The 129,418-nt window shown below is 36.8% G+C and overlaps 1 protein-coding gene across 1 annotated transcript; it reads right to left on the bottom strand.

Moving 5' to 3' along the window:
- Positions 1 to 21,045: 21,045 nt before the first annotated feature.
- On the bottom strand, positions 21,046 to 108,512 carry SH3BGRL (SH3 domain binding glutamate rich protein like). Its single transcript, XM_025880049.2, has 4 exons — positions 108,219 to 108,512; positions 39,773 to 39,958; positions 33,983 to 34,063; positions 21,046 to 22,693 (listed from the first exon to the last, which is right to left on the bottom strand). The coding sequence occupies exons 1-4, from the start codon at positions 108,495 to 108,497 to the stop codon at positions 22,661 to 22,663; spliced, it is 579 nt and encodes a 192-aa protein (XP_025735834.1). The 5' UTR covers positions 108,498 to 108,512; the 3' UTR covers positions 21,046 to 22,660.
- Between the last annotated feature and the right edge of the window lie 20,906 nt (positions 108,513 to 129,418).

Genomic DNA, 129,418 nt, shown 5'->3' with positions numbered 1-129,418 from the left:
ATGGGATGGCTGGGTGATAGACATTGGGGAGGATATGTGCTACGGTGAGCGTTGTGAATTGTGCAAGACTGTTGAATCACAGATCTGTACTTCTGAAACAAATAACGCAACATATTTTAAGAAAAAAGGAAAAGAAGAAGATAACAGGAGAGGAAGAAAAGGGGAGTATGTCAGAGGGGGAGACGAACCATGAGAGATGATGGACTCTGAAAAACAAACTAAGGGTTCTAGAGGGTAGGGGGGTGGGGGGATGGGTTAGCCTGGTGATGGGTATTGAGGAGGGCACGTTCTGCATGGAGCACTGGGTGTTATGAACAAACAATGAATCATGGAACACTGCATCAAAAACTAATGATGTAATATATGGTGATTAACATAACAATAAAAAATTAAGAAAAACCTGAAACATCTTACACAATGGCAAAGACTGAATGCTCTTCCTAAATCAAATTATAAATCATAGAAATACCATATGATTACTATATATATAGCCAAGAGAGCTGCAAATAGGTGCTCAATTAAAACAACTGTACACAAATATTCTTAGCAGCGTTATGCATAATAGCCAAAAAGTGGAAACATCCTCTCTATCAAATGCTTAATGGATAAACAATATAGTTATATCCATACAATGGAATATTATTTGGCTATAAAAAATGAAGTACTAATGCAAACAGCAACATGGATGGATCTCAAAAACGTGGTACTTGGATGAAGCCAGTCTCAAAAGACCACATATATTGTGATTCCATTTATATGAAATGTTCAAAATAATTAAATCCAAGATACAGGAAATAGATTAGTTGTTGCATAAATTTGAGGGAGTGGGAGATGGGCAGTGACTGCTAATGGGTACAGGGGGTTTATTTGTTAGGTGATAAAATGTTCTAAACTTAAATCATGGTGATAGTTGTGCAACTCTAAGAACACACTATAAACCATTTAATTGTACACTTTAAATGGGTGAATTTTATGCTTTGTGAATTACAAATCAATGAAGATGTTTAAAGGCAATTATGCTCAAAACATACTTATAGTAACAGGATGGTTAATATTTAGGTAAGAAATCAAAATTTTGTTTCCTAAATAAGAGAGAGATAATTGATAATATTTAGGGACAGGGAGGAGGTGGTGGGGGACAAAAGACCAGAAGGCTCCAGGTAATCAAATGTGAATGACTCTTAATCAGTTTTACTAGAATTCTTCAAAAGAAAAATTTATTTTACAGAGAAAAAATAGGTCAATGTCAATCTTTCTATATTTTCACCATCCATATCAGGACAACAAAATCCATGTGACCCTTCTTTTTTCCTTTTGCTGCATAAATGAAATATGTGAGATAAACCTCTACAAAATTCTCTGTATTTACACTTTCCTGAGCAAGTAAATAATAACCTGTTTTAAAATTCTGTTTCCATATTGGACCAGATAGACATAACAGATATATACAGAACATTCTATCCCAACACAACAAAATAAACATTCTTTTCAAGTGCACAGGGAACACTTTTTTTTCAGAATAGATCATATATTAGGCCATAAAACAAACCTCAATAAATTTAAGAAAATTGAAATCGCACCATACATCTTTTCTGACCACAATTGTATGAAGCTAGAAGTAAATCACAAGAAAAAAAAATTAAAAACAAAGACATGTAGAAACTAAACATTATACTAAACAACCAATGGGTCTATGAAGTAATCAAAGAATAAATAAAAAATACACAAAACAAATGAAAATGAAAGCACAATGGTCCAAAATCTGTGGGACACAGCAAAAGCAGTTCTAAGAAGGAAGTATACAGATACACAAGTACCTCAAGAAACAAGAAAAACTCAAACAATGTGAACTTAAGCCTACAGGGGGAAAAAATAAGAACAAACAAAGCCCAAGGTGAATAGAAGAAAGGAAATAATACAGATCAAAGCAGAACTACATGACAGAGAGAATTAAAAGAGAGAGAGAAAAAAATCAATGAAACTGAGATCTGGTTCCTTTAAAAAATAAACAAAATTGAAAAACTCTTAGCCAGACTTAAAAAAAAAGAGAGAAAGGACCCAAATAAACAAAATCATAAAAGAGAGAAAAGAATAACAATTTACACAACAGAAATACGAATGATTAGGGGCGCCTGGGTGGCTCAGTTGGTTAAGCGACTGCCTTTGGCTCAGGTCATGATCCTGGAGTCCCGGGATCGAGTCCCGCATCGGGCTCCCTGCTCAGCAGTGAGTCTGCTTCTCCCTCGGACCCTCCACCCCCATGCTCTCTCTATATCTCATTCTCTCTCAAATAAATAAATAAAATCTTTAAATAAAAACAGAAATATGAATGATTATAAGAGAACACTATAAAGTTTTATGCCAATAAACTGGACAACCTATAAGAAATGAATAAATTGCTAGAAGCATCCAATCTTCCAAAACAGAACTAGGATGAAATAGAAAATCTGAACAGACTGATTACAAATAATGAAATTGAATTGGTAAATCAAAAACCTACTAAAAAATAAAAGTCCCGGACCGCATGGATTCACAAATGAATTCTACTAGACATTTATTTTTTTTTAAGATCAGTTAGCCAAAATATACTACATCATTAATCTCACATGTAGTGTTCAACCATTTTTCAGTTGTGTCTAACACCCCGTGCTCATCACATCACGTGCCCTCCTTAATGGCCATCAACCAATTCCCCCATACCCTCACCCACCTTCCCTCCAGCAATCCTTAGTTTGTTTTGTATTGTTAAGAATCTCTCATGGTTTTTCTCCCTCTTTGATGACTTCCCATTCAGTTTTCCCTCCCTTCCCCTATGATCCTCTGTGCTATTTCCTATATTCCACATATGAGTAAAACCACATGATAATTGTCTTTCTCTGAGTGACTTATTTTGCTCATCATAGTACTCTCCAGTTCCATCCATGTCGATAAAAATGGTAAATACTCATCTTTTCTGATGCCTAAGTAATATTCCATTGTATAAATATACCACATCTTCTTTATCCATTCATCTGTCCATGGACACCTCGGCTTTCCACAGTTTGTTATTGTGGACATTGCTGCTATGAACATTGGGGTGCAGGCGCCCCCTCAGATCACTACTTTTGTATCTTTGGGGTAAATACCCAGTAATGCAATTGCTGGGTCATAAAGTAGCTCTATTTTCAATTTTTTTAGGAACTTCCATACTGCTTTCCAGTGTGGCTATAACAGCTTGCATTCCCACCAACAATGTAAGAGGGATATCCTTTCTCCCCATCCTCACTAACATTTATTGTGCCTGTCTTAATTTTAGCCATTCTGATTGGTGTGAGGTGCTATCTTATTGTGGTTTTTGGTTTGTATTTGCCTGATGGCTAGTGATGTTGAAATTTTTTTCATGTGTCTGTTAGCCATTTGTATGTCTTCTTTGGAGAAGTGTCTGTTCATGTCTTCTGCCCATTTCTTGACTGGATTATTTGTTCTTTGGGTGTTGAGTTTGGTAAGTGTTTTTATTGATCTTGGATACTAACCTTTTATCTGATATGTCATTTGCAAATACCTTTTCCCATTATGTAGGCTGCCTCTTAGTTTCATTGATTGTTTCCTTCACTGTGCAGAAGCTTTTTATCTTGATGAAGTCCCAATTGTTCATTTTTGCTTTTGTTTCCCTTGCCTTTAGAGACATGTCTAGTGAGAAGTTGCTATGGCCGATGTCAAAGAGGTTGCTCCCTGTGTTATTCGCTAGATTTTGATGGATTCCTATCTCGCATTTAGGTCATTTCTCCATTTTGAGTTTATCTTTGTGTATGATGTAAGAAAATCGCCCAGTTTCATTCTTCTACATGTGGCTGTCCAATTTCCCCAGCACAATTTATTGAAGAGACTGTCCTTTTCCGTTGGATACTCTTTTCTGCTTTGTCAAAGATTAGTTGACCATAGAGTTGAGGGTCAATATCTGGGTTCTCCATTCTCTTCCATTGATCCATGTGTCTGTTTTTGTGCCAGTACCATACTGTCTTGATGATTACACCTTTGTAATATACCTTGAAGTCTGGAATTGTGATGACAGCAGATTTGGTTTTCTTTTTCAACATTCCTCTGGCAATTCAGAGTCTTTTGTGGTTCCATACAATTTTAGGATTTTTTGTTCCAGCTCATTGAAAAATATCTAAGGTATTTTGATAGGGATTGAATTGAATGTGTAGCCTGCTCTGGGTAGCATAGACATTTTCACAATATTTATTCTTCCAATCCATGAGCATGGAGTGTTTTTGCATTTCTTAGTGTCTTCCTCAATTTCTTTTGTAAGTGTTCTATAGTTTTTAGAGTACAGATCCTTTACCTTTTTGGTTAGGTTTATTCCTATGCGTCTTATGGGTTTTGGTGCAATTGTAAATGGGATTGATTCCTTAATTTCTCTTTCTTCAGTAACATTTTAGTGTATAGAAGCACAACTGATTTTGATGCATTGATTTTATATCCTGCCACGTTGTTAAATTCCTGTATGAGTTCTAGCAATTTTTGGGTGGAGTCTTTTGGATTTGTCACATAAAGTATGTTATCTGCGAAGAGTGAGAGTTTGGCTTCTTCTTTGCCAAATTGAATGCATTTTCTTTCTTTCTTTTTTTTTTTTTTTTGTCTCATAGCTGAGGCTAAGACTTCTAGTACTATGTTAAACAACAGTGGTGAGAGTGGGCATCCCTGTCTCGTTCCTGGTCTTAGGGGAAAAGTCCTCAGTTTTTTCCCCACTGAGAATGATATTCACTGTGGGCTTTTCATAGATGGCTTTTATGATATTGAGGTATGTTCCCTCTGTCTCTACAATGTGGAGAGTTTTAATCAAGAAAGGATGCTATATTTTGTCAAATGCTTTTTCTGCATCAATTGAGAGGATCATATGGTTCTTGTTCCTTTCTTTTTAATATGATGCATCACATTGATTGATTTGCAATATTGAATCACACTTGCAGCCCAGGAATAAATCTCACTTGGTCGTGGTGAATAATTCTTTTAATGTACTGTTGGATCCTATTGGCTAGTATCTTGGTGAGAATTTTGGCATCCATATTCATCAGGACTAGGGGTCTGTAATTCTCCTTTTTGATGGGGTCTTTCTCTGGTTTGGGAACAAGGTAATGCCGGCCTCCAAACAAGTTTGGAATTTTCCTTCCCTTTCTATTTTTTGAAATAGCTTCAGAAGAATAGGTACTAGTTCTTTTAAAAATGTTTGGTAGAATTCCCCTGGGAAGCCATCTGGCCCTGGACTCTTGTTTGTTGGGAGATTTTTGATTACTGCTTCAATTTCCTTGCTGGTTATGGGTCTGTTCTGGTTTTCTATTTCTTCCTGTTTCAGTTTTAGTGGTTTATATATTTCTGGGAATGCATCCATTTCTTCCAGATTGCCTAATTTGTTGGCATATATTTGCTCAAAAAATGTTCTTAAAATTGTTTGTATTTCTTTGGTGTTGGTCGTGATCTCTCCTCTTTCATTCATGATTTTATTAATTTGGGCCCTGTCTCTTTTCTTTTGGATAAGTCTGGCTAGGGGTTTATTGATCTTATTCTTTCAAAAGAATCATCTTCTAGTTTTGTTGATCTGTTCTACTGTTCTTCTGGTTTCCATTTCATTGATTTCTGCTCTATTCTTTATAATTTCTCTTCTTCTACTTGGTTTAGGCTTTATTTCCCTTTCTTTCTCCAGCTCCTTTAGGTGTAAGGTTAGCTTGTGTATTTGAGACTTACCTAATTTTTTGAGAGAGACTTGTATTGCTCTGTTCCTCCCTCTTAGGACCGCCTTTGCTGCATCTTAAAGGTACTGAACAGTTGTGTTTTCATTCAATCATTAAATTCAATTTAATTTTTAAAATCTGTGATTTCCTGGTTGACCCATTCATTCATTAGTAGAATGCTTTTTAACCTCCCAGTGTTTGAGTTCCTCCCAAATTTCCTCTTGTGATTGAGTTCAAGTTTCAAAGCATTGTGGTCTGAAAATATGCAGGGAATAATCTTTTGGTATCCATTGAGACCTGATTTGTGACCCAGTATATGATCTATTCTGGAGAATGTTCCATGTGCACGTGAGAATAATGTGTGTTCTGTTGCTTTAGGATGGAATGCTCTGTATATATCTGTGAAGTGCATCTGGTCTGGTGTGTCATTCAAAACCTTTGTTTCCTTGTTGATTTTCTGCTTAGATGATCTGTCCATTGCCGTGAGTGGGATTTTAATGTCCCCTACTATTATTGGACTATTATCAATGTGTTTATTTTTTGTTTTTAAGGTTTATACAATTGGTTGTCCCATGTTAGGTACATATTTACAATTGTTATATCTTCTTGTTGGATAGACCCTTTAATTATGATATAGTGTCCTTATTCATCCCTTACTACAGTCTTTGGTTTAAAATCTAATTTGTCTGATATGAGGATTCCTACCCCAGCTTTCTTTTGAGGTCCATTAGCATAATAAATTTTCTCCACCCCCTCACTTTCAATCTGGAGGTGTCTTTAGTTCTAAAATGAGTCTCTTGTAGACAGCATATGGATGGGTCTTTCTTTTTCATCCAGTCTGATACCTGTGCCTTTTGATTGGAGCATTTAGCCCATTTACATTCAGAGTAAGTATTGAAAGATATGAATTTGGTTCCATTGTATTACCTGTAAAGTCCCTGCTTCTGTAGAATTTCTGTTTCTTTCTGATCTATGTTAGTTTTGGGCTCTCTCTTTGCTTAGACCATCCCCTTTAATATTTCTTGCATGGATGGTTACGTGGTCACATATTCTTTTAGTTTCTGTTTCTCCTGGAAGCTCTTTATCTCTCCTTCCATTCTGAATGACAGCCTTGCTAGATAAAGTATCCTTGGCTGCATGAATTTCTCATTTAGTATACTGAATATATCATGTTAACCCTTTCCAGCCTACCAGGTCTCTGTGAATAGGTCTGCTGCCAGTCTAATATTCCTACCCTTGTAGGTTAAGAACCTCTTGTATGGAGCTGCTTTCAGGATTTTCTCTTTATCTCTGAAATTTGCAAGCTTCTCTATTATATGTTGATCTATTTTTTGTTTGTTTGTTTATTTTTTTGTTTTCAGATTGGTCCTCTCTACCTCTTGGACTTGAATGCCTTTTTTTTCCCCCCAGATTACAGTTCTCAGCTCTTGTTTGCTCAAATATACTTTCTGTCCCTCTCTCTTTCTTCTTTCTCTGGGACCCCAATAATTCTAATATTGTTTCATTTTATAGTATTGCTGATTTCTCAAAGCCTTCACATATGGTCCATTAGTTGTTTTTCTCTCTTTTCTTCAACTTCCTTCCTTTCCATCAACTTGTCTTTTATGTCACTTACTCTTTCTTCTGCCTCATTTATCCTAGCTCTTAGAGCTTCCAATTTAGACTGCATCTCAGTTAGAGCATTTTTAGTTCTGGCCTGATTGGATTTCATTTATACACTAAGAGATTCTCTAGTGTCTTTAATTTTTTTTCAAGTCCAGCTAGTAACTTTGTAATTGTTATTCTGAACTGCAGCGCCAACATTTTACTTATATCCATGTTGATTAGATCTGATGCAGAGGGTATTGCCTCTGGTTCTTTCTTTTGTTGTGAATTCCTCCTTCTAGTCATTTTGCCCAGAGAAGAATGGATGAACTAGTGAACAAAATAAAAAAAAAATCACCCACAATCCAAGCAAAATACACACTAGATAAATCTGAAGAGGTCAGAAACAACAACAACAACAGCAAACAAGCAAAAAAAAAAAAGTTAGGGGTGGAAAGAAAGAATATAATCTCCCAGGTGGACAAAATAGGGTGGCCCACTTGGGCCTGGGAGTTTGTTGTTCTGTTTGTTAGAAGACACTAAATCCCAAAATTGTAAAAAAGCAAAACTTATATACATACAAAAATTAAAATTAAATATAGTGAAAGGAAGCCAAAAATGAAGAATATATCTATAAATGCAAATGTAAAAAATGAAAGTTAAAAAATACTTAAAAACAAAAAGTTGATAAAATAAGATACTGGTTGAAAAGGAAAAAAATAAGAAAAGGAAAATTTTAAACTGAAAGATAAAGCAAATCATGAGAAAAAAAAACGTCAAATTCTATATATAATTTTCCCCTAGCCCTGGAGTTTTGCAGTCCTGTGTGTTCTATAAACTTGGTGTTCACATGTTGTTTCTGCTGGTCTTCTGAGGGAGGGAGCTGCTGTGCTGATTCTCAGGTGTCTTTGCTTGGACAGAGTTGCACTGCCCCTTGCCAGGAGGCCGGGCTCAGTGTGAGCTGCTACGGGCTGCTCAATGTGGGTTTTGTTCCCTGTATACCTTCCGTGCATCTCTAGAAGACGGAAACAAAAATGGCCTCACCCCATCTTGAGTCCCCCAGAGCCAAGAGACCACCATCCCCTTTCTTCAGCAAACCCTCAGGGACAAGCGTCTTCACTTTTGTGTGTCCCAAACTCTGCAGACTCCTGTGGTGTGCACCCACATGAATCCTCCCATGGGAAACTAGAGGTTCCCTGCACTTCTGTCCTTTGTAGCCCCCCTGCCCCCGCACAGAGAGTGGTCACCTGTTTGGGCATGTTCCCATGCCTCTTCTCCCGGGAGAAGGCAGAGGGCCACTGCTTTTCTGTCCTTTGCAGTAAATGGTTTTCTGCCATTCATATTCTCCTGCCGCTTCTCTGGGGGTAAAGGTGGAAGGCCAGGCTTTTCTGCCTTTGCAGGGCCCTTCCAAGAAAGCTGTCACCTGATTGTGCTGCAGTTCACGTTTTATGGTGAGCTGAGCTGAGAGCCCCCTCCCAGGATCAGTGACCCCCTCTGGTTTCTCCACTCCAATGCTTGGGAACTCTGTTGGCTCAGGCACCCTGTCTTTCTGTGACCCAGGGATCCTGAGACCACAGTTGCCTACCTAGGGTTCTGCCCTGCTTCACCATCTGAGCATGTTTCAGGCAGGTACATCTCTCCCTGGAGCAGATTTCTAAAGGTTCAATATTTCACTCTGGGGCTATATCACTTTCTGTAGCTGGCTTACAAAGGCTCCCTCCCTTGCCAATTATCTTCCAATATATCCCCTCAGATTCACTTCTCCATACCTCATACCTTGCAAAAAGTGGTCGCTTTTGTATTTGTAGAATTCCAGCAATTCTTTTCTCACATCTCAGTTTGAATTCATAGGTGTTCAAAATGATTTGATGGTTATCTATCTAAATTCATGTGACCAGATTAAATCATGTCTCATACTCTTCCAGCATCTTGTCTCTCTCCTCTCTACCAGACATTTTAAGAAGAACTAATACCTATTCTCAAACTATTCCAAAATACAATAGGAAGGAATGCATCAAGATACATTTTACAAGGCTAGAATTACTCTGATACCAAAACCAGATAAGGAGACTACAAAAAAAGAAAACTACAGGCCAATATTTCTAATGGACATAGATGCAAATTCCTCAACAAAATATTAGCAAACCAGATACAAAAATACATTAAAATGATCATTCACCATGATTAAGTGGGATTTATTCCTGGGATGCAAAATGGTTCAGTGTTTGCAAATCAATCAACATCATATAATACATCAACAAAATGAAGAATAAAAATCATATGGTCATCTCAATAAATTCAGAGAAAATGTTTGACAGGATTTGACATCCATTCATGATAGAAACTCTCAACAAATTGGCGTTAGAGGTAATATATCTCAACATAATACAGGCCATATATGAAAAACCCACAAATAACCTCATCTTCAATGGTGAAAAACTGAGAACTTTCCATCTAAGGTAAGGAACAAGACAAGAATGTCCACTCTTGCCACTTTTATTCAACATAGTACCAGAAATCCTAGTCACAGCAATCAAACAAGAAAAATAAACTAGAGACATCCACAATGGCAAATAAGAAGTTAAACTATCACTATTTGCAGATGACATGATACTATACATAGAAAATTCTAAGGACTCCACTAGAAAACTACTAAAACTAATAAATGAATTCAGTAAAGTGGCAAGATACAAAATTAATGCCCAGAAATCAGGAATGTTTCTATACAATAACAACAAAGTCACAGAAAGAGAAATTAAAAACAAAACAAAACAAAACAAAACAAAAATACCACTTACAATTGAACCAAAAAGAATAAAATACCCAGGGATAGACTTAAGCAAAGAGGTGAAAGATCTGTATTCTGAAAACTATAAAATGCTGATGAAAGTAATTGATGATGACACAAACAAATGGAAAGATATTCCATGCTCATGGATTGGAAGTATTAATAGTGTTCAAAATGTCCATATTACCCATGCAATCTACAATTCAATGCAAGCCCTATCAAAATACCAACAGCATTTTTCATAAAAGTAGAAAAAAATGCTAAAATATGTGTGGAACCACAGAAGACCCTGAATAGCTAAAGCAATACTGTGAAAGAACCAAGTTGGAGGTATCACAATTCCAGATTTAAAGATATATTACAAATATTTAGTAATCAAAACAGTATGTTACTGACACAAAAATAGACACATTGATCAACAGAAGAGAATAGGGACCCAAAAATTAAACCTACATTTATATGGTCAATTAATCTATGACAAAGGAGGCAAGAATATACAATGGGAAATGACAGTCTTTTCAAAAAATAGTGCTGGGAAAATAAGACAGCTACATGTGAAAGAATCAAACTGGACTACTTTCGAATACCATACACAAAAATAAACTCAAAATGGGTTAAAGACCTAAATGTGAGCCTGGAAATCATAAAAATCCTAGAAGAGGACACAGGCAGTAATTTCTCTGACATTAATCATAGCAGCATTTTTCTAGATATGTCCCTTAAGGCAAGGGAAACAAAGACAAAAATAAATTATTGGGACTACATCAAAATAAAAAGCTTTATACAGTGGAGGAAACCAAAAAGAGAACAACAACAAAAAAAACCTACTTTGACATAGGAGAAATAGGAGAAGATATTTGCAATGATATAGTTGTTAAGGTGTTAATATCCAAAATATAGAGAACTTACACAACAAAACACCTAAAGAGCAAACAATCCAATTAAAAATAGGCAGAGAACGTGAATAGACATATTTCCCAAAAGACGTACAGATGGGCAACAGACACATGAAAAGAGCTCAACATCACTAATTATCAGGGATGCACACATCAAAACCACAATGAGAGATCACCTCACATTTGTCAGAATGGCTAAAACTAAAAAGACAAGAAACAAGTTTTGGTGACGATGTGGAAGAAAGAAACCTTTCTGTGTTGTTGGTATTGCCACTGTGGAAAACAGTATGGGGGTTCCTCAAAAAATTAAAAATAGAAATGCCATATGATCCAACAATTCTACTACTGGGATTTACCCAGAGACAACAAAAGCACTAACTTGAAAAGATATATTCACCCCTATGTTTATTGCATCATTTTTTATAATAGCCAAGACATGGAAGCAACCTAAGTGTTCAATAGACAAATAAATAAGGAAAGTGTGGTCTATATACAAAATATTACACACCCATAAAAAAAGATGTGATTGTGCCATTTGAGACAATATGGATGGACCTAAAGGTTATTATGCTAAGTGAAATAAGTCCGATGAGAAAGGCAAATACCATATGATTCCACTCATAAATGAAATCTAAAGTAAACAAAAACAAACAAACAAACAAAAAAGCAGAATCAGGACTATAAGTCCAGGGGCACCTGAGTGGCTCAGTCAGTTAAGCAGTTGCCTTTGGCTCAGGTCATAATCCCAGGGTCCTGGGATTGAACCCCATGTCAGATTCTCTGCTCAGCAGGGACCCTCCTTCTTCTCTCTCTCCCTCTGCCTGCCACTCCCCCTGCTTGTGGTCTCTCTGTCAAATTTTAAAAATCTTTCTAAAAAAGAACTATAAATACAGAGAAAAAACTGATGGTTGCTAGAGGGGAAGGAGGTGGGGTGTTGGGCAAAATGGGTAAAGAAAAGAGACCTCTAGTTATAGAATGAGTCAGTCTTGGGAATACAAATCAGAACACAGGTAATACAGTCAATGATATTGCAACAGTGATGGCACACACTGTAGCTATACTTGTGGTGAACATAGCATAATGCATAAATGTGTCAAATCACTAAATTGTATAAGTGAAACTAATGTAATATTGTGTGTCAACTCTACTCAAATTAAAACTAAGAAAAAGAAAATCATAAGGAAGAGAAAAAAGTTTTTAAATTCTGTTTCCCCCTACACTAAGATTCCCTAAAAATGTTGACATTGAACAATATAATCAAGGACCAATTTGCATCGTTTGGTGAAAAATGGAAATTTTCATGAAGGTTATATATTCCTAAGGGTAAATCAGCTCTGAAATGGAAAATAAATTAGCAGGTATGATTCACAAACAAAAAGATACCAAAATAATATAACAAGTAGCAAGAATTATATTTTCCAGGCAGATTTCATGGAAACTCTTTATAAAGCTCGCCTTAGTATTCAGACTTTTACTTGCTTTTCTTGTATCTACAGGCATATAGTGCTAAGCTGACAAAATGAAAGATTTCAATTTAGGAAGATTTAATCCAATATTTTACTTTAAATATATAGATATTTATAATTTATAATTTATATATTTATGTTATATAAATATATATAATTATATATATAATATTTTATATTGTGTAATATAGCTAATATTTCATATATATAAAATATATATTTATTATAAGGTAGTCTAGTAGATATAAACATCTCAAAAATATCATTTACTTTTTTTTCAATTTTTTATTTTCTAGTTAGTTAACATATAGTGTGATAGTGGTTTCAGGAGTAGAATTTAGTGATTCATCACTTACATATAACACCCAGTGTTCATCATAACAAGTGCCCTCCTTAATGCCTATCACCCATTTAGCCAATCCCCCACCCACCTCCCTCCAGCCGCCATCAGTTTTTCTCTATCTTTACAAATCTCATGGTTTGAGACTTGGCTGACTAAGTCTGTAGAACATGCAACTCTTGATCTTGGGGTTGTGAGTTCAAGCCACATGTTGGGTGTAGAGAAAACTTAAAAATAAAATCTTCCAAAAAAAAAAAAAGAGTCTCATGATTTGCTTCCCTATCTCCTTCATTTTTCCTTTCCATATGTTCATCTGTTCTATTTCTTTAATTCCATATATGAGTGAAATTATATGGTACTTGTATTTCTCTGAATTTATTATTGTCTTAGTATAATACATTCTAGCCATATTCATGTCATTGCAAATGGCAAGATTTCATTCATTTTGGTGGCTGAGTAATAGTTCATTATATATATACCACATCTGCTCTATCCATTCATCACTCAATGGACATTTGGGCCCTTTCCATAGTTTGGCTACTGTTGATAATACTGCTATAAACACTGGAGTGCCTGTACCCCTTTGAATCTGTATTTTTGTATCCTTTGGATCAAAACCTAGTAGTGCAATTGCTGGGTTATAGGGTAGTTCTAATTGTAACTTTTTGAAGAACTTTCATACTTTCCAGAGTGGCTGTACCAGTTTGCATTCCCACCAACAGTGTAAGAGGGCTCCCTGTTCTTGGCATCCTTGCCAAAATCTGTTGTTTCCTATGTTGTTAATTTTGGCCATTCTCACAGGTGTGAGGTGGTAACTTACTGTGGTTTTGATTTTGATTTCCCTGATGATGAGTGATGTCGAGCATCTCTTCATGTGTATGCCAGCCATCTGTGTGTCTACACTGGAAAAATGTCTATTCAGATCTTCTACCCATTTTTTAACTGGATTACTTGTTTTTTGGGTGTTCAGTTTGATAAGTTCTTTATAGATTTTGGATACCAACCCTTTATCAAATTTGTCATTTGCAACTATCTTTTCCCATTCTGTAGGCTGCCTTTTAGTTTTGTTGACTGTTTCTTTCATTGTGCGGAAGGTTTTTTATCTTGATGAAGTCCCAATTGTTCATTTTTCCTTTCATTTTCCTCGCCTCTGGCATTGTGTGTAGTAAGAAGTTTCTGTGACCGAGGTCAAAGAGGTTGCTGCCTGTGATCTCCTCTAAGATTTTGATGGGTTCCTAACACACATTTAGGTCTTTCACCCATTTCAAATTTATTTTTGTGTATGGTATAAGATAGTGGTCCAGTTTCATTCTTCTTCATATTGCTGTCCAGTTTTTCCAACAGTATTTGTTGAAGAGACTGTCTTTTTTCCATTGGATATTCATTCCTGCTTTGTCGAAGATTACTTGACCATACAGTTGTGAGTTTATTTCTGGGTTTTCTACACTGTTCCGTTGATTCATGTGTCTGTTTTTGTGCCAATACCATACTATCTTGATGACTACAGTTTTGTAATATAGCTTGAAGTCCAGAATCGTGATGCTTCCAGGTTTGCTTTTCTTTTCCAGGAATGCTGTGACTATTTGGAGTCTTTTGTGGTCCCATACAAATATTAGGATTGTTTGCTAAAGCTCTGCGAAAAATGCTGTTGATATTTTGATAGGGATTGCTTTGAATGTGTAGATTGCTTTAGGTAGCATAGACATTTTAACAATGTTTGTTCTTCAACCATGAGCATGGAATCCTTTTCCATTTCTTTGTGTCCTCTTCAATTTCTTTTGCAAGTGTTCTATAGTTTTCAGATTCCACATCTTTTGCCTGTTTGGTTAGATTTATTCCTAGGGATCTTATGGTTTTTGGTGCAACTCTAAATGGGATCAGTTCCTTGATTTCTTTTTTTTTTTTTTTGCTTCTTCATTATTGGTGTAGAGAAATGCAAGAAATTTCTGTTCATCGATTTTATATCCTGCAACTTTGCTGAATGCATACATTAGTTCTCATAATTTTTGGGTGGAGTCTTTCAGGTTTTCTACACAGAGTATCATGTTGTCTGCAATGTATGAACGTTTGACTTCTTCCTTGTTGGTTTGGATACCTTTCATTTCATTTTGTTGTCTGATTGCTGAGGCTAAGACTTCTAGTACTATGTTAAAAGAGTAATAGTGAGAGTGGACATCTCTGTCTTGTTCCTGACTAGAAGAAAAACTCTATTTTTCCCCATCGAGGATGATATTAGCTGTGGTGCTTTTGTATATGGCCTTTATGATGTTGAGGTATGTTCCATGTATCCCTACTTTCTTAAGGGTTTTTATCAAGAATGGATACTATATGTTGTCAAATGCTTTTTCTGCTTCTATTAAGAGGATCATATGGTTATCCTTTTATTAATTTGATGTATCACATTGATTGACTTTTGAATATTGAACCACCCCTCCAGTCCAGGGAGAAATCCCACTTGATTGTGGTATATAATTATTTTAATGTAATTTGAATTCAATTCACTAATATTTTATTGAGAATTTTTGCATCCATATTCTTCAGGGATGTTGACCTGTAATTCTCCTTTTCTGTGGGGTCTTTTTCTGGTTTTGGAATCAAGGTTATGCTGGCCTCTTAGAAGAAGTTTGGAATTTTCCTTCCCTATCAATATTTTGGAACAGTTTGAGAAGAATAGGTATTGATTCTTTTTGGAAGAAAAGATATCTGGCCCTCGACTTCTGTTTGCTGGGAGATTTTTGATTACTGTTTCAATTTCTTTGCTGGTTATAGGTTTGTTCAAATATTCTACTTCTTCCTGTTTCACCATCAGTAGTTTGTATGTTTTCAGGTATTTATGCATTTCTTCCATATTTCCCAATTTGTTGGCATATAATTTCTCATAATATTCTCTTATAATTGCTTGTATTTCTGTGGTGTTTGTTGTGATCTGTCCTTTCTCATTCATGATTTCATTTATTTGGGTCCTTTCTCTTTTTCTTTTCTTTTTGGTAAGTCTGTCTAAGGATTTATCAATTCTATTAATTCTTTCAAAGAACCAGCTCTTAGTTTTGTTGATCTTTTCCACTGTTTGTTTTTTTTTTCTGTATCATTTATTTTTGCTCTAATCTTTATTATTTCCCTTCTGCTGGCTTTAGGCTTTATTCGTTGTTCCTTTTCTAGTTCCTTTAGGTGTAAGGTTAGGTTGTGTATTTGAGACTTTTCTAGCTTCTTGAGGTAGGCCTGTATTGATATATACCTCCCTCTTAGGATCTCCTTTTATGCATCCAAAAGGTTTTGGACTGTGGTGTTTTCATTTTCATTTGCTTCCATGTATTTATTATATTATTATTATTATTATTATTATTAATTTCTTCTTTAATATCCTAGTTAACCCATTCATTCTTTGTTAGAATGCCCTTTGACATGTATTTATGGTCTTTCCAAATTTTTTCTTATGGTTGACTTCAACTTTCATAACCTTGTGGTCTGAAAATATGCATGGTATTATTTTGATCTTTTTGTACTTGTTGAGGATTGATTTGTGGCCCAGTATGTGATCATTCTGGGGAATGATCCATGTGCACTTGAAAAGAATTTGTTTTCTGCTGCTTTAGGATAGTGTTTTGAATATATCTGTTAGTTCATCTGGTCTAGTTTGTCATTCAAATCCATTGTTTCCTTGTTGATTTTCTGCTTAGATGATCTGTTCATTGCTGCGAGTGGGGTGTTAAAGTCCCCTACTATTATTGCATTATTGTAAATGAGTTTCCTTATGTTTATTATTAATTGATTTATATATATTTGTGTGCTCCCAAATTGGGGGCATAACTATTTACAATTGTTAGATCTTCTTGATGGATAGACCCTTTAATTGTGATATAGTGCCCTTCTTCATCTTTTGTTACAGACTGTTTTAAAATCTAGTTTGTCTGATATACATATGGCTACTCCATCTTTCTTTTGATGTCCTTTAGCATGATAGCTGGTTTTCCAGCCCCTCACTTTCAAGCTGCAGATATATTTAGGTCTGAAATGAGTCTCTTGTAGGCAATATATAGATGGGTCTTGTGAGTGTGTGTGTGTGTGTGTGTGTGTGTGTGTGTGTGTGTGTGTGTTATCCATTCTGTTACCGTATGTCTTTTGGTTGGAACATTTAGTTGGAACATTCAGAGTGATTATTGATATATATGAATTTAGTACCATTGTATCACCTGTAAAGTTGGTGCTTCTGGTGATGTTCTCTGTTACTTTCAAGTCTTTGTTTCCCACTCAAAGTGTCCCCTTTAATATTTCTTGCAGGACTGGTTTAGTGGTCACAAATTCCTTTAGTTTTTGTTTGTCTGGAAAACTCTTTATCTCTCCTCTATTCTGAATGACAGCCTTGCTGGGTAAAGTATTCTTGACTGCATTTTTTCCCCATTCAGCACATTAAATATATTATGCCACTCTCTTCTGGCCTGCCACGTGTCTGTGGAAAGATCTGCTGTTATCCTTATTTATCCTCCCTTGTAGGATAAGGGCTTCCCCCCCCCCCCCGCTGCTTTCAGGATGCTTTCCTTGGCTTTGTACTTTGTGAATTTGACTAGGATATGTCTTGGTGTGTGCTTGCTTTCGTTGAATGTGATATGAATTCTTTGTGCCTCTTGGGTTTTGATGTCTGTTTCCTTTCCCAGATTCAAGCAGTTTCCAGCTATAATTTGTTCAAATAAACCTTCTTCTCTTTTTTTCCCCCTCTTCTTCTGGGATTCCTATGATATGAATATTATTACATTTTAATATGTTGCTGAATTCCCAAGTCTACTTTCATGGTCCATTACCTTTCTTTCCCTCTTCCTTTCAGTTTCATCATTTTACATAATTTTATCTTCTATATCACTGATTTGCTCCTCTACTTTGTCCGTCTTCATTGTGTTTGCATCCAGTCAGCTTTGCATCTCACTTATAGCATTTTTAATTTCAGCCTGACTAGGTTTTAGTTCTTTTATCTCTGCAGGAAGGGATTCTTTAGCATGTTCTAAGCTGTTCTGAAGCCCAGCTAGTATCCTTGATCGTTGTTTTAAATTCTGGTTCCAGCATCTTACCTACATGTTTTTTCTAAGTCCCTGGCCATTACTTCTTACTGTTCTTTGTTCGGGGATGAATTCCTTCATTTTGTCATTTTGTATGAATCACTGTGTGTGTGTGTGTGTGTGTGTGTGTGTGTTTGTGGTTGTTAGAAAAGCCTGTTATATTCCTGCTTCTGAGAGTAATGGTTATATTTAGAAGAGGTCCTATACTGTACTGGGCCTGCTGCTTGATGAAGTGTTTCAGAGCGTGCACTCTGCTTTTGTGTTTTGGTTACTCCTTCCCTCAGGTCAATCCTCTGCAGTTTCTCCTTGCCTGCAGTGGAGAGTGTTTGGACCTTTTCCCCTGTCTGGTAAATTTTACCTAGGTGTGTATTGGTCTGCTTGTTAAAAAGAAGCTTGATCCTGAGGCCCCTGGGTGGCTCAGTCATTTAATTGTCTGCCTTCAGCTCAGGTCATGATCCCTGGGTCCTGGGATCAAGCCCCACATTGGGTTCTCTGTTCAGCGGAGAGCCTGCTTCTCCCTCTCCCTCTGCCTGCCGCTCCTCCTGCTTGTGCTCTTTCTCTCTGTTAAATAAATAAATAAATAAATAAATAAATAAATAAATACAATCTTTAAAAAACATTTTTAAAAAAGAAGCTTGATCCTATTTTCCCTAGAGCTGAAGCTTTGCAGCACTCTACCATCCATAGATTTGGTGTGTGCAAAGGGTTTGTGCTGGTCTTCTGGGGAAGGGTCCTGCTGTGCCAGTTTCTCAGGTTGACTTGCTCTAGTGGAGATACACCTGCAGGGCACAGGGTGGGTGGTTTGTGTAAGCAGCTCTAGCCTCCACTGGGGGCTCTGTGTTGCTCACTGAAGTTGGTTGGTGCTGATGGGGGGGAATGCAATGTCTTGTTCTCTCAGTCTCATAGTGAGGAGTTCACTCCTGCTTCTCTTCATGAAGCCCTCACAGAAGAGCAAACTATCTCCCCTCTAGTGTCCCTAGCTTCCATCAGATCCTTACCTTCACCCTGTGTCCAAGCTCACTGTTTTCTTTTTTTTAAAGATTTTATTTATTTATTTGAGAGAGAGAGAATGAGAGACAGAGAGCACGAGAGAGAAGAGGGTCAGAGGGAGAAGCAGACTCCCCGCTGAGCTGGGAGCCCGATGTGGGACTCAATCCCGGGACTCCAGGATCATGACCCAAGTCGAAGGCAGTCGCTTAACCAACTGAGCCACCCAGGCGCCTGAAGCTCACTGTTTTCTAAGTAGTGCAGTACCCCTGTGCTTTATCTCAGGCCCATGGCTTCAAAACCCCAAATTTTAGGGACCTGCATGATACAGACCCACACTGATCCTCTAGGAGAAGGTCTCACCACACAGTGTCTGGTGCTGGTCTGTCCCAGAAAAGCAGTCACATGACCATGCAGTGGTTCAGAATTTATGGTACTTTGCAGCAAAAATGCTGGCACCAAGATTTCCTGTTATTAGTAAGTGTCTCTGTTCCTATGGCAGTGAGCAGGGCTCCTGCCAGCTCTTTTGTTCCCAGAGAGACCATGCCACCACTCCCAAATGCACTTCAAGAAGGGGAACTGTTCCTCCTTGTGGGACCCAGAGGGTCCTCAGACTACATTGCCCGCTCCTGGACCTCAGCCCTCCTTCCCCCTTAGCAGGTGTACTGCTAAGCCCACCAGGCACAACCCTGGCAATGGTGTAGACTTCTAAAACTTCAGACTTTGAGCTCTGCTGGGTTATAAACTTGCAGTAAGTAGTCAGCTGCTCTCTTTTTCCCAGTCAATGGTTTTGGGGAAGAGTCTTTCTTGAGCAATCCCTTGTATGCTTTCTCTCTCTCTCTCTCTCTCTCTCTCTCTCTCTCTCTCTCTTTCACTCTTCTCTCTGTGATTAAGACTCCCTCTTCTCTGCAGCACCCACAATTATTTTCTCCCCCAAATGAACTCTCCACAGCTCCTACCTTTCACAATATGGCCATTTTTCTACCTCTAGATATGCAGTTTGTTCTGTCAGTCCTCAGATGGATTTCTTGAGTGTTCAGAATAATTTGATGTTTATCTAGCTGTGTTTGAGGGATGAAGCAAGCTTATGGTCCCCCTACTCCTCCACCATCTTAAGTCTGAAGCCAAAAACGTCATTTACTTTGGACAGATTCTGTTTCTGACATTAACTTATTTGGTAGTAAAAAAAATTCCAGTGTAGTTAACATTGTGTTGTATTGGTTTTAGGTGTACAGTGTATCAATTCAACAATTTCATATATTTCTCAGTGCTCATCAAGATAAGTGTGAAAGATGCTTTTTAACACTATAATTCATAGGTCTGTATATATAGTATGTAGATCCTTATATTTTGAAACTATTTATATAGAACAGAAAATATGTTTCGATTTTTCAAAATTTCATAGTAGCAATATTATGAGATTTATTTCAAATATGAGAAAAAACACCAATGGAAGTACAATTCTAAAGATAGTATGGTGTCTTATTTCATCTTGTGAAAATTTGGGTTGAATTGGAAAATAGATTATTAAAGACAAACTATAGAATGCTTCATTGGAAGGGCACCTGGTTAGCCCAGTCAGTTAACTGTCTGCCTTCAGCTCAGGCCATGATCCCAGGGCCCTGGGATTGAGCCTGGCATCTGGCTCCCTGTTCATCGGGAAGTCTGCTTCTCCTTCTCCCTCTGCAGCTCCCCCGGCTTCTGCTCTTTCTCTCACTTTCTGTCTCTCAAATAAATAAATAAATAAATAAAAACTTAAAAAAAATATTTCATGGGACACAAGGTAAACTTGAAGGATGAAAAGTGGATTGACATTGTTTTCAGTAATCCACCATCATTATTCTGAACATGTAATAAAATTATAATATTGTATTAAACAATTAAATTAAATGTTAATTTCTTTCTCTTGTTGCATGTCCATGTCATGAATAGCAATGTTTTCAAAAATTATAAAGGAGGTGTTTATAAGACTCTGAAATGTTGGAAGAATGATTCACTTTTCATGTTGGCAGTATTATGTCTTACACTCCCATTTATAATATCAAATTAATTCACCATGATTAATGTTAGGACAGTGAGCCAACAAAAGCAATAGTGATTTGCCACTTATTATTTGTTATTATCATTTAAGAACATTGCAATTTAGTACTATTACTTTTCTCACAATTTAAATGAATTGAAATATAATTTTTGAATGAGTAAGTATAAAAAATGTCCACATAGAATTTTGCAAGTAGCATCATCAGCATTTAATAAAGCTCAGGAAAAGATATTGACCAATTTTTTTTAGCATTTTCCAGAATCTATTACAAAGCATCCTGTTTTCTCTAGAGTTTTCCACGGGCTATTTTTGTAGACAAAACAACGGAATAGGTCTTTGTGTTATTCTAATGTGTGTAACAAAATTTAGAATCCTAAAACGGAAATTTAGAAATTGCATTCAAATTATTTTCTTTCTGTTATTTTTTCTTTTCTCCTTTCACACCTTCTAAAACATGTATTACTCATCTAAAATTACATTATACTATTTAGAAACTCTAGGAACTCATAAATTATGTTTCTAAAAGGACTGAATTTATTTTAAAGCATTGCATCAAGTTTGACTTTCAGTAAACAAAGCCATGTCTTCATTATATGTTGATTTTGGCAAAGAGCACAGACTTGCATATATCAAATGATATGATAAAGTAATTTAAATTAAAACTTTTTTTAAGTTTTAGTGTGGCATTAAAGTACAATATGTATATCTTCTGGTTAAGGAATTTAGGCCATAATGTTTCTTGTTTTCTTAGAAGTTTTCAAAATTAAAACTTTAAAAATGGACCCTTTTATCTGATACTTGTGCTAGCCACTGGAATAGAAGCATAGAAAAGATCCTCTCTGCTTAGATTAATGAAGTCACACAATATATGCCTAAACTGAAACGAACATATCAAATATCTAAGAGGTAGTGACATTCATGATCACAAGTTGTATTAAAAGAGGGAACTGCTAAGATTTTTTTAGCAAAGACCCTACAAAAACCAGTCTTGGGCACTGAGTGCTGACCTATCTTATAGCAGTTAGTCAAAAGTCTGAGCTCTTTGCAAAAGGATGCCATTTTAAATTTACATGTTATCCACATTCATAACATATATATGCATGTTTCACTGGGGCAAGCAACTTAGAAACATGATTGCATCATAGCTGTATAGTTAAGCAAGGAACTTGTCAACTGAATGCATCTACTTTTTGTAGGAGGTCATCTGTTCTGATCACTGAAATGTACAATGAAAGGCTACATTTAGAAGCCTAGAAAACCTGTGGTTTACTACATAGAAGTTTCAATTACAAAATAATGGGAATGTTATAATTACCATAAGAAATTACAGTGTCTAACATATCATAAACTTTACCTGCAGCTACTTTTTAATCACAATAACATCACATCGAAAGGGTACATATTTTTGTTAATTAAAATTAATGAGGCAATTTGGGAACAAGAGACAGATTCTTTCACTCTGTGTTTTAAATTCTTCAACATAAAGCTACAGATATACTTAAGTTGCAATAAAAATACCAAAAAAGGGACAGATCTTTGCTTTCTAAAATCACTGAAGTACATAAAATGCCTTGGAAGATAAAAATACTATTCCATGACATCTAAAAATTTTATGTGCACCTCCCATTCTCTTCATTGTAATATTCATACTTTAATTATGTATTCATTTTGATTGTTTGCATGTGAAAAACCAACTAATCTATTATTTCAACATTAAGCTGATTTCTCTTGAAACCAAGATAATTTTAAAAGCAATAGAGACTCCTTTTTCAGGATGCTTAAGGCAGAATGCTTAAGGTTCATGCTTGCTGCTTTGCCTGAGCTTCTGCTTCCTGAAATGAAAAACAAACAAAACAGATATATTTAAATATCATGAACTGGACATCTATGTACATTTTGGATAAACTATATTATCTCAAATTATTAAGAATATTCAAAAGCAAGGGTGCCTGGGTGGCTCAGTCTGTTGAGCATCTGACTCCTGGCTTCCACTCAAGTCATAATCTCAGGGTCCTGGGATCTAGTAAACCCTGTGGCTGGATCTGTGCTCAGGGGAGAGTCAGCTTCTCTCCTTCTCACTCCCTCTTCCTCTGCCCCTCCCCCCACTCATGTGTTCTCTCTCTCTCCTTAACATAAATAAATAAATCTTTAAAAAAAAGAATATTCAAAGACCTGGCAGTCCAGAAAGGACTGAAATGATATATTCAGAGCACTAAATGAGAAAAATATGCAGCCAAGAATACTATATCTACCTAGGCTGTCACTGAAAATAGAAGGAGAGATAAAAAGCTTCCAGGACAAACAAAAAATAAGGAATTTGCAAACACGAAACCAGCCCTACAAGAAATATTGAAAGGGATCCTCTAAGAAAAGAGAGAGCCTAAAAGCAACATAAACCAGAAAGGAACACAGACAATATACAGTAAGAGTCACCTTACAGGCAATACAATGGCACTAAATGCATACTGTTCAATAGTTACCCTGAATGTAAGTGGGCTAAATGCCCCAATCAAAAGACACAGGCTATCAGACTGGATAAAAAAACAAGACCCATCAATATGCTGTCTGCAAGAGACTCATTTTAGACCCAAAGACACCCCAAGATTGAAAGTGAAGGGGTGGAAAACCATTTACCATGCTAATGGTCACCAAAAGAAAGCTGGGGTGGCAATCCTTATATCAGACAAATTAGATTTTAAACCAAAGACTGTAATAAGAGATGAGGAAGGAGACTATATCTTACTTAAAGGGTCTATCCAACAAGAAGATCTAACAATTGTAAATATCTATGCCCCTAACATGGGAGCAGCCAATTATATAAGGCAATAAATAATGAAAGCAAAAAAAAGACATTGACAACGATACAATAATAGTGGGGGACTTTAACAACCCCCTCTCTGAAATAGGCAGATCATCTAAGCAAAAGATCAACAAGGAAATAAAGACTTTAAATGAAACACTGGACAAAATGGACTTCACAGATATATTCAGAACATTCCATCCCAAAGCAACAGAATACACATTCTTCTCTAGTGCCCATGGAACATTCTCCAGAATAGATCACATCCTAAGTCACAAATCAGGTCTCAACTGGTACCAAAAGTTTGGGATCATTCCCTGCATATTTTCAGACCACAATGCTTTGAAACTAGAATTCAATCCCAAGAGGAAAGTTGGAAAGAACTCAAATACATGGAGGCTAAAGAGCATCCTACTAAGGGATGAATGGGTCAACCAGGAAATTAAAGAAGAATTTTAAAAAATCATGGAAACCAATGAAAATGAAAACACAACAGTTCAAAATCTTTGGGATACAGCAAGCGCAGTCCTAAGAGGAAAGTATATGGCAATACAAGCCTTTCTCAAGAAACAAGAAAGGTCTCAAATACACAACTTAAGCCTACACCTAAAGGAGCTGGAGAAAGAGGAGCAAATAAAGCCTAAACCCAGCAGGAGAAGAGAAATAATAAAGATCAGAGCAGAAATCAATGAAATAGAAACGAAAAGAACAGTAGAAGAGATCAATGAAACTAGGAGCTGGTTCTTTGAAAGAATTAACAAGACTGATAAACTCCTGGCCAGACTTATCAAAAAGAAAAGAGAAATGACCCAAATAAATAAAATCATGAATGAAAAGGTAGAGATCAAAACCAACACCAAAGAAATGTAAACAATTATAAGAACATATGAGCAAATATATGCGACCAAATTAGATAATTTGGAAGAAATGGATGCATTCCAAGAGATGTATCAACTAACAAAACTGATCCAGGAAGAAATAGAAAACCTGAACAGACCTATAACCAGTAAGGAAATTGAAGCAGTCATCAAAAATCTCCCAACAAACAAAAGCGCAGGGCCAGATGGCTTCTCAGGGGAATTCTACCAAACATTTAAAGAATTAATACCTATTCTTCTGAAACTGTTCCATAAAATAGAAATGGAAGGAAAACTTCCAAACTCGTTTTGTGAGGCCACCATTACCTTGATCCCCAAACCAAAGACCCCATCAAAAAGAATTACAGACCAATATCCTTGATGAACATTGATGCAAAAATTCTCACCAAAATACTAGCCAATAGGATCCAACAGTACCTTAAAAGAATTATTCACCACGACCAAGTGGGATTTATCCCTGGGCTGCAAGTTTGGTTCAACATCCGCAAATCAATCAATGTAACACAATACATTAATAAAAGAAAGAACAAGAACCATATGATCCTCTCAATAGATGCAGAAAAACATTTGACAAAGTACAGCATCCTTTCTTGATCAAAACTCTTCAGAGAATAGGGATAGAGGGTATATACTTCAATATCATAAAAGCCATCTATGAAAAACCCACAGCGAATATCATTCTCAAAAACCCACAGCGAATATCATTCTCAATGGGGAAAAACGGAGAGCTTTCCCCCTAAGGTCAGGAACACGGGAGGGATTACCACTATCACCACTGCCATTCAACATATTATTAGAAGTCCTAGCCACAGCAATCAGACAACAAAAAGAAATTAAAGGCATCTGAATTAGGAAAGAAGTCAAACTCTCACTCTTTGCATATGATATGATACTTTAAGTGGAAAACCCAAAAGACTCTACCCCAAAACTGCTAGAACTCATACAGGAATTCAGTAAAGTGGCAGGATATAAAATCAATGCACAGAAATCCGTGGCATTCCTATACACCAACAAGACAGAAGAAAGAGAAATTAAGGAGTCGATCCCATTTACAATTACACCCAAAACCATAAGATACCTAGGAATAAATCTATCCAAAGAGGCAAAGGATCTGTACTCAGAAAACTATAAAATACTCATGAAAGAAATTGAGGAAGACACAAAGAAATGCAAAAACGTTCCATGCTAATGGATTGGAAGAACAAATACTGTGAAGATGCCAATGCTACCTAGAGCAATCTACACATTCAATGCAATCCGCATGCAAATCCCATCCACTTTCTTCAAAGAAATGGAACAAATAATCCTAAAATTTGTATGGAACCAGAAAAGACCCCAAATAGCCAGAGGAATGTTGAAAAAGAAAAGCAAAGCTGGCAGCATCACAATTCCAGACTTCAAATCTATTACAAAGCTGTCATCATTAAGACAGTATGGTACTGGCATAAAAACAGACACATAGATCAATGGAACAGAATAGAGAGCCCAGAAATGGACCCTCAACTCTCTGGTCAACTAATCTTTGACAAAGCAGGAAAGAATGCCCACTGGAAAAAGGCAGTCTCTTCAACAAATGTTGTTGGGAAAATTGGACAGCCACATGCAGAAGAATGAAACTGGACCAGTTCCTTACACCACACACAAATATAGACTCAACATGGTTGAAAGTCCTAAATGTGAGACAGGAGTCCATGAAAATCCTAAAGGAGAACACAGGCAGCAACCTCTTTGACCTCAGCTGCAGCAACTTCTTCCTAGAAACATCACCAAAGGCAAGGGAAGCAAGGGCAAAAATGAACTATTGGGACCTCATCAAGATAATAAGCTTTTGCACAGCAAAGGAAACAGTTAACAAAACCAAAAGACAACCGAAAGAATGGGAGAAGATATTTGCAAATGACATATCAGAATAAGGGCTAGTATCCGAAATCTATAAAGAACTTCTTAAACTCAACACCCAAAGAACAAATGATCCAATCAAGAAATGGGCAGAAGACATGAACAGACATTTTTCCAAAGAAGACATCCAAATGGCCAACAGATATATGAAAAAGTGCTCAACATCACTCGGCCTCAGGGAAATCCAAATCAAAACCTCAAGGAGATATCACCTCACACCATTCAGAATGGCTAAAATTAACAAGTCAGGAAACAACAGATGTTGGCGGGGATGCGGAGAAAGGGGAACCCTCCTACAGTATTGGTGGGAATGCAAGGTGGTGCAGCCACTCTGGAAAACAGTATGGACGTTCTTCATAAAGTTGAAAATAGAGCTACCATATGATCCAGCATACTTGGTATTTACCCCAAAGATACAAATGTAGGGATCCGAAAGGATACATGCACCCCGATGTTTATAGCAGCAATGTCCACAATAGCAAAACTGTGAAAAGAGCCAAGATGTCCATCGACAGATGAATGGATAAAGAAGATGTGGTATATATATATACAATGGAATATTATGCAGCCATCAAAAGGAATGAAATCTTACCATTTGCAATGACGTGGATGGAACTGGAGAGTGTTATGCTGAGCGAAATAAGTCTATCAGAGAAAGACATGTATCATATGACCTCACTGATAAGAGGAATTCTTAATTTCAGGAAACAAACTGAGGTTTACTTGAGTGGTGGGGGGTGGGAGGGATGGGGCGGCTGGGTGATAGACATTGGGAAGGGTATGTGCTATGATGAGCGCTGTGAATTGTGCGAGACTGTTGATCTTGCACAAGACTACAGATCACAGATCTGTACCTCTGAAACAAATAATACATTGTATGTTAAAAAAAAGAGAGAAGAAGAAGAAGATAGCAGGAGGGGAAGAATGAAGGGAGGGAAATCAGAGGGAGAGATGAACCAGGAGAGTCGATGGACTCTGAAAAACAAACTGAGGGTTCTAGAGGGGAGGGGAGTGCGAAGATGGATTAGCCTGGTGATGGGTATTAAATAGGGCACATTCTGCATGGAGCGCTGGGTGTAGTACACAAATTATGAATCATGGAACACTGCATCAAAAACTAATGATGTAATGTATGGTGATTAACATAACATAATAAAAAATAAAAAAAGAAAATCTGTAATAAAATAAAAAATGATTTAAGGAAAAAAAATTCTGATATTATAACCAATCCCTGTGTAAAATAAACAGTCAGTGCTTTCTCACAATAGAAGCTTCTTTGTAAGTATAGACCACTGAGCCTCGTTCTATGCTTCAGTTTGAATGCTCCCAGTTAGCAAACTGTCTTTTTGGTGTGTGCACAATAAACTTTGGTTAAAAAAAAGAGAATATTCTAAAGCAAAAAAATAAATGGCTCCCAGAGAAGACTGCTTAAAAATTCTTAATAGAAAAACTATAAAGTGTGCCTGGGTAGCTCAGTCAGTTAAGGTCTGCCTTAGGTTTGGGTAATGGTCTCAGGGTCCTGTGATTGAGCCCCATATCATGTTCCCTATTAAGTGGGGAGTCTGTTTCTCTCTCTCCCTCTCCCTCTGTGTGTATGCCCCCCCCAGCTCTTACTCTCTCTCAAATAAATAAATAAAATCTTAAAAAAAGAAAAAAACTATAAAGTAGAAACTTCTGTTTAGAAGCAGATATAATAGAAGCCTGGCTAATCATTACTAATTGTTTGAAAAAATTCCATAAAAGCAAGTGATTTACAAGTATATTTCATATTTTATTTAAAAGTAAATGATTTCCTTTCTGTGTGATTTTTCACCAAAAATGAGTGTTCAAAAACATTGTCACCTAAAGTTAATTGTTTTGTTCAATTAAACTTGAAATTACTTGGAAAATGTACTATTTGTTAAAATATCATTGCTTTTAAATTTTACAACAGTAGGCAGAAAAACAGATCAAGGTGTTCTTCTCCAGGCAATGAGTATCTCTAGCATAGGAACTCTGACCTATTGATGTGCTCTGGCACCTACCAAACATAGTACTTGACACAAAATACACTTCAAAGAAAGTTTGTGGAACTAAAGATGGGTGGTAAGAGTCACTTTGGTGAAAGAAGTTTTAGCATTAGATTGTAGAAATCATGTATACTAGACAATATCATTCTAAACACGAGCCATAAGTGAATACTTGAGAGTCTCAGGAGGTGTGGGAACAGTTGAATACTCCAAAGAGTCTCTGATACTATGCCCAGAAAACGGGGAAAAAGCAAAAAAAAATGATGCTAGATTTTTACAAAACAAAAAAGGTAGAAATGAAAGAAAGAAGGACACCAGAGAGGACACTGAAATTCATTTTTAATACATTTTTAACAAAACAGATGTAAAATACTATTGACTTACCCTCTAAAAACCTTCAGAAAAGAAAAAAAAAATAGACCCTAAGCTCTTTTAAAATTTCAAACTTAGTGTTTGGCTGTCAAAATGAATATATCTTAGACCCACATTAGACATTTTCTTTCATTTTATGAAACAAGAGTCCAAGAATTTCCTCACACAGAGAATGAATTTTACACTAAGACCCCTCAAAGGCCTAGCACATATAGTTGGGGAAGTAGTTATATAAAAATGTGAATATGCCCTAATGTGAAGTCCTTTCTCTTATGCACATCTAATGCCTCTGAGTAACTAGTATTTTGGAAACAGCCTAATTCCCTAAAGTCACATCCTATCAATCTTTGCTGTAATTAGTCATAAACCCTTTAGTTCTCAGTTATCCCTTTTAATGGAAGAAATTTTTAGCACAGACATCCAAAACAAAAAGGCAATTCAAAATTCTTTATGATTTATCTTTATAATACATCATATTTAAAGTAAATTATTTACTTTTCTAATTACATTTTATCCATCAAATATGTAAATTGTGCTAAAATATTTGTCACTACACAGATGTAAGAAGCCAATATTTATAGTTCATGGATTATCTAACCAACCAGAGAGATTTGGAAACAGGCATATGAGGTATCCTTCCCCTCTATTCCTAATATAAACATCATTCTATAAATACACTGATTTTGAGTCAGATAATCCTGGGTTCAAATTCCAGCTCTGCTACTCAATTATTATGTAACCTTGGAAAAATTACTTAAAATATCTGAGCATCAGTTTCCTCCTCTGTAAAATGCCATTGAGGACACCTAGCTCATAAGGATGGTATAAGGATAAAATGAGATGTATGTGAAGTGTCTAGCTCAGTGCTTGGCTCATTGCAGGCATCCATCCTTCTTTCCTACTTTTCTCCTCTCCACTTTTTGCCTAATAACTAGGACCAACACCACAGCTAAATGATATTAATATAAAATTTCTGTTGGAGATGTAGTAAAATAGGATAGGCTTAGTGGAAATAGGAATGCTTCAAATCTCACAGCAGATGCAGATTCCATTGCTCCTCCCTAAAGCAGGGTGGTTCAACCAAAACAAATGAGGACATTTCTCTAACCAGCATTCTCTACTCCCTCAACATACTAGTGAATATAGATTAATGATTTTTCTCTCAACATGAACATCACCAGATTTTTACTTTTTAGTATAAATACATTATTTTCTTTCATATCTGAAAATTGTCACCTCCACTATAAAGAAATGCTAGTGCTAAGGAATGATCTTTTGAATTAATAAAAGAGAGTAATTAGTAAATAAAAATATGCCCTATTTTCAATTCATCCAATATACAAAATAATATAAAAATTGTCTTCCACAGGAGGATTCCTTGTTTTATGGAAATATTTGTCATAAATATTAAGTTCTCCACTGTACTGGTTTTGAATAATTTTTAAATGTAAAGAGAATGTATGCAAATTATTTGGAAAGTGAAGAAAGGAGAAAAATATTCATGTTTAGCTATGGTTCAGCTCAGTCTCCTAACATAATTAGAATATTAACTATACAGTAAAAACAACTATGTACCTCATTATGATGTATCTTTATACCAACTCATTTTTTATTTTTTGAAATTTTTAAAATGTTTTTATTTATTTGACAGAGAGAGAGAGAGAGAGAGAGAGCGAGTGCACAAGCAGGGAAAGCTGCAGGCAGAGGGAGAGGGGGAAGAAGGGTCTCCGCTGAGCAAGGAGCCTGATGTGGGGCTCGATCCCAGGACCCTGAGATCATGACCTGAGCTGGAGGCAGATGCTTAACTGAATGAGCCACCCAGGCACCCCTACAAAACTCATTTTTTAATGAAAGCACTAGTTCATTCAGTGAATAAACCATTTTTTTGACCCTATGGACATTTAACTTGTTTTCAAAGTTTCAAGATTATATAACACACTGAAACATACTTTTATCCATAAAGTTCATTCAGTATTGAGTTATTTTGGTTGACCATACTGTTAGACATTTAACTTGCTTCTAAAGTTTTAGGATTGCAAATAATATTTTGATATATTTTTTTATCCATAAAGCTTTTTCCATGCATAGAATTGTTTCATTAGACTACAATACCCAATGTAAAATTACTGGGTGAAGGTCCTTCATACCTATTTGCCATTCCGGTTTTCAAAAGGGAACACTAACTCATACTACCACCAGTACTATGTGAGAGCCTCTGTTTCAATGCATCCTTCTTAGCATTGAGTATTATCTTGTTTTATCTTTGCTAATTTCACAGATGAAAATTGAATCTCATTTTATCACATGTCCTTATTTTCAGTGCATTTTTCCAATGTGGGTTAACTAGTTGCATTTCTTATTTTGTATACTTTCTATTACCAGTTCTTCCTGGAAAGCTTATTGTCCTGTTAAATTAAAGGGGGAAAATAAAACTCTGAAATTTTAGCTGAAGAATAGAAAAATCATTCTGTTATCAAATTTATCACTTTTCATCTTGGAAAAAAACCTATTAAGTACTAACATTCAAAATCTCCTTATCACCAAATAAAAGGCACAGCATAGGAAATATAGTCAGTGATATTATAATAGTGTTGCATGGTGACAGATGATAGCTACACTTGTGAGCTTAGCATAATTAAAGAGAAGTTGAATCACTATATTGTATACCTGAAACTAATGTAACATTGCGTGTTAACTATACTCAAGTAAAATAAACGAAACAAAGCAAAACAAAATCTCCCCATCACCAATCTACACTTCAACTCCACTGTCAATTCCAGATCTCTTATTATCCCAGTCTATCCACTCTCTTTTTGATAACATCTATTGTTCTTTTACTTTACTCCTACTCCTAGGCTTAAACAAGGATGGAAAAAAAAAAACAACACTATAACCAAGCTGACTGGCTCCACTATGAACTCATCAACTCTAACTTTAGCTGGACCTTCTATTTTGCCCATACTTCCATTCTCATTCTTAACCTACTGTTTAGCATATTTTCAACAGCTGAATCCATTCAATTTCCTAAAAGTTCTAATATCTTAAATTTCCCATCACTCCTAGCATATGACCTTACACTAAAGATATGGCATTTTCAAATGTGACCTTCTCTAACCTCCCCACATATTAAAATTTCTGTTTTTATCCTTCTCTCCTCATTCTCTCCAGTCTCAGAAAAACCTGCATGTCTTCTTCTTTCCAAGACTAACTCCTCCCTTCAATCACTCACTTTTTTTCCTCTGTGGCATTTGTTTTATTTCACAGTCACTCAGGTTAGAAGCCTTAGAGATAGCTTCACTTCTTCCCAGGTCTTTACGTCTGCAAACATCTCATAAGTTGCTATGTGTTATCATACATGAGTTTTCTAGATGTCCTAAATTCATCTTTTCTTTTCCATGGTTGCTGTCCCACTTTAGGCCCTCTCCATTACTTTTCTGGACTCTTAAGGTACCCTCTAATGGGTTGGCTTATCTCTAATATCTCATTTCTCCAATGTTTTATTATCCATACAACTGCCAATTTTCTTAAGACATAGATCAAATCACATCTTAAAAATGCAGAGATAATCTTATAATTGTCTTCCCCCATTTCCTATTGTGGCTTTTGGATACCTAGAAGATAAAGTTGAAAGTACCTAACACAGCATTCATAATTTAGTCCAAACTTACCTAGCCAATCTCACATCCTCTATTTAATATACCCTATTCTGGAGACATGCTGCACTACATTCTGCTCCCTGAACATACCATCATGTGAAGCTCATCCCAATGCAGTGGTTTCTGTTGCTACCTCTGTGAAAGACATTAGTGTCATTTCATTTTGAATCCCTAACAGCTCAAATGTCATTTCCTCTGTGAAAATTTTCCCAAATTCCTTAGTAATAATTTATTATTATTTCCTCTGGACACCTACAGCACTTTATTCAGGACATACAGCATTTACCGTAATATGTGTTGGATTATAATTATTTGTAGACATATTTGAGGTAGGATTATTGTATACTTTTCCTTCACTAGGTTAAAAATTCTTTGAAGGTAGTGACTATGCTTCATTCTCCGTATTTGTCCCACAATTAATGTCAAGTTAGTGCTTGACAATCAATACTTGCTGAATGAATAAGTGAATGAATAACTCCTAAATTTAACTGAAGAAGAGGGAGTAATCAGTCACAGAAAATAGATTATCCTTCCTTTCATACTTCCTCTTATATGCACTGAAATCAATGACTTAACTTGGGTTTTCCTAACTTGATTAAACAAAAAATATTTTACCTAACATATCTTATAACTCAAATTATACAAAGCCTAATATAAGACATTTTATCCATGGGAAAAGAAATTTAAGCAAGGAAACAGAATTTCACAGTGACTCAGAAACAATGCTAGTAAATGTTCTCTGCTGAAAACATGAGCAATAACAGACTCTCAAAATTGGAGAAGGAGCTGGAGTTCAAAGAATCTGTTTAACATAAAATTAGTTGCTAAGAACAAAAGATAAAATGATAGAACAGGGACATACATTCTAATAAAGCCAGCCTGTGTAGAAAAGATCTATGGCAAAAGGCAAAGATATATTTAATGCCCATAGCTTTGAGATATTTCATTAAATAGGCAATTTAATTTTTTATTCTTTTCTTTATATGGTCTCCCCTGGAAACACTTCCACTTGAAAAATTAATTTGTTGTTGGCAGGGAGAAAGCCCCAAATTTAGCCAGCAACTTAGTGACCAATTTTGAAACTCAAATGCTTTTAGTTAAAGCATTTGCTTTCACACAAAGACAATAGATGCTGCCAAGAAGATTACTACGAATTAAGATGAGTTCTGTTGATGTAAAACCATGCATGACAGCTGAAATAATGGAGTCTTTAAAATTGGTAACCATTTATTTATGAATGGGTCAATGAGAAATTTGCTGCTTTGGGTAACTTGATGGGAAAGTCACTCCACCTACCTTCTACTCACATACGTTATGTATTTGATCATGCACATCTGTCTGCCCTACCTGGGATTAAGTGCATGCAGAGAAGGAGGATTTCCTTTCAGCTATGTTACACTGCCTCTACCTTAACCTGAATACTTAATGAATGTAGAAATCTCACTGACTAAAAAACCCAGAGCAATAAAATGGTTTATAAAGCAGGAAGAAAAAAAAAGAATCATACCTTTGAACCAGGTGGGGCTGTCAAGCCTAAAAAGGCATACACTGCATTATTCTCTCTGGCTTCAAAGAAGGCATCATAGTCCTTAATGAAAAGAAGGCAAGAAAAATTAGCAATATGCAACCAGCAAAGGAAATAAAAGAGTAAATTTATTCAAAATGAACTCATTGGTCAACCTTTTTTGGGGGCATACAGGCTATCTAACTTCCAAAATGCTAGAAATTTGGAAAGAGTAGTAAAGAGGCAAGACATATTAGATCCCATTTAATGCAGGTTAGAATATATGCTGTTCTGTGAGGCAGAAACCGCAAAATGACTTATTCCATATCACATAGCATTTAAATCTGTCTGAGGCCAAGTAGCTTTCTCCACAGCCCAAAGCAACCAACTATTTGCCAGTAAGAGGTTGGTTATTTTTGGTAGAAGGTTGTTGTTCCGGTTTCCCATTATTTCTCTTTCATTGATAAAGGTAGACATATTCTCACAACCTAGAGTACACCAGATATTAGCTAGGCCATGAGAGTAATAAATCTGTACTGTTTTTGGAGGAAAGGAATGAGATTTTCATGAAATATGACCAGAAGAGCAGACAAACCACTAAGATGTTTCAATTCAGGGATCCAAGAAAAACCTCACATGACTAAATTTGGTTAGGCTTCCCACTGTCATCCTCTAAGTCACCAAGCATACTTTAGAAGTAACAAATAGAATTGCCTAAATTTAACTATGACATATAATCAATAGCAAATCTCCTTAGAAAACACAGCCATTTGCCTGGGTGGCTCAGTTGGTTAAGCATCTGCCTTCAGCTCAGGTCATGATCCCAGGGTCCTGAGATCGAGTCCCATGTCTGGCTACCAGCTCGGTGGGGAGCCTGCTTCTCCCTCTCCCTCTGCCTGCTGTTCTGCCTACTTGTGCTCTCTCTCTATCTCTTTGTCAAATAAATAAATAAAATCAAAAAAAAAAGAAAAGAAAACATAGCCATTGCCTATGCTTTGTTTAATTTAAAACACACAGAAACAAGTTTGGCATTTTGGCTGATTTATTGGAGGTGAAAAGCACTCATAATTTGCTGGTTTCTCTAGAGATCATCTCACCAATAGATTATCAATTACAGGGTTAAGTCCTGGAAGTTGGAGGTTCTAGAAATATAAACTTTATGTATATGTATGATTTCTGGTACTTGGAGGATTTCTCAAGCCATTGATGACCATAAATTGGAACCCCACCCCAAGAAACATCAGTTTCTCTTTTATTTAGGGATTCTTTTAGCACAGTCAGAATTGTTTGGCACCACTTGAATCTCCCCAAGGATTGACTCAAAGCATCTTAGTGTGTTCCCTACATGTTGGAAAAGGAATAAACCCTAGATAGCAGGCATTTATGAACAGCCTTCTATGAGCTTATTCCTCAAAAGTGAAACTAATCGGATTTTGATAACAATTTCATACCGAGACACATGAGACCTATAAACTACTCAAAGTAAACAAACGATATACATCATTTCTACACTCAACCACTTGGAAGTAACCTCAAAATGCTAGTTGAAAGAGCTCAACAGTCACAGAAGAGGTATTTCTTAACTCTTGTTCAAAGTAACAAAAATAACTCTTAAAATTCATGTGAAAGAAAGCAGGTTTCAACTACATTGAAATCTGATCACAAAATGCTACTCTACTGATTATAAAATGCAACTCTAGTTGTCTGTTTCAAGTGTTTTGGGATCAAAGTATATTATCATTTTTTGGCCCTGGACTTAGCAAATACAAACAGGTTTGTAACTCTGAGACAAAAGAACATCATCAGTTTCTTAATTAAGCCAGATTAATTAATTTAATCAGCAAATATATATTGAGCAACTACTACATACCAATCTTTTTTGGTGCCAAGAATACAAGAGTAAACAAAACATTAAGATCTTCATATCTATACATGGCTCAATTCTAAGGAATGCAAATTTAAAATATTTACAAAGAGTAAAGAAAACAGGTTGTGACACAGTCTGCTTCTTCTATAGGAATTCACTTGAGGAAAAAATAAAAATATTTTGTTTACACCTCTGCGATTCCAATAACATTAATCTAGAATGTATTCTACCATATATTGGTATCATATTAATTATTAATTCATGAAAATGCTCTAGTTCTTCATATATGTAGCATAAGCTCTTTCAGAACCAAGATTATCCTTATAAATGTTGTACCTACGTCTAGAAATAAGGACTTAAGTCATAGTTCAGTGGTTCTCAACAGGATGTAATTCCCCACCCCACCCCCTGGGACATCTGGCAAAGTCTGGAGATATTTTTGGTTTTTCACAATTGGGAGGGTGCTACTGGCACTCACAGACAGAAGCCAGGGATGCTGCTAAACATCCCACAATGCACAGGGCAGCCCCCAACAACAAAGAATTGTCCAACCCAGTATGTCAGTTGTGCCAAGATTGAGAAACCTTGAGATATTTTAAACAAGAGAATTTAATATGAAGAATTTATTTACAAAGGAACTGATGAAAGGCAAACAGGGAATGACAAGGCAACCCAAAGATTGGCAACAGCAAGAAGCTGCTACCACAGCTATAGGGCTAAAGGAAAAAGTACAGAAGATGATATTACAGAACCCAGGAGCTGGGATACCTGGTACCACAAAGGAGACAAAGCCACTGTCATGGACACTTCCAGAAGCAGGAAGGAGGAGAATACCTTGGCTTTTCCTCTCCTCTATCCTCCACTCTTCCAACCAGTTCTATTATTGGTCAAACCTAATAGGTAGCCAGTAGGCAATAGAGACTGGGAAATGTAATTTACTGAGGTCAGCCCCAACCCCTGCCATAATACAGAATGTAGGAAAAAACAAATGAAGATGGGATCTTTATATGAATAGGAAAAAGAAATATATGGTGGTTTAACAGAAAAAGTAAGAGCTTTAGAATAAAACAGATTTAGCCAGTCAGTTAACCTTTTTCTAGGCCTCAATTTCTTCATCAATAATACAGGAATAACAATATTCCGGGATTAGTATGAGAACTAACTAATATAATACACATAAAACATGTAGTACAATAATTGACATATCATATGTTTTCTATGAATGTTTACTATATACTCTTCTCCCTAAAAGTCTATATAGGGACAAATCTTAATTTTTATTGTTATTAAACTCCTAACTTAGTGCTTGGTACACAGCAGATATTCGATAAAAATTGAATTCTTTTTCCATTAACAAATATTTGTTTGGTTGAGTCTCACCTCCTGCCCCTTCCTTTCCAGCTCCCTATTTCTCAGTGATACCCAATTTCTAGAACTTATTCCATTCCCTTACAGTGTGTCTTCTAAAGGAGAAATAAACCAGGTCAATGGGGTTTCTGAAGTGTTACCCTTATAACCTAAAATGTGTTTATTTTTAAAGCCAAATGAATTAAAATTTCTGCTTCAAAAAAAAGTTAAGACAATATATGTTGGCTTATATTATGCTGGATGGCCTCTGAGGCTTCTTCCAACTCCTGGGATACAGCATTTGCAGAAATTTCAATTACAGAGGCATGAGGTTTCACCATCTAAATGAATAGCCTAATTGCCTTTTCCTTATCTGCAGGGTACGTCATTACACATTGGTCCTGTTAGCAAAAACAGATGAAATCTTCAGGACTCTCTTCAGAACTTAAAAATTCAGTTCACAGAGAAAATATTTTGTGCCAATAAAATTCTCAATTTTTCCATGCTCCCTCCTCTAAATTTTCAGAACTGGCACACAAAAAAAGATTTTCACCAAAACGTGTCCTCTTACTTCCATGTAAACCTATGAAATAGAAGATTTGGATTGCTGGCTCTAATACATTTGTTCCTCAGTCATGCTAATTCTGAGGACATAGCAATGCAAAGAGTTCTTTACTGGAAATTCATATAACCCTCACATATGCTTTCTGTATTGTCTCAGCACATAGATATGGATTCATAATCACACGCCAATAGTTTCAGGTGTCTGTGAATCTTTCCACACCTCATTCCCAACCAGCTCTTTAAGACAAAAAACTTTTATTTATACTTGTACTTGCCATGGTACCTAGAAAGGCCATAGGCTGCAAATGTTAAATATACAGTGACAGAAGATTAAAGGAAACTACTCTATGGTTTAAATAAAGACTAAAGATGGCATACTTGAAAGCACTGGTCACAAAGTAAAAGCCCATTTTTGTTTCCCTTGTTGCTTACATGAATTCAATTAGCTAACCTAACATTTTCTAAAAACTCATTAATAATGCCAAAATAAAAGTATTACTGGTTTCAAGTAGGAAATAAGATATTACTCTTCTTAAACTATTTTTAATCCAAATAAGCAGTTGACTTCTCAGAAGTTTCTTCATGGACATAGCAGAAACATTACAATTGCTCTAGATAGAATTAGGATGAAGAAATGGAAAGGCAGGGTGCCTGGCTGGCTTAGTTGATAAAGTATGCAACTCTTGATCTTGGGGTGGTGAATTCGATTCACAGACTGGGTGTAGACATTACTTAAAAATAAAATCATAGAATGGGAGAAGATATTTGCAAATGACACTACAGATAAAGGGCTGGTATCCAATATCTTAAAAGAACTTCTCAAACTGAACACCCAAAAACCGAATGATCAAGTCAAAAAGTGGGCAGACGATATGAAAAGATACTTCTCTGAAGAAGACATACAAATAGCTAACAGACACATGAAAAAAAATGTTCATCATCATTAGCCATCAGGGAAATTCAAATCAAAACCACATTGAGATACCACCTTACACCAGTTAGAATGGCAAAAATGGACAGGGCAAGAAACAACAAATGTTGGAGAGGTTGTGGAGAAAGGGGAACCCTCTTACACTGTTGGTGGGAATGCAAGTTGGTACAGCCACTTTGGAAAACAGTGTGGAGGTTCCTCAAATTTTAAAAATAGCGCTACCCTATGACCCAGCAATTGCACTCCTGGGTATTTAACCCAAAGACACAGATGTAGTGAAAACAAGGGCCATATGCACCCCAATGTTCATAGCAGCAATGTCTGCAATAGCCAAACTGTGGAAAGAGCCGAGATGCCCTTCAACAGACAAATGGATAAAGAAGATGTGGTCCATATATACAAGGGAATATTAGTCAGCCATCAGAAAGGATGAATACCCAACTTTTGCATCAATATGGATGGGACTGGAGGAGATTATGCTAAGTGAAATAAGTCAAGTAGAGACAGTCAATTATCATATGGTTTCACTTATTTGTGGAACATAATGAATAGCATGGAGGACATTAGGAGAAGGAAGGGAAAAATGAGGGGGGGGAATTGGAGGGAGAGATGAACCATGAGAGACTATGGACTCTGAGAAACAAACAGGGTTTTAGAGGGGAGAGGGAAGGGGGGATTGGTTAGGCCAGTGATGGGTATTAAGGAGGGCATGTATTGCATGGAGCACTGGGTGTTATACGAAAACAATGCATCGTGGATCACCACATCAAAAACTAATGATGTATTGTATGGTGACTAACATAACATAATAAAATTAAAAAAAATAAAAGTAAAATAAAATCATAAAAAAAAGAAATGGAAAGGTAGCTATCTGTTCAAGGTCTGTATTTATGCATTTACAGGAAATTTGGGGGGGGAATGACTCATCCATTTGCTTTCTAGTAGAAATAACCTAGCTGCCTAGGATGGATGAAGAGATGAATAGGAGAAATGGCTGTATGCAAATTTGGGGGTGGGGTGAAAGGGATAGGATGGATTTGAGGTGATCCATTTGATAAAACAAGAGTTTAAAATGGTTTCTTACCCCACGATACTGGCTTTCATTGAAAATCTGAGGTGGCAGCGGGTATCCTGTGGCTGGTCGATTGTTTTCAGGTACATTTTCTCTCATCCACTTCCGATTCTCTTCATTGGCTGCAATGTCTTTTTCTTCAAATCCTATTTTGTTAGCTTCTAAAAACCCAAGCACGTCTTGCTGTTTCTTCTTAATCTAGAACCCAAAGGACAAAGAAACTATGTTGTTGAACAAACAGATTTTGTTGTTTTTATTTTTCAAATGAAACTAAAGTCAGTGTTTGTGAACTCGCAGAAATGAATTCAGACAGGGATCAAGAGTTGTGGTTTCACAGAAGATATGTAGTTTTTCCACTTTATTATTTTGCTGTTAATGATGTCTCATAAGTAGATTGAATAGCTTTCAGTCTACAGATCCTTTTATCAACCTGACTACTTTTTTCTTTTTCCTTGGAAACTCCATATCTAATGATACAGAAGTAAGGCTAGTTAATGCATATCAATAACCTAAAAGACAGTTAAATCAAAACTGAGTAGTGGGAAGCTGTGCTTTCTGATTATCTATATGCCTCTCTTAGTTTCACACCTTATAGAAAATCTTTCCAAATGATTCAAGTCTGTAAGGTGTTTGTATTTATTTTTTTGCCTTAACTCGTAGCCTTCATTTTTTTATTTTTATATTTTTTAAAATTTTATTTTATTATGTTATGTTAATCACCATACATTCCATCGTTAGTTTTTGATGTAGTGTTCCATGATTCATTGTTTGCGTATAACACCCAGTGCCCCATGCAGTACGTGCCCTCTTTAATACCCATCACCAGGCTAACACATTCCCCCACCCCCCTCCCCTCTAGAACCCTCAGTTTGTTTCTCAGTGTCCATAGTCTCTCAGAGTCCATAGTCTCATAGTCCAATCGTCTCCCCCTCTGATTTCCCCTTCCTTCATTTTTCCCTTCCTGCTATCTTATTTTTTTTAACACATGATGTATTATTGTTTCAGAGGTACAGGTCTGTGATTCAATTTAAAAACTTCATAATTATTATAGCTTCTAAGTGCTTTTAGATCTACCTCATAGCAGAATAATTCTTTAAAAACATACCTATCATTTCTTCCAGTCCTTTTCTTATTTAACTTTTTATTTTACTCCCAGTGTATTTAACATATAGTGCTATATTAGTTTCAGATGTAAAATATAGTGATTCAACAATTCCTTATAGCACCCAGTGCTCATCACAAGTTCACTCTTTAATCCCCATCACCTATTTCACCCATCCCCCCACCCACCTCCCATATGGTAACCATCAGTTCTCTCTCTATAGTCAAGAGTCTTTCTTAGTTTGTCTCTCTTCCTTTTTCATTTGCTCAATTGTTTTGTTTATTAAATTCCACATGATTGAAATCATATGGTATTTGTCTTTCTCTGACATATTTTTGCTTAACATAATACTTTCTAGCTTCATCCATGTCCTTGCAAATGGCAAGGATTTTGTTCTTTTTTATAGCTGAATAATGTTCAATTTTGTATATATATATATATATCATATCTTATTTATCCTTTTATCTATCAATGCACACTTGGGCTGCTTCCATAATTTGGTTATTGTATGTAATGCTGTAATAAACATGGGGGGTGCATGTATCCCTTTGAATTAGTGTTTTTGTATTTTTAGAGTAAATACTCAGTAGTGCAATTACTGGATCATAAGGTAGTTCTATTTAAAAATTTTTGAGGAAACTCTATACTGTTTTCTGCAGTGGGTGCATGAATTTGCATTTCCACCAATATTATAAGAAGGTTTCCTTTTCTTCACATCCTTACCAACACTCGTTCCTTGTGTTTTTCATTTTAGACAATCTGATAGGTGTGAGGTGATTTCTCAATGTGGTTTTAAATTGCATTTCTCAGGGTTTCTGGGTGACTCAGTCAGTTAAAACTCTGTCTTTAGCTTGGGTCATGATCTTGGGGTCCTGGGATCAAGCCCCTCATCTGGCTCCCTGCTCAGCAGGGAGTCTGCTTCTCCTTCTGCCTCTACCCCTCCCCCTACTTATGCACTCTTCTCTCTTTCTTTGTCACTCTCTCTCTCAAATAAATAAACAATTTAAAAAAAAATAAATTGCATTTTTCTGATGATGAGTAATGTGGAGCATTTTCTCGTGGGTCTGTTGGCCATCTATATTTCTTTTATTTCAAATTTTAATTTAATTCTAGTTAGCTAACATATAGTGTAATATTGGTTTCAGGAGTAGGATTTAGTGATTCAACACTTACATATAACACCCAGTGCTTATTATGACAAGTGCCATCCTTAATACCCATCACCCATTTAGCTCATGCCCCACCCACCTCCCTTCATCAACCCTTAGTTTGTTCTCTATCATTTAGAGTCTCTTATGGTTTGCTTCCTTCTCTCTCTTTTTTTCCCCCTTCACATATATCCGTTTTGTTTCCTAAGCTTCACATATCATTGAAATTATAATTGTCTTTCTCTGACTGACTTATTTTGCTTAGCATGGTACAATCTAGATCCATCCACATCATTGCAAATGGCATGATCTCATTCCTTTTGATGGCTGAGTAAGATGCCATATATATATATATATATATATATATATATACACACACACACACACACACACACACACACACACACACATATACATATATATCACGTCTTCCTTATCCATTCATCAGTTGATGGACATGAGGGCTTTTTCCATATTTCAGCTAATATTGATAATGCTGCTATAAACATCAGGGTGCATGTACCCCTTCAAATCTGTATTTTTGTATCCTTTAGGTAAACACCTAGTAGTGCAATTGCTGAATCATAGGTTACTTCTATTTTTAACTTTTTGAGGAACCTCTGTAATATTTACAGAATAACTGCACCAGTTTGCATTCTACCAACAGTGAAAGAGTGTTCCCCTTTCTCTGCATCCTCACCAACAGCTGTTGTTTCCTGTGTTTATTTTAGCCATTCTGACAGAAGCGATGTGATATCTCAGCATAGTTTTGATTTGTATTTCCATGATGATGATTGATGTTGAGCATCATTTCATGTTTCTGTTAGCCATCTGGATATTTTCATTGGAAAAATGACTATTCATGTCTTCTGCCCATTTTTAAAATAGATTACTTGTTTTTGGGTGTTGAGTTTGGTAAGTTCTTTATAGATTTTGGATACTAACCCCTTATCAGAACTGTCACTTGCAAATATCTTCTCCCATTTGGTAAGCTGCCTTTTAGTTTTGATTGTTTCCTTCCCCGTGTAGAAGCTTTCTATCTTGATGAAGTCCCAAGAGTTCATTTTTGCTTTTGTTTTCCTTGCCTCCAGTGACATGTGTAGTAAGAAGTTGCTATGGCCAATGTCAAAGAGGATACTGCTTGTGTTCTCCTTTAGGATTTTGATGGTTTCCCATCTTTCATTTAGGTCTATCATTCTTTTTTTTTCTTTCAAGATTCTGTTTAAATTCAAGTTAGTTTAGGGGCACCTGGGTGGTGCAGTTGGTTAAGATATGACTCTTGGTTTTGGCTCAGGTCATGATCTCAGGTTCATGAGATCAAGCCCTGCATCAGGCTCTGCACTCAGCACAAAGTCTGCTTAAGACTCTCCCTCTCCCTTTGTCCTTCCCCACTGTGCACTCTCTATCTCTCTCTCTGTAAAATAAATAAATCTTCAAATAAATGAATACAAGTTAGTTCACATATAGTGTAGTATTAGTTTGAGGGGTAGAATTTAATGATTGATTAGTTGCATATAACACCAAGTGCTCATTACATCAAGCACCCTCCTTAATGCCCATTATCCAATTACCCCATCCCCCCACCAACCTCCCCTCCAGCAACCCTCATTTGTTCCCTACATTTAAGAGTCTCTTATGTTTTGCTCCCCTCTGTCTTTATCTTCTTTTCTTTTCCTTCCTTTCCCCTGTATTTATCTGTTTTGTTTCTTAAATTCCACATATGGGTGAAATCATATGGTACTTGTCTCTCTGACTGATTTATTTCACTTAGCATAATATGCTTTAGTTCCATCCATGTCACTGCAAATGGCAAGATTTCATTCTTTCTGATGGCTGAGTAATATTCCATTGTGTGTGTGTATGTGTGTGTGTGTGTGTGTGTGTGTGTATCAGTTATTTATGCATTCATCAGTTGATGGACATCTGGGCATTTTCCATGTTTTGACTATTGCAGATAGTGCTGCTATAAACATTGGGCTGCATGTGCCCCTTTGAATCACTATTTTTGTATCCTTTGGATAAATACCTAGTAGTTCAATTGCTGGGTCATAGGGTAGTTCTATTTTTTAACTTTTTAAGGAACATCCATACTGTTTACCAGAGTGGCTACAGCCAGTTTGCCTTCTCACCAACAGTATAAGAGGATTCCTTTCTCCACATACTTGCCAACATCTGTTGTTTCCTGAGTTGTTAATTTTAGTCATTCTGACCAGTATGAGGTGGTATCTCATTGTTATTTTGATTTGTATTTCTCTGATGATGAGTGATATTGAGCATTTTTTTGTCTGTCTGTTAGCCATGTGTATTTCTTCTTTGGAGAAACGTCTGTTCATATCTTCAGTCCATTTCTTAACTGATTTTTTTTTAATTTTGGGGGTATTGAGTTAAGTTCTTTATGGATACTAGCCCTTCATCTGATATGTTATTTGCAAATATTTTCTCCCATTCGTGTGTTGCCTTTTAGTTATCATGATTGTTTCCTTTCCTGAAAAGCAGAAGTTTTCCATTTTGAATTTATTTTTGTGTATGGTGTAACAAAATAGTACAGTTTCATTCTTCTGCATGTTGCTGTCCAATTTTCTCAACACCATTTGTTGAAGAGACTGTCTTCATTCCTTTGGATATTCTTTTCTGCTCTGTTGAAGATTAGTTGACCATATAGTTGTGGATCCATTTCTGGGTTTTCTACACTGTTCCATTGGTCTATGTGTCTGGTTTTGTGCCAGTACCATAATGATGACTACAGCTTTATAATATAACTTAAAGTCCAGAATAATGACTCTTCCAGCTTTGCTTTTCTTCTCCAGGATTGCTTTGACTATTTGGTGTCTTTTGTGGTTCCGTACAAATATTAAGATTGTTTGTTCTAGCTCTGTGAAAAATGTTGGTATTTTTTTTTAAAGATTTTATTTATTTATTTGAGAGAGAGAGAGAATGAGAGATAGAGAGCATGAGATAGGAGAGGGTCAGAGGGAGAAGCAGACTCCCCGCTGAGCAGGGAGCCCGATGTGGGACTCGATCCCGGGACTCCAGGATCATGACCTGAGCCGAAGGCAGTTGCTTAACCAACTGAGCCACCCAGGCGCCCAAAAATGTTGGTATTTTGATAGGGATAGCATTAAATGTGTAGATTGCTTTGGGTAAAGTAAACATTTTAACAATATTCTCCCAATCCAAGAGCTTGGAATATTTTTCCATTTATTTGTGTCTTTCTCAATTTCTTTTATAAATGTACTATAGTTTTAATATTACACATCTTTTACCTCTTTGGTTAGGCTTATTCTTAGGTATCTTATTATTTTTGACCCAAATTTAAATGGGATCAATTTCTTTTTCTGCTGCTTTGTTGTTGGTATATAGAAATGCAACAGATTTCTGTATATTGATTTTTTTTATGCTGTGTGCTCGCTTCGGCAGCACATATACTAAAATTGGAATGATTTTTTTATGCTGCAACTTTACTGAATTCCTGTATCTTTTCTAGAAAGTTTTTGGTAGAGTCGTCTGTGTTTTCTACAGAGAGTATCAGGTCTTCTGTAAAATGTGAAAGTTTGACTTCATTCTTGCTGATTTGGATGCCGTTTTCTTTTTATTGTCTGATTGCTGAAGCTAAGACTTCCAGTACTATGTTAAATAGTATTGGTGAGAATGGACATCCCTATATTGTTTCTGACCAGAGGAAAACCTCTCAGTTTTCCCCCATTGAGGATGATATTAGCTGTGGGTCTTTTGTATATGGCCTTTATGATGTTGAGGAATGTTCCATCTGTAACTACTTTTTTGAGGGTTTTTATCAAGAATGGATGTTGTATGTTGCCAAGTGTTTTTTCTGCATCTATTGAGATGATCATATGGTTCTTATCCTTTCTTTTATTAATGTGGTGTATCATATTGATTAATTTGTAAATACTGAACCATCCTTGCAGCCCAGTAATAAATCTGACTTGATTATGGTGAATAATTCTTTTCATGTACTGTTAGATTCCATCTGCTCATATAAGAACTTTTTGCATCCATGTTCATCAGGGGTATTGGTCTATAATTCTCCTTTTTAGTGGGGTCTTTGGTTTTGGAACCAAGGTAATGCTGGCTTTGTAGAATGAGTTTGGAAGTTTTCTATTTTTTGGAATAGCTTGAGAAGAATAGGTATTAATTCTTTTTTTAAATGTCTGGTAGAGTTCCCCTGGGAAGCCATCTGACCCTGGACTTTTGTTTGCTGGGAGATTTTTGATTACTGATTCAATTTCTTTGCTGGTTATGGCTCTCTTCCAATTTTCTATTTCTTCCCGTTTCAGTTTTGGTAGTTTGTAGGTTTGTAGGAATTTGTCCATTTCTTCCAGGTTGCCCAGTTTGTTGGCATATAATTTTTCATAATATTCTCTTATAATTATTTGTGTTTCTGTGGCTTTCGTTGAGATCTCTCCTCTTTCATTCATGATATTATTTATTTGGGTCCTTTCTATTTTCTTTTTGGTAAGTTTGGCTAGGGGTTTACCAATTTTGTTAATTCTTTCAAAAAACCAGCTCTTGGTTCATTTGTTCAGTTCTACTTTTTTTTATCATGTTATTTTAATCACCATACATTACACCATTGGTTTTTGATGTAGTGCTCCATGATTCATTGTTTGCATATAATACCCAGTGCTCCATTCTGTAAGTGTGGGGAGGGGGGTGGGCGGATGGGTTAGCCTTGTGATGGGTGTTCTATTCTTTTTTGTTTGTTTGTTTCTAAATTGTTTATTTCTGTTCTAATCTTTATTTCCCTTCTTCTGTTGGCTTTAGGCTTTATTTACTGTTCCTTTTCTAGATCCTTTAGGTGTAAGGTTAGGTTGTGTATTTGAGACTCGTTTGCTTCTTGAGGTAGGCCTGTAATGTAATATACTTCTCTCTTGTACCACCTTTGCTGTATCCCAAAGGTTTTGGACTGTCATATTTTCATTTTCATTTGCTTTCAAGTTTTTTTTTTTTAATTTCTTCTTTAAGCTCCTGGTTAACCCATTCATTCTTTAGTAAGATGTTCTTTAATCTCAATGTATTTGTGTTCTTTCCATTTTTTTTTTTGTGGTTGACTTCAAGTTTCATCGTGTTGTTGTCTGAAAATATGAATGGTATGACCTCACTCTTTTTGTACTGGTTGAGAGCTGATTTCTGACCCATTATGTGATCTATTCTGGAGAATGTTCCATGTGCATTTGAAAAGAATGTGTAACCTCCTGCTTTAGGATGAAATGTTTTAAATATATTTATTATGTTCATCTGGTCTAAAATCAGAGAGGGAGACAAACCATAAGAGACTCTTAACTAAAGGAAACAAACTGAGGTTTGCTGGAGGGGAGGTGGGTGGGAGGATGTGGTAACTGGGTGATGGGCATTAAGGAGGGCACTTGATATAATGAGCACTGGGTGTTATATACAACTGATAAATCACTAAACTTTACCTCTGAAAGTAATAATACACTATATGTTAATTGAATTTAAATTAAAAAATAAAGTAAAATAAAAATAAATAAAAATGAAAAAAGTTCATCTGGTCTAGTTTCTCATTCAAATCCATTGTTTCCTTTATGAATTTTTGCTTAGATGATCTATTGATGTAAGTGGATGTTAAAGTCCCCCTACTATTACTGCATTATTATCAATGAGTTTTTTATGTTTATTATTTATTGATTTATATATTTGGGTGCCCCCAAGTTTGGGGCATAAATATTTACAGTTGTTAGATCATCTAGTTGGATAGTCCCCATTATTATGATAAAGTGCCCTTCTTCATCTCGTTACAGGCTTTGCTTTAAAAACTAGTTTGTCTAAATATAGGTACTCCAGTTTTCTTTTGGCATCCATTAGCATGACTGATCATTCTTCATCCCCTCACTTTCAATTTGCAGGCATCTTTAGGTCTAAAATGAATTTCTTGTAAGCAGCATATAGATGGGTCTTTTTTTAAATCCATTCTTAAACCCTATGTCTTTTGATTGGAGCATTTAGTCCACTTATATTCAGAGTGATTATTGATATATATGAATTTAATGCCATTGTGTTACCTGTAAAGTTGGTGTTTCTGGTGATGTTCTCTGTTCTTTTCTAGTCTTTGTTGACTATGGTCTTTTCTCACCTTTCATAGAGTCTCCTTCAATATTTCTTGCAGGGTTGGTTTAGTGGTCATGAACTCCTTTAATTTTTGTTTGTCTGGAAAACTCTTTATATCTCCTATTCTGAAGGACAGGCTTGTTGGATAAAGTATTCTTGGCTGCATGTTTTTCCTGTTCAGCACATTGAATGTATCATGTCATTCTCTTCTGGCCTGCCAAATTTCTGGGGACAGATATGTTGTTAACTTTGTCTTCCCTTGTAGGTTAAGGACTTTCTTTTCCTTGATGTTTTCAGGATCCTTTCTTTGTGTATTTCATGATTTTGACTATGATATTTCTTGGTGATGGCCATTTTTTATTGAATTTGATGGGAGTTCTCTGTGGTTCTTGGATTTGAGGTCTGTGTCCTTCAACTTTTCAGCTATAATTTGCTCAAATAAACCTTCTGTTCCTTTTTTTTTTTTTTTTGGTCTTCTGGGACTCCTGTAATATGAATGTCTTTATTACACTTTAAAGAGTCATTGAATTCCTTTAGTCTACACTCATGATCCAATATCTTTCTTTCCTTCTTGTTTTTAGCTTCATTATTTTCCATAATTTTTATCTTCTCTATCACTGATTTGTTTCTCTGTTTCATCCATTCTCATTGCCATTACATCCATTCAGTTTTGCATCTCGGTTATAGCAGTTTTTTTTTTTTTCTTCAGCCTAACTAGTTCTTAGTTCTTTAATCTCTGTAGAAAGGGATTTTCTAGTGTCTTTTATGCTTTTCTCAAGCCCAGCTAATTTCCTTATGATTATTGTTTTAAAATCTGGTTCAGACTTCTTGTATCTGTATTGATTAAATCCCAGCTGTGACTTTTTCCTGTTCTTTCTTTGGGGAGAACTTTTCATCTTGTCATTTTGTCTGGATCACTGTATTTTTGTATGTGATTGTTGGAAAGCTTGAGGTATTCCTGCTTTTGAGAGTAATGGTTATATTAAGAAGAGATTAAAAAAAAAAGGAAGCTAGATCCTATTTCCCCTAGAGCTGAAGCTTTGCAGCCCTCTATGATCAGTAGACTTGTGTGTGAGGGGTTTGTGAAGGTCTTCTGGGGGAGGGGTCTGCTGTGCTGATTCTCAGGTGGACTTACCTTAGTGGAGATGCACCTGCAGGACACATGGGGGTAGGGCTTAGTGTAAGCAACTGCAGCCTCTACTGGGTGACGCTGTTTTGCTCACTGAGGTGGGTCAGTGATGATGGTGGGGGTGGGAATATGGTGTTGCCCCACTCTCTCTCCCTGAAGTGGGAAAGTAGTGTTCATCACTCTTCAGGAAGCCCTCACAGAAGAACAAAGAATCACCCCATTTGTGTCCCTGGCTTCCATCAGATTCCTACCTTTACCCCTCCTTCCTCCAATCTATCTGCTTACCAGGCCACGTGGTACTCCTTTGTTTCATCTCAGGCACACAGCTGGGCTTTAAAATTCCAAATTTTAGAGAACTCTTGGGTGCTGACTGGCACTGATCCTCTGGGGGAGGGCATTGCAGCACTGTGTCTGGTGTCGGTTAGTCCTGGAAATTGGTCACATAATCATGCAGTGGTTTGGAGTTTATGGTAAAGCACAGCCAGAACCCAGCACCAAGATTTGCTGACTTCAGCTGGTGTCTCTGTTCCTTTGTCGGTGAATAGGGCAGCATGTTGTTGTCTGCTGGGTCTTTTGCCCCTGGAGAGGCTGTGCCACTTCTCCCAAATGCACTCCAAGCAGGGGAACTGTTTCTCCCAGTGCAGCTCAGCAGATCATCAGATCACGTTGCCCACTCCTGGGTCTCTGCCCTCCTTCCCCACTGGAGCACTAACAAGCCTGCTAGGCACCACCCTGGCAATGGCACCGACCTCTAAAATTTCAGACTTTGCACTCTGTTACTTATAAAAACTTGCAATGGTCAGCCCCTCTTATTTCCCAGTCAATGGTTTTGGGGAAGAGTTCTTCCTGTGCAATCCCCTGAACATGTTTTCAAACTCTCTCTCTCTCTCTTTTTCCTCTCTCTTCTCTCTGTGATCAGGGATCCCTCACCTTTGCAGCACCTGTAGTTCGTTTCTGTCCCAAATCAACTCCCCACAGCTCCTAACTCCCATGATGTGGCTGCTTTTCTACCTCCAGCTTTGCAGTTTTGCTCTCCCAGTCCCCAGATCGCTTATTGTGTGTTCAAAAATAACTTGATATTCATCTAGCTGTGTTCAAGGGACAATGCAAGCTCAGGGTCCCCCTACTCCTCCACCATCCTCCATCTATATATGTCTTCTTCGGAGAAATGTCTGTTCATGTCTTCTGCCCATGTTTTAGTTGGATTATTTGTTTTTAGGGGATATTGAGTTGCACTAGTCTTTTATATAATTTAGATACTAACCCTTTATCAGATATGTCATTTGTAAATATCTGTTCCCATTCAGTAGGATGTCTTTTGGTTTTCTTGATTGTTTCCTTCACTGTGTAGAAGCTTTTATTTTGATGTAGTCCCAATAGTCTATTTTTGCCTTTGTTTCCCTTGACTCAGAACATATATCCAGAAAAATGTTATTATGTCCGAGGTCAGAGACAGTAGTCTGTGCTTTCTTTTAGGATTTTTATGCTTTCAGGTCTCACATTTAGGTCTTTAATCCATTTTGAATTTATTATTGTGTATGGTGTGGTGCATTTCGATTGTGTAGAAAGTGGTCCAGTTTCACTATTTTGCATGTAGCTGACCAGTTTTCACAATACCATTTGTTGAGGAGACTCTCTTTATCCCATGGGATACTCTTTCCTACTTTGTCAAAGATTAATTGCCCATATAACTGTGGGTTCATTTCTGGGTTTTCTATTCTGTTCTATGGATCTACATGTCTATTTTTGTGGTAATACCATACTGTTATGGTCACTACACTTTTGTTAACATAACTTGAAACCCAGAATTGTGATGCCTCCAGCTTTGCATTTCTTTTTCAAGATTGCATCGGCTATTCAGGATCTTTTGGGTTCCATACAAGTTTTGGATTGTTTCTTTCTAGCTCTGTGAAACATGCTGTTGGCATTTTGATAGGGATTGCATTAAATGTGTAGGTTGCTTTGGGTAGTATAGACATTTTCACAATATTTGCTCTTCTAATCCATGAGCATGGACTGTCTTTCCATTTTCTTGTGTTTTCTTTAATTTTTCACTAAAGTTTTATAGTTTTCAGAACACAAATTTTTTCACCTCTTTGGTTAAGTTTATTCCTAGGTATTTTATTGTTTCTGGTGCAATTGTAATTGGGATTGATTCCTTAATTTCACTTTCTGCTTTTCATTATTAGTGTCTAGAAATGCAACAGATTTCTGTGTGTTGATTTTGTATCCTGTGACTACTGAATTGATTTAGGAGTTCTAATAATCATTTTGGTGGATTCTTTAGGGTTTTCTATATATAGTATGTCATCTGAAAATAGTGAAAGTTTTATATCTTCCTTGCCGATTTGGATTCCTTTTATTTCTTTTTGTTATGTGATTGTTGTGGCTTGGACTTCCAGTACTATGTTGAATAAAAGTGGTGAGAGTGGACATTCTTGTCCTGTTCCTGACCTTAGAGGAAAAGTTTTCAGTTTTTCACCATTGAGTATGATGTTCACCATGGGGTTTTCATATATGGACTTTAGTATGTTAAGGTATGTTCCCTCTAAACCTAGTGTGTTGAGGGCTTTTATCATGAATGCATGTTGTTCTTTGACAAATGCTTTTTCTGTATCTATTAAATGGTCATAGGGTTTTCATATTTTCTCTTATTGATGTAATGTATCACATTGATTGATTTATGAATATTGAACCACCATTGCATCCTTGGAAAAAACACCCAATTGATTGTGGTGAGGAGATGCTTAACTGACCAAGCCATTCAGGTGCCCTGGTTTTAGGTTTTGTTTTTTTTCTTCTTTTTCTAGCTTCTTTAAGGGTGAGGTTAAGTTGTTTGAGATTTTTCTTGCTTCTTGAGGTAAGCATGTATTGGTATAAACCTTTGCTGCATCCCAATGGTTTAGATTATTGTGTTTATTTTCATTTTCATTTTTCCACATAATTTTTTGTTTCTTCTTTGATTTCCGAGTTGACCCATTTATTATTTAATAGCATTTTACTTAGCCTCCATGTATTTGTGGTCTTTTCAGAATTTTCCTTGTGATCAATTTCTAGTTTCATAGCTTTGTGGTCAGAAAGGGTGCATGGTAGGACTTCAATCTTTTTTAAATCTTTTGAGAACTGACCTATGGCTAATATGTAGTCTATTATTATCTATATTCTAGAGAAGGTTCCATATGCACTTGAATAGAATGTGTATTCTGCTGTTTTAGAATGCAATGTTCTTTTTTTTAAGATTTTGAGAGGGAACACAAGCAGAAGGAGTGGGAGACAGGGAAACAGGCCTCCTGCCGAGCAGGTAGCATGATGTGGGGCTCGATCCCAGGATCCTGGGATCATGACCTGAGTTGAAGGCAGAGGCTTAATGACCGAGCCACCCAGGCACCCCGGAATGCAATGTTCTGAATATATCTGTTAAATCCATCTGGCCCAGTGTGTCATACAAAGCTACTGTTTCCTTGTTGATTTTCTGTTTGGTTGATTTACCCATTTATGTAAATGGGGTGTTAAAGTCCTCTACTAATTTGTATTACTTTGATTATCTCCTTCCTATTTGTTATTCACTGTTTTATGTATTTGGGTGCACCCATGTTGGGTGCATACATATTTACAATTGTTATATCTTCTTGTTGGATTGTCCCCTTTATAGTGACTTTTTTCTCTCTTGTTACAGTCTCTGTTTTAAAGTCTATATTTTCCAATATAAGTATTGCTGTCCTGTCTCTCTTTTGACATCCATTTGCATAATAGATGTTTCTCCATCCCCTCACTTTCTTTTTTTAAGATTTTATTTATTTTTTTCAGAGAGAGAGAGAGAGAGAGACAGAGATAGACAGAACACAAGCATGGAGGAGAAGGAGAAGCCAGCTTCCTCCTGAGCAGGGAGCCTGATTAGGGGCTCGATCCCAGGACTCTGGGATCATGACCTGAGCTGAAGGCAGAAGCTTAACCAACTGAGTCACACAGGCATCCCTCTATCCCCTCAATTCTTTTTAATTTTATTATGTTATGTTAGTCACCATACAATACATCATTAGTATTTGATGTAGTGATCCACGATCCATTGTTTTCGTATAACACCCAGTGCTCCACGCAATATGTGCCCTCCTTAATATCCATCACTGGGCTAAACCAATCCACCCTTCCCCCTCCCCTCTAAAACCCTGTTTGTTTCTCAGAGTCCATAGTCTCTCATGGTTCATCTCTCCCTCCAATTACCGCACCCTTCCTTTATCCATTCCTTCCCCTAATTTCCTCCATGCTATTCTTTATTTTCCATAAGTAAGTGAAACCATATGATAATTGGCTTTCTCTGCTTATTTCACCTAGCATAATCTCCTCCAGTCACATCCATGTTGATGTAAAAGTTGGGTATTCATCCTTTCTGATGGCTGAGTCATATTCCATTGTATATATGGACCACATCTTCTTTATCCATTCATCTGGTGAAGGGCATCTCGGCTCTTTCCACAGTTTGGCTATTGCAGACATTGCTGCTACGAACATTGGGGTGCATATGGCCCTTGTTTTCACTACATCTGTGTCTTTGGGGTAAATACCCAGGAGTGCAAATGCTGGGTCATAAGGTAGCTCTATTTTTATTTTTCTGAGGCACCTCCACACTGTTTTCCAAAGTGGCTGTACCAACTTGCATTCCCACCAACAGGGTAAGAGGGTTCCCCTTTCTCCACAACCTCTCCAACATTTGTTGTTTCTTTCCCTGTCCATTTTTGCCATTCTAACTTGTGAAAGGTGGTATCTCAATGTGGTTTTGATTTGAATTTCCCAGATGGTTAATGATGATGAACACTTTTTTCATGTGTATGTTAGCCATTTATATGTCTTCTTCAGAGAAGTGTCTGTTCATGTCTTCTGCCCATTTTGACTTGATTATTTGTTTTTTGGATGTTGAGTTTAAGAAGTTACTTATAGATCTTGGATACCAGCCCTTTATCTGTAGTGTCCTTTGCAAATATCTTCTCCCATTCTGTGAGTTGCCTCTTTGTTTTGTTGACTGTTTCCTTTCCTGTGCAGAAGATTTTTACCTTGATGAGGTCCCAAAAGTTTATTTTTGCTTTTGTTTCACTAGCTTTTGGAGATGTATCTTGAAAGAAGTTGCTGTGGGTGATGTCAAAGAGGTTACTGCCTATGTTCTCCTCTAGGATTTTGATGGATTCCTGTCTCCCATTGAGGTCTTTCATCCTTTTAGAGTTTTTCTTTGTGTATGGTGTTAGAGAATGGTCGAGTTTCATTCTTCTGCATGTGGCTGTCCAATTTTCCCAGCACCATTTATTGAAGAGACCGTCTTTTCTCCATTGTATGTTTTTTTCCTGCTTTGTCGAAGATTATTTGACCATAGAGTTGAGGGTCCATATCTGGGTTCTCTATTCTGTTCCATTGGTCTATATGTCTGTTTTTGTGCCACCACCATGCTGTCTTGGTGATCACAGCTTTGTAATATAGCTTAAAATCAGGCAACGTGATGTCCCCAGCTTTGTTTTTCTTTTTCAACATTTCCTTAGCAATTCAGGGTCTTTTCTGATTCCATACAAATTTTAAGATTGTTTATTCCAGCACTTTGAAAAATGTCATTGGAATTTTGATCAGGATGGCATTGAAGGGATAGATTGCTCTGGGTAGCACAGACATCTTAACAATGTGTTTTCTTTGGATCCATGAGCATGGAATATTTTTCCATCTTTTTGTGTCTTCTTCAATTTCTTTCATGAGTGTTCTGTAGTTCCTAAAGTATATATCTTTTACCTCTTTCATTAGGTTTATTCTGAGGTATCTTATGATTTTTGGTGCTATTGGAAATGGAATCGTTTCTCTAATTTCTCCTTCTACAGTTGCATTGTTAGTGTATAAGAAGGCCACTGATTTCTGTGCATTGATTTTGTATCCTGCCACATTACTGAATTGCTGTATGAGTTCTAGTAATTTGGGGGTGGAGTCTTTTGGGTTTTCCACATAAAGTATCATGTCGTCTGCGAAAAGAGAGTTTGACTTCTTCTTTGCCAATTTGAATACTTTTCATTTCTTTATGTTGCCTAATTGCTGTTGCTAGGACTTCTAGTACAATGTTGAACAATAGTGGTGAGAATGGGCCGCCTTGACATGTTCCTGATCTTAAGGGAAAGGCTCTCAGCTTTTCCCCATTGAGGATGATATTTGCTGTGGGTTTTTCATAGATGGATTTTATGAACTTGAGGGATGTTCCGTCTATCCCTATACTCTGAAGAGTTTTAAACAGGAAAGGATGTTGTATTTTGTCAAATGCTTTTTCTGCATCAATTGAGAGGACCATATGGTTCTTCGCCCTCCTCTTATTAATGTGTTCTATCACATTGATTGATTTGTGAATGTTGAACCACCCTTGCATCCCGGGGATAAATCCCACTTGGTTGTGGTGGATGATCCTTTTAATGTATTGTTGGATCCTATTAGCTAGGATTTTGTTGAGGATTTTGGAATCCATATTCATCGGGGATATCGGTCTGAAATTCTCCTTTTTGATGGGAACTTTCCCTGGTTTGGGGATTAAGGTAATGCTGGCCTCATAGAATGTGTTTGGAAGTTTTCCTCCTGTTTCTATTTTTTGAAAAAGCTTCAGGAGAATAGGTATTATTTCTTCTTTGAATGTTTGGTAGAATTCCCCAGGGAATCCATCAGGCTCTGGACTCTTGTTTTTTTGGCAGGTTTTTGATCACTGCTTCAATCTCGTTCCTGGTTATTGGCCTATTGTGGTCGTCAATTTCTTCCTGTTTCAGTCTTGGCAGCTTATAGGTTTCCAGGAAGGCCTCCATTTCATCCAGATTGCTCAGTTTGTTGGCATATAGTTGTTGATAATAATTTCTATTAATTGTTTCTATTTCCTTGGTGTTAGTCATGATCTCTCCCCTTTCATTCATAATTTTATTAATTTAGGTCCTTTCTCTTTTCTTTTGGGTAAGTCTGGCCAGTGGTTTATCAATCTTATTAATTCTTTCAAAGAACCAACTTCTAGTTTCATTGATCTTATCTACTGTGTTTCTGGTTTCTAATTCATTGATCTCTGCTCTAATTTTAATTATTTCTCTTCTAATGCGTGGCTTAGGCATCGTTTGTTGCTTTGCCTCTAATTCTATAAGGTTTAGAGTTAGTTGGTGAATTCGGGATTTTGCTATTTTTTTTTTTTTTAGTGAGGCTTGGATGGCTATGTATTTCCCTCTTAGGACTGCCTTTGCAGTATCCCATGGGTTTTGGACCGATGTGTTTTCGTTCTCGTTGATTTCCATGAATTGTTTAAGTTCTTCTTTGATTTCCTGGTTGACCCAAACATTCTTGGTCCTTAGGTTCCAAGTGTTTGAATTTCTGCCAAATTTTTTCTTGTGATTGAGTTCCAGTTTTAAAGCATTGTGGTCTGAGAATATGCAGGGAATAATCTCAATCTTCTGGTATCAGTTGAGACCTGATTTGTGACCCAGTATGTGGTCTATTCTGGAGAAAGTTCCATGTGCACTCTAGAAGAATATGTATTCTGTTGTTTTAGGGTGGAATGTTCTGTACATATCTAGGAGGTCCATCTGGTCCAGTGTATCATTCAAAGCTCTTGTTTCCTTGTTGATTTTCTGCTTAGATGATCTGTCCATTGCTGAGAATGGATTATTGAGGTCTCCTACAATTAACTTATTGTTATCAATATGACTCTTTATTTTGGTTAACAGTTGGCTTATGTAGATGGCTGCTCCCATGTTGGGGGCATAGATATTTACAACTGTTAGATCTTCTTGTTGGATAGACCCTTTAAGAATGATATAGTGTCCTTCTGTGTCTCTAATTACAGACTTTAGTTTAAAATCTAATTTGTCTGATATAAGAATTGCTACTCCAGCTTTCTGTTGAGGTCCACTGGCATGGAAGGTGGATCTCCATCCCTTCACCTTCAGTCTGGATGTATCTTTAGGTTCAAAATGAGTCTCTTGTAGGCAGCATATGGATGGGTCCTGTCTTTTTATCCAATCTGCAACCCTGTGCCGTTTTATGAGAGCATCTAGGCCATTCACGTTGAGAGTGATTATTGAAAGATATGAATTAATTGTCATCATGTTGCCTGGGAAGACGTTTTTATAGATTGTCCCTGTAAATTTCTTCTGTATATCACTCTTGGGGTCTTTCTCCTTTTATTGAACCCCCCCCTTAATATTTCTTGCAGGGCCGGCTTCGTGGGCACATATTCTTTCAGTTTCTTCCAGTCATGGAAGCTCTGCATCTCTCTATCCATTCTAAATGACAGCCTTGCCGGATAAAGTATTCTTCGCTGCATGTTCTTCTCATTTAGTACACTTAATATGTCTTGCCAGGCCTTTCTGGCTTGCCAGGTCTCTGTGGATAGGTCTGACATTATTCTGATATTCCTCCCTGTGTACGGAAGGAGTCTCTTCCCCCTAACTGCCTTTAAGATGGTTTCCTTGGTTCTAAGATTTGCAAGTTTTCCTATTACATGCTGGGGTGTTGGCCTATTTTCCTTAATCTTGGGAGGGGTCCTCTCCGCCTCTAGGATGTGAATGTTTGTTTCATTCCCCAGATTAGGGAGTTCTCTGTTACGATTTGCTCAAATACATCTTCTAGTCCTCTCTCTCTCTCCACTCCCTCCAGGATTCCAATTATTCTGACATTGGAACGTGTCATGGTGTCACTTATTTTCCTGATTCTATTTTTTTGGTTTTTGAGTTGTTTTTCCCTGGCCTCCTCTTTTCCCTTTTTATATATTTTATTGCCTTCCAGGTTGCTTATTTGTTCTTCTGCCTCACTTACCCTAGCTTTTGATTATCTAGATTGGATTGGATCTCACTGATAACATTTTTAAGTTCTGCCAGTTCAGCTTTCTGTGTCTCTTCCACTAGTCAGAGCAGAAGAGACCGTTTTCAACCCTCTGTCTCAGAGCAGAGAGATCGCAGTCTGTTTTTCACTGAGCTCTCCAGGCCACACTCTCTCCATTTCCATCCCTGCTGCTATAAACTGCAGCATCCTGGGTTGTGCGCCCCTCCACAGTTCTCCCAGTCCTGCCTCCAGGTCGGGTCACCTCTCTGCCCTTTGTGCTTCTAAAACCGCCCGCCGCTCCCAGTTCGCACGCACGACCCCGCCGCTCTGGGTTTTTGCCCCGGGGGCTGCCCTAAAGTCCTTTCCCTGCCGCTACTGGTCTGCGAATCTGTGCCCTGTCCCCAGCGAGTGAGGCTGTCCTTCACTGGTCGTGTAGGATCCCCACGGCCAGGCACCCTCCCACTGCCGTTTATCCTCTGATATCTGCCTGTGGAATCACGGCTCCCTACTTTGGACCTTGAAACCAACGGCCTGTGATATTCTGTTTGTAGAGATCCAGATCTTCTTACATCTCAGGCTGATTTCGTGGGTGCTCAGAGTGGTCTGGTAAATATCCATCTCAATTTCAGGGACCAGTTGAAATAGTGTCCCCTACTCCTCCACCATCTTTCCTCTCTCCCATCGCCTCACTTTCAATCTGCAAGTGTCTTTAGGTCTGAAACGAGTCTCTTATAGACAGCATATAGATGGATCTTGTTTTTTTTTTTATTTTGTTTTGTTTTATTTTTGATGAGTCTTTTTTTTTTATTCATTCTGTCACCCTACATCTTTTGATTGGAGTTTTTAACCCACTTACATTTAAAGTAATCACTGATAGATATGTATTTTTTACCATTTTGTTATTGTTTTGTGATTGTTTCTATTGTTTTCTCTGATCCTTTCTTCTTTTGGTCTCTTTCATTGTTTGATGGTTTTCTTTGGTGATATACTTCGATTCTTTTCTCTTTATACTTCCTGTCCTAATAAGCATCCTAAAACAAACAGAAATGAATTTTCCTTGACCATGTTACAAGTCGGAGTTACTCTACATTCAATTTTCACTGTTTAGAATAGAAATTGGACAAGATATATACCTGTACAGCTCGTGAACCATTAAACTGTGCTGCTAAGGTTATGTTTCATTTGTTTGTGCTACTTCTTTGATAGAAGATTGGAAATCCTTACCTTCCCATCCTGTGACACTGGAAAAAGTTTGGTCATGTTTCAATCACAATTTCTGTCCTCAAACTATTTATTATTATTAAAGATTTTATTTATTTGTCAGAGAATGAGAGCGAGCACAAGTAGGGTGAGCAGCAGACAGAGGGAGAAGGAGGCTCCCCCTGAGCAGAGAGTCCCATGTGGGGCTTGATCCCAGGACCCTGGGATCATGACCTGAGCCGAAGGTAGCCACCCAACTGACTGAGCCACCCAAGCATCCCTGTCCTCAAACTATTTCTTATTCTTTCTTTTCCAACACTGGTCAAACATAATACTGATGAAACTAATAAGAAAATGCCAGCATTTCTACCTGATGTTTTAACAATATTTGGGGGGTTGTAGATTAACCCATTAAAATACAAAGTTTACATTTGATTTCTATGTTACTTCTTTAGATTACCAGGTAGAGATAATACACTTATTTTGTCTCCTAATCATACCTAGGAGAGGGCTTTAAAATAGTAAAATTAAGATTTTTAGTTAGGCTTTTTCTCTACTGATTTTTTTTTTAGAACTTTAATTCAGACATCTATGGTAATTCGCCTAAATTTAAAACTATCACTTAACATTTCTGAGTTGCAGAGCCCAATCAATAAAAGTTTCTTAGTGGAATCCCACCGAAAAGTTACATGGAGCAGAAGCATCAGAAATATAAAATCAACAGAAGCACTTATCCCAAAGGATATAATAATGCAAAACAAAAACAAAAACACAACAAACTTCTCTACATTCAAGGTCCCTCTGGATATGCACCCCACAAACACATACATGCATACATACTCAAACATGCATACATAGAGGTTGTATTTTTGTCATTCTAACTTGTTTGTGATTGTGAGTAAATAACTTTCTCTTTCATCACATAACCTCAGGAAAAATAATTCTTTTCTTTAAAGATGCATTACAGTCCAACAAAATTTTCAACAAGATACTTTTTATAACAGGAATTCTATTTGCTTATTAGCTTATAATGTCAAACTTTTACTCCCAAATGTAACATATAGGCTTTTATGAATTTTGAGGAAAATTAATATAAAAATCAGTAAATAATCAGGAATGAGTATCTAGCGGACTAATGTATTTAATGGAAGATTCAATTAAATCATTGGTTTTTAATCTTCATGATACAATAGGTGTTCAGTTAGTGTGAAGTGTGTCAAGTAATTTGTCAATCGTGCATAAGTTTTATATAAAGATGATATGTAAATATGGTACTTTCAGGAACTTATGTTAACAGATACATTTTTTAAAGATTTATTTTATTTTAGAGAGAGAGAGAGAGCAAGTATGCATGAGCACATGAGTGCTAGGAGGGGTATAAGAAGAGGGAGAGAATCTTAAGCAGTCTCCCCACTGAGCACAGAGCTGAACATGGGACTCAATCCCAGGACTCTGAGACCATGACCTGAGCTGAAATCAAGAGTCAGACACTTAAACAACTGAGCCAACCAGGCACCCCTAACAGATATTTTTGAATAAATGAAGAGTTAATGTTATAGCTCACATGCTAAGTATTACACATGGCCCTGAGTAAATGTCATTTGTTATGTCTGTGTGACAGACAAAAGGCACAGAATCTGTAAGATGAATCTTTGAGGCCTTTCCTTCTTTATTGAATGTTATGCTGAGAACACCGTACACTGTGCTGAGTTAAGATGGTGGTTAGGCCTAGTATCACTGGGCATTATAGCATATGTTCACTGATATTTTTATCCTTCAACCATTAGCTGCAGACTGAAAATATTTCTCCCATGCTCTGGAACTACCTGACAATGAGTATACAAGCTTCCCAGAGTGTTTACATCACTATAAGTCTGAACAGAATAGACCATAATAACACTTTAAGTAGGTTTTGCCTTGTCAAATGCTAAGCTTTGAATCTTTAGGGTATGTAAAAATTTCCCCTAATTTAATCATATATGTGAGTCTAAATTTTCACATACCAAGTTTATTTCCAACTTCATTAGGTTCTCTAAAACATCTAAAGAAAGATAGCAGATTCCCTTCCAAGATTACAATCTAACGGAAAGGATTAAATATACTAAAAATTTTACATCATGGTACTTAAATATGAAATTAAGACAACCAAACATGCAACGTGGTGAGAGGGGCCAAGTGAATGACAAAGCCAATGAGTGCAAGGAACTCAGAAGAGAGAGCAAGTTCTTTGGCTATTACTGATGTCACTTAGACTAACCTTAATAATAGCACAAATGCTATATACTACATCTATCTATATTGCATGCAATCTATAATTTCAGTGAAAAGATGTTGTACTTAGTAAAGTTTAATATAACTAGCCTGCTGTGAAAACTAAGCTTACAAATGTTACGGCATATTGCACTAGAACAAAAAAGGTATAATATTGCAAAATAAACTTAGAAACTTTTTAAAAGGATGTTTTGCAATTTCTATGACTAAATGTTTATGCATAATTAAACTCTATAAATGAAAAAAATTGTGTAGGTGTGTATTTTGTCTTTTTTAAACAGGTTAAAATTTGTAACCCAGTCAAATTCTGCAAAGAGGAATACATAGATTCCCTCCAATTGTTTCTGCTGATTTTAAATGCTGCCCTAAGAAGGGCCACTCTACTTTATAGGAAAATAGTAAGTCTGTATTTGCCTAGCCTATGCCTAAAGATTTAACAGTGGAGTGAAGGAGGAGTGAACAAATAACATTTAAATCTGCCAATCTACTTACAAAATACATCCAAAAGGAAAATAAAATCTGAATTACCAGTTAGTTTGTTTGACGCTGGACCAGTCCCGTGTTACCACTGTGTAGTTGTTCAGTAACCAGAGATCTGTGTGCATTTTAAATGAATACTGTGATAAGTCCTTAAGCCACTCTTTCTATCCCTTAATATAATGATACAACCACAGCAAGACACTTATTTACATCTTGTCTGTTTTGCGATAATTTCAAAAATGCTTTGGTCACAATCAGCCATGTAATATTTGTAATCCATGTCTCTTTGCCAAGAAGTCCACAACAAGTCTGGGTTAATATGACTGTTAAGAGTTTTCTTGCTGATCTCCCCCCTCCACCCCTAGCTCCCTGGAATTCTGAAAGATGTTCTAAGATGTGGCAACATAAAAACACAATCTAAGGTTTGTTATTTTACTGCTACCAAAAGAAAAAAAATCTACTGTTATTATTTTCCTTTTTAGTTGTACTTTTACCACATCATGTCTACACAGATATTAAGGACCAAGTAGTATTAAAAATAGGACCTAGTGTGAAAAGAAGAAAGAGTAGATATTTAAGTTAGTTTCTCAGAAACAGCTATTTCTCAAGCTGGTCACAGTAAGGAAAGTACAGTCACTGGCACTTTTTTCTCTTATTTTTTCCCCAGAATTAGATGGATTAACCTCATAAGCTTCACGATATTTAGAGTATGTGGGCTCACAGAAGCTATGGGTTCATCTAGCATGGAGGGACATTTTGAGGTATTAGAAGGTGTTTAGTAATTATTCCCAAATTCACAGGAATTTCAAGTTGTGGTTGTGTTCAGACAAGACTGGGAGACAGATATTGTCTTCTTCTTATTTATACCAATCAATCACAACTACCATTCATAGAAGGCCAATTAAGTGACAGCAGCCAAGATAAGTGTTTTATATATGCTATTTCATTTAATATTTATAATAGCCCTATAAGGTAGATATTATTACTTCCATTTTAAAAATCAGAATACTGAAGCTAAAAGAGGTTAAGTAAATTTACCCAAAGTCACAAAGCTTGTAGGTGGCAGGGCTGGCATTCAAACCTAGCTATCTCTAACTCCAAAGCTTAAATTTGTTCCACTACATTTCCCTGTCCAACTTCATGCCTATCTTATATAGATTTTTTTTAATTATATAAGATTGACAATCTCTTAAAAAGAGCAATAACACTTTTTGATGTGTTCTTACTATATAATTCAATGCTAAATTCTACTTACCAGACTATAATTTTGCTTCCGTTATCATCCAAATGAGTGTGTACACAATTTAATCAGTCTCACATCATTATGAACAAAAAGCAACTAGAATACACAATTCCAACTCTAGGATCCTTTACTGCTAGAAAAGGATTAGTGCTGGACCCCTGCCTAGGTAATATTAGGGGCTACCATTCAATCAAGAATGATAGCTACACTTGTGGTGGGCATAGCATAATGTATAGAGAAGTTGAACCACTATATTGTACACCTGAAAATAATGTAATATTGTGTGTCAACTATAATCAAATAAAAATATTATAAAAAGTAATATAGTTTCTAAGTACACACTGGGCCTCCAGGCCATTGTTCTTGCCTTGATACAAGTAAAAATAAAATAAAAGATATATTATTTATGGTCTCAAGGAATTTATAAATTATAATTATAGGATTATAAATTCCATACTAGCAGATAACATAAGCAATGGAATCTAGGCAGCCCTTAATCAAAGTCTGGCCTCTTTCTGCTGCATGGAAGTGGGTGGATTAAGACTGAGGTAATAAGGAGAAACAAAAGAACACAGACTCCACGTTGGGATATGCTAACAATGTGCTGCAGAATTTTATATGTACCAGGTCCCTGTCTGCATTGCACCAAATGTAATCTAACTCTAAAATTTAACATAGTAATTATCTATTAAGTTTTTTTTTAATGGGCTAGGCATTATACTAAGCCCTTTACATGTTTATCTTTTTCCCCCCACATACTTATCTTATTTGGTTTCTACAACAGTGTTATGAGGCAGCTGCTGTTATTTTTATTCCAGATTCATAGAGGAAGAAACTAATGCTCAAATGAATTAGAAACTTCCTTCAAAGCACACACTTGCTCAAGATCTGTCAGAGTGAAAAAGCACCACTTAAACACTAAGCATAATGAATAACAGAATAATGCACTACCATGCTTGTTATCTCATGGTAAATTGCACTGTCAGCTTAATGATGACTCTATGAGTGCAGATATGGTTCATAATTATTTTGTATCATTCTTAATTCCAAACCTTGGCTTAAAGTAAGAGCAAGAAAACCCATTAATTGTTTTAAAGGTTTTATACACAGGGTAGATTTTTCTAGATAACCCCTTCAGTCCTTTCCCACTCTAAAGTTCTGTGATAATGAAACAGACATACCACAAGTAATAAAGGCCTTCTGGCACTTTAAGACTTGGTAAGAAAAAAGTTACAGTGAAGAAATAGTCATTCATATGAATCTCACTGCCTTTATATATTTTTTAAAAAGTTTCCATTTAAAAATGTCATATATTTGGACAAATACAGTGTGAAGTTAAGAACATTTCTAAGTGCTTCCACAAAAGTGTTAGTCACTTGTGGCCATAGGTGGCTACAGGAAATTAGTGCTAACAGAGAAATAGGGCTGTTCTGGCTGCTTTGGTAATGCCCTTAAAACCAAAACTTTCCTTGAAACAAATCATGCTGTTACAATCAAATATCAAAGCTAAATATTTGTGACAATTGCTAGTTTAACATATATGTGGATCTTATGTTCCAGAAAAATTCAGGCTAAGTTTGCACTAAGAATTTAAAAATAAACAAACCAATTTATTCCAGGCTTCACCTCCCTGCTCTAACCACTTAAATCATTATCAACTCAGTACAATTGGTTTCTATACAGATTTCAATCCTTAGGAGAACTTTCTTATAATAGAATAAAGGAAATTTTGTATATGAAGAGGTATAAAAGGCTGGTGATATTATAGTTAGCAAAGATGTTCTCCAATTCAGTATCTCTTTAAGAAACAAATTCTGGCAGTATAGAAACTTAATTACACAAACTGAGGCTTCTTCCTAAAACCACACTTCTTGCAAATGCTGCGGGTTTCTAATCCTGGTCAGACAGATTCTCCAGGCAGCCTTCCCATATAAGGATAAGCAAAAACACAGGAATCCTCCAACAGGCTAATGTAAGGTCACAGGGCAGGCATATGAAAACCAAATATGGTAGCTAAATTCTCCAGCTCACAACAGATACTCAAAAAAGGGGGGGGTACTGTAACCACGAACTCCAAACTATCAGTTCTTGAGTCATAAGAAAAGTAAGCAAAAATCTGTTCTTATTAATGTTAACCAGATGACAAATACGAGCCAATCTACCATGCATTAAATTAGCTCTGCCTTTTTCTTCTTTTCCTTTTCAACTCTAATAAAGGCAACCATGAAATGTGCTGCTAACATGGACACATTCAACAACAGGGTACTGCATTTGAAGAAATAAATTAGTCAAATCTGCCCCTGTACAGAAGAAAATATAGATTTCTCAAGTATTTCATGTGAATAGTTTCTGCTCCATTGTAGGGAAGGCACTGTCTTACACTATGACCAAGAAAAATATGCGTTTAAGTAACATCCTTTGGTATTAAGAATAAGATCTGAGGGAATCCTTTTCCTCACCTGAACTCCAGGATAGAACAACATCCCGAGATCTGGTCCATGCCCATAAAGAGAAGATAATTTCCCCTACTTCTCACTATCCAAACCCCATAATTAAGAACAGTTAAGTTACTGTCTTTCTTTCCTGGGATCATAGAGTTTCAATTAGCATTATAATATGTCTTTGCAATTTTGAAGGCTGGTTAATTCAGTCAAAGTCTAATAAATTTAGAAGCATTTTGAGAGTGTGCATCAAGAGCCATGGAAACATTCAAGTTCCTTGATCCAGTAATTTCACTTCTAGATTCCTAGTTTAAGTAAATAATCCAAAAGAGGCCTAAAGAGCCTGTATCCAACCATTTGGATTTGGTCAAGTAAACAGTGGTGTGGTCATTCAAAAGATTGCTGAGTACAATTGAAACTGACAACTGTATGATTATGTGGCAACAAGGAAAGCTTTTATGGTAAAAAGTGGAAAAGAGTCTAGAGAATCATGTATTTGCTATGAATCCAACTTATGAAAAGGAAATTTTTAAAAAATCAGACAGGAATTCAAACACAATTATGAGTGCTTATATAGATAGCAGGAGTGTTATCTCTTAGCACCTCGCTCAGGAGACTGAGCAGTGTTGGGATCATGAGACTATGGGGATTCCCCCACAACTTTTTTTTTTTAAGAGAGAGAGAGAGCTTGCACATGCAATGGGGGCAGGGCAGAGGGAGAGGGAGAAGAGAATCTTAAGCAGGCTTCACTCCCAGCATGGAGCCCAAGACGAAACTTGATCTCATAACCCTGAGATCATGACCTAAGTGGAAATCAAAAGTCGGATGTTTAACCGAAGAGCCACCCAAGTGCCCCCTCACCAAACTTCTTTAGTAGCATTATATTGCTTTACACAATTTTTAAGAATATTTCAAAAATCGGGCGCCTGGGTGGCTCAGTTGGTTAAGCGACTGCCTTCGTCTCGGGTCATGATCCTGGAGTCCCAGGATCGAGTCCGGCATCAGGCTCCCTGCTCAGCAGGGAGTCTGCTTCTCCCTCTGACCCTATCCCCTCTCATGTGCTCTCTCTCTCTCATTCTCTCTAAGAAATAAATAAAATCTTTAAAAAAAAAGAATATTTCAAAAATCAATTTGTGTATATTGAGCTCTTAATAGAAGCAGCTTAGTATAGTGCAAAGACCATAGATTATGGAACCTGTGGCAAACATATTGTCATGGAGCCCCCCATGATCCTCACCTCCTGGTATTCATGCCTTTCTATAATGCCTTCCCCCGGAGTGTGGAAATAACCTGTTATTTGTTTCCAATTAATAGAATATGGCAAAGTGATGGGATACATCTCTAGTGATGATGTTGTAAGGCTTTATCTTTCTAACTGATCCACACTAGAGTTTCTCTCTCCTTTGTTGGAAATGATAAAGCAAACTGCCATGAGTACTACAGCCTCAAGGAAATGAATTCTGTCAACAACCACATAAGCTTGAAAATGGATTTTTCCATTTGGATCCTCTAAATGACAAGCTAGGCTTGGTTGACACTATGATTACAGCCTTGTAGAGAACCCAGCTAATCTATGCCAGATTTCTTGACCCACTGACACTGTGATATAACAAATGTATATTGTTTTAAGCCACTAAATTTATAGTATTTTGTTACACAACATAGAAAATTAATACAGAACACGACTGAGTTGGGTTTGAATTTATATCCTCCACTTATTATCTGTGTGACTGAGCAAATTAATTAACTATGCTGAGTCTCAAATTCCTCATTTATTAGTTGGAGTAATAGCACTCACCTCCCAGAATGATTACAGAGAAAATTATAGATAAGAGAAGCAATGTACCTCTCACACTGCCTGCCACAAAGCAGGCTAGATTGTAAATTATAAGCTCTTTCATGGCTGGAACCTGTTTATCTTGCTCATGATTTTATCCAGTGCCCATTATCATATCTTACCCATAGCAGGTGTTCTTTTTTTTAAAGATTGTATTTATTTATTTATTTGAGAGAGAGGGGGGGAAGGAGAGAGAGAGAGAGGGAAAGAGTGCACACAATTGGGGGGGAGGGGAAGAAAGATGGAGAAGCTGACTCCCCACTGAGCAGGGAGCCCAATGTAGGGCTCGATCCCAGAACCTCAGGATCATGACCTGAGGCAAAGGCAAATGCTTAATGGACTGAGCCACCCATGTGCCTCTGTTGAATACTTTTTGCAATTTAAAAAGTGATCTGTTTTGGGGTGCCTGGGTGGCTCAGTCATTAAGCGTCTGCCTTCGGCTCAGGTCATGATCCCAGAGTCCTGGGATCAAACCCCGCATCGGGTTCCCTGCTCAGCGGGGAGCCTGCTTCTCCCTCTCCCACGCCCCCTGCTTGTGCTCTCTCTCTCTGTCAAATAAATAAATAAAATCTTTTAAAAAAAATAAAAAAATAAAAAGTGATCTGTTTTGAAGGTGAAATTTACAAATCTTGAAATTAAAAAGGCAAAATGCATATAGGAGGCCTAACAGACTGAGCCAACCAGGTGCCCCATATAGCAGGTGTTCTATAAATAAACGAAAATAAGCTCTCAAAGAATAGTAACTACTATTTTAAATATGCATAAAGAACCCCTATTCTCAAGTTATTAAAAACAATGAATTACACCATAGATCATCAATCGTAATACAGGACAGTCTTTCCATAGCAGTATGATAGTGAGGGTAGGCAGATGAAGGGCCAGACTCTGGAATCAAACTTAAAAATATTATATCTGCACAATTCAATGTAAGTTTTTAATAAGCAGCTATCAATATCGATAGAAATTGCACATGAGGATGATAAAGAGGCATTTAATGCAAGCAGTGTAGTCCCTAGGTAGTCACGATAGGGCAAGTGGTTTGTAAAGTATTGGGCTGATGCCTAAACATTCAAAAAGTCTGTGACTTTCCTCACTCACTTCCTGGGGCTCTGAGAAACAAGATGGGCTGTCAAGCACACCAAGCAAATGTTTGAGGGACCATTCAGAGACTGTAAAATTCTTCCTAAGTAACCTTAAAAAGATGAAACTGTTTACTGCATTACAATAAGATTCCAAAAGTGTTGTGCTTAGAAAAAGTGTCGATCAAAGTAAGAAATTTTATCCTGATACTAGACTATAAAAAGGTGCTTCTAATGTAAGAGAATCAAATAGAAAGTTGGCTGGCAGTTAGGTATTGTCAAATAATACATTTCTTGAGGCCTAGAATCAATCTCCATTAAAAACATACTGCCAAGAGAGCACCTGGGTGACTCAGTCAGTTAAACCTCCAACTCTTGGTCATGATCTCAGGGTCATGGGATTGAGCCCCACTTTGGGCTCTGTACTCAACGCAGAGTCTGTTTGTCCCTCTCTTACCCCCCACCCCTCTCTCTTTCTTAAATGAATGAATGAATAAATAAATAAATAATATCTTTTAAAAATATATTTAAAAAAAAACATACTGCCAGGAGTATGTTGGCTGGCTCAGTTGGTAGAGCATGCAACTCTTGATCTTGGGGTCATGAGTTCAAGCCCCACACTGGGCATAGAGCTTACTTAAAAAAAGTACTGTCAAATCATAAAACTGCTCTTTTTCGTAGATTGGTTACTTTATCTGGCATCTATTAAACTGCTCCAAATGCAAAATAATTACCACTCTCAACTGAGATAAAGCTGAAGCAGTAGAAAAAAATTACAAAGTTAACAAATTCTATACTCACAACACTTAGCTAGTGTTCACCGTAAAAACCCACATTTGTCACTGTTAAAAGGGAAAGACCAAAAACATTGTGAAATAATGAGTAGGGAAGTCATTGACTTAATCTCTGAAAGTCCCCCAGATAATTCTATGAAGAAGACCAATAATACTCTCAAAAAGACACATATGCATTCTCAGAAATGTAACTCCTAATAATTGTAGGTTGAAAGAAAATGACTTTTCCACTTCCTTTTACTTTTTCAAAGGGAAAGGAAAATGTTTTTGCATATATCCTACTACCTTTTTAACCCAGTAAAACATCTTTTTGCTATAACCAAATTCTGTCTCAGTACAATAAAAATATTTTAAGGCAATGGCTTTTTCAATTAAGAGTGGTATTGTGGTAGCAACAGAAAGAAGGGGAATAAAACAGAATTATTCAGGAAGGTTTGACCTATTGCTAATGACATTAGTCAAATAAGGAGAGAATCTCCATTGCCCACCATGAAGCAAAACATCAAATTCAAGAAAAGACCATAATCCTTTCTCATGTTGATCAAATTCATGGAAATGGCACAAAATACCCCAATTCAACTTACTCAAATTCAATTTATTTACCCTTAAAAATTACCATTCTATCAAATACTTAACAAGAGGTATCAAATTTTTGTATACATTATCTAACTGGATAACTTTCACAAATAATTCTGCCAGATTTTTAGATCACAGTGTCAGCTTTCCAAACAATAAAAACCTTGGCTAACTAAATAGCATGGTTTATTAATGTAAATATAATGAGAGAATTAGGCATGAATATTTTTACACACTGAAAACGAACAGCCACCCAATTTAAAGAAAACCCTCAGTCTATTCAAGGTAAAGGATTTCAAGTGGCCTTACACAAACATATAATGATTTCAACTTTTTTTTTTTGCTTTTTAAAGGAACTTTTAAGAATCTTTACAAAGAAATGCAAATTACTAAATGCTGTTTAACAATCTATAAGTTGTTTGTATGAAGATTTATTTAAGGTGTACAGGCTCAGGTGTAGACAATTCTTTGATTACCTTCAAACACACATAAAAAGCATGTCTCTTCCCGATCACCCTCTCTAGACCCTCCTAGGAAAATAACTGCTAACCATATCCAGCTGATGTGAGTCCATAGCATAATCTTGACACTTAAAGTGCTGCCTATGACTTCAGAAAGCAAACACAAAAATGTAAATACTACTTTTTCAGACCACCTTAGCTAAAGTGCTAATTTTGTCCTCTATGATTGGTAAAGTGATAACATTACAAATGAAATTAAATACTTTCCTTTCAAGGGAGCATGGCAACATAGAGAATTCTGTATCCTGGACAAAACTAATTTATTTGTCATAGGAAAAATAACTAGTCTGAAGCCTTAGCTGACCAGTGTGTCCCATGTGAACATTCCAGAGAACACTATGAACGTATTCCCAGATTCAAGCCAATATAAAGCATGTTCCAAACTGACCAGCTGAGAATAACTATATGTTACCTAATTAGTTAAATAAGACCAGGATCAAATGGTCCAAGAAGTTAACCAACTAGTAAACTAAACAAAAGAGGCCTGGATCATGCCGTTCTGTGGGCTCATCGGTGAGTTTCTGTGCAATTTAATTGTTACCATTTTTATTTGGACTATGACCATCAAGAACAACAGCATGAACATCAATAAGAATTACTGTCAAGAATTGTGAAAGATCTGATATTTTTACCCTACTTGCAAACTAACAAGTAAATCTGACAGAGTTTTAAGAATGGTGGCAGAAAGCATGAGACTTCTAAGTTACAACAACAGTAGTATCCAGATTATCAACATTTTCTTGTACCTTTTCCCTGTTCCTCAATTCCTTTATGGTGACACAGGAAGCCAGGTTCGGGAACCCAGATATTTTATACTGAACCATACACAAACCTTCCCTTTGCTTTAGAGAGAGACACTATCTCCTATTTCAAGGCTGGCTGCATCCTTGGAAAGATAATACAGAACAAAGGTACTCAGTGCCTTTGCTCACAAGATGTGCACAAATGCAAGAAGGAGAACTGTCTGCCAACATCTACTATTTACAACTTATTTGGCTATTATAAGGTTCTCAAGGCTTCTAGGTTTCTGAAGAGGAAGCTAGTCTGAGCATCAAATGTAGTTTTGGGTGATGAAATCCTATAATTTCACCACCTGGTGGAACAGAAAATTGTGGGAGTTTGGTTGTACAGAAATGATGATTCTTGAAGAACTCATCAACCCAGACTGAACTCTTCTTCCCCCAGGGATAACACATTTATTCATCATTCCCTCATCATTCCCCCATAAGTTAGGTTGTTTATTTGTAAAATCAATTCTTGTGACCAATGTTACATCTTTAAATTTTCTCACTCAAAACCCAAATATCCATATGTGTGCCAAAAGACAAAAAGTAAATCATGATCTCATTTTGAAGTCTAGACAAGCTGCACAGCATTTATTCTCTGTAAACATGCGTTTGCCTTAAGGATTTTGATCCTAATTCAGGAAGTGATATTTTGAAATAAATCTAATACTAGTCAAGTTTAAAAAAGAAAAAAAAAAAAAACCCTGGCAGTTATCACTACAAAATTCTTGTTTTTTTTAAAGATTTTATTTATTTGAGAGAGAGAATGAGATAGAGAGAGAGAGCATGAGAGGGGGGAGGGTCTGAGGGAGAACCAGACTCCCCGCTGAGCAGGGAGCCCGATGCGGGACTCGATCCCGGGACTCCAGGATCATGACCTGAGCCGAAGGCAGTCACTTAACCAATTGAGCCACCCAGGCGCCCCTCACTACAAAATTCTTATCGAAAGTAAATTCTATGAAAAAAGGACTGTAATGTCAATGTTACTATTAAAATGTTATAAACAGCATTGCTTTTATAGTTTGTTTTGATTTTAATCAATATTAGAAGCAAGCATACACTATGGGGAATAAAATTACAAAAATTAAAATACTAATTTTACCTTATGATTTTTAGAAGTGTTTCACTGTTACAGCAAATGTAGCCAAAACTTGTGAAGAATCCAAGGATAGTTCAAATACTGAAAACTCAGGGTCAATTATAGACCTGTTTCCATGATGAGCCAGTAAGATATATTCTCTTCATTAAGATTCATATGCACAAGGGGAATAAATTATTCTAAGTCATCATCTAGTGACTGGACAGTAGATAATTTTTAGAAATATATCTAAATGCCCTGAGCATGATTCACTCAGATTATAGCAAAGAATAATAAGAATAGTTAAAAGAAAACAGTTATCAAATCCATGCCTATCATGGCCTTTATAAAATTTGAATGTTACTGATTAACTGTGCAATCTACCAAAGCAGTAACATCTCATAATATCTGTTTGTTGGTTAGTAAATATGAAGTTTCCTTAAACATTTATGGATCTTTTAAAAGATCTACATGATACATATTTGTTAATGATTCTTCATTATAGAATCCTGCCACTTTTTAACATTAGGCTTGAGACTCACAAACATTTCAGTGACTAGTTTTGTAGGGCAACAGGGAATAATTGCTAAATATTCCCAGCCTTCCAGAATGTATGGAGTTCTATTTTGGGGGCATAAAACAAGTAAAATGGTGAAAAATAAAGAGATTCATTGCTATACTGTACTTAATTAAAATATTTTTTAATTAACACTTTTTTCTACTTTCTTCAATCCATGCTTATACCTTGGTAAAGAAGTCCACCCTTCCCCCCAATCCTGTAGATTAATTCTTGTTCTTCCTAGCTCTTCAGGGAGCATAAAAGGATAAAACATTATTTCTGTTTTACAAAAGTTTAAAATTAAGGATGCTAAATTCAATTTTCCACACTTCAGCAAAATACTTATGATAGTTATATATTTTAAATACTTCTGTCATGTGCTAAATAACACAATAAGCACTTTACATGCATTATCTCATTTTAATAGGTCAGAAAACAGTTCTTAGAGCAGTTAACCTTGTCCAAGAAGACACAGCTAGAAAACAGTGGAACAGAGAATCAAAGTAAGCAGCCTTTAATTTTTTTTTCTAGTTCCAAGTTTTTATTTAAATTCCAGTTAGTTGGGGGTGCCTGAGTGACTCAGTTGGTTAAGCATCTGCCTTTGGCTCAGGTCATGATCTCAGGGTCCTGGGATGGAGCCCCAAGTTGGGCTCCCTGCTCAGCAGGGAGTCTGCTTCTCCCTCTCCCTCTGTACCTTCCTTAGCTTGTGCTCTTTCTTTCCTTCTCTCTCTCTCAAATAAATAAATAAATAAAATCTTTAAAAAAAATTCCAGATAGGTGGGATGCCTGGGTGGTTAAGCATCTGCCTTCAACTCAGGTCATGATCCCAGGGTCCTAGGATCGAGTCCCGCATTGGGCTCCTTGCTGAGAGGGGAGCCTGCTTCTCCCTCTCCCTCTGCTGCTCCCCCTGCTTGTGCTCTCATTCTCTTGCTCTCTCTGACAAATAAATAAATAAAACCTTTAAAAATTAAAAATAAAATAAATAAATTCCATTTAACATACAGTGTAATAGTTGCAGGAGTAGAATTTAGTGATTCATCGCTTACATTCAACACCCAGTGTAAGCAGCTTTTAATTATTTTTTTTAATGGAGACATAGTTGACATAATATTACATTAGTTTCTGGTGCACAATATAGTGATTTGGCATTTATTTTTTTAAGATTTTTTTAATTTATTTGAGAGAGAGTGCACGAGCAGGGAGGGCGGCAGAGAGAGAAGCAGACTCCCTGTTGAGCAGGAAGCCCAACAATGAGGGGCTTGATCCCAGGACCCTGGGATCATGACCTGAGCTGAAGGCAGATGCTTAATGACTGAGCCACCCAGGTGTCCCGAGATTTGACATTTATGTACATTACAGAATGCTCACCAGGATAAGTGTAGTTATCATCTGTCACCACACAAAATTATCACAATATTATTGACCATAATCCTTATGCTGTACTTTTCATCCCCGTGATTTATCTATCTTATTAGTGGAAATTTGTACTCTTAAACCCCTTCACCTATATTACCCCCCACCTCTCTCACCTCTGGCAACCAGCTTGACATCAGCTGCATGAATCCATGATCTTCACCACCACATTATACAAACAGAAGTTAAGTAATTAAGTAAGCTGTAAGGAAATAATACCAGTAATTTATTTAAAAGTTTGGAGTTTTTTTATTCTAAAAATTGAAAAGGGACTAACCAGTCAAGCCAATGAAAAGACCAATGTCTTTTAATTAATAAAAGGAAAACTACTGGAATAAAATATAAAATTATTTTAAGACTTGAAAAAACATACTTTAAGGAGTTATTTCCATTTAAATACATACTTTTGTCCATTTTCCCAGCATTCATTACTTTTCAAGTGTAGAACTGAAGTTAAAAAAGGATTTAAAATGCTATTGCATAAAATCCATTTAAAAGCAAGCAATGATCATACAGTTTATGATTATTAGAAGAAAGCTGTGTTTTTGCTTTGAGAAAGTCTTAGGAAATTTCCTTAATTATGTAGTGTCCATTTAAAACTGCAGGCTTTTTTAAAAATATCAGATATTTAGATTGGGATCTATGGTATAAGTTAAAATTGTATTTTTCCTACACTTGACCAGATGATATGTTATCAAATATATTTTCCTTGAGGCTATACTAAATACAGTTGTTTCCTCAGTAAACACGGTGGTTGAATAGTTCACAGAATGAGTCTTGTCACAAATTCTGGTCAATATGATCTGTCTGGTTCATCTACATGAAAGTGTGATTAGTGAAAGACTGGAAATTTTGGTCTTTTTTTCTTGTATCATACCACTGTGTAGTCAGTTTGACTAAAAGTTAAGATTGGAATATTTCTTGTAACTACTACATGTGCAGACACAGAATGTTAAAATTTCCCATTGAAAGGATAGCTGCAATTATTTTGACCTTTTCTATCAAGATATCTGGTATATCAGAGTAATTTTCCCATCTAGCCTTGCACAGAGTAGAGGCCTCACCAAACCCTCCCTGGCAGCTGAGAACTTATTTCCATGGAATGATCTGGTCTGGAAAGGAGATGCCCATAATTTCTGTTTACTTGGCAGGGCAACAGAACACAGAATGAAGATCTCTAGCTCCTCCATCCAGCAGAGGATACATTCAGATATATTCAATACCTGCTTAATTCTCATAAACTTACTAGTACAATTGAACAAAATGCCTTATGCCTGTTTTTTGAACACCATTTAAGGAGGGGGGAAAAAAAAGCTTAAACCTAAGGTCTAAATCCGGCATTTTTTAAAGTACATATAGCTCAGGGCGCCTGGGTGGCTCAGTCGTTAAGTGTCTGCCTTTGGCTCAGGTCATGATCCCAGGGTTCTGGGATTGAGCCCCGCATCAGGCTCCCTGCTCGGTGAGAAGCCTGCTTCTCCCTCTCCCACTCCCCCTGCTTATGTTCCCTCTCTTGCTGTGTCTCTTTCTGTCAAATAAATAAATAAAATCTTTAAAAAATAATAAAAAATAAATAAAGTACATATAGCTCTTCCCTCCTATAGAACCAGAATTTGGCCCTGAAAATCTGTTTTCTTATTTTTTATTATTTGGGTTTTCTTTTTAGAGAGAGAGAGAGAGGGAGAGGGACAAAGAGTGCATGTGTGCAGGGTGGGAGGGGCAGAGGGAGAGGGAGAGAGAGAATCTTAAGCAGGCTCCATGTTCAGCATGGAGCCCAATGAGGAGCTCAACCCCATAACCCTGAAATCATGACCTGAGCTGAAATCAAGAGTTGGACACTTAACAGACTGAGCCACCCAGGAGCATGGAAAATTTGTTATTTAAATGAGAAAAAAATAGTTAAAAAAAAAGAAAAAATAGTCAAAGTTGGTAGCAAGCCCAAGCATTAAAAAGATAAATTCACTGAACTCTTTCCTCTTTTCCCCATCTTTGCAAGGCCTGGGTTCTTAAAATTAGACTTCTTTAAACTTTCCAAAATATAAGGGCAACTACCTTTCTGAGACAGCCTGGTAGTGGTCTCTGCCAGACATATTAGATCCTGAACCTTAAAGCTCATAAATGCATGTTTTCTTTGTTAAAATTAAATATCATCATCATCATCATCATCATCATCATCATCACCATCATGATACCTTACATTTTGTCAAGTACCCACTATGTGCTAGGCACAGCGTAAAACATATCACATTCTCTCTTAATCTTTAAAAGAAAACTGTAAGGTTGATAGTATTATCTTTATTTGACAGAAACAGAAATAGAGCCTTAGAGAGGGAAAAGTTAAGTAACCTACTCTGGATAACCAACAGTAAGTGGTGGTTTAAACCACTACATGGAATTTGAACCCATACAGTCTGAATCTAAACCCTGTGCTCTTAATTGATCAACTCTATAGCCTGTGGAAACTCAGATATTTCATGACTACTTACCAGCTCATAATTATCTGCACTAACTACTGGCATAAGTCAAAGACACTGCCACAAAATTTTTAAAGGAGAACAAAAGGACTTAGTCCAAAGCCCAGAATTATAATTCTTCATGATATTAGAACATGCCTGGTAAACCCCTATTACCAAGCTTATACAGTCATGATCAAGTATTTGTGTGCCTCAAGCTCCAGAGAGGTTTAATGATTTTAGAGAGAGACAAAATGAAAAAAAAAAAAGATGAGTAAGTCCAGTTAAGCTGCATCTAAGAACTTTTAATTTCCATAATGTTTAATGTTATGTTAAATATCACACATTTTCTCACAACAGAAGAAAGTTTTTTCCACGTTATAGGAAAAATACTCAATGGAGAACATTTTGTTGTAACATAGGTCATAAAACAGAGTAATCAACAAGCACATATACTGGCTGTCTTTGGACACAAAATAACAACATTGGAGGAAAAGAATCATTAAAATTTTTAAAAGGAAAAGTTGCATTAAACTGTTCATAAATGCACTTTATAAAATCCATCAAAGACAACTAAAGAGAAAGTGAAGTAAACAATTTCCTCATGCATAATACAGAATTGATTTTACAATGTTCATTCTATTATTTTCAGCAAGTGAGCAAGTTAAGGGTATTTCTACTTTGGTGCAACCTATTTATAATAGGAACCTACTTCTTCACATGCAATTTGAGGAATTTAGAAAGGGCCAATCAAGTGACCACCTATGTTTTTGTGACTGCTTCAAATGGCCTATGAAAAATAGATTATTCTGGATCATGGAAAGAGTCTAGGCAGTAGAGTTAAACATTAATAGTAAAGTCAATCAAAGATGAAATAATCTCTTCAATGATGGTCTAGAAACAGCATAAGCTTTCTCAACAAGATATTCAAAACATATTGGGGTAATTAAGATGGGCCTGCCAAATGAGGAAGTGCAAAAGCAAACCACTGTTATAATTTCTGTGGAGTCCAAGCTTAAAATTTCAAATTCACTTTCTTTACCAACATTAACAGTAGCTGGCTTTTGTACTTCTTATTAGAATAATGCTAAGGTAAAATCCAGGGTATGGATCCTGGCTATGCAAATTTACTGGTAAGACCTCAGCCAAGTTACTAAATATATCGAGACTTCATTTTCTTATATGTAAAATGGATATCATACACCTTCTTCACAGGGATGTAAGGAGTAAATGAAAGGATGAATATAAGGTGCCTGGCTTTGAGCCTGGCACCCCCAAAACACTCAATAAATAGAAAGTCTTTCCACATCCTTTTCCTCCTTTTCTTTTTTATTTCAAGATTTTATTTAAATTCAAGTTAGTTAAAATATGGGGCAGTATTAATTTTAGGGGTAGAATTCAGTGATTCATCACTTGCATATAAACACCCAGTGCTTCCTACAAGTGCCCTCCTTAATGCCCATCACCCAGTTACCCCATCCCCCCACCTACCTCCACTCTAGCAACCCTCAGTTATTTTCCCTATGGTTAAAAGTCTCTTATGATTTGCCTCCCTGTTTTTATCTTATTTTTTCTTCCCTTCTCCTATGTTCATCTGTTTCTTAAATTCCAGATATGAATAAAATCAAATTGTATTTGTCTTTCTCTAACTTATTTTGCTTAGCATAATACACTCTAGTTCCATCCACATGATTGCAAATAGCAAGATTTCATTCTTCTTGATGGCTAATATTTCATTGTATATATATACCACCTCTTCTTTATCCACTCATCAGTTGATGGACATTTGGGCTCCTTCTATATTTTGGCTATTATGGATAGTGCTGCTATAAACATTGGGGTGCATGTGCCCCTTAGACACTATTTTTGTATCTGTTGGATAAATACCTAGTAGTGCAATTGCTGGATCATAGGGTACTTCTAGTTTTAACTTTTTAAGGAACATCCATACTGTTTTCCAGAGTGGCTGCTTCAGTTTACATTCCCACCAACAGTGCAAAAGGGTTCCCCTTTCTCCACATCCTTGTCAATATTTGTTGTTTCCTGAGCTGTTAATTTTAGTGATTCTGACCATTGTGAGGTTTATCTCATTGTGGTTTTGATTTGTATTTCCCTGATGCCGAGTGATGTGGAGCATTTTTTCATGTGTCTGTTGGCCATTTGGATGTCTTCTTTGGAGAAATGTCTGTTCATGTCTTCTGCCCACTTCTGAACTGGATTTTTTAAAAATTTGGGGGTGTTGAGTTTGATAAGTTCTTTATAGATTTTGGATACTAGCCTTTTATCTGATATATCATTGGCAAATATCCTCTCCCATTCTGTTGGTTGTATTTTGGTTTTGTTGACTGTTTCCTTTGCTGTGCAAAAGCTTTTTATCTTGATGAAGTCCCAATAGTTCTTTTTGCCTTTGTTTCCCTTGCCTCTGGAGACGTGCCTAGCAAGAAGTTGCTGCAGCTGAGGTGGAAGAGGTTGCTGCCTGTGTTCTCCTCTAGGATTTTGATGGATTCCTGTCTCACTTAGGTCTTTCATCCATTTTGAATTTATCTTTGTGTATGGTGTAAGAAAGTGGTTCAGATACATTCTTCTGCATGTTCTTGTCCAATTTCCCCAACACCATTTGTTGAAGACACTGTCTTTTTTTCCATTTGATATTCTTTCCTGCTTTGTCAAAGATTAGTTGACCATATAGTTGTGGGTCAATTTGGGGGTTCTCTATTCTGTTCCATTCATCTATGTGTCTTTTTGTGCCAGAAACATACAGGCTTGATTACAGTTTTGTAATACAGCTTGAAGTCTGGAATTGGAATGCCTTCAACTTTGGTTTTCTTTTTCAACATTCCTTTGACTATTTGGGGTCTTTTCTGGTTCCATACAAATTTGAGAATTATTTGTTCTAGCTCTGTGAAAAATGCTGGTGATATTTTGATAGGGATTGCATGGAATCTGTAGATTGTTTTGGGTAGTATAGACATTTTAACAATATTTCGTCCCAACCCATGACCATGGAATGTTTTTCCATTTCTTTGTGTCTTTCTCAATTTCTTTCATAAGTGTTCTATACTTTTCAGATTACACATCTTTTACCTCTTTGGTTAGGTTTATTCCTAGGTATCATTGTTTTGGTGCAATTGTAAATGGGATCGATTCCTTGATTTCTCTTTCTGCTGCTTCGTTATTGGTGTATAGAAATGCAATAGATTTCTGTTGATTTTATATCCTGAGACTGCTCTGTTCCTGTATTAGTTCTAATATTTTTTGGTGGAGTTGTTCGGTTTTTAAACATTGAGTATCATCTCATCTGTGAAGAGTGAAAGTTTGACTTCTTCCTTGTTGATTTGGATGCTTTTTATTTCTTTTTGTTGTTTCATCCTGAGGCTAGGTCATTCAGTACTATATTGAACAACAGTGGTGAGACTGGACATCCCTGTTGTGTTTCTGACCTTAGGAGAAAAGCTCTCAGTTTTTCCCCATTGAGGATATTAGCTGTGGGTCTTTAGTATATGGCCTTTATGATATTGAGGTATGTTCCACCTATCTTTACTTTTTTTTTTAAAGATTTAATTTATTTATTTGTCAGATAGAGAGAGAGCACAAGCACAAGAGAGAGGGGCAGCAGCAGGCAGAGGGAGAAGCAGGCTCCCCACCGACCAAGGAGCCCGATGAGAAACTCGATCCCAAGACCCTGAGATCATGACCTGAATTGAAGGCAGATGCTTAGCCAACTGAGCCACCCAGGTGCCACTTCACTAGGATGTTCTTAAACCTCCATGTATTTGTGCTTTTTCCATTTTTTTTCTTACGGTTGACTTCAAATTTCATAATGTTTTTGTTACTCCTTCCCTCACATCAGTCCTCTGCAGAGTTTCTCCTTGCCTGCAGTGGAGAGTGTTTGGACCTTTTCCACTGTCTGGCAAGTTTTACCTAGGTGTGTCTTGGTCTGCTTGTTAAAAGAAGCTTGATCCTGGGGCCTCTGGTGGCATCCCTATCCCTATTTTCTTGAGGGTTTTTATCAAGAAAGATGCTGTATTTTGTTAAATGCTTTTTCTGCATCTATTGAGAGGATCATATGGTTTTTAACCTTTCATTTATTTTTTTAAGATTTTATTTATTATTTTGACAGAGAGAGAGAGACAGCGAGAGAGGGAACACAAGCAGTGGGAGCAGGAGCAGAAAGCCCGACGTGGGGCTCGATCCCAGGACCCTGGGATCATAACCTGAATGGAAGGCAGATGCTTAACGGCTGAGCCACCCAGGCACCCCTATCTTTTCTTTTATTAATGTGATATGTCAAATTGATTTATTTGTGCATATTGAGCCACCCCTACAGCCCAGGAATAAATCCCACTAGGTCGTGGTGAATAATCCTTTCAAAGTACTGTTGGATTCAATTAGCTAGTATCTTGTTGAGAATTTTTCATCCATGTTCATCAGGGATATTGGTCTGTAATTCTCCTGTTTATTGGGGCTTTTGTCTGGTTTTCGAATCAAGGTAATGCTGGCCTTATAGAATGAGTTTGGAAGTTTTCCTTCCATTCCAATTTTTTGGAACAGTTTCAGAAGAATAGGTATAAATTCTTCTTTAAATGTTAGGTAAAATTCCCCTGGGCAGCCATCTGGCCCTGGACTTTTGTTCATTGGGAAACTTTTGATTATTGATTCAATTTTTTTGCTGGTTATGGGTCTGTTCAGATTTTTTATTTCTTCCTGATTCAGTTTTGGTCATTTATATGTTTCTAGGAATTTCTTTTAAGATTTTATTTATTTATTCATGAGAGACACAGAGAGAGAGAGGCAGAGGGAGAAGCAGGCTCCCCGCAGAGCAGGGAGCCCGATGCAGGACTCAATCCCAGGACCCTAGGATCATGACCTGAACCGAAGGCAGACGCTTAACCATCTGAGCCACCCAGGTGCCCTTATGTTTCTAGGAATTTATCCATTTCTTCCAGATTGCCTAATTTGTTGATGTATAATTACTCCTAATATTCTCTTAAAATTGTATTTCTGTATTGTGTTGGTTGTAATCTTTCCTCTTTCATTCATGGTTTTATTTATTTGGGTCCTTTCTCTTTTCTTTTTGATAAGCCTGTTTGGGGCATATCAAATTTGTTAATTATTTCAAAGAACCAGCTGCTAGTTTTGTTGATCTGTTTTGTTTTTTTTTTTCTGTTTGTTTTGTTTTGTTTCTATATCATTGACTTCTGCTCTAATCTTTATTATTTTCCTTCTCCTGTTGGATTTAGGCTTCATTTGCTGTTCTTTTCCCAGCTCCTACAGGTATAAGGTTAGGTTGTATATTTGAGACTTTTCTTGCTTCTTGGGGAAGGTTTGTGTTACTCTATACTTCCCTCTCAGGACCACCTTTGCCACATCCCAAAGGTTTTGGACTGTTGTGCTTTCCATTTTCATTTGCTCACATGTATGTTTTGATTTCTTCTTTAATTTCCTGAATAACCAATTTATTTTTAGTAGGATGTTCTTAAACTCCATGTATTTGTGTTATTTCCAAATTTTTTCTTGTGGTTGACTTCAAGTTTCATAGCATTATGATCTGAAAATATGCATGGTATGATCTCAATCTTTTTGTACTGGTTGAGTCCTGATTTGTGACCCAGTATGTGATCTATTCTGGAGAATATTCCATGTGCACTCAAGAAGAATGTGTATTCTCCGGCTTTAGGATGAAATGTTCTGAATATATCTATTAAGTCTATCTGGTCCAGTGTGTCATTCAAAGCCCTTGTTTCCTTGTTGACCTTCTGCTTAGATGATCTGTCCATTGCTGTGAGTAGGGTGTTAAAGTCCTCTACTGTTATTGTATTATTATCAATGAATTTCTGTATGTTTGTTATTAATTGATTTATATATTTGGCTGCTCTCAAGTTAAGGGCATAAATATTTACAATTGTTAGATCTTGTTGTTCGATAGATCCCTTTATTATGATATAGTGTCTGTGGTGCAGAGAGGTTTCATCTTGTGTGAACCCGATGCTGCACTCTCTTGACCCTTCTTTCTCTCCCTTTTCTCTCTCCATGGAAAGGTTTCCTCCCCTCAGTGGTGCCACAGTATTTCTCTCTCCCAGTTCACTTCCGCGCACCTTGCATCTGCCACATTGTCTCCCTCCAACCTTGGAGATCCTTCTCCCAGTCCTCAGATCGATTTCCTGGGTGTTCCATGTGATCTGACCTCAATACAGCTGTGTTTGAGGGACGAGGAAAACCCAAGGTCCCCCTTTTTCTCTGCCATCCTAACTCCTCCACCACCTCCTCCTTCTCTTCTACTCATTCTTCCAACTCAAGCCAAAGTTCTACCTTTCCTAGAATATATTTTAGGCACACAGATTTTCTTTATTTAATCTGAATTCTTATAGCAGTGGTTTCTGATCTGTGGTCAAGAGATCACTGTGAGGAGGGAAGAACAGAGTTATTACTGTTAATGACTTACAAAGCTCTAAGTACAGGAAGCATTTTCTAGAGATTGAAAGAATAAGTCTTGCACTGAAATATATGACTATGTTTTCCAATATGTATAGAAACTCTTGTATAAATTAAAATACAAATTCATTTCAAAGTGTTACCAAATTCATGGTAGCTTTTGTTATTACTTATTTTCTTAATCAATGGATAGTAAAAATTCAAATACTATTAGGATGTATTTCCATATTTATATTCTGAAAAGCTGTATCCCAATATCACAAGTGACTCTATACTTGTATGATGTTCTCCAGTTGTTTAGAGCAGACCTGGACTAGGGTGAATGAAGTGAGGCACTCACCTAGAGTAAAAATTTAAGGGGTTCCAAAAAAGCTCAGTAATCATGATAAATAATATTTTAAAGAAATTTTTAAAATAAAAACACAAAACATATATGATGAACAAAATATCAAAATTTTAAATGAAGACATGATCTGACAAGGCCAAATTTATGGTAATGTGAGTTAATCAGACAAGTGCAGGGTCAGATGCTAGTTCATAAACATATTGAGAATTTGACCCTGTATGTCTAAAGAAAAAGGAAATACTGGATCATTATTTCACAATATGAAAACTGTTTTATAAAGTATTCAGCTAGATCTCTGAAAGGATAGGCTAATCTTTGCCATGAGTGCTTTCCCAAAACAGCTACCTTTAGCATGCAAAAACCAGAGCAATCACAGGAGAAAGAATGAGAGGAGAAAGAGACGGGTATGCATTTGAAAGTCTGAATTTAGTAACAGGAAAAACAGTTCTGGGTATCAATTAAGCAGTAGAAGTCTTTCTGTTCAAAAGGGCTGACAGTTAGTCTACACTTATTTTCCGCGGGGCAGGCAAATCATTTTCTTTATCATCATTATCATCATCACTACCATTTATTGAATACTTACTGTATGCCAAGCATTACATTGAGAGCTTCACCTTGTTTAGTCATCACAATGATTCTGTGATGTTTATGCAGTCATATTACCCCCATTTTAGAAAATGAGTTTCAGAGGGGATTAAATGACTTGTATACAATGCTGTACCTAGTAAAGGATTTTATGGACAATATGAATTTATCCAATTATATGTGTAATAATAATAACTAATAATAACAAAAGCAACATTATCAAATGACATTGAATAATTACTGCTTTAAGCACTGTACTAAATATATATTATCTCATTTAAACTTTATAACAGCCAAGTAAGGTAGGTATTATTATCTCTGTCTTAGTGAGGCTTAGAGGTGCATGCACATGCGTGTGTGTGTGTGTGCATATGTGTGTGTATATTTATTTGTAATAAATTTCTAAGCACAAGATGGAGCCACTCCTAATTGGGGTGCCATGTTAGGAAACTAAAATTTAGATATTTTTGTGTTCCTATAATGTTGTACTTGGTCAGAAACACAGTATATCCAGTCAGCCAATCTCAAAATACCAGGCCAACTCTGGGTCTTCTCACCCCAAACAAGTTTTATTATGTGGCCCCAACCAACTAGGTATTTTTTATTTTTCTCTTCCTTGTTCTTTTTTCTATAAAAGCTTCCTGCATTCCACCCCATTTTGTTGTTCTCTAAATGAAGACTGCCTGCTTCATGACATGTTAAAAGAAGTTTGTTTGTATTACCTAAATTGTTTAATTATTTTTTTAAAATACACACACATATACATATGATATATGGACATACATATATAGTTAGCATTTACTATGTGCCAGGTGTTGTGTTAAATGCCACACACATTATCTTAGTTAATTTAATTTGCTAGTGCCTAGAGAATATTGCTACTGTAGCCTTGTACCCAAAGCTGCCACTTTTACAACTCGGGTTTTCTAATAGCTTGGCATTAGTGTTTATGTGGCTGAGTTTCATATACTATAAGCCTCTGAAAGTTTCTTCTGGAGACATTACTGGTATCACTTATGAAATCTAATAAATGTTACAAAACAATAACCAAAGAAGACTATTGGAATTTAAATGTAAAATAATTACATTTTAATCTCAAAACAAACTGGCATGCTTATGTGGTTTTTCTGACAACTATGTGCTATTTTTCTACATTAATAATCAATTTTCCATTTCTCTGATGCCAAGTGAGTGTCTAACAATACAATTCTGACACTATCTGCAGTTAGACAAGATCCCACAAATTAGGGGGCTCAGTCCTAGGACTGCCCTCAATTCAGATGCCAGCCACAAGTGGGGATCCCAGGAAGCCCACACTTCTACTTACAAATTCAAGGGTTTCCACAACCGTCCCCCCTCAAGATCACTAGAACAACTCATAGAACTTAGGAAAGTTCTAGAAAAAAAGAACAACTCTACTTACTATTAGTTTATTGGGAAGGATAGAAATGAGCAGCCAGATAAAAAGGTACATAGAGTGAGGTTTGGAAGAATCCCAAGTGCAGGAAGTTTTGTCCTTGTTGAATGAGGGTATACCATTCTCCTGGAACGTGGATATATTCACCAACTTGGAAGTTCCCCAAACCCTGTCATTTTGGGGGTTTTATGAAGATTTCATTATGTAGGGAAGATTGATTAAATCACTAATCACTAGTGATTGAACTCAATCTTCAGCCCTTCTCCATTCCCTAGGGGTGGGGATGAAAGTCCCAACCCTCTAATCATTTGATTGTTTTTCCTGGAGATCAGCTCTCATTCTGAAGCTATTTAGATGTGACTAAATCAAGTGTGGTCGTTATGTATAACAAAAAGCACTCCCATCATTCAGGAAACTCCAAGGGTTTAAGAGTTCTGTGCCAGGAACCAGACAAAGACCAAATATATAATATATATAATACATAATTATATATATAATTAAAACACACATATATTTTAATTAGTTAATTTTAAGTAATTTATTTATTATACCACAATGGTATTCTAAAACTTAAATGACAAGTCATTATGAAAACTGTCATCACATTAATTTTGCACAAATTGAAATTGAATATTGTTTTGAACTTAACTACACTTAACTTTTCAGCAAAAATTTGACAAGTTCATCACAAAATTGATTATAGAATCACCATTTAACAGAAAGCAATTCAGTTAAATTAGTAACTGCTAGCAGTTGGTAAGAGTTAGGAATCCCCCTTCCAGTCAGCTATAGCCAAAAGTCAACTGCTTTCTAGCACAGGACAAAATCCCATAGAACAGTTTACCACTTTATTTAGATCCCTAGTTTCACATGGAAATGATTAAAAAAAGAAAGTGTCCAAAACTATAACCAAATTTGTCTATTCTAAAAATGACAAACAACGGAGACTGTTATCTTCAAAGGCCAATAATATGTACAAAATGAAATTCAATTTTCCTCATTAAAAAAGCCTAATGTCACAGAGTTAGGAGTGATGAGTATTCACTTGACCTCAAAGGTACAAACAGAACTTCATCTGCAAGTGCATTTTTTTAGGTATATGGTCAAATGTGTCATTCTCTTGGGCAGAAAACTATTTTCTTGAAAGAATGAGTGAACAACGCTTGTATTCACAGGCTTCTTACTAAAATTATATTTAAACTTATTTATACATGAAAAATTTTCAAGAGCAATCCAACATGGTATTTCTGGCTTCTCTCCCTATAGAGCCACAGACTACCAACTAGTGAATGCATTTGCTTTCAATGTATCAGCATACAATTCTCAAGACCCCTGACCTGGAAGTATATGTGCTGCCGAAGCGAGCACAGACCCCTGACCTGGAAGTCAGGTAACCTGGAGTTTAGTTCCTGAGCTGTAGCGCTCTCTCTCTCTCTCTCTCTCTCTCTCTCTCTCTCTATATATATATATATATTTCTCTCAGGGATTTAACATAGCTAATTTCTAAGGAAGCTTCTTCCTCTGCTATACTGTTGTTTCAAGTCTTCCACTTTGACAGATAACCCAGGTATAATAAGTGATGTCCAATTCTCCCTGAATCTTTATCTCCTCTAGAAACTAGTTGGAAAAATAAGTCCTTGCTTTTCCTAAAGAGTGTTACATAAAGAAGTATGCCTTCTAGTGACCACTCTCTCAGTAAAATAGTTCTCTACTTAGTTTACAGGGATGAAATAGTTGGTGTTAGAAGTGCAAACAGCTAAAACTCTTCAACCTACTGTGACCTAATTAGGAACTCCAAGAGACCAATAATTTCATTTGGGGGAAAGTAACTATAGAAGACACCTAGCATACTTTTGATCTTAAGGCAAATGAGGGAAACCCAGCTTTCATCCCATTTGGCTCAGAGTCAAAGCTGAAATACAGAAATCCACAGGCTTGTCCACTTAGGTTAGGGCCACACATTACAGGGATGAAAGAACTCGGGGTTATTATGTTGAAAATAGTAGTGCCAATAATATTATCACCACTTTAAACTTATAGAGGATTTTAGAGTTTATAAAGTTTACCACCATGTTCTCAAGGCTCTATTTAATGTATCTTCTGACTTCTATTTCAACTTTATCTCAGAATAGCTCAGGAAGTTGCTATTATTCCTCCTGAAATGTTCTTTTTCTTGCATGTCATCTAACTTGTTCTTCCTTCTTTCATTTAGGACTTAACTTAATTATCACCTCCACAGTGGGACCTTCCCTGACCACACTACCTGAAGTAAGTCTCTTGTTATGCTCTCATACTAAACCTTAACCTCTTCCTTCATGGCACTTATCACAAGTTGTAATTACATATTTATGTGTTTACTTTCTTAGTATCTGCATTTTCCATTATAATGTAAGCTTAATGAAAGCAAGGGCTTTGTCAATCTTGTTCTTTGCTGAATCCCCAGGGCCTAGCACAGAGCCAAGCAACATAGAAAATGCTCCAAATGTACTTGATGAATGAATAAATTAATTAATATATATTCACTCATTCTTTACAACAACCTCATGGAAGAGGTAGAGCAAGTACTAGTATACTCATTTTCTAGCTGAGGTCACTGAGGTTCACAGAAACTAAATGACCTATAACACAGCTATGAATGGTGGAACTAAAACTCAACGTCTGAATTTCCTACTCCAAATCCAATGTACTTTTCACTATACCACATGTCTAGTAAATCCCTAATTACTAGTAATACCATTTCATTTAATAATTGACACCTCCTCCATAGCCTCTGGAAATGAATTCTAGGCACCAGAGATGAATATACATCACAGACTTCCTTAAAAAAGAGTTACCCAGGGGTGCCTGGGTGGCTCAGGCAGTTAAGCTGTCTGCTTTCATCTCAGGTCGTGACCCCAGGGTCCTGGGATTGAACACTGCTTCAGACTCCCTGCTCAGCGGGGAGTCTGCTTCTCCCTCTCCATCTGCCCACCCCCAGTCGTGTTCTCTCTCTCTCAAATAAATAAATAAATCTTTAAAAAAAATAAGACTTACCAAATTATATATGTTCTTTTCAAAAGCAGACCTCCCTTTCATCCAGGACACTCAGGATTCCCAAACTTCAATAATAGTGAATCTCAAAACCTCTAAGTCCTATACGTAATTTACAAGCTATAGCTCATGTGTCACACTTAATGTCATTTTGTTGAATAAAAGAATTTAGAGTTATAAATCCAAAAAATATGAACAAAGTAAAGTGGATTAACTATACAATATAGTTTAAAATGGACTGTTCTCCTTGTAAACATATTAATAATAACTACCACTAGGAAAGTCAATATGTATTCATGTGCAATCACTGTAACCATATTTTCTAGAGCCCTAGTATCTAAAATAGCTTGCTTGACAAAATATATAAAAGAATGAAGCTACATGGCCACAGTTTATTTTGTAGTAATTTCTGTAAATTAGAGAGTATAGAAATCCAAGAAATTAGTGAAGTATGTTATCATGTGAGTTAACATTCCAGACATTAGTTCATGATTTATTGTAGTCAGCCCACTCTTGGTTTATGCTACGTAACAACATGTTCACTGACAAGAACTGGAAAAAAAACAAAGACAATTTATTTTTAATTCCATGATTTAAAGAGTATTTGTAATTAAAAGGTTATTATTATTTTTAAAAAGCAAATGGAGTTACTGTGCCTTTAAGACTTAACTACGACAGCAAGTAAAAACTAAGTCCTTTGTGAAGCAAAAGTAAAAATTGGTTTCATTTTTGCTAGAAAGCTGTCAACAGTTCCATCTGATAGTTTGTTCAAGAATTTTTGTGCACTCTTCACATAAACTCAAGTCCCAAAGGTTTTGCAAGCAATGAGGCAGGTTCTCCGTGTTCTGAAATAAATCTAGCAGAGTAAGGGCAAATGGTGGTGGGAAATGTACAGAAGAAAACATTTTGGTTGTTTTAAGTAGAAAAATAAAATTGAACTCTTAAATGAGAGACTAATTAATTACTTTAGCAATGTCTCTAGCGATCTCCTTCAGATCAGAATAAAATGTGACAGTTTTAAATCCACAAAGTACCTAAAAAAATTTGCACCACATTTTTAATTTGTTTGGGAGTCTAACAAGCAATTATTCAACATTTGGCTTTTGGCCCTCCATTTTTCACAATGATATCATTGTAATGAAAAGCCCAAAGCATTTATTTCAGGTACAACTTTACAAATTTCCTCATGACAGGCTTGAGAGATCTGTAATACAGGCTTTGTTAAACACAACATTACCTAAAAGGAACAAAAGCAGTGACAGAATTAAATGAATTGGCCAAGAATACATGATTTAACAAAGGCAGAGCAGGGAATTCTATTTGTTTCCTATTGTCACAATAACAAATTATTACAAATTTAGTGGCTTCAATCAACACAGATTTATTCACTTACAACTCTGGAGGTCACAGTTTGAAATTAGCCTAATGGGACTAAAATTAAGATGGGGCAAGGCTGGTTCCTTCTAAGGGCTCTAGGCAGAATTCCATTTTCTTAGCCTCTTCTAGTTTTTAGAGGGTACCTGTACTTCTTGGCTTGTGACCCCCTCCTTGCCTCACTCTAACCTCTTATCTCCATCATTATATCTCCTATTTCCCCTTCTGTCATCAAATCTTCCTTTGCTTCCTTCTTTTTTTTCTTTTATTATGTTATGTTAGTCACCATATGGTACATCATTAGTTTTTGATGTAGTGTTCCATGATTCATTGTTTGCATATAACACCCAGTGCTCCATGCAATATGTGCCCTCCTTAATACCCAACACCAGGCTAACCTAACCCCCCTCTGAAACCCTCAGTTTGTTTCCCAGAGTCCATAGTCTTTCATGGTTCATCTCCCCCTCTGATTTCCCCCTCTTCATTTTTCCCTTCCTTCTCCTAATGTCCTCCATGCTATCCCTTATGTTCCACATATGAGTGAAACCATATGATAATTGACTTTCTCTGCTTGACTTATTTCACTTAGCATAATCCCCTCCAGTTCCATCCATGTTGATGCAAATGTTGGGTAGTCATCCTTTCTGATGGCTGAGTAATATTCCATTGTATATATGCTTCCTTCTTATAAGGACCCTTGTAATTACATTTAGGGCCCACCTAGATAATCTCATTTCAAGATCATTAATTTAATTATACCAGCAAAGTCCCTTTTGCCATATAAGGTAATATTAACAGGTTCCAGAGATTAGGACCTGAATATTTTTGGGGGCTAGATTCAGCCTACCTGAGGAATAAAATCGAATCCAAACACATTCATGTTTCATCCACTAAACCAAGGATGACTTGCTCATGGCAATATGGCCACCGTGAGTTGTTACTGGTTTTCTCTGTGATCCTGGGATTCTGGCAAAAAAAATAACTCATTCTCTCTCTTCTCTCTCTCTCTCTCTCTCTCTCATATTTACACATTGTTAAAACAGATTATCAATATAATTTAAAATAAAATTTTTAACATACAATAATAATAAAAATATAAAGAAGTATTTGAGTTGATATTTTCAACAGAGCAAAACATTTTCATAGTAAAAACAAATTGTTAAATTCTAGCTTTAAGACTGTCAGCAGTAGACCAAGATGTAGAGTAAAAGCCTATATACCAACATTTGAAAAAGATGGCTGGTAATTATCTAGTGAGTTCAAGTATTGCAAATGAAAAAACTCTAGATAAACTAAATAATTCCTATCCCTCCCTCACCCCATCACACCCCCAAAATATTTTTACCTCTATAGACAAAAAAAATTCCTGGATATTACATCTGAATTGTGAAGGTTAATTTTGACATCAGCAATTTATATACAACCACATGTGTTCTCCCAGTGAACTCACTGGTGAGCTGTGTGACCTTGATCAAATCTTTTCATCCTTCTGAAACTCAGTTTTATGTGTGAAATAAGTTTAAACAAGATGAAATTTAAAGTTCCTTTCAGATTAAAAATTATTACCATGAATGACATAAATCACCAACTAGAATAGATGTCCTTATTATAGTGAAATACAGAGCAATCTAAAAATACTAATTGAAACCAATAAAATCCTAATCCTCACTCTGCTACCACTTCTTTAAGAATTCCAAGAATAGTCATTTAATATTATCATACCTTAGGTTTCTGCCATTCATTAATGCTTAGCAACTTTCATATAAATTAAAGATTCTATTGTTTGTTATCTTCACAAAGCTTTGAGAAGAACTAATAAAAATTATGTTGCATGTTAACTGTCTTTAATATAAGAGATATGACCCATTTGTTTAGTCATAAAGATCTTAGGCATATAAAAGCAGGGAAATTTGCTTAAAATCTCTCTTGAGGAAGAAAAATTGGGGGATTAGACATTAAAATAGGCCTGTGTTTGGCTCCCTCTGCCAAGCTCTCTCCATAACTCTGTAGATTATATAGTCAGAAAGTGTTCATAAGGAGATTAAATTATATTGACAATCTATAACACTGATTCTGCTCACAGTGATATGTCTTTCTTAACAAAACAGGCAGGCAGGCAGGCACGCACAATTCTTGTGGTGCCAGATTAGATGGTTCAGGGCTCTGATCATAGTTCCATACAGACAATTATGAAATGACCAGATCACTGGAAAAATGCCCAGTTGTTCCGTACAGAAATCTCACCCTACTCCTTCATTACTGACAATATTCTGGAACCTCCTATTTTCAATTTTCTATACTATGTCAAGGGAAACTGGGACCATTTAATTTAAACATTGGTTTATTCACTTCTGTAACAAATTACCACAAATTTAATGGCTTAAACTAACACATACTTATTATCTTAAATTTCTGGAGGTCAGAAATCCAACATGTCTCAATGGGCTAAAATCAAGGTGTTGGGAAGGCTGCATTCTCTTCTGGAGACTCTAGGAGAGAATCCATTTTGTTGCTCTTTCCAGCTTCTAGAGGCTATCTGCATTCCTTGGCTCATGGCCCATTCCTCCATCTTCAGTCCAGAAATGCCTGTCAAATTGTTCTCATGACCTCAATCTGACACTGACTGTCCTGTCCCCATCTTTCACTTATAACAAACCTTGTGATGACATCAGTCCCTTCTGGATAATCCAAGATAATCTCCCGTCTCAAAATCTTTAATTACATCTGCAAAGTCCTTTTGCCATATAAGGTAATATTAGTCACAGGTTCCAAAGATTAGGATGTGGATATCGTTGGGAGGCCATTACTCTGCCTACCACAACTGGTCCTAACACTAATAATTAATCCACTGTGATTGTATGCAGGCATTCATCTATGTAAATTCACCCAATGAATTCACCCAATAAATATAGCCAGAGTAGTCCATTGATCATAAAAATGGCCCTCTTCAATTTGCCCTAATAGAAAAGAGGAGATTTGAAAATTACTTTTCCACTTAACTATAAAACATAAGCACAGCTCTTATCTCTATCACATTTATTCCAAGTGTTGTTGTCATCAGAGTCTCTCTCAGTCACAAAGACAACCTGAACACATCATTCATCTTAATATGCTTTTATTAAAATGTATTAAATTTCTCAGAGATGTAAGTATATATATCCAAAACTACACTGAATACTTACACCAAGTTTTCAAGATTAAAAACTTTAAATATAATTAGCAAGACTTAAATTAGAAAGTGGCAGCCAGGATGGTAAATGATATAAAATATATACATTATATGGAATACATGAAAGAACTAAGAATGCTCAGTCTGGAGACAGATATTCAAAAACTGTTTTCAAAAATCTACAAGAAATCATGATGTGGGTCTTACCTTAGGTGAAGGGCTCTAATATCAAAGAGAGAATTTAGTTCCAAAAAATAAAAATTAAAAAAAAATTAAAAAAACTCAGACCACCAGGTAGAAGGTATAATGTACCATATTTTGGCTTAATTTAAAATTACTTTTTTAAAAAATTTATTTATTTGAGAGAGAGAGAGAGAATGAGTGGGGGGAGGAGCAGAGGGAGAAGCAGGCTTCCCACTGAGGGTAGTGCCTGATGCGGGGCTCGATTCCAGGACTCTGGGATCATGACCCCAGCCAAAAGCAGATGCTTAACCAACTGAGCCACCCAGGTGCCCCTAAAATTACTTTTAATAAATGGAGCTGTCGAACAATGAAACAACCTATTTGGGGTTCTTTTAAGATTTTGTATTTATTCATTTGAGAGAGATAGAGAGAGCGAGCAAGAGCAAGGGGGAGGGTCAGAGGGAGAGGCAGACTCCTTGCTGAGCAGAGTGCCCAATGTGGGGCTCGATCCCAGGACCCCAGGATCATGACCTGAGCCAAAGGCAGATGCTTAACCAAATGAGCCACCCAGGCACCCCTGAAACAACCTATTTGAATAGTTAATAGAAGTTGTATTTATTATCTTAGTAGTTAACAGTAGTAGATATGAATAGTTACTAGTTAGTAGTAGAAGTTAACCAGAGTTGTTTAACAATGAAACAATCTGTGTGTAGAATTACTAGAAGTATCAATGGAGAAGGAAATATTTTAAAAGGCTATAGGGGTGCCTGAGTGGCTCAGGTGGTTAAGCGTCTACCTTTGGCTCATGTCATGATCCCAGGGTCCTGGCATCAAGCCCCGCATCAGGCTCCTTGTTCAGCGGGGAGCCTGCTTCTTCCTCTCCCTCTGCCTGCTGCTCCCCCTGCTTGTGCATGCGCTCTCTCTGTCAAATAAATAAATATTTTTTTAAAAATAAAAAAATAAAAAGGCTGTAAAAAAAAGATGTTTGCATTAAATAAAATGTTAGACAGATTGAGCTGTAGGTAGAGTTTACCTAAAAGATTCTATGAGTCTAGAATTAAGCTTTGCCAATAGATACAATTTCTTCCACATAAAATGTTACATTAATGTTGCTTACTTTATTAAGGTTGCAACATCATTAATAAAAGTAAAGCAACTAATCAACAAGCATTTACTGAATATATCCTATGGGCTAGGGATTGAAGACATATATGACACAGTCCTTATTCTCAGAGAGTTTAATGGAGTGATCAGATCATAGCCATAAAAAGGCAATAGACAATATGATGAGCATCCCTCGTGAAACACATAGACAATAAATGCTAAAGGAGTTTAGATGTAGATAGAACTACCTTACTTTAAATATCCAGGAAAGACTTCATTTGTGAAAAGGGGTAATGAATGGGTAAGACCAAAGTCTGTGAAATGAGTAGAGAAGGATGATTCAGGTGGAGGGAACATGGGGAGCAGTCACAGAAGTGAGAATATATCTGGCACATTCAGGAAGTAGTAAGCCCAGTTGTCTGGCCCAAAGAATGTCACTAGTACAATGCTTTCTACTGATTGCACACAAGATGATTTTTAATACATGAATGGAAATGTTTATTTAATTGTATGTATTTATACTAATGTGTAATAGAAAAAATAGATAATTAGCACATTAAATCCATGATTCCACAGATACTATTGTTTGGGATAAATTAAGTGTTTTATTCATGCATGCATTCATTCATACATCCATTGATTCCATAAGCAAGTATTCATTACATACTTTCTGGTGACTGGGCCCTGTGATACAGTCTGAGAACACAACAGAGATAAACAAAGCAAAGTCCTTGAGCCCAAGGAGTTCGCAGTCTTGTAAGGAAGATAAATTTAAGTAGAAAATTATAATACAATATGCAACAATATAAAAATATGCACAAGGTATTACTAGAAATGTATAAACTTTTAATGGATGTGGAGATTCCTAAGTCATGACCTATTTCTCATGTTAAACATTATCAACATAACCACATTCATGGGATGCCTGGGTGGCTCAGTTGGTTAAGTGTCTGCCTTTAGCTCAGGCCATGATCCCAGGGTGCTGGGATCGAGTTCCGCATCGGGCTCCTCGCTTAGTGGGGAGCCTGCTTTTCCCTCTGCCTGCTTCACCCCCTGCTTGTGTTCTCTCTCTCTCTCTCTCTCTCTCTCTGACAAATAAATAAATAAATAAAATCTTAAAAAAAACATAACCCCATTCAGAATGAAAAAAAAAAAAGCTTTCATAGGAGCAAAAGTTCAGCTAATGTTTAGAAATCCAAAGGATTCACCAAAGAATATCCAAAAGAACCTTGGGCTAAATTTAGGTGTCTAAAAATCTGACAAAGTCCTAATTAAAAAAAAAAAAACTTTCATTTTTTTCAGAAAAAAATAATTCACTACCCAAACTTAGGTTAAGGCACAGCATTTCTTTTTCTGAGGACTTGAATTTATTTACATTATAATTTGTAGTGACCCATAACTCTGGCTAACAGTCCAACTAGGACTGGATTACTGTATTTCCTTAGTCTTAATCATATAAAATTAGGATGATTGTATTTCCTTAGTCTTAGTCATATAAAATTGGTATTGGGGAGTTACAGAACAAACCCCAGGCTCAAAAGGCTTGATAAAAGGCCTGGGTGTTGAGTGAAATATAGTCTCTACTTGTACAGGGCTTTTATGAGGAAGTCAGCTTTACTTAGTTCTGCAAACCATTTATCAGGTCATTATGTGATCCACTGTCTTATTTAGAAAAGACTGAAGTTGAGTCAACCTTAAAACATCAATCTCTAAGAAGAAACTGTAATAACACCTCTCACATGGTTTCTCTAATTACGTAGAAAAACAAAATCTGTTTTTAATCCCAGAGTTGAAGAAAAAGAAATAAAAAAGACCAATGACCAAAAAAAAAAAAAGCTGAACAAAGAATAATTAGTGGCCCTTTTATTATACTATGTAAAAAAATGGAGTTTAAGGAAAATAGAGTAGGATCATAAGGTAGATTCAAAATAAGTCTTTTGGGGGTGCCTGGGTGGCTCAGTTGGTTCAGCGTCTACCTTGGGCTCAGGTCATGATCCCAGAGTCCCTAGATCAAGCCCAGCATCGGGCTCTCTGCTCAGCGGGGAGTCTGCTTCTCCCTCTCCCACTCCCCCTGCCCATGCTCTCTCTCTCTCTCAAATAAATAAAATCGTTAAAAAACTAAGCCTTTTGTATAAAATGAAGTTAATAAATATATAACATCTTAATCTCAGATTGTCACAGATTAATTATGACCTGAAATAATGCCTTCTAATATCTATTCTTGATTAACTCTCAGTCTTGCCTCCAACTACGTGGTTTTGATTTAAGCACATAACCTGTGCTTTAGCTCATCTTCTGGATTCATAAATGTTTTTTTAAGGAAGTCTTATTTGGGGTATATATATTAGGGATTCACGAAATTTGTTTATAATTTAGGATGGTCTTGAGACTGGAACCTACTGCAAATTTGACTGAAAGAGTTGATAAATACTCAGACTAGATTTTTAATATTTTACACTTAAGTATAAGAGGTACTAAGAGCTATTTCCAAGATCATTAATGATTTCCTTATTTTGAATTCAATAACCTTTTTAATCAGTACTCCAGTTTCTACTTAAGGACGCCACTCTGATCTCTCTTAATGAATCCTCCTGTTTCCTGTTGCACCTGCTTCCTTTCACACCATCCTAAATGTGAGTATCCACTAATATCCTGTCCATGTTCTCAGCCCTCTTCTCATTTCACTCTATAATTCCTCCCTTCAAGTGAGCTCATTCTTTCCTATGGCTTCAAGTGCTTCTTTCTGAATGAGTCCAAAATCTATTCTCCAGCCATCATCTTTTCCAAGTTTTAGTCACACATTTCCCACTAGTAACTGCAGATCTCCATTTGAATGACATGTTTGAACATGAATTTAAACATGTCATCCATTCATACATCAACAAATATTTATTTGGAAACTTACCATGTATGAACATATTCTGGACAGTAAGAAGCTCATGATCTGGTGGAGAAGGTAGGTAAGTTGTTATCTCCCTCGAATTTTCCATAATTTAGCTAGTACAGATAATGTTGCTGTAAACATTGGGGTACATGTATCCCTTTGAGTTAGTAATTTTATATTCTTTGGGTAAATACCTAGTAGTGCAATTGCTTGGTCATAGGATAGTTTTATTTTTAACTTCTTGAGGAACCTCCATACTGTTTTCCAGAGTGGCTGTACCAGCTTGCATTCCCACCAACAGTGTAAGAGGATTCTCCTTTCAATGCATCCTATTTTCCTAATAGGCCCATCATTCTGAGAGGAGGAAAGCTAAGACATAAACTGTAAAAACACTGACTTGGCCTCAAAATCTGTTCTTTTATGTACAGAAACCCACCTTGTGTGACTTAAAACAATTACTGTGGTAGAGATAATCTTTATAGTTTGAGAAAAATGTGTAGAAAAAAAGTTTAATCCTATTTTATACAACAACATGCCATCTGTCATTTTTATCATATGCTTTTAAACAGAATAAGGGCTCATTTTTAATCATATGAAATGAAGGTTGCCAAATAATCCTAAAATTTGTATGGAACCAGAAAAGACCCCAAATAGCCAGAAGAATGTTGAAAAAGAAAACCAAAGCTGGTGGCATCACAATACTGGACTTCAAGCTATATTACAAAGTTCTAATAATCAAGACAGTATGGTATTGGAACAAAAACAGACACATAGATCAATGAAAGAGAATAGAGAACCCAGATATGGACCCTCAACTCTATGGTCAACTAATTTTTGACAAAGAAGGAAAGGATATCCAACGGAAAAAAAACAGTCACTTCAACAAATGGTTTTGGGAAAACTGGACGGCCCATGTAGAAGAATGAAACACGTCCATTTTCTCACACCATATGCAAAGATAAACTCAAAATGGATAAGACCTAAATGTGAGACAGGAATCTATCAAAATCTTACAGGAAAACACAAGCAGCAACCTGTTCCACCTCAGCCACAGCAACTTCTTTTTAGACACATCTCCAGAAGCCAGGGAAACAAAAGTAAAATGACCTATTGGGATTTCATCAAGATAAAAGCTTCTGCACAGCAAAGGAAACAGTCAACAAAACTAAGAGGCAACCTAAAGAATGGAATAAGATGTTTGCAAATGGCATATCAGATAAAGAGCTAGTAACCAAGATCTATAAAGAAAGACATACAAATGGCCAACAAACACATGAAAAAATCCTCCATATGCCTTGGCATCAGTGAAATACAGATCAAAACCACAATGAGATACCACATCACAGCAGTCAGAATGGCTAAAATTAACAAGTCGGGAAACAACAAATGTTGGCAAAGATGCAGAGAAAGGAGAACCCTCTTACACTGTTGGTGAGAATGCAAGCAAGCTCATACAGCCATTCTGGAAAACAGTATGGAGGTTTCTCAAGAAGCTAAAAATGGAGCTACCCAGGACCCAGGAATTGCACTACTAGGTATTTACCTCAAAGATACAAATGTAGTGATCCGAAGGGGCACCTATACCCCAATGTTTATAGCAGCAACATCCACAATAGCTAAACTGTGGAAAGAACCCAGATGTCCATCGATAGATGAATAGATAAAGAAGATGTGGTAGATATATACAATGGAATATTACTCAACCATCAGAAAGGATGAATACCCACCATTTGCACTGACATGGATGGAACTGGAGGGGATTATTCTGAGCGAAATAAGTCAATCAGAGAAAGAAAATTATCATATGATTTCACTCATATGTGGAATACAAGAAACAGTGCAAAAGATCATAGGGTAAGAGAGGGAAAACTATATGGGAAGTCATCAGAGAGGGAGAAAAACCATGACAGACTCTTAACTGTAGGAAACAAACTGAGGGCTGCTGGAGGGGAGGTGGGTGGGGGATGGGTAATTGGGTGATGGGCATTAAGGAGGGCATGTAATGTTATGAGCAATGGGTGTTATACACAACTGATGAATTACTGAACTCTACATCTTGAAACTAATGATGTACTATATGTTGGATAATTGAATTTAAACTAAAAAAAATGTTGCTATACATTTTTATGAAAACAAAAGCAAAATAGGCACATAAATTAATGCCTACCCTTCCAACTTCAAATATTTTCAAGAAATCTTCTAATGGTATCAAATGATAGTTCTTTTTGCAAGTGTGGGTATAGAATTAAGTCATAATTTCTCACTCATTAAGAGATAGTCTACCTACTTTTCCTTATGATTGTTTGTTGGAGCAATTCATGTTTTGAGAACCCAAGAATTCAGATTTTGCTTTTTTGTTCCCCCAGAATCTCTTAACATGAGCTACTGCACAATAAGGTATCTAATTGTTTTATCAGTAGCCCCTTTTTAAATGTTCTCTATATATTCCAAGCAATAATATACTGATGTACTGTTTCCCTAGTTTTACATATTATCCTAAAAGTATAATTCTAATATTTCTTTATCCAACCCCATTATGTATTAAAAAATCAAATCCATCCCTATAAATGAGTGATTTTCAAAAAGTAATTTGATATTAATTTCTAAAAAATCTACTTGGGGGCGCCTGGGTGGCTCAGATGGTTAAGCGTCTGCCTTCGGCTCAGGTCATGATCCCAGGGTCCTGGGATCGAGTCCCGCATCGGGCTCCCTGCTCCTTGGGAGCCTGCTTCTCCCTCTGCCTCTCTATCTCTCTCTCTCTCTGTGTCTCTCATGAATAAATAAATAAAATCTTTAAAAAAAATCTACTTGGTCATCTAGACATAAATTATTTAGATAAGATTGTGTTAGATGTTTTGTGTTTTAAAGCATCATATAGGGCATTACTTCTCATGAAATCTAGAGTCACTGACTTTCAAAAGTACACACATACTGCGTGGCCGGTGGGATCTCTCCAGAACAGTCCCTGACATTTGGGCAGTATAAGATTTCCCTGGGTTGTATAGTTTTAGTTGTTGAGGTCAACATTTTGGTAGAGTCATATTGAATTCCAAGTGAGATATATAAACTCTCTTAAGGCCCCCACGCAGAGTCTGATCATAACTATACCATTTTTAAGAGGATATAAAACACATACCAAACAAATATTATTATTTAATTTAAACTTCAAAATGTAATCATAAGTCCTAATGCAACTGGACAATAAGTCGATGTTTAGTCACAGTTTCCTCATAATATTTTTGTTTTTGCCTTTCAACAAGCTTTTCTTTTAAAAAATTCACATAAATTCCAACTCTGGTATAGAATTGGCCTTATTCTGGATCTTGACACACTTCCTACTTAATTCCTTTAAAATTTACCAGGTCTTTGTCTTGTCACCTGGCCAACTCTCTATATTACCACCACCACCCCTGATTGTCCTCTCAACATTTCTTAGAAGATTTAAATTTAATATTCCTAAATTTTTAAGTAGAAATTTACTGAAAAAGCCTTACCTCAACCACTGCATATTATGAGTTCAAAATAGCTGATTCACAAGACCAATTGTGTTTAGGTTTCTGAAAGTGTGAAATCAGATTCTGTAATTTTCAGTAATAGACTTCCAAAACAACACTTATAGAAGCTTTCTTCCATGATACTCTCATTTTATGTCATTTATATTCCATTTGTGAGGGTTATGAGAAGCAAAGAAAGGCTTAGTGACCTACAGATCACTTAGGCAACAAGGAATAACACATGCCACACCCTAAGGTTACATGCTCTAGCTAAAAGCTTAAAACCCCTTCTAAAAACAGTTTGTCTCATCTACTTTTAGTTAGACTGCCTTATGCAAGTAATTTTCTTATATTGGGATAAAAGCACATATTCTGCATTCCAAGTAATACTATATATTGAGCTATTATGACTTTGATTGCTCTGAAGAACTCTTTTTTTTTTTTTTTTTTTAGATAGGGAGAGAGGTGGCAGGTGGGCAGAGGAAGAGGGAGAGAGAGACTCTTAAGCAGGCTCCACACCCAGTGCAGAGTCGGATGCAGGGCTCAATCTCACAATTCTGAGATCATGACCTGAGCCAAAATCAAGAGTTGGACACTTAACTGACTGAGCCACCCAGGTGCCCCTGAAGAGTTCTAAGTTCTCTACATGATATACTAGGCCACTGGAATTATTCTTGTTACAGCTATAAAACAATTAAGAAGTACTTTTCATGATTTTCCAAGTTTATCAGAAAAGCAATTTTGCAATGACTTTTAAATTAGTTTCAGAGCCACATTCACAAGTGGATAATCAAGAAATATCAACCAGAAGGTCAAATAGCATAATTGTTAAGGCTCTGGCATCAGACAAACCTGGGGGGGTGCTTTGTTAGCTCTCTGAGTCTGTTTCCTCTTCTTAAAAATGGACAGAGCAAGATTACTGACTTCATTCACAAGAATTCAGTGATATATGTAAAGTTCTTACCACTGTCCTTGCTCACTGACAAAGTATTTGCATGAGAAATTAATCTGAGATGATTTATCATATTTTTAATATATTATGTAATTGTCTATGCTCATCTTCCTTCCAAATCAACTTCAAAATATCACACTGGACAGAATGGTTTGTGATATCATGCAGCTACTATTTTTTTCATACAACTACTATTAAGTATGTATTTACTTTTAATTTTAACATCTAGAAATATGCTGCACTTAATGATGAAAATAATTGGCTAAGTGGTAGTGGTAAAATAGACAACATTTTCTCATATTATAACTGTTAACTGAGATAAATATTCTCTAGTATTTAAAAGGTAAAGTACTATTTGTCTTGACTCACTGTTGGAAATCCCCGAAGCAAAAATGTATGGCTTTAATTCCAACTCTGATAAGGCCTCATTTCCAGAAAGGTCTAAGCCAAAGGGACAGAACTCAAAGAGTAGAATCCAAGTCATAGCAGTACTGCCTTAATAATGAATTTAGAAGATTTATAGAATCATAAAAAGCCACCTTTGAATTGTGTTGGCCTATAGCAACATGAAAATACTTTTCAGGGAAGAGAATCAAAGTCATAAGAGTTCAATACATAGCACAAATGCTATATAAAAATCTGCCCTTGGTTAGGCAATTTTGTTAACAAAAAAGAACTAAAATATATCTGAAATTGACGCTACTAACCACCCCCTTTACTTTCCCCAGTCCCACCTAACTCTCACGTACAGATTATAATGAAGACACATTTGCCTGGTTAGACATCATCTAATCTTTTTCTTTCTTTTCAGGCATCATTCAGTTTTAAATGGCAATTATAGATTCATAGTCACATGACAATATTTTAGTGTACTACTGACGTGATTTTTGTTTAATACCTATACACTATGCAGATGTGTAAATAACACAGTTTAGGAGTGGGCTCTGGAGTCAGAACAACTTGGGTTCTTTCTTTCTTTTTTCTTTTTAAGCAGGCTCCACACTCCACATGGAGCCCAACATGGAGCTTGAACTCACGACCCTGGTCAAAACCTGAGCTGAGACCAAGAACTGAGCCATCCAGGAGCCCCCAGAACACCTTGGGTTCTAATCCCAGTACTGTCATTTTTAACTCTTTGATCTTGAGCAGTAATGTTTCTAGGTCTTAGAGATACTCCCTCCAATTTAATGAAATAGATCTAATAATAGTACTTATATCACAGTGTTATTATAAAGATTAAGCTAATTAATATATATAAAGCACTGGGCGCAGTGCCGGGTATACATATGATGCATAAAAAAATGTTAGCTTTTACTATTATTAGAGTCAAATCTTGATTAGTCATGTTAATGAATGAGTAATAAAACAAAAAATTTAACAACACTGACACTAAATACTTTTAAATATACAATCTTTGAATTTGTCATGATATTTTTTAACTTATATTTAAACTTTGCCTTATGTTCTGGCATCTGCAAAACTTAAAACAACGTGATAAAGCCAAAATGTGAGGGACTGGGCTAGCAAATAATCCCTTTCCTTAGAATTTTGCTAAACTGTCCAAGTGTAAAATGTCAGCTTTGCCTATCATATTAATAAAAACAGTCATCATAAATGAACGGCCCCTTCTCTCTAATTATACAGTTGTTTAATCTTGGTCTGGATTGGAGGAAGTCATTAAGTACTAGGATTAAAAGGCCTTCTGGTGGACTACAAAGCAGAACTGAAAGCAAACAGATGGTCATAGTAACCAACAGATTCTCAAAATGTTTAATTTTATCAGTAAGAAATGAAATATTACATTCACCTTTGATAATTCAGTTAATTAGCAGAAAATATTTCTCTAAAAGATATATGTTTGTGCAATGTATATTTTAGAGAATTTATTTTTTTAAAAAATTTATTTATTTATTTGACAGAGAGAGACACAGTGAGAGAGGGAACACAAGCAGGTGGAGTGGGAGAGGGAGAAGCAGGCCTCCCACTGAGCAGGGAGCCTGATGCGGGGCTTGATCCCAGCATCCCAAGATCATGACCTGAGCTGAAGGCAGACGCTTAATGACTGAGCCACCCAGGCACCCCTAGAGAATTTAGAGATTAACTACAGAGAATTAGAACATTTGACCTAAATGCGTCTGGGGCTTCAATTTATTTTTTTTCCCCAGGCCAATCCAGGGTAGAATTGACCTTATGGTGTATTGATCAAAACTCCTCAATAGAGAAACTAGTCTTTGAGCTAGAGATAAATCCATTTTATCTTTCTCTTCTACCAGATCATAAATCTAAACTTATACTAAATTTCTAAAATACATTCTTCCCTAAAACCATTTGACTTTTATTTATTTATTTATTTATTTTTTAAAGATTTTATTTATTTGACAGAGAGAGACAGAGTGAGAGAGGGAACACAAGCAGGGGGAGTGGGAGAGGGAGAAGCAGGCTTCCCACTGAGCAGGGAGCCCGACGTGGGGCTTGATCCCAGGACCCTGGGATCTTGACCTGAGCCGAAGGCAGACGTTTAATGACTGAGCCACCCAGGTGCCCCAACCATTTGACTTTTAAATGCTAAAGATTCATCACTGCTGATAATTGTGTTTTCCAAGCCTCTTTAAGTTGGGCCAAATTATTCCAAAAACTTTGCCATTGTTGCTCTGAAATTTAGGAAGTCGGTCATCAAATATAAGGCAGCAAGTTGAAAGCACTGATATTGAGTTCCTGCATTTGCCAAGTGATGCTGTCATTTTCCACTCTTTAGAGCATAAAACACCTATGTCCAAACATTCATATGGTGAACAGTTTCTGATTTTGTTCTTTTAAGTAGTTTATGAATACCTTTAAACAGCATCCAAACAAACCTTGACAGCTATAACAAAGGCCATAGCATACATCAAATCAATGTTCAATTTATAAATGCAGAGTCGGAACAGCAAAATATTCTGTCACCTAAAATACAATGACTTGAGAATCATATAGATGAAGAACTGTAGTTTATTATTCCACATCTATATTATCCAAATGAAAAAATATACTGTGACTAGTAACTCATGCTTTGACAATCACAAGCATGTATTTACTTGTTTTTATAACTTGTGTAGTGAATATGGTCATAAAGAAAAATTATATATATTTCATTTCTTACATGGATAATAATTTATGTTTTAGCAGTCATAAAAGAGATCATTTTTAAAAAATCACTTCATAAGTAAAACCCTCAGAAACCATCTATCTACCACATTCTTAACATTTCTACACCAAGCATACCTAGAATGCATAGAGACCATAAAATGGAGATTGTTATGGGTCCAGGGAAAAGAAGTATGAGAATAAATCCTCCCAAACCAGTTAAAATTTTCCAAGCAATCATCACTCTAGCAATTCTCATCAAAGGCCAATGTTGATTTTTGTTAAAAGTTACTGAAATTTATTAAGTTACACAGGGTCTGTGTTTACTATTCCTTTTCCATTAAAGATAAATTTATAGGGCATTACAATCTCGACCAAAAAAGTGTATACTTCTGTGTTACAGTCGGTCAAGACATGCACGAACAGTTCTGAACAGGCAGAAGTCACCTCCTTTAGACAGACAACTTTGGAATTGCATTCCTGCTAATGGTTTCCATAAAAAGAAACATTATTAAGGCCTGAATTTCTATACTTTGAAATATTAAAAAACAGTTCCAAATGGGCATGTCTCTATCTCATTCTCTATCTCACTGGCCTTGAGTGAACAATCATTTACCCCAATTACTGACATTCAACTTTAGATATACTATCCCTCTTCCACATAAACTCCTCATTTTTCTAATCCCTGTATATGTATATGCTCAGGCAATTCTTCCACATACAGGGCATAGTCATTTCTGTACCTCTCACCTCATTTTCACATTTATCTTCTCATGCCTCCTCTACCTGAATCACTGGGACAATGTATTTCTTGGTGGTTAAATACATGTTATTGTATTCAAACAGCTTGTGTTGGGTTCAAGTTCTGCGGCTTCCAAGTTATGTGACCTTGAGAAAGTTGTTTAACCTTTCTGAACCTGTATTTCCTTATCTTAAAAGTAGAGATAATCATAAAACTTAATTCACAGGACTAGAAATTGTCAAGAAAAATGAGATAGTACCTGATACACTTAAATGTCCCTATTATTATTATTATTATTACTATTATTATTATGGCTTTCAATAAATCCATTGCAAAAACCAACCTACTTGCTTTCATTCTAAACTTTTGAGAAGAAAGGGCTACCTGTATTGGGGCAGAGTTGAGTAAACATTTGAAAACTTTTTTTTTTTTAAAATCAGGCTATGAGGGAGTCTTGAAATAAAAACAGAATAAGTTAATATTGTTTTGGACTTATCATAGATTCTCCTCTGCCTGATAAGACATCTAATATTGGTTATTTTTATAACAACCATTAGAAGGAGTCAGAAAATAGTGAGAGATTAAAAATCCAAAACCAAAAGCTTTCTTTTAAATGCTCTTCAGAGAACTACACTTAGTAACTTATAGGACTATCTCACTTTGAGCAATTGTTGGGTTCCCATTAAGATTTTTGCCCCCATATTTCTAAATCATGTGCTAAAAACTATATGGTAGCAATCTTAATGAAAAAAATTTAGTATTGCTACCTGAATAGTCCCTAATTAGGTTATAAGTGAAGTATATTCACTTTATACTGTTTTAGTACTATTCAAAAGCACCCATGCTTTTTTTAAAAAATAAGTATTTTGGCAATATGTATAATTTTGATAACATATTTATAAAAACTATAATTACTGAAACACACAAATCCCTAATTACTCACAAGAAAAAATTGAAATAAAACAAAAATAGCATAAATATTCCCCATTTGTATAGTCTTCAGCAATCCAGTCCAACAACGTACATAAGAGACAGCAGTCATTTTTTTAAGGCTCTTAGAAACTTAAGTCTTAACAAAGAGAGAGGTACAATTGTCCATTAATAGAAATTCTGAAAGGAGTTTCTTTTTTAATCTGCTTTTGGGGGAGGGGTGGGAGAGCAAAGAGCAAAGAATAAATAGCAGTACGGAATTGCATATCACCCAAAATGAAACTAACTTCCTGATCTGTTCAGTCTAATTAGGAATTTAACTAAAGTTATTAAGCTGGTCTTTAAAATTTTACAATTATTGTATTGGACTTGAGACTCTGAGCAACTCAAATATTACTTTGAAATATCAGAATTAATATATGTGGATAATAATAAGGCAAGTAGCTCATGAAGTAAGGTTCAAAGGCAATATGAAAAGTTTTATGTTTTCAACCTAAACTTGCTCAAAAAATGTATTCTGTAGGAAAACTGTTTAAATACACTCACACATGGTGTCCAGAGAAGACAGAGTTCAAAGTTCAAGGTCCTTGCGATTTCACATAACCTTCAGTTTTATCCCAAACCCACTTAAGGGGTAAATAAAACAAAACAAACAGCAACAGTAAAAACACGGACTAGCTGCCTGCTCTAACGCTCAGAAGACGACGCGGTTACTACTACAGCCGGAACTCACAAATTCTACTCCTGCTACTGTTAGCTTTTTTCTTGAGTTGTGAAAAACAGGCACTTTCATTTATCATGGATATACACTCAGGTTTCACCCCACTTTATCCTACTGCCTCCCACAGCTGCTGAAGAATTCTTACTCTAAATTAAAAGCACATGAATCCAGAGGGGAACTGTCCTATCATTTGAAGAAGCAGCAACTGGAGTTTGCCACGACACAAGAAGCCACTTACTTGTTAGTTGCCTTTATAGTTCTCAATATATCTGAAGCAATTAGAAACTGTTAGGAGTAAAATCTTTGGGAAAAAAAAAAGAAAAAGTCAAAATAAGGGACACTATGGAAAGAAAAAACAGGTCCCTTGTCACGTTTTTAAAACCCCCCACAACTTTGCATCGTCGTTCCCAAATTCCCCTCCCATTCTGTCTATTTCTAACACTCTTTAGGCTGAATTTGAACACACTCTCCTACACACGGGCAAAATAACTCTAATTAAAGGGGGCCTCACTTCAAAAATAATCACAATGCCTAGTAGGCCTCCACTCAATTGTCACCAGTTAGCACATGTTTTACATCCTTACAGAAGTGCATGCCTGCCCTTCGTCTCATACCTAGAGCACAAATGTCAAATTTTCCACTCCTGAAACTCACCAGTGTGTGATTTTACTTGACTTCTTCCCCAACCTTAAAGACCCTATACCACCATCTCCCATCTACCAAAACTCAGTAGGTTTTTTTCTCCTTCCGAGAAGAAATGTGATCTTAACATCATAAGGCAAACAAAAGGCTAAACTCCATGGGAAAATGAAATCGAAGCAACAAAGGAAAGAAAGAGAAGGGGAGGACGGATGGAAGACGCGTGTGCCTTCTGAAGTAGCAGCTGCCCAGATGAACTTCTGCAATTTAACGGTTCTGGGGCAGCAGGAAATCGGTGTGTAGGAAAACAAAGGTGGTCTCCCCACCCTCCTTACCGCTGTAGAACCAGAGGAAGATGCAATATACACACGGATCACCATCCTGGGAACAAAGGCCGCTGTTGTTTGGGTCCTGCAAAGGGCTAGAGGCTTGAGAGCAGCTGCAGCAAAGGCTGAAATCCAGCTAGAGGTGGAAGAGAGGTGGGAAGAGAAGGGTGGGGGAAGGTGGAAGGGGAACTCGCCGGAGTCCCGCCTCCTCCCTTGACTGCTTTCACTGAGCTCAGAACACTGCAGTCCCAGCCCCAAGCCTGGAAAACACAGGCTGCTTTGCATCATTTCTATTTTTTTTTAAATAGGGAATCTCGAATAGCACCGCGAGATCTGTCGAAACATTTATTTTTGACTATTCTCTCCTCAAGAAGAGGTAGAAGAGAAAGAAAAAGCAAAAGGGAGCACTAAATTAAATTATATTAGAATGAAGGATATTTTCCCACAGAAACAAAGTTCTGCGCATAACTTCCGGCTCAGAAATGTATGCAAATAAGAAGGCAGATCTTCCTTGAAAGACTATGGTGAATCCAAACACTAGTAAGAAAGCCCATGCCTTCAAAGCCTTGTGCATTTTAAGACTCCTATTATGTAATGATTATTCTGATGTTAGTTGGCTGCAGAAATTAGGCACTGAAGAAGTGAGCAATGCCACAGAAGATTTAAGTAAATTTTCAGGTCTCCCTAAGCCCAGAAATGGCAGGACTGGTTTTCTTTTTGAGTTTTACTTTTTGTTATAATAGGGAATCCTGTCTCTGTGAAAATTTTCAGAAGGCCTGACTGGCAAACTCAATAATGGAGGAATAAATTGCAAACAATAAAAAATTGAAAATACAGTACAGGAAGTGAATGATTTTTGTTTTGTTTTGTTTGTTTTTTAACTGACTGAAGAAAGGGAGTTTGAATTACACGTTGCAGGGATGTTGAAATGATGAACAGATCCTATACTTCAGAGTGTAATTTCATTTTCCTAAATTATGTCAAATGAACAGAAATAAGAAACTTTCAGGATGAATGAGAGTGAAGTTATGGAGTCAGTCACCTGTCCTACTTCTTTGCTTTTACTTTGCAGTTTTCCCTCCCTCTCCATTCTCGTGGTGTAATCACCTTTGTCTAGGTTCAATAATTATAATACCTTCTTAACTGTTCTCTGTTCACAGGTTCTCCCTTCTTCAATCTATGTGATTTATACAACAACCTTGAGAGATGTATGTTATTACAACAATTTTACAGATGAAGAAACTGAAACTCAGGAAAATAAGTAATTTCCCCAATGTCTTATAGCTGGTAAATTCGAGAGTCAGGACTCTACCTCAAGTCCAACCAACTTCAAAGGCTACCCTCTTAACCATCACTGTTTCGCATTGCCTGGAACAGGGAAAGTACTCAATAATTGTTAGCTATTTTTCCTCATAAAACATTACTTTCATATATCATTAAAGACAATGTAGTCTGAAATACTTTGGATAACTCTTCATTGACTATCGAACCAAACTGAAATTATGATTCTAAGGATCTCCTTCCATGATTCTACCCTACACTATCCATAGTCTTACCCATTGATCCTCCAAACTAACTTCCCTGCATAATCATTATTGACTCCCCATTGCAATCACCATATTTATTCTCATTTTCATGCCTTTGCTCTTTCTGTCTCATTCTTCACTTTCTCCCCACATCCTTATACCCTAGGCCCTCTTATTTTGGAAACACCACTACACAGTGTATCAAAATTTAAAAAAATCAAATGTACCTATCCTCTTACTTATAATAAATGTTAAATAAAATATTATTAATATTTTATAACTTTTTCTTAAAATTCAAAATTACTTAGCACCAAGTAATTCATTAAACCATGCTTGATAGTGATTTCTCTGCAACCATTATATATATTTGGGAATTCTGCTACTGTAGGAGAAAAGTCTAAATTCCAAATTGTTTTCAAGTGAACCCCCAGTGAGTATAGTAAAAAGGATTGGTTGGAAGGAAATATGGAGATTGAAAGTGAGGTAGAATTTCTGAATGGGAGATGTCTTCTAGCCCTTATCCTATGCGATATGTATGACACATATCTACCCAGAAATTATTAGATTCTTGTTATGGAACTCTTCCATGTGACAGATAGGCTCAATTCTGTCTTATTCTATCTGTTCACCTGTTCCTACACCATGTACCCCAGTTCTACCACTGTATGTACAGTTCGATGAAACTGTCTTATACCCTCCAGCTCAGAAGTTGGCCTAAAAATTCAAAACAGGGAACCAAAATGTATATTTTAAGTAGAGCTGTACTTATTCGGACACCATTATCAGTATGACTACCTGGCCCAGCAAAGGGTATATGGGACAGAGAAGCATTTGTAAGGACTTACCTGCCATATCAGAAAAGTGCTAAACATTAGGGACTTATATCAGGAAAATCAGTGAGGGAGGAGAGGGGAGTAAAACCTGCTAAGAACTGTCCTTAGACTCCATTGTCTACAAACATTATCATAAAAATCTCCACTCATACCTCCATAACCCCATTCTTGTGATTGGGGTAACATCAGATAGTTCCTCAAGGAAATCAACATGCCTTTCTAGTCTAGACCAGGGTAATGCTGGGCTCAAATTATAACATTGTGACAATAGGTTGGAGTGCCTATCTAGTATGCCCGCAATTCCACATCTAGGAATTTTTTCTGAAAATAATTATTAGAGATGTGGGCAAAAATTTATTGATAAACATATATTGTAGTGTTAACTACAATGTAGAATAAGTTAAAAAAAAAAGCAACATGGCCAATAATGGAGAACTGGTTAAATAACTTTTGGAATGTCTATAAAATGGAATCATCTAAAGCCATAGAAAATCATATAGAATAACATTTCCTGACATGGGATAATTTTTAAAATATGTTCTAAGTGAAAAACAGTCATTTACAAAATAGTATGTATCTTATAATAAATTTTTTAAAAACATATTTACTTTTTTCCTCCCTGTCACTTCTCTCAATCCTTCATACCCACTCTCATCTATCTCTGACTAGGTTTAAGAAGGGGTTATATCAACGTATTAAAAGTGATATCTCTGGATCCTTTATTCTTTACAATGTTTGCTAAGTTTTCTGAACACAGCATGCATTTATTTTATAATTTTTGAAAAATTTTAACATTTGGTTAATAAATAAGTAGATTTCCTATGGCAATATGTCACAAATACTATTTGAAAATTCTTTGATCCATCTGACTTTAATCAGGCCTTAATCTTTCCAGTCAAATTATATTAAAAAATGATTTTAGGAACTGCTTTATATAAGATTAAAATGAAGCAAAAAATGACTATTCTAGAATACACATTCCAGGGATGGTTGAATATAGTAAGGAGCAAGTTTAATATAATCTATAATATTAATTTCTAGGATAGGGGCGCCTGGGTGGCTCAGTCGTTAAGTGTCTACCTTCGGCTCAGGTCATGATCCCAGGGTCCTGGGATCGAGGCCCACATCGGGCTCCCTGCTCTGCGGGGAAGCCTGCTTCTCCCTCTCCTACTCCCCCTGCTTGTGTTCCCTCTCTCACTATGTCTCTCTCTGTCAAATAAATAAATAAAATCTTTACAAAAAATTCAATTTCTAGGATAAAAATACTGGTAAAGCTGGCTCCCTCATGTATACAAAGTGTTGTCAATAAAGGCCAACAGATTTTGTTTATACATACATTGATTGGGGAAATTTTCACTTAGAGTAATACCTCTGAATTAAAATAAATACCAAGAACCATCTTCTCATTCCTGAGAGTTTCAGATAAGGTCCACTGAACTCATTACTCATTCTGCCATCCAGTTAACTACAGATGTAAATTTTATTATATGGGAATATAGAATAAATACAAGAGTTTTTCTTTTTTTCCCTTTATTTATTTTTTTCAATTTAAAAGAGGACATCGGTCCAAATAAAATGTGTTGACCACTAAGAGGCAGGAGGATTGGCTGTATATGTATTTGGCAAATTATGCCCATTTTGCCAAATCAAAACCTGAAGGAAGATTTTCCTGTCCTGTGGATGGGGAACCACAATAACATTCATCCTGAAATTAACAGTGATGAAGGTAGCTTATCATCCTGACTTATTTCTGCCTGACCATTTGTATAATGATCTTAAGTTGTATCTAGAAAAATGTAAGAGGCCAACTTCTGAGCTGGAGGGTATAAGACAGTTTCATTGAGCTGTGCATCCAGTGGTAGAATTGGGGTATATGGTGTAGGAACAAGTGAACAGATAGAATAAGACAGAATTGAGTCTGTCACATGGAAGAGTTCCATAACAAGAGTCTAATAATTCCTGGTAGATATGGGTCATACATATTGCATAGGATAAGAGCTAGAAGACATCTCCCATTCAGAAATTCTACCTCACTTTCAATCTCCATATTTCCTTCCACCCAATCCTTTTTATTATACTCACTGGGGGTTCTGTTTATGATGAGAAAAATCTCCTGTATCTTCAACCTTTTCTCTGTTCTTTCTACCTCCTTGCCTTAACTGATACTTGTTTCTTCAGAACAGCACTTTCCCCTCTCAGGTGGAGACTGCTTATGTTCTCACACCCCACTCAGAATTAGGAACTTCCAGGGGCGCCTGGGTGGCTCAGTCGTTAAGCGTCTGCCTTCAGCTCAGGTCATGATCTCAGGATCCTGGGATCGAGCCCCACATCGAGCCCCACATCGGGCTCCCTGCTCCGCGGGAAGCCTGCTTCACCCTCTCCCACTCCCCCTGCTTGTGTTCCCTCTCTCACTGTGTCTCTCTCTATCAAATAAATAAATATTCTTTAAAAAAAAAAAGAATTAGGAATTTCCAGGTGGTTTATCTTCAAAAGAGAAGGTCTGCCTAAAGCTTCATTTTCTTGCTCAGCAAATGGCCCCTGGGCAAAAGCAGTTCTAATTTACCACTGAGTTTTTTGGAGTTGTAATCCATCCCCATTTCTTACCCTGGTAATTCCTTACTTTCTTGCCTAGGTCTGATATTTTCTAAAATTTTAAATTGCCTTTAGCAAAAAGGTTGTTCCAGATCACCCAGTCCATTATTGCCAGAAGCAGAAATATATCCTATTTTTAAACTGTTGAGAAATTAAAAGTATTATTTACCCCATAATAGAAAAAGAAGACTACAAAATCACAATTAAGAAATGCTTAATTAAATATATACAAAACATGACCATGTCAACGTCTTTAAATATTAAATTTAGTATTCATTAATATTTCATTTCAGTTGAAAACAATTTGGAATTTAGATTTTCTCCTACAGTAGCAAAAGTCCCAATGTATATATTTATTGGGTTATACATATAAAAGTTGCTACATATATTACATATAGATATAACCAATATGTGTGTATAACCAATATATATATTATATATAATGGTTGCAGAGAAATCACTGTCAAGCATGATTTAATGATTTACTTGGTGCTAAGTAATTTTATTTAAAAACAAAGTTATAAAATATTAATAATATTATATTTAACATTTATATTTAAGTAAGAAGATAGGTACATTTGAATTTTTTAAATTTTGATACACTGTGTAGTGGTGTTTCCAAAATAAGAGTGTCTATATTTTTTAAAGATTTTTTATTTATTTATTTGAGAGAGAGAGAATGAAAGATAGAGAGCACGAGAGGGAAGAGGGTCAGAGGGAGAAGCAGACTCCCCGCCAAGCAGGGAGCCCGATGTGGGACTCGATCCCGGGAATCCAGGATCATGACCTGAGCCAAAGGCAGTCGCTCAACCAACTGAGCCACCCAGGCACCCAAGAATGTCTATATTTTTAATGGTGTTCAAAGAGCCTTGATTGTTGGATAAAACCACCAGCAATGTTATTCAGTGATGCTCTGGTATCCACACGTCTGTCTGTACTGGCAGATGAAAGACTAAGAACATAATATCTTTTCTCTATTAATAGACAACACATTAACATATATGTATCTAAATAAAAAATACTGCACTTTGGAAGACTTACTGTTGTTCTCTCCAAGTGTCACCATCAATGGCAGTATCTGCAGTGGAAACAGAGTAGGTTAAACAACAGAGCATTGTGCTTAGGAGATCTAAGCCTGTCTCAGTCACCGGCTACATAGTGATGTGCATCAGCAAGAAGCAACTTTAGGACTTGGTGCCAGAAGTTGTCTTGGAGGTGCTGGGTCCAGAGTTTTGATCTCATCCAAGATGTTATGTCCATAATTGCAGCAGCTACAAGGTGTCACACACCCATGGGAGATAAATGTTCTGTGCTTGAAAAAGCAACACTTAAAGATAAAATTTTTTATTAGCTCTGTACAGAATTCCAGCCAAGGGGTAGAACATTATTCTACCCATTGTCCCTAAGCAGTACCACAAAAAGGTCTCAGGGAACTGAACAGGACTCCAGGCAAGAACAACTACTTCCAAAACCTGCTGATACTTGCAATAAGGGCTACTGGCCCATTAATCTTTCACTGGGTGTCACTGATTCCAGAAGAGTATGAGTCAACCTGTGACAATAACTCAGTTATTATCAGAAAGAGGTGTAATGGGCTAGGTTGGAGGGTGATTTCCCAGGTATTAGTTCTTCCAAAACGAGACTCTCTTTCAGACCCCTTTCTTATACACACACACACACCCCCACACACACACACCACAATTCCACAATTTAAGGAGTCATAGGTCTGAAAAGGACCTCAGAGGTCATTCTAATCCCCTAGCTTCCTCCACACCCTAACAATAACACCACAAGTGGTCCTTCAGGCATTATTTGCCAACAGCTTCAATTATAGTGAACTCACAATCCCTGAGGCATCCTTATACTGTTTTGGTTCAGCCTAAAATTTTAGAATTTTTTTGAGGTTGAGCTGAGCACTGTTTCTTTTTATGTTTCTTTGATACTAATAATTCATATTCATAAACTCATTTCTGTTTTTGTGAAGCATTTGCAATAGGAAGCCTTCTCTCCTCCAAGTTTATATTTCCAGTTTCTTTAACCAGTCTTTAAAAAAAACAAAAAACAAACTAGTCTTAATAAGCTGTAATGTCCATAGGTCTCTCCTCTAAATATGTTTCAGTTTGTCAATTTCTCTCTCCTGCAGAGGGTGGTCCCCAGAACTGAATGTCATGTTCCAAGTATTATATGACTAGCATCATGTAGAGTAATGCAGGATCCTCATTATGGACCATGTATTTCTCTTTTAGCCCTCCTACATGGTGAGGAATAGTTTTTCTCATTTTGGTTTTAATTTGCATTTCTCTGCTTACTAAGAAGTTATACATATTTTGATATATTAATTGCCTTTTTGGATGTTTCATTTGGGGCAATATCTGTGCAAAACTTTTGCCCCATTTTTAAAAATTTCTTTATCTAGTCTCCATTCCAAATACCAGTCTTGTGACACATAATTTTTTTTAAGTTTTAATTTAAATTCCACTGAGTTAACATACAGTGTAATATTAGTTTCACGTGTACAATAGAGTAATTCAACACTTCCATACAACACCCTGCACTCATCACAAGTGCCATTTTTAATCCCCATCACCTATTTAACACATACCCATCAACCTCCCTTCTGGTAACCATCAGTTTGTTCTCTATAGTTAAAATTTTGTGTCTTGGTTTGCCTCTCTTTTTTTATCCCTTGCTCATTTGTTTTGTTTCTCAAATTCCACACATGAGTGAAAACATATGGTATTTGTCTTTCTCTGACTGACATATTTTGCTTAGTTCCATCCATGTCATTGCAAATGGCAAGTTTTCATTCTATTTTATGCTGAGTAATATTCTGTGGTATATACCACATCTTCTTTATCCATATTGATTGATGTGGGCTATTTCAATAATTTGACACTTGTAGATAATGCTGCTATAAATATTGGGGTATATGTATCCCTGCAAATTAGTATTTTTGTATTCTTTGAGTAAATACCTAGTAGTGCAATTGCTGGATCATAGGGTAGTTTTATTTTTAACTTTTTGAGGAAACTCCATACTGTTTTCCAGACTGGCTATACCACTTTGCTGTCCCACCAGTGGTGCAAGAAAGTTCCCTATTCTCCAAACCTTTACCAACACCTTTTATTTTTTGTGTTTTTGATTTTAGCCAGTCTGACAGGTGTGAGGTGATAGCTCATTGTAGTTTTAGATTTTCATTTCCCAGATGATCATTGACGATGAATATATTTTCATGTGTCTGCTGGCCATCTGTATGCCTTGGGAAAATGTCTATTCCTGTCTTCTGCCCATATTTTAATTAGATTATTTGTTTACTGCCTGTTGAGTGTTGTAAGTTCTTTATATATTTTGGATACTAACTCTTTATCAGATATGTCATTTGTAAATGTCTTCTCCCATTCTGTAGGTTGCCTTTTAGTTTTATTGATTGTTTCCTTTGCTGTGCAGAAGTTTTTATTTCGATCAAGTCCCACTAGTTTATTTTCCCTTGCCTCAGGAGACATGTCTAGTAAGAAGTTGCTATGGCCAATGTCAAAGAGGTTACTGATTGTGTACTTCTCTGGGATTTTAATGGTTTCCTGTCTCACATTTAAGTCTTCCATCCATTTTGAATGCATTTTTGTGTATGGTGTAAGAAAGTGGTCTAATTTCATTCTTCTGCATGTTGCTGTCCAGTTTTCCCAACACCATTTGTTGAAGAGGCTGTTGTTTTTTCCCCCCACTGGATATTCTTCCCTGCTTTGTCAGAGATTACTTGACCATATAGTTGTGGGTCCATTTCTGGGTTTTCTATTCTGTTCGAGGATTTTCACCTCTTCTATTAGGTTTATTCCTAGGTATCTCATGGTTTTTGTGCAATTATAAGTGGGATTGATTCCTTGATTTATCTTTCTGCTGCTTTTTTATCAGTGTATAGAAATGAAAGATTTCTGTACATTGATTTTTTTATCCTGTGACTTTACTGAATTCCTTTATCAATTCTAACAGTTTTTTGGTGGAGTTTTTCAGGTTTTCTATATAGAGTATTATGTCATCTGCAAACAATGAAAGTTTTACTTCTTCCTTGCCAATTTGGATACCTTTTATTTCTTTGTGTTGTCTGATTGTTGTGGTTAGAACTTTCAGTAATATGTTGAATAAAAGTGGTGAGAGTGGACATTCCTGTCTTGTTCCTGACCATAGAAGAAAAGCTCTCAGTTTTTACCTATTGAGGATGATATTAGCAGTGAGTTTTTCATATATTGCCTTTATTATGTTGTAGAATGGTCTCTCTAACCCTACTTTAGTGAGGGTTCTTTTCTATCATGAATAGATGTTGTACTTTATCAAATATTATTTCTGTATCTACTGAAGTGATCATATGGTTCTTTTCTTTTATTAATGTGATGTATCACATTGATTGATTTGTGAATATTGATCCACATTTGCAACACAGGAGTAAATTCTGCTTGATCATGGTGAATGATTTTTAAGATATTGTTGGAGGAGATTATGCTAAGTGAAATAAGTCAAGCAGAGAAAGTCAATTATCATATGGCTTCACTTATTTGTGGAACATAAGGAAAAGCATGGAGGACATTAGGAGAAGGAAGGGAAAAATGAAGGGGTGGAAATCAGAAGGAGAGATGAACCAAGAGAGACTATTGACTCTGCAAAACAAACTGAGGGTTTTGGGGGGGGATGGGTTAACCCGGTGATGGGTATTAAGGAGGGCACGTACTGCATGGAACACTGTGTGTTATACGAAAACAATAAATCATGGATCACTACATCAAAAACTAATGATGTATTGTATGGAGATTAACATAATAAAATAAGATTAAAAATAATATATATTGTTGGATTTGATTTGCTAGTATTTTGTTGAGAATTTTTGCATCTGTGTTCAACAGGGATAGTGACATACAGTTCTCTTTTTAAAGTGCTGACCTTATCTGGTTTGGTATCAGGGGAATGCCTGTCTCATAAAATGAATTTGGAAGTTTTCCTTCCATTTCTATTTTTTGGAATAGTTTGAGAAAAATAAGTATTAACTCTTCTTTATTTATTGTTTTTTAAAATGATTTTTTAAAGATCTTATTTATTTACTTGAGAGAGTGAGAGAGAGATCCCAAGAAGGGGTAGGGTCAGAGGGAAAAGCAGACTCCCCGCTGAGCAGGGAGCCTGATGCGGGACTCGATCTCAGGACTCCGGGACCATGACCTGAGCCGAAGGCAGTTGCTTAACCAACTGAGCCACCCAGGCACCCTTAACTCTTCTTTAAATGTTTGGTGGAATTCACCTGTGAACCTGTCTTGTCCTGGACTTTTGTTTGTTGGGAGATTTTTGATTACTGATTCAATTTCTTTGCTGGTTATTAGTCTTTCTCTTTCAATTTGGTTAGGTTATATGTTTCTGGGAATTTATGCATTTCTTCCAGGTTGTCCAATTTGTTGTCATATTGTTTTTCATTATATTCTCTTATAATTGTTTTTCTGTGGTGTTGGTTGTGATCTCTCCTCTTTCATTTGTGATTTTATTTATTTGGGTCCATTCTCTTTTCTTTTTGATGAGTCTGGCTAGGGGTTTAACAATTTCATTAATTTTTTCAAAGAACAAGCTCCTGGACCCATGGATCTGTTTTATTGTATTTTTTTAGGATTTTTAAATTTATTTTTTAACAGAGAGAGAGACAGCGAGAGAGGGAACACAAGCAGGGAGCATGGGAGAGGGAGAAGCAGGCTTCCCACTGAGCGGGGAGCCTGATGTGGGACTCGATTCCAGGACCCTGGGATCATGACCTGAGCTGAAGGCAGACGCTTAACGACTGAGCCACCCAGGCGCCCTGTTTTATTGTATTTTTTAAAAATTTTTCTATATTATTTATTTCTGCTCTAATCTTTATCATTTACTTCCTTCTGCTGTCCTTAATTAGTTGTTCTTTTTCTAGTTGCTTTAAGCGTAAGGCTAGTTTGTCTAGTTGAAATTTTTCTTGCTACCTGAGGTAGTTCTGTAGTGGTATATACTTCCCTCTTTCAATGGCTTTTGCTCTATCCCAAAGGTTTTGGACTGTACTGTGTTCATTTTCATTTGTTTCATGTACTTTTATATTTCTTTGATTTCTTGGTTGATCCATTCATTGTTTAGTAGCATGTTATTTAACCTCCATGTATTTGTGGTCTTCCAGATTTTTTTTTTTTATTGTTGATTTCTAGCTTCATAGCATTGTGGTCAGAAAAGGTTCATGGTATGATTTCAATCTTTATGTATCTGTTGGGGTTTATTTTGTGACATAATATATGATCTATTCTGGAGAATGTTCCATGTGCACTTGTAAACAATGTGTATTCTGCTGTTTTAGGATGGAATGTTCTCAATACATCTGTTAAGTCCATCTGGACAAGTGTTTCATTCATAGCTCTTGTTTCCTTGTTGATTTTTTGTTTAGATCATGTGTCCATTGATACAAGTGGGGTGTTAAACTTCCCTACTTTTACTGTATTATCAATTAGTTCCCCTAAGTTTATTATTAATAGTTTCATATATTTGTGGACTCCCATGTTGGGTGCATAAATATTTACAATTTTTATATCTTCTTGTTGGATTGTCCCCTTCGTTCTTATATAGTGTCCTTCATTGTCTCATTACATTCTCTGTTTTAAAGTCTAGTTTGTCCAATATAAGTATTGCTTCTCTGGCTTTTGTTTCATATCCATTTGCATGATAAGTATTTCTCCATCCCCTCACTTTCAGTCTGCAGGTGTCCTTAAGTCTAAAATGAGTCTCTTATAGGCAGCATATAGATTGTGGTTGATGTTTTATCCATTCTGACATGCTATGTCTTTTTTTTATTTTTAAGATTTTATTTATTTATTTGAGAGAGAGAGAGCAAGCATGCAAGAGATGGAGAGAGGGAGAGTATGGACAGGGAGAGGGCAGAGGGAGAAGGAAAAGCAAACCGCCTGTTGAGCAGGGAGCCCGATGTGGGGCTTGATCCCAGGACCCTGGGATCATGACCTGAGCTGAAGGCAGACACTTAACTGACTGAGTCACCCAGGAGCCCATGTGCTGTGTCTTTTGATTAGAGCATTTAGTCTATTTGCATTCAAAGTAATTATTGATAGTCATGCATTTATTGCCATTTTATTACTTGTTTTGTAATTGTTTATTGAGATTTTCTGTGATCCTTTCTTGTCTTTCTCATGGTTTGTTCAGTTTCTTTAGTGATATATTTGGATTCCTTTCTCTTTACCTTTGTATGCTTATTAGTGGTTTTTGACATATGGTTACCAGTAGATTTATATATAACCTCCTCTGAAAATTGCAGTCTATATTAAGCTGATGGTCGTTTAAGTTTGAACCCATTCTTTTCTTCTCTTCTCCCTACATTTTTGGTATATGTTATTATATTTTATATCTTTTTTGTGAGTTCCTTGACTCATTTTTAAAGAAATATTCACTTTTACTGCTTTTGTGTTTCCTGCCTTTATACTGCCAGTTTTGGACTCTCTTTCCATTCAGTGTCCCCTTTAATTTTCTTGCAGGGCTGGTTTAGTGATCACAAACTCCTTTAGTTTTTGTTTGTCTGGGAAATGTTTTATCTCTCCTTCTATTCTGAATGAGAGCCACCCTGGACAGAATATTCATGACTGCAGAATTTTCCTACTCAGCACTTGGAGTATATCATGCCACTCTCTTCCGGCTTGCCATGTTTCTTTTGAAAATTCTCCAACTAGCCTTATGGGTTTTCCCTGGTAAGCTAATGACTTCTTTTGTCTTGTTGCTTTTAAGTTTTTTTTATCACTATATTTTGCAAATTTAATTACAATATGTCTTGGTGTTGGCTGCTTTTGTTGATTTTTTTAAAGATTTTATTTATTTATTTAACAGAGAGAGAGAGAGAGACAGCAGGAACACAAGCAGGGGGAGTGGGAGAGGGAGAAGCAGGCTTCCCACCAAGCAGGGAGCCCCATGTGGGACTCGATCCCAGGACCCTGGGATCATGAGTTGAGCCGAAGGCAGACGCTTAACGACTGAGCCATTCAGGCACCCCTGCTTTTGTTGATTTTGATGGGAGTTCTCTATGCCTCCTGGATCTGGATCTGTTTTTTCCCCGTATTAAGGAAGTTGTCAACTACTATTTCTTCAAATAAGTTTTCTGCCCCCTTTTCTCTGTCTGCTTCTTCTGGGACTCCTGTAGTATGAAGATTATTACTTTTGATGCAGTCACTGAGTTTCCTAACTCTATTCTCATTTTGCATAATTCTTCTTTCTCTCTTTTGTTCAGCTTCATTGTTTCCTTTACTTGTCCAATGTAGGTCATTAATTCTTTCATCTACTTCTTCTAGCCTGCTGTTCATTACATCATGTGTGTTTCTAATCTCATTTACTGCACTCTTCACTTCTAATTGATTCTTTTTTAACTCTTATCTCTGTGGTAAGGGTCTCACTGATGTTTTCTATTATTTTCTGAAGCCCAGGGAGTATCCTTAATGATTGCTGCTTTAAATTCTCCATCAGACACATTACTTATATATTTTTCACATAGATCTCTGACTGTGGTTTTCTCTTGTTCCTTCATTTGGGATAAATTTCTCTGTCTTCACATCTTGCCTAAGTCTCTGCTGCTTTCTTTGTGTTAGAAAAGCTAGTTATGTCTCCTGCTCCCAAAATAATGGTGTTATGATGAAATGGTCATGTAGTGCCCAGGGCATGGTGCTTCAGGGAGTGTCTCTTCAGTGTGTGCTCTGTGTGCTCTGTTGTTGTCTTCTGGCTGCCCTATCCTTTAGGCCAGTCATCTGCAGAGGCTCTCCTTGCTTGTGTTTGGAATGTAACAAGTTTTTACTGGGTATGTTCTGGTCTGCTTATGAAATGAAATTTGTCAGCATCTCCACTGGAACTGAGGCCCTGAAAAACACTCTGGTACAGAGAAGTGGTGTGGTCAGGAGTTTGTGCTGGTCTCTTGGGGGAGGGGCCCACAGCACTGGGACTGAAGTAAGCTTGACAGAGAAGGGCAGTTTTACTGGAGCTCAGGTGGGTGGGACTTGGTTTAAGCAAGTTAGGCAGCCAGCGTGGGCACTGCAGTGCTTCCTGCAGGTGGTTCTGTGTTTATGCTGAGGAACTAAGGAATGAAATAATGCCAGCCACCTTAGTTTTTCATGGAGAGGTGTCTCCATGAAACCTGCTTCTCAGGGAGCATGCCAAGAATAGCAAATAATGTCCCCACTGTGTGCCCCAGGCACTCTTCAGATCACTGTTTCCATGATCTCTGCCCAGGGGTTCTTTGCTTGTTTTCTCTCCAAGAGCAGAAGAGTGCCCTCTGGGCTGTTTCCCAGTCAAGCCCACTGACATTTAAAACTCCAGGCTTTAAGCGCTGGTTGCAAGAACTCACAAAGTTTCAATCGTTCTCCTTTTCCAAGGCAATGGCTTTGGGGAAATGTTCTCTCTGTTCATTCCCCTATTTGTTCCTCTCTCTCTTGCCCTTCTCCATGACTACAGCTCCCTCCCTTCTGCAACACCTGCAATCTGTTTTTCCCCTAAACCACACCTCCACACTTCCTACCTTCTTTGACGTTGCCACTTCTCTCCCTATAGTTGTGGAGTTTGTTCTCTCGATCTTCAGGTCAATTTCTGGGGTATTTATGATGATTTTAGTTATCTAGTCATGTTCACGTGATGAGGGAAGCCTAGGGTCCTCCTACTCCTCCATCTTCCTGCCTTTCTTTGTGACCATTATATTTATTATAAATATCTTCTTCCAGCCTGAGACGGGGCTTTTACTATTTTAACAGAGTCATTTTATAAACAGCAGTTCTTATTTGTAGGTTGTTTAAATATATCAATCTTTTTCTTTCTAGTTAGTTTTATGTAAAATCTTTAAGAAATTTTCCCAGACCCTGCAACATGAAGATGTTCTCTTATATTGATTTACAAAGCTTTATTATGATTCTTTTTTTTTCCTTAGAAGTAGAATCCATCTGAGATTGATTCACATGAAAGATTGGAGATAAAGATCAAATTTATTTAATTTTTTAAAGATTTTATTTATTTATTTGAGAGAGAGAGAGAATGAGAGATAAAAAGCACGAGAGGGAAGAGGGTCAGAGGGAGAAGTAGACTCCCTGCTGAGCAGGGAGCCCAATGTGGAACTCGATCCCGGGACTCCAGGATCATGACCTGAGCCAAAGGCAATCGCTTAACCAACTGAGCCACCCAAGGCACCCATGGATCAAATTTAATTTTTCCACATAGATATCCAATTTCTCTATCACTAGTAGTTGATAAAAACATCCATTTCCCACTGCTTTGCAATGCCACTTTTGTCAAAGATCAAGTGATCGTACATGCACGGATCTGTTTCTAGTTCTTCTATTCCATTTGCCTATTTGTCTACCCTTGCACCAGTACCACACTATCTTAATTGGTATCAATTTTAATATCTTGAAATCTGGTATAGCAAGTTGTCCTACTTTGGTTTTCTTCATTAAGACTTGGCTATTTGTAGTCCTTTATATTTCCTCCTAAAAATTAGAATGGGGGAGGGGGACAAGATGGTGGCAGAGTAGGAGACCTCATTTCATTTGGTCCCTCAAATTTAGCTGGATATCTAGCAAACTATTCTGAATATACACGAATTCAACCTGAGATGTAAGAAGATTTATCTGGATTTCAACAAGCAGAAAAATGACTACTTTTTGCAAGGTAGGAGGTGCTGAACCTTGAATCTTCAGGGGAAATATCCGAAGATAAGTGGAAAGGGGAGGGAGCCTCCATTAGCTGGCTGCCAGAAAGTGATATAACACCAGAGCAAAAAAATCGGGACCCTTGGAAATCTATTCTAGTGAGAGGCACCCCCTTCTGAAAAGGACACAGGGAGTGAGTAGGGCAGAATTCTAGGTGGATCATTGTGGTCTCAGGATTCCAGGAGACTCAGAAAGAATGGAGGAGTCCAAAACTGATAGAGTGTCCAAGCAGTGGAGCGGGGAGACTGGTTATGGTCAGTGAGCCCAGAAGGGATTTTCAGCTCCAGGCACCATAAACCACGAGCCAAGTGGGTAGGGAGACCGCCCTCTGCCTGACCACCTTGAAAAGGATTAGAAAGTGTGGGCTGTCATCTAACATCCTAGGGGAGATATAGAACGGCTTGCACCCACAACAGGGACAGCTCTCAGGGCGGTGTGGCCCACCAAGGGACGCTGGGGCAGCACCACATGACCTAAGAGCTGCAGAAGAGGGTGCATGAGCAAGCCCACGGCCACTGGCAGTTACGGAGTCACAAAGCACAGAGACACTTGTGGGTCTCCATAAATCCCCTGGGAGAGGGGCAGCCAGCTGGAGCGGCAAGATTCAGCAGTTTGGCACAAAAAGAGCCTATGCCCACAACTGGGCAACAACTCTCAGGGCATTGCGACCCTCAAAAGACATTGGGGCAGCACCCAGAGTGGCCTGGGAGCTGCAGAAGAGGGTGCATATGTGAGCCCATGGCGGCTAGCAATTGCAAAATTACAAAGCACAGAGATGCTCATGGGTCCCCATGACTCCCCCCAGGAGAGGTGCAGGGGGCATGAATTGCATGAATCTGTGGAGTTTGGTATGTGCAGAGGTGGAGAGTTTGAACTGGAGGATTTGTGTGTTGGGGGGACCACAATATTATGGCTCTGGGTCAGAGATAACCGCATGGCCATGTTTGCTGACCCTCTAAAGAGAAGCTGAAAGACACCAGGGAACAAAAGCCACAGAGCCAACCAGGTAACATTAAGCCCATCCCCCTGACAAGTGATGGGGCAACTCCCCGCAAGGAAAGACACCTAAGAAGCCAAGCAGCAGGCCTTTCCCCAAGAAGACAGACTGAAAGAATAGGGGAATGATAAGCTTATGTCCCACAGGACTGTAAAACTCCAGCATCAGGGGAAAAGAATATAGGGAGTTCCAGGTGTTCCCTCAGGACTTGCTTATACGTCAGACTAAACTTTTGCATTTCTGTTTTAGTTTCTTTTCTTATTATTTTTTTAACCCTGCTTCCATTTCAAAATACAGAATCTCTAAGCGCAGAAATGAGCTCTAGTCAGGCTGAACTTAAAAATGCTATGAATGAGATGCAGTCTAAACTGGATACTCTCACAGCCAGGGTAAATGAGGCAGAAGAACAAATTAGTGATCTAGAAGATACTGATAGAAAGGAAGGAAGCTGAGGAAGATAGGGATAGGCAGCTAATAGCCCATGAAAATGGAATTAGAGAGATCAATGACACCATGAAATGTTCCAATGTCAGAATTATTGGGATCCCTGAGAGTGTGGAGAGAGAGAGAAGACTAGAAGGTATATTTGAGCAAATAATATCTGAGAAATTCCCTAATCTGGGGAAAGAAAGTTGGGGTAGCAATCCTGTCAGACAAATTAGATTTTAAACCAAAGACAGTAGTAAGAGATGTAGAGGGACAGTGTATCATACTTAAAGTGTCTATCCAGCAAGAAAAATCTAACAATTGTAAATATCTATGCCCCCAACAGGGGTAGCAGCCAATTATATAAACCAACTAATAACCAAAATAAACATATTGATAATAATACATTAATAGTAGGAGATGTCAACACCCCACTCACAGCAATGGACAGATCATGTAAACAGAAAATCAACACAGAAACAAGAATTTTGAATGACACATTGGACCAGAGGGACTCCACAGATATATACAGAACTTTCCATCCAAAAAAAAATCCCAGAATACTATTTTTCTCAAATGCACACAGAAGTTTCTCCAGAATAGATCACATACTGAGTCACAAATCAAGTCTCAACTGGTACAAAAAGATTGAAATTATTATTCGATTATGCAATCAAAATGACAGTCTCTTCTGTAAATGGTGCAGGGCAAATTGTACAGAGATATGGATGCAGCAAAAAGAAGGTACACATACACCCCAATGTTCATAGCAGTAATGTCCATAATAGCCAAACTCTGGAAGGAAATGAGATGCCCTTCAACAGATGAATGGATAAAGAAGATGTGGTTCATATATACAATGGAATATTACTCAGCCTTCAGAAAAGATGAATACCTACAATTTGCATCGACATGGATGGAACTAGAGGGTATTATGTTAAGTGAAATAAGTGAAGCAGAGAAAGACAATTTTCATATGGTTTCACTCATATGTACAATATAAGGAATAGCATGGAGGACCATGGGGGAAGGGAGGGAAAACTGAATGGGAAGAAATCAGAGACGGAGATAGAAACCATGAAAGACTCTGGAATCTAGGAACAAACTGAGGGTTACAGAAGGGAGAGGGATGGAGGGATGGGGTAACTGGGTGATGGGTATTAAGGAGGGCACATGTAGTGATGAACTTTGGGTGTCATATACAACTAATGAATCATTGAACACAACATCAAAAACTGATGTATTATATGTTGGCTAATTAAACATAATAAAAAAAAGAATGTTTTCCATAGTGGCTGCACCAATTTACATTCCTTCCAATAGTTCATGAAAGTTTCCATTTCTCCATAACCCCCTAACACTCATTTCTCTTTTTTTTATAATAGTCATTCTAACAGGTGAGAGGTGATATATCATTGCAATTCCCTGATGAGTTACATGACTTCTTTATATATTTTGGATAATATCCCTTTATTGGATATATGCTTTGCAAATATTTTCTCCCATTCTTTAGGTTGCCCTTTCGGTTTGTTGATGGTATTCTTTGCTGTGCAGAAGATTTTTAATTTGATGTAGACCCACTTGTTTGTTTTTGCTTTGGTTGCCTTGCTTTTAGAATCAGAGACCAAAAAAAAAAAAAAAAAAGATTGATGCAAAAAAGTTTACTGTGCTTCCTTTGAGGAGCCTTATGATTTTGGGGTTTACAGTCAAGTCTTTAATTCATTTTGAGTTAATTTTTGTGTATGGTGTAAGATAGTAGTTAGTTTCATTCTTTTGTATGCTGTCATCATATGATCCAGCAATTTCTGGTTATTTATTAGAAAAAAAACAAAAACACTGCTTCAAAAAGCCAATATATGGAAGTAATGTTTGTACTCATCAGTGGATGAATGTATAAAAAACACGTGGCCTATATTTTATCTATCTATCATCTATCTATCTATCATCTATCTATCATCTATCTATGAGATGGAATACTGTTGAGCCACAAGAAACAATGAATGAAATCTTTCTATCTGTGACAACATAAATAGACCTTGAGGGTATCATGCTGAGTGAAATAAGCCAGGTAGAACAAGACAAATATCATATAATCTCACTTATATGTGGAATCTAAAAAAGCAAAATGAACAAAGAAACTAAACTAAACTCATGGATACAGAAAACAGAGTGGTGGTTGTCAGGATAGGGGAGATGGTGGCTGAGTGAAATTGGCAAAGGGGGTCAGGAGATAAAGACTTCCAGTTGTGAAATGAATAGGTCATAGGATTTTTGTCATGGTGACTATGGATAATTAATTTTTGACAAAACAGGAAAGAATATCCAATGGAAAAAAGATAGTATCTTCAACAGTTAGTGTTGGAAAAACTGAACAGTCACATTCAAAAGAATGAAAATGGGTTACTCACTTACACCATGCACAAAAATAAATTTAAAATGGATGAAACAAATAATGCAATATATGTTAAAAAAAAAAGAAGAAGAAGATAGCAGGAAGGAAAGAATGAAGGGGGGTAAGTCAGAGGGGGAGACGAACCATGAGAGGCGATGGACTCTGAAAAACAAACTGAGGGTTCTAGAGGGGAGGGGTGTGGGGGGATGGGTTAGCCTGGTGATGAGTATTAAAGAGGGCACATTCTGCGTAGAGCACTGGGTGTTATGCACAAACAATCATGGAATCATGGAACACTACTTCAAAAACTAATGATGTAATGTATGGTGATTAACATAACAATAAGAAAATTTTTAAAAAATGGATGAAATACCTAAATGTGAAACAGGAAACCATAAAAATCTTAGAAGAACACACAGACAGTAACTTCTTTGAGATTGGCTATAGCAACTTCTTTCTAGATATCCATAAAATGGACCAAAGGACTGAGAGAACAAACTCCACAACTAGAAGGAAAGAAGAGGCTGCATTGAAAATGGTAGGATGTGTGAATTTGTGGTTTAGGGGAGAAACTTCACAAGTGTTGTGGAAGGGAGGGAGCCCTGGTGTCAAAGAAGGGTGAGAAAGTGAAGAGTACACAGGAGAATGCACAAGAACACTTCCCCCAAAGCCTTTGGGTGGAAAAACAAGAGGAGCTGATTTTTGTGAGTTTTTGCAACCACCAGGACTCAAAGACTGGAGTTTTAAAGGTTGGCAGGTGTTGCTGGGATAGAGACCTAAGGGTGCTGCCCTACTCCTAAAAAGAAAGAAGGCAAGCAATGTAGGTGCAGATGGCACAATCAGAAGGGGGCTCAAAGGGGAGACATTGTATGCTCTTCTCAGAGCACAACTGAGAGAGATGGCACTCACAGAGACTCTTCTCCAAGAACGAAAATGTTGGCAGGCACCATTTCCCTTCCCTGCCCTTTGGCATAGATGCAGAAACACCAGCTGATGGCGGCTTACTGCGAACCTGACTGCCTAGCCTGCTTGCTCCAAGTCCCATGCCCCTGCACTTTGGCACAACTGGCCTTCTCGGTCAAACTTGCATTAGTCCCAGCATGGTGAGACCCTCCTCAAAAAGACCAGTGCAGGTCTCTGCCACAGCATATCTCTAAATTTTGGAGTGTTAAAATCAGCAGGCTTGGCTGGGATAGAGCCCAAAGTGCACTGTGCTGTTCCTAGAATGCAAACAACCTAGAGACAGACAGGGTGAAAATAGCAATATTAAAAACCCCTGGGATGCAAAAGGGGACATTATTCACTCTTTTGGGAGTGTGTCCCTGAGAACATCAAGCACAGAGACCCCTCTCGGGGGGGGGGGGGAAAGAGCTGTCTGGTACCATGACCAGCCCCTGTCCCTCAGCATAAACCAACTTCAGTAAACACTATAGTGCCAACACTGGCTGCATAATTTGCTTACATCAAGTCTTGCCTGCCTGCACTAGGTCAGTACTGCCTTTGTTCAATGAGTGTGCCTCAGTCCAAGTGCAGTGGACCTGTTCCCCAGAAAACCAGCAGAAACATTGGCACACACTACAGCTCTTAACCACAGAGTTCTGCAAGGCTTCAGTTCTAGTGGGCAGTACCATCAAGTCTCTTAAGTCGACCAGAGCACACCTAGTTAAAACTCACCACACTCTAGCCAAGTTCCAAAGGCAAAGAGAACCTCTTGAGACAACC

The sequence above is a fragment of the Callorhinus ursinus genome, unplaced genomic scaffold (genome assembly GCF_003265705.2).
Source record: "Callorhinus ursinus isolate GAN/ISIS: 27379988/994484 unplaced genomic scaffold, GSC_fseal_2.0 scaffold40, whole genome shotgun sequence".
Lineage (NCBI taxonomy): Eukaryota > Metazoa > Chordata > Mammalia > Carnivora > Otariidae > Callorhinus > Callorhinus ursinus.
This window is presented reverse-complemented; position numbering and strand designations above follow the sequence as displayed.

What these genes read in the sequence shown, in the direction of transcription:
- SH3BGRL (XM_025880049.2), bottom strand. Translation starts at nt 108,497, where the DNA reads ATGATGCAAAGCAGCCTGTGTTTTCCAGGCTTGGGGCTGGGACTGCAG. An exon ending in CTTCCTCTGGTTCTACAGCG is followed by an intron (nt 39,959 to 108,218) that starts GTAAGGAGGGTG and finishes TTTGGGTTCTAG; the next exon opens with ATTAAGAAGAAACAGCAAGA. An exon ending in ATGAAAGCCAGTATCGTGGG is followed by an intron (nt 34,064 to 39,772) that starts GTAAGAAACCAT and finishes CTTTTCATTAAG; the next exon opens with GACTATGATGCCTTCTTTGA.